The 143,261-nt window shown below is 45.9% G+C and overlaps 3 protein-coding genes across 8 annotated transcripts; 1 reads left to right on the forward strand and 2 right to left on the reverse strand.

Annotated features, from left to right (window-relative positions):
- Nucleotides 1–379: 379 nt before the first annotated feature.
- On the forward strand, nt 380–25,074 carry Tspan3 (tetraspanin 3). The gene is made up of 7 exons (XM_050119464.1): nt 380–579; nt 13,492–13,683; nt 13,840–13,914; nt 14,372–14,473; nt 15,258–15,410; nt 15,631–15,714; nt 24,244–25,074. Exons 1-7 carry the CDS (start codon nt 517–519, stop codon nt 24,334–24,336), a joined length of 762 nt encoding a protein of 253 aa, XP_049975421.1. The 5' UTR covers nt 380–516; the 3' UTR covers nt 24,337–25,074.
- Nucleotides 25,075–34,683: 9,609 nt separating this feature from the next.
- Pstpip1 (proline-serine-threonine phosphatase interacting protein 1) lies at nt 34,684–74,906 on the reverse strand. Of its 6 annotated transcripts, none has more exons than XM_050119458.1 (15): nt 74,434–74,906; nt 48,303–48,398; nt 47,629–47,703; nt 44,179–44,213; nt 43,902–44,008; nt 41,192–41,254; nt 40,732–40,830; nt 40,163–40,208; nt 39,320–39,399; nt 38,750–38,848; nt 37,806–37,902; nt 36,942–37,032; nt 36,093–36,148; nt 35,757–35,890; nt 34,684–34,987 (listed from the first exon to the last, which is right to left on the reverse strand). In XM_050119458.1, exons 1-15 carry the CDS (start codon nt 74,442–74,444, stop codon nt 34,856–34,858), a joined length of 1,221 nt encoding a protein of 406 aa, XP_049975415.1. In that variant the 5' UTR covers nt 74,445–74,906; the 3' UTR covers nt 34,684–34,855. The 6 variants fall into 6 exon arrangements, with proteins under 6 accessions (XP_049975415.1, XP_049975413.1, XP_049975414.1 ...); XM_050119456.1 differs by having other exon boundaries at nt 48,303–48,403; XM_050119457.1 differs by lacking the exon at nt 74,434–74,906 and adding an exon at nt 50,519–50,643 and having other exon boundaries at nt 48,303–48,403.
- Nucleotides 74,907–103,354: 28,448 nt separating this feature from the next.
- On the reverse strand, nt 103,355–123,931 carry Rcn2 (reticulocalbin 2). The gene is made up of 7 exons (XM_050119447.1): nt 123,602–123,931; nt 123,127–123,232; nt 120,550–120,746; nt 112,501–112,614; nt 105,802–105,898; nt 104,682–104,824; nt 103,355–104,160 (listed from the first exon to the last, which is right to left on the reverse strand). The coding sequence occupies exons 1-7, from the start codon at nt 123,743–123,745 to the stop codon at nt 104,008–104,010; spliced, it is 954 nt and encodes a 317-aa protein (XP_049975404.1). The 5' UTR covers nt 123,746–123,931; the 3' UTR covers nt 103,355–104,007.
- Nucleotides 123,932–143,261: the final 19,330 nt, after the last annotated feature.

The following is a 143,261-nucleotide window of genomic DNA, read 5'->3' on the forward strand; positions in this document are numbered from 1 at the left end:
ACAGGTATTGATGTCCACCGCATTTCTCCCCAACTTAGATGGAGTGCTGCCTAGGCATCACGCGATCACGAAAATCCCCATGTGATTCGGGCCTTTCTAGGGAAGAGCAGTTAACAGGACAGAATTCTGTGACCTATGAATCATTTGGTCTAGTAAAAGTAACTCAAGGAAAGGGGGGGTGTTTGGCCCACCAGAATTTCCCCAAAAGAGGAATCTGCCCCCAAGGACGGACAGAGGCCAGAAAAAGGGACTCCGAGGCTTCGGCTCCTTTAAGAGGCGCTGATTGGCTGAAGCGGCCGCAGACGCGAGGCCCGGTTGCCTGGGAACGGCCTAGGGGGGCTGCGGCGGGCGGCACGCAGCCGCGAGGTGCTTGCTGGGGCGGTGCGCGGCGGCGCGGGGGTCTGCGGGAACGCGGCTCAGGCCCAGCACTTCTCCGCCGAGCCGCCGCCGCCATTGCCTGCTCGCTCGGTGAGCGCCGCTCCGCTCCGCTCGCCCAGCCGGGCTTCCGCCGGCACCATGGGCCAGTGCGGCATCACCTCCTCCAAGACCGTGCTGGTCTTCCTCAACCTCATCTTCTGGGTGAGCTGGCGGGCGGCCCCAGCCCCGGGAGGCCTCTGCGCGGAGCGGGTGGACCGGGCGGGCGCGGGAGCCAGCCGAGGGCTCGCCCGGGCCCTGCGGCCCTGGTTGCCCTTTGGTAGGGTCTTTCCCGGTCCCGACGGAGGTCAGGGCGGTGCAGACCGGAGGGCTCGGGGACTCGGGCCTGCTGGCACGGTGCCAGGGTTACGCGGGTCGCCACGGTCGGAGCAGCCTGCGGGACGCTCGGCTGGCTCTCGGGGCCGAGTCTCTCGGGATGCCAGGCCTGAAATGGGACACTGCCCAGTGAGTCGGGTTCCACCGTCTTTGTCTGAGCCCTCCCAGAGCCGGTGGCAGTCCCGGAGTCCTGCAGCAGCTACGCGGGGACGCCGTTTGAGTCCTGGGCCAGGAATTTCGGCTTAGAGCTCTTTGTGTAGAGTTGGGAGGCTGGTAACCAGCCCAGAAAACTGAAAGGATTCAGCCTGAGACAGCAAGAGCATTTCTTTGATTAAGAAAATTGCTGTCGCGGGGATGGGTAGCCAGCTTTTAAGTGTTTCAGCTGCCACGAGATTTTTAAAGCAACGAACTCACTTTTTATAAAATGTTGCTTTTGCTTTTTTTTCCCACTCGTGCCCTAGGGAAGTGTTTATAGCCGGCCTATCTTGTGGTCAGGCCCTTATCTCACCCGGGGTTTTGTAGTAACCTGTTGTTCCTTGACTCTACCCCTTGAATTCTGGACTTTGCACCAGGAAAACTCTTTTTAAGCATATCCTCCATCACTTTTTTTAACTTAAAAATTAGCACAGGACAGCTCAGCAGTAGAGCAGGGTTCAGCCTGTTTGCCCCATCCTGTAAGGGAAAGTTTGTAGTGCAGTACAGCCCACATCCTAGGTCAGGTGCTTTCTGGTTCATTAGTAGTTATGGGCACACCACTGGCGATTTGCCACCCGACTGGCCCTCATGTCCTCAGGCTGGTCTTATTATAGCACTTGCCCTGGGCAGTTTTCTCTGTCCACAGTACCCAGAATGTTCTTTGAACAATTCCACTGACCGTACTGTAGTATAGCATCATTTCCCACCCCACCCCCATTCCCGGAATTCAGCGCCTACCTTGGAAAATATGCACACTTATTCTGGCAAGAGTCTTCCTATTGCTCTTGTCCCTAACAAAGAATACAACCTTTCCTATCCCGACTGCTCGTCGCTAAATAGGCTGTTACGAATAACGAGGCCCTTAGCTCTGCAGTTGTTTGTACAGGAGATGCATCTTGAGACTCAGGCTGAACTCCTTGAAGTCACCTGCGTGGCATTGGGATTCCTGAAATTTCGTTTCCAATTTAGAACAGGTGTTCCTGATCCGTTAAATTATATGGCTGTTAAAGAGGAAAAATATTTTTAGAGCTCCCCAAATGAAAAACACTTGGTAGCTAATGAGATACCTAAGAACTTAAGAGACAGAAACTTTTTTTTTTTTTTAATGTAGACCAGGCTGGCCTCCAAACTTACTGAGATCCACCTGCCTTCACCTCCCCGAGTTCGGGGATTAGTGAGGGCTGCCACACCTGGCTTGAGGTGGCTATTTGTATCCACCTCAGTTCTTGTGGATATTTGTATTCATAATAATTCCTTTGGAGGCTGGAGCGGTGGTGGCGCATGCCTTTAATCCCAGCACTCGGGAGGCAGAGGCAGGTGGATCTCTATGAGTTCTAGGCCAACTGGTCTATAAGAGCTAGTTCCAGGACAGAAACCAAAGCCACAGAGAAACCCTGTCTCGAAAAAAAAAATTCCTTTGGAGTTTATGGAAGTAACTATTTGGTTTTGAGGAATATTTATTAGGTGAATTCTAGGCCAAGCACACTCAGAGCCTAGCTGTGTTAATGTGAGAAAACACTGGAAATACAGAGCCATTTTCTTTAGTCAAAAATATTATTTATTATATAGGAACATATATAATACCAGTTAATTATTCTGAGTGCTTGCTTATGAATCCTTGGAAATTGTATATAAGTATATTCACCCCAGTGAAAGTTAATGTTGTGAACTGCTTGGTGAGTGTTGCTGAGGCCAACATCATATTGTTAATTTAGTATGCCTTTATCTGAGATAGTAATAGTAAAAACTTCTGTGACTTTGAGAAGGAAGGTGAGCAGAAAATCCGTGGTGTGGTGGAGGTAGCAGTATTTAGGCGCATCTCCTGACAGTGTTGGCTTGTAGGCAGACCTGGACTCTGGCAGTACTGATGATGCTCAGTGCCTCCTGCTTGCCCGCCATCTACGGGAGCTTACTCGAGTGTGATTTAGCTGCGAGTATTGCCGTGTGTATTACAGACGGGGTGGGGAGGCATTAAAGCTTGGGGAGCTGAGGGAGCACACCCAAGATGTGGCAGGGCCTATGTTCAAAACCAGGTGGCTGAACCATCGCTAGAGCCTGTGGTGTTGGAGGAAGTTGTGACGTGAACAGGAAAGGGCATGAAGCTTGGGGACAATGGTTGTTAGGCCATATTAGAGGCTCCTTTCTCTAAAATGTACTAATTTTCACATTGTTAGAAACTGTACCCACACTTGAACTAGACTCCAGCTCTTCTGTTCAAGAGTTTTAAGTCATGAAGGAGGAAGTACATTAAATTGTTAACAGATTTCATCTTGAGAAATTGTAATACATTCTTCCCTTTATATTGAGGGTGTTCTTATAGGTGATCCCTCCCTCCCTCCCTATAATACCTAGAAATGTATACCTGGAAGAATGAGGATCCTCTTCACAGACAGGACACATCAAGCTTACCAAGTTTAGATTTCCTTGGGCAATTTGCTCACACTGCCTCTTACTGTGGTTCTGGCTGACCCTTGGTAGGTGTTAAAAGTTTAATTGCTTTGGCGGAACCTTATACCTTGATATCCTGGTTCCTTTGGCAGTCTGTCCAATGGACTGAGATATAGAAATAGTCATGCCAGTACTTGGGCTTTAAGCAATCTGACTGCCAAAGCTATTAATGTAGATTTAGTGTAGTTTGGGACGTTGTATCTCTGAAAAGACAGACAGTTGCTTTCTTAGTATTTGTATGTTTATATGTGCGTGCACGTGATCACCAGTATGATCCCACAACATGCATGTGTGTGTGTGTGTGTGTGTGTGTAGGTCAAGAGTTGTTTCCCCCTACTGTATGGGTCCTGAAGATGGAACTAAGTCAGTCACACTTGGTGCCACTGACCTGAAACAGCTATCTCAAAAATTCTGCTCTTTGGCAAATCCCCAGGCCATTAGGGGTTTATAGCTTAAATGATCACTTTTGACAAGTGAAAAGGACATACAATCCATGTCTTTTTTTTTTTTAATAGCAGTGCAACATTAAAACATGTTTTAAAAGTTAAAAATTTTATGTATGGATTTTTGCCTGCATGTACATTTGTACACTTTTATGCCTAATGCTTGTGGCCAGAAGAAGGTGTCCAATACCAAGTTAAGGACAGTTGTGAGCTGCGGTGTGGGTGCTGGGAATTGAACTCGGGTCTTGGAAGAGCAGCCAGTGCTCTTAACTGCTGAGCACTTAAGCTATATCTTTCCAGTTCCAAATCTTCTGTTTTTGTAGAGTAGTAAAGCTTTAAATATAAATGTGTTAGTGCTTGGTTTGTGAGCATTTTCTAAAGGATATATGGGTTTGTGGTAAAAGGCTATATTTTGAAGGCTGTCATAATGCTTGTCGGTAAAATAATCCACTTTTGTACCGAGGTCAGGTAGGATTCATAATTTACTAAGTTGTTTGATCTGATCCAGGATACTTCATCTGAAACATATTGAAATGAATAATTTTAGTTTAACAAACCCTATTGTTTTTTTTTGTGTGTGAATTTATGTACGAGCACACATGATTGTATCCCATGTACCCGTGTGGAGGTCAGAGGAAAACCTCAGATGTCAGTCTTCTTCCACCTTGTTGGAGACAGGGTCTTTTTGTTGTTTGTCATTGCGTATATCACACTGGCTAGCCCACGAGCTCCTGGGATCCAGCATCTCATCTCATCAAAAGAGCACCAGTGCTTTGCCAGTTCTGCTTGGATTCTGGAGAGCCATACCTAGGGCCTCTGCCTGTGTAGCACGCACTTTACCCTGAACCATCTCCATAGCCCTTAATAATGTCTAATACTGCACTTTTATTCTGGTAGGTTATTAGGTACTTAATCCAGCCCTGTGTTACACAAATTATTTTATCTGCCCTATCATAAAAACCATCCGGCTGATATTTACTGTGCACATATTTATGTTAGGCGTTACAGGGGCTGTAGCAGAAAGCTTTGTCCATGCTGGCAGACTTCTAATCTTGTGTGTCTGTTTTGTTTGGTGTTTTCATCTGTACTGAGAAGTCACGCTAAAACAACTCGTGGAGTAGGGAGATGTCTGTCCAGAATGTCCAGCACCTGTGCTAGCGTGACTTACTGATGTGAAATGACCACTGTGTAAAGATGGTAAACTATGTAAAATGTATCCTGCTTTTAAAATAGCATATTTCCTGTGTGGATGTATATAATTAAGGAAAGTTGCTTTATTAAGCAAATATGAACATTTGCACACCTGTTATTGCAGAAAAGTTCTTAGAGAACTTTCAAGGGAAGCAAGACAGGAAGGAGGTTGAAGACAAATGGGGAAAATACCACAAAGTTAAGCCAATGTGATCTGGGGGCCACTTGAGGTTGGCAAGGCTTATCTAAGTGTGGAATATAAGAAGCCAGTTTGGAGGTGATTGTAAGAGGTGAGGGAATTCAGGACTGAAGAGTAGCTAGATCATAAAGCCAGGGCATACTTGGCATGTTCAAATTACAAAGTAAGAACATAAAGATTATGTTTCATGCTCTTGGTTCAGAACATAGAGTGAAAAGGGCTGGAAAGATGGGTCAGCAGTTAAGAGCAATTGTTGCCCTTGCAGAGGACCCAGGTTCAATTCCTAGCACCCTCATGGTACCTCAGAACTATCCCTGAAACTCTAGTTCTGGGGGCTCTAATGACTTTTTCTGACCTCTGTGGGCACCAGGCATGCACTTGGTGCACAGATGTACATGCAAATAAAACACCCACACATAAGATAAAAATAGACAGTTCTAAAACAAAAAGTTTAAAAGAGAAAGAAGTAAAAGTGTTTCCAGTCCTTGAGTATATGCCCATTGTGTTCTGACATGTCCTGTGTCCGCATAGGTGAATATAAATAGGATATGTTGGTGTGCTTTTGTTTCCTGTGCTCTGTCTGTGTGACTGTTCTAAAAAGATGATGCTGTAACACCTCTTTAGCCAGCAGGCTGTTTATTAAGGTAGTTTTCAGTTTGTTAAGGAAAGAACTTCAACTTTGTTGGGAAGCAAATCATGGTGCATACTGTAAATATATTTAATTTTTTCCCTGGCTTTTCAAGACAGGGTTTTTCTGTGTAGTCCCGGCTGTCCTGGAATTTACTCTATAGACCAGGCTGGCCTTGGACCCTGAGATCCACTTGTTTCTGCCTTGCTAGTCTTGTTCTTAAAGGCTCGTGCACCACTTCCCAGCTTCTCTTCATTTGTTTTGGATGTGTAGAGGTTTCTTGAGTTCTGAGTCATGTCTGTGGCCTTGAGTAATCGTTTAGGTCAGTGGTTCTCAACCTTTGTAATGCTGCAACCCTTTAATACAGCTCCTCATGTTTTGGGGACCCAAACCATAACATTATTTCATTCTTATTTTGTAACTGTAATTTTGCTACTGTTATGATTATAAATATCTGATATGACAAATGCCAACCCTAAAGGGGTCGTGACCCACAGGTTAAGAACTGCTGACTTAGGTAGACCTTAGAGCCATTAGGAGAGCTTTGTGATTACAGTTTGAGGATGAAATGGGTTTTGTTTGTTTGTTTTTTGTTAGTTTTTTTTATTTGACAAATAGTACATTTTATTTATTTCTCATTTCTTGTGTCAGAATTGAAACTTGTCAGCTGACTGCACAGTGCATATAATCTTTTACTACACAGTACCACAGAATGAAGGTTTTCTTTTTTAATCTCCTTTAGAATATATATCTTTTAGAACTGGATGGTGTTTGTGCACGCCTTTAATCCCAACACTTGGGAGGCAGAGGCAGGTGCATCTCTAAGTTCATAGAGTGAGTTTCTAGGGCAGCCAGGGCAGCACAGAGACACCCTGTCTTGAAAAACAACCCCAAAAGAATGCTTATCTTTTAGAATATTTATTGTTCTTTGAAGTGTTTTAATGAATTTAAGCCATAAAATCTGATTCTAGTTAAGGTTTTTTGTTTTTCCCCAGAAAATCCCATAAACATTTCCTTGGCTCCAAATAGGTACAGTGTAAGAATCATGCAGCCGGTCAGCAGTGATGTACCAGCTGCTCCGCCAACCTCAGCACAAGGTCGTTTCTGCTGCTCAACTGGTGGGAGAAGGGAGGGAGTCTTAACCAAGTGTCCTATCTCTGGACCCATGCAGAGATTTATATCCATGGATAGGTCTTTCTTCAGAGATGTGATCTTAAATGTTATTACACATAATTAACAGATTTTACAACTATAAACTGTCGATTTCTCATGATAAAAGTTATATTTAGCTTGATAAAATCTTTTCTTCCTGCTCATCCTCTCCTTCCTCACACCCTTTTAAATAGCTTAACATTCAGTAGATGAGAAAATTTTGTGTTTATGTATTTGTTTTTAATTTAATGAGACTATAGTTGATATGTATTTTACATAGTTGCTACTACTGGTTTAAATACATAGCCAGACTTTAACATGATAAATCTTAAACACTCCAGACTCCTAAAATAACTGACTTTTTACAGTTAGAGTGGGCGGGGGCAACTAAAGGTCTCCAACACAAGTTCAAACTCCTTGATTTATAGCTGGCTTCAGGATTGTCTGAGGCCTTTAGTCTGTCTCCAGTTTCATTGCTGTCTGAACTGTGGGACTTTCAACTGATAGGGACTTTCAACTGATGGGTAGGCATCACTGAATTAATTGGATCAACAATGAGTATGAAAGTCCAAATGAAAAGTAAAGATACAATAGAATTGGGGAGCATGCCCTTTTTAATGTCAAAATAACAACTTAAGAGGATTAAAATATTTAAGAATAGTGGCAATGATATCAGTGATTTGATTGCAAAAGTAGCCTGACAATGCAATCCAAGAGGCTTTGTGAAAGTTTTTTTTTTTTCCAATATAAAGAATGTGTGCCAGAAGAAGTTATCCATCAGAAAACATCCAAAGGCTGAGTCAAAGTCAGACCTAAAGCAGCGATAAATGGGAGCAGTTGACATGCACCTAAAGTGTGGGAATGAAGAGAGAGCTAGTTTATATGTTTAAAGACAGACAGATCTAAGAAGTAATCTGGAAAACAAAACACTACGGTCTTAATTTTAGACATAACTTGAATATGTCTGCAAGTGTGTGTATATATATGAAAATATTTAAACATATTAGAACTAAACACTCATAATTTTATCTCTCAGACAATATCAACTTTTTCTTAAAAATATTTTGATGCTAAAAAACGTAGTTTTCCCCTTAATGCACTATACTAATGGATATACTACATTGTATTTTCAGTGTTCAAGGCTATAATGCAAGCATGCCCTTAGGCTTTGGGTTCTTGCTTTTGCTGTTGCCATTTTGTGATGGTGTTTTGACAAATGAACAATCCTAGAAGCGATGTTACTAGATAGAAATGCTGAAGTTGATATGTGTTGTGGATTGTTTTCCAAAAACATACTTTTGTATTTCTCTATAATCCCTCTGGTATACATTGAATCCTGCTTTACTTCTTTATTGACCAATTTGCCAAATAGAAAATTATGTCATTGTTGTAGTAGCTTCAGAAGGTCTTGTGTAGAAGTAATCTTGGCTTCTGAAAGAGGGTTGCATGTCTTTGGGATAGTCTTTTTATTGTTGTTGGTTTTGGAAGGATGGCAAGAGAATAAATGAAGTAAGTTAGGGAGTGATTATGTACTTAGAGGAGTAATGCATAGTGACATGAGCCATTTTATCAGAGTCAGCCTGAGTGGAACAAAGGTTTTACAATTTCTAAGGTAGTCTTGATGGCAGGAAGGTAAAGTTTGGGGAAGGTTTCTTTCAGAAACAAATTGTACAGAATCACCAATAATTCCTAGTAGGAAAATATAAATACATATAAATCTAATATGGCTGCACAAGAAACGCAGAATTAAATATGTGTTGAATGTTTCTGATTCTCCCTTTCTTTGAATTTTGCTTTTTATAATACCTAGAGTACGTAGTACTTTGTAACATGTTTCTCCTCTGTTTCTTCTTACCCAATCCCTATTTTTTTATCAGTTGATTCTTTGAGGCAAAAATCACTCTGAAGGAGCAGTTCACATAGGGAAGCAGAATCATTAGATCCTGAGCTTTGAGGTCAATGAAGTTTAGACCCTGTCTGCTCTCTATTGATCCGTTGTGCCATGGTAGTAGACATGATCACTGTCTCCGACACACCTTGCCCTCGGAGTGACTTCTCTTTGCCTCATACTCATTCAACATGTTCTGTGGGATGCTTCCACTGTCACGGCTCTGAATTTCCATGTGGATAAACTGGCAACAGAACAATTTTATCTCCCAGTTTTAAACAGTTCTGTTTAGTTTTAAGTTGCCAGTTTGCAGAGGTAGGTCTTAGAGTGCTTGATGACAATGAGGGAATAGTTCTGTGGGTTTTAGGATTTTATTGGCTTGTCTTTTTTTTTTTTTTGTCCCTGCCAGAGAGTTGAGTTAACCCCCAACTAATAACAAAAACCACCAACCTTGGTTAGTAGACATCAGGACAGCAATGTTGTGTAAGAGTGAAATTTCTTACTTGAACACATTCACACTTGTATAGATGTAGAGAAAATTAAAAGGATAGGATTAGTGTCACTTTTGAAACTTATAAGAGCTCAGTTTATAAACAGTGCAGTTAACAGAAAAACACCTAAAGTTCTAAACTTCCATGACTTAATTTAAGTCAAAAGTAAAGTAAAGCAAAGTAAAAGAATGGTTTTTCTTCAAAAACCTCAGCCTTTCCCCTAAATTTCCCTGTACTTTGTAAAAAGGATGATTAATTTTAGTACACTGCCCTGGCACAAATCCTTCTTATAGGCCCAGATTCTCTCAGAGGTGACCTGTCAGAGGCTTCCACGTTCCACAGTGCCCTGCCCTACTGCTGCTCCCTCCCTCCCTGCCTCCCTCCCTCCCTCCCTCCTTCCCTGCCTCCCTCCCTCCTTCCCTCCCCTGCAGCTGCTTTGTTGGCAAAGCCCTGGTCCAATCCCCACTGCCCAGCAAACAGGATTTAACCAAGCTCACCTTTTAATTTTATGTAGCTTTTCAAATAATGCCCTGTCTGCATTAATAATCAGAGTGACTACCAGGTTCCCATCACTAGTAAGAATTATTTAAGCTCTTCCCTGAACTGACCATGCAAATTATTATTTATCTCATTTGACTATTTTTTATTTTTGTTTTTTTATGCTGATGGGTGTCGTTATGGCAGATACTTAGAACTGTTTAGTTTTCTTGGCCACTGTTTGAAATGAACAGCTACTCTGTTTTCAACATCATTTATAAGAGACAAGCACCTTGTTTATGCTGTCCTCTCAGCAGTGAGCACAGTGTTACTTGGTGTGTCTGTTACCTTACTTCCTACTGATGTTGAAGAAGACACTGTTACAGTCTCCTCTCCTGTGAACATTCCCTGTTGAATGGTTTCCAGCACAGACTGAGTCATCTGTTATCTTTCAGACAATAAGCTGTATTTACAAGTGGGGTTGCCTACGTTGCCTTCCATTTGGTTTGCTGCATCTAGTTCTGGTTTCTTTTCCTACATTCTTGTCTGTAGTTTCATGAGTGCCTACCTCACTCTGGTCGGAGTGGGACAGCCCAAGAGACATTTCACTTGGCCCATTCCCAGCTGTACTAAGTGTGAGTTTCATAGGAATCTCTTTAGGCTAAAAGCTCATTTTGTTTCTAAAATGCAAGTGTTCCTCAGTGCCCTGTGCTGTATATTTTTGAGTATGTATTATCCTCTTGTTATATTTTGATTCAGGTTTATCTAGATTAAAACTTCATTTACTAGCTGGACTTGATGACACAATTGGTTAGTGTACTATACGTAAAGTAAAAAAAAAAGATTTATTTTTATTTATTTAAGATTTATTTTTATTTTATGTGCACTGGTGTTTCTCCTGTCTGTGTATGTGAGAGGGAGTCAGATCCCCTGGAACTAGAGTTTCAGACAGTTGTGAGCTGCCATGTGGGTGCTGGGAATTGAACCTGGTCCTCTAGAAGAGCAGCCAGTGCTCTTAACTGCTGAGCCACCTCTCCAACGCAGGGATTTATTTTTAATTGTGCTGTATGTGCACATACATGTAGCTGTGGTTGTGGAGACAAGAAGAGGGTCCTGAATGGCCCAGGACAGGGACAGGCGTAATAGGTAGTTTTGAACTGCCCAGTATGGATCCTGGGACAGACTTACGTTGCCCTCTGGAAGCGCAAGCGCAGTACATACTCTTAACCACTGAGTATCACTCTAGGGCTAAACTCACTTTAAAACAATATTTGTATTTTTATTTTTATATCGAGGGTGTTGGGGTGAGCATATGTGCATGAGTGCACAGGCCTGCAGAATCCAGAAGAGGATGTTGGGTCCTTTGGAGATGTGGGTGGCAGGAACTGAACTCGGGTCCTTGGAAAGTAGTGTGTGCAACTTTCTCTCCAGTCACTGCCACCTCCCAGATTTCATTTTCATTTAAACTTTTTGTTTTGTTTTTGAGATGTATGCCACAATTTCCATTCAGCCCCCACCCCTTCTTTTTGAGGCAGGGTCTCACTGTAGCCCTGACCTGCCTTGAACCACTGTGTAGATTTAGGCAGTCCTTGAACTCATAGAAACACGCCTGCCTCTGCCTCCTGGGTGCTGGGCTTAAAAGCATGGCCACCACACCTGCCCCTCCCCCCTCCCCACAGCCTTTTAAGAAATAATTATAGGAACAGTTCTTGTGTAGTTTGTTTACTGAAAGCAGTGAGTACAGCTTGATTAATTCATGTTTAAAGACCGAATTATTTGCTTTAGTAAAATGTGTTATTTTATATATACACATACATATATGTTTGTGACTATATAACGTACACATGTAGTTGAGAGAGTGCTTTAATAAGACTTTGTTACAGAGTCCACATCCAAATTGTTAAGCCTCATCTTTTTTTCTCATCTCACAGTGTACCTTAAAAGCAGATATGTAGTTGTGAATTCCAGCAGGCCCAGTAGCATTGTTTAATGGTAGACTACTGATTGAGACTTACACTCTGTTCTAGAGGTGGTGCCCATTGGAGTCTAGTAAGCACAATTAGATACCATTGTATTTAAGTAGTGAACTTAAAACTGAGCATTGACTGTGCTGGTGAGAAACACACACCAGCTAAAGCCTCCTGTCCTTTCCATGGAGGTGGAGGGTGTGGAGAGTATGGTGTTACTCTGTAAACGTCCATGATACCTGCTTGTGACAGGCACTGCTTGAAGTGATACATATGATGCAGGGCTGAAAGATAAACAGACACAGTTTGTGCCCAGGAGGTATATTAAGAAATGCGGTTGAATTGAGACATTGTTAAAAATGCCGTTTGTATTGCTTGGGGCAGTAAGAGAATGGATGAGGGTGAGTCGTTAAGAAAGGCTTCTGTGAGAATGTGGTGATCCTTAAGCTGCATCCGAATTAGTGAAACAGCAGCAGAGGTGTAAAGTGAGAGATGTGTTTATCAGTTTTATATTTTTGCAGTCTATGAAGGGTTATGAAGTCTTCAGAATGTAGAGACAAAACAGTTTAAATTATTAAAAATTGCACGTTATACCTTGCCCTGTTCATATTTTTAACAGTAATTCTCACAAAGAACAGATTAAGGGCTGGGGGAGAGTCGGGGTAGCCTAGGTTTAGACAAGTGCTGCAGTAAGGTGACTTCCAGGCGCAGTAAAGAGGCTGAGTGCAAGTTATCTGGACTTGAGGCAGAGATGAGGAAGTGTGACAGACAGCACCCTGGAGCTGAAGAAGCCGTCATTAGAGTGAGAAAAGAGCAGCCAGGGAGAGAAGAAAACTAGCAGTGGACAAGAGATGATCTAAAAAATAATGTCTCCATTCACATTCTATTATCCTTAGTACATTACTTCAAGTATGAAAAATAGTTTACTGTACACAGTAGGGTGGTGGGCGAGGCAGTACCAAGAGAGTACTGCCTGAAGTTTCTTTACGTTAAAAAATCCAGTGTGTGTGTGTGCACACGTGCATAAATCAGGTTACTGGGATCTTCTTTTTCCAGATCTGACAGTGATTGTAGTGATGTATTATAAGAAGACAGACATGTGGTGTTCAGGCATAGTGAACCTAATAAAACTACAGAACTGAACTGAGTTTTCAGGGTCAGAGGATTGAGTGGGAATCTGTAATGTTAACTGTGGAAGCAGTTTGCTAGTTTGAGGATTTATATGGTTAATCTTTCACAGGTGAAGCAATCACAACTGTGTGACAGCTCTCCATGTTCTGCTCCTTAGACAGCAGTTTAGCATAGCCCTGCACTGTGTGCCTGTTTATCTACATGCTGGTAGCAGTAAGCACAGAGCGGGGCCCAGTGCTAATAAAACCAAAAGTGCCCTGGAGAAGGGGCCTGGAGCTGGACTAAGGCTTTCTGTGCTCACCTTCCCCGGAAGGGTTCAGCACCCGTGACTCCAAGTGTAGCCACAGCACTGGTGGGAACCTGCTAAAAATGGAGAATCTCAGACCCTCTGAGATCCTTGGGGATTCAGGGATGATCTTGAATTCAAGGATGGGATACACAAGACACATTCAAAGAAAATGACTTGAACCCAGGCAGGAGCAGGAAAATTGCTTGATGGTACTCAGGCTAGGTTTCCATTTGCTTTCCTAGGGGGCAGCTGGTATTCTCTGCTATGTGGGAGCCTATGTCTTCATCACGTACGACGACTATGACCACTTCTTTGAGGATGTGTACACGCTCTTCCCTGCTGTGGTGATCATAGCTGTAGGAGCCCTGCTCTTTATTATTGGCCTCATTGGCTGCTGTGCTACCATCCGGGAGAGCCGCTGTGGGCTCGCCACGGTAAGGTAACCCTTCCTTCACCACACGTCAGACCAGAATGAACACATGCTTTAAACTTCTAGAGGTTGTCCCTTATACTTTTCTTTTAATCAAGAAAACATTTACAACTTTTTTTTTTTAAATCTCTACCTAATTTCTGATGATTTTTCCTTACAGTTTGTCTTCATCCTGCTCTTGGTTTTTGTCACGGAAGTTGTTGTTGTGGTTTTGGGATACGTGTACAGAGCAAAGGTATGTTGTTCTCTGCACATGCGGGGCTTTCCGGGTGGCATAGAGCAGCTTCGTTTTCTTTTGGCTTATTTCAGCGAAGCCACTGCTTTAAAATACCTAAAATTAACTAGCATTTATTTATAAAACTTCTGTTCTTGATATAACTGATTGTTATTTTTGTAGGCATTTGACATCCACATGTGGGGCATCTCCTCAGTACACAGTTGCTTTGTTCCTTTCGAGTGGTTTGTTCTGCTAGCCTCTTTTGAGTAGTCTTTTCAAAGGCTATTAGCCTGTGTGAGTTAATAGATCTGACTGTTTGCTGCTAGTTTGAATCTAACTGGAGCAGGAAGTCTCTTTCTTACTGTAAATGTACGGAGAACTTGGAAGCATGCTACTTAGGGATTGTAGTTGTAGCCTTGACTGATGTTACTTTAAGCAGTATTTTCGAGGGACGGAATCTTTTCTTTTGATGCAGGTAGAGAATGAAGTTGATCGAAGCATTCAGAAAGTATATAAAACCTACAATGGGACCAACCCCGATGCCGCCAGCCGTGCTATTGACTATGTACAGAGACAGGTAAGCTTCCTTGAAGGTTGTCATGCCTGAGTCCACAGAAACTAGTTCTTCTCTTTCTGTGTATGTGGACTGTGTTTACCTCCACAGCTGTAAGAGAGGATGTTCCTCCAGCTCTGCCTCCAAGTTTATTGTTTTTGCCAGTCTTGTTTCAACTAATATATATATATTTAAATTAAGTCACACACATTTCAAGTAAAACTTAAGCATTTTGCCATTGGAAGTGATATTTAACTCAAAGCTGGTTTTTTAACATATTTTAACATGTGAAGGTGTGAGTATTTGGAGACTGAGAGATGGTTCAGTTGGTTCAGAGATGGTTCAGATGATTAGGATCACGTCCTGTTTTGCAGAGAACCTGAGTTTGATTCCCTACACTCACGGGAACAGCTTCCAACCACCCCTAACTCCTGTCCCAGGGCATCTGACACCTGGCTTCCATAGTTCCCTGCACTTGTATGCCCATATCCACACACATACACAAAATCTTTAAAAAAGTTTTTTTTCCCTTCTTTTTACTCTGTGTGTCTTTGACATCGTGCATCTTGATCCATCATTTCCCGTCCCGCGCATCCTCCTTCTGCCCTCTTCAGTCACACTAACCACTTCTAAGTGCTCAGTTCATCCTCAGGTGGCTAGTGGCTCCATGTTGGACTGTACAGATGTAGCGTGTTCTTCACTGCAGAAGGCTCTGCTGAGAGCGCTGCTCTGGAGTAGTTGTTAAAGCTCTGTAGTTCAGAGCTCAACACAGACACCGGCGTTACCTAAGGACTCTCTCTCTTACCAGTTGCACTGTTGTGGAATTCATAACTATTCAGACTGGGAAAATACAGATTGGTTCAAAGAAACGAAAAACCAGAGTGTTCCTCTTAGCTGCTGCAAAGAGACTGCCAAAAGCTGCAACGGCAGCCTGGCCAACCCCTCTGACCTCTACGCCGAGGTGAGTTTGAACTGTTTTTCACTATCTAGTCACTGTCCTCAGCTTCTTTTCAGTCTTTTTACTTGACTCTGTGTCAGGGCATTGTGTTTCACTATAAATATTTTATTTGTTTTGATTGTGCATTATAAGTTGCTCTGATCATCAGTTGTTTCATTTCCATTGCTGTCAGTGAGTTAGGAATGTGTCTTTAGGAATAGGTCTAACGAGCTGTCTGTTGCAGGGATGTGAGGCTCTGGTCGTGAAGAAGCTACAAGAGATCCTGATGCATGTGATCTGGGCAGCACTGGCCTTTGCAGCCATTCAGGTGAGTAGGGCTAGCCAAGGAGCTGCTACCAGAGCTAATATGTCTCCTCGTGTCATTGGCCCTCATGGTTTTAGTTACTAAGTGGAGCGAATCTTCGTGTGTGTGGATAGCTTAGAAGTGATTCTGCACCAGCCACCAGTTTCCAAAATCTGGTCTCTGGATCTAGACCCAGAATGGTTTAAAGAAATCAGTGATCAAAAAAAAAAAAAAAAAAAAAAAAAAAAATCAGTGATCTTTATGGGAGGGAATTGTGTTGAGGAGACTATTTGCCTTATTTTCCTGTATTGATTAGTGAGAGCACCATTCAAAGACCAAACATGCCATGGGGCATTCCTGGAAGGTATTTTGATAGCACTCACAGATGTCTTTAAAATACTGCTGTATTTCAGTTTGGAAATGGAGAGATTTCCCTTTAGTTTCTTGTACCCTGTCGCTTTCTGCTCCCTGTTTTTATGCTCTTGAGTTTTGTTTTTTGTTGGTCTTTTTGTTTTGTTTAGTTTTTACTTTTTAAATTTATTTACTTTGCTATTCTGGAAATCAAACCTAGGATCACATGTATAACAGGAAAGTGTCTTCCAACTGAGATCCATATTTTCAAATCCTTACTTGTATTTTTTTAAAAAAACTATTTTATATGTATGAGTGTTTTGCCTGTATGTGTACACCATGTGTGTACCTGGTACCACTGGAAACCAGAAGAGGGCATTGGATCCCCTAAGACTGGAGGTAGATATGGTTGTGAGCCATCATGTGGGTGCCAAGAATAGAACCTGGATCCTCTGGAAGATTGCCCACTGCTCTTAGCTGTTGAGCCATCTCTCCAGTCTCCCTTATTTGTAATTTATATATATTTGTTCGTTTGTTTATTTTGAGGTAGCAACTTGATGTATCATGTAGGCTGGCTCCAAATTTCTGGGCTTAGGAAATCTCCTCCCACAGCCTCTCTGACATAATAGTACATAGGCTGTGCCTGATTTCTTGAAAAGGTGTGTGTGTGTGTGTGTGTGTGTGTGTGTGTGTGTGTGTGTACATACGTGTGTATACACACACACAAATATCAAGACCTTTAATACTAGTCTCTTCTAAAAGGAACAGTTTTATTGCTTTATAGAAAAAATTTCCCAGTAAGAATTGAGGCTCTAGCCTTTTCTCTATTTGTGGATTTAGTTGTTTTAGACTTAGTATGTGTAAAGAAGAAGCCTTTGACATCACTTGGCACACACAGTTGGTAGCTGAGGGAACCCATTTTTTCCTGCTCTGCTAGTGAAAATGGTCTTTGTATTCAAGTAGGTGAAATTATCTGGCAATTGCTTCATCACTCGCTTAATTGCCTTCCATCAGCTATGCACCCTCGTCCCTTAGTCCCCCCGGAAAGCTGTTAGGTTAGAAGGACAGGCACTTTGCATGCAGCATAGCCGTCTACATTCCCGGGTTCTCAGGTTTGTACGGTATATGTTACGAGTTCTGTTGGGCTAACATAATTGAGAATAGCCAGCTATTTGGAAAGCTTTTCTGTCAGATCAGTTTTGAGCTTTTTTGCTTGTTTGTTTTTGAGACAGTTTCTTTGTGTTGCTTTGGTGCCTGTCCTGGAACTCACTCTGTAGACCAGGCTGGCCTCAAACTCACATAGATCCATCTGCCTCTGTGATTAAAGTTGTGCACCACCACTTCCCAGCAGTTTTGAACATTTTAAAAAAGCTTTTAGGAACTGAAGAGATTGCTCAGAGGTTGAGACCACTAGCGGCTATTTGTTCTTTAGAGGTCCCGAGTTCAATTCCTGTCAACCACTTGGTGGCTCACAACCATCTATAATGAGATCTGCTGCCCTCTTCTGGCATGAAAGCATACATGCAGGCAGACCACTTAATTTTTTTTAAAAAAAGCTTTTAGTTCTTGAAATAGGTTTCTAGCCTCAAATAATCTTGATAAGACACCTTTTAATTGTTACGTTAAAGACTGTAGAACTATTACTTTAAATGTAAGTTGTTTTAGCTTTTCTGATCTTTGCATATTTGAGCAGAAGCTATTGTATTAATGGAAAGTACCTTTAAAATGGCAAGGGGGGATTGTGTACTTTGCTGGTATTCAAATAGCAATGAAATGATTCATTAAAAAAGTCTTGCTCTATATTTGCTATGGTCTCTGCCATCCTGAGTATTTACTTTGTGGTTTAGCATAGCAGTAATGTGGTGATCAGCAGGGCTGTAGTCCACATTTTGATTATGTATGCAAACACATTCATTTAGCTAAAGTGAATAAAATAGAGCAGTCTTCTCACGCAGAATTCTGGCCTGTGCATTCTTGGTGACTGTGATGTCAAAACTGTAGTTGTTAGAATACAGCAAAACCTTTGGGATTGTGGTGACTGTTGCTCGGGAAGTGTACGGCTGTCATATGGAAGGCTGATGAGAGGCTGTCTCGATAGCCACGCCCTGACTTAGTAGCTTGTAAAGATACATAATTTTGTGTTTTCTTTTGTTTTAGATGAACAAGGCTGAGTCAGGAATTCTGAGCTTTCACAGATTTAAAACCTAGTGGTTTGGAAAATAAAAAATTTTGGTTCAAGTAAAATAATAGATTTCCCCAATGTATTTTCTTTAAGAGTGACAGTAAATGTTCTAAGGTTTTGGTATTCAGACTGTGCTATAGATTGTTGTCTTGAGTGTAGGATACTAATAATGACAGAGGTGACTCAATAGCTTTTATTTTTAAGATTTATTTATTATATGTATATGAGTTCTTTATCTGTATGTATGCATTTATGCCAGAAGAGGGGACATCAGATTCCACTATAGCAACCACGTGGTTGCTGGGAATTGAACTCAGGACCTTTGGAAGAGCAGCCAATACTCTTAACCTTTGAGCCATGTCTAGCCCTGACTCAATAGCTTTTATAGTTGTACATGCCATGGAATTTCCAGACTAGAAAAGAATGCTTAAAGGCTCTCCATTCCTTTCCCCTTTGTTTTGCCGCACAAACTGGGAAGAGTGGGGGGAGTATGACAGTCACACGGGTGTGCAAAACCAGAGCCTGCACTCTGCTTCCTCTGTATTCTGTCCAGTTACAAATCAAAGAATTGGTTTGAAGAAGATTTGTAATTCTTCTTCAAACCATGACTAATTGGTGCTCTAGGTGGGTAGAATTCAGAGAGAAAATGGCACAGTTCAGTGGATGCAGCCGAGACCAGGTTTGTTTCAGAAAGCCTAAATATTTGTCATATATCCCTTTAAGAGAAGTTTACAAACCCTTGCTCTAGCCTTGTTAAATTACCCATGTTTGTGTAGGACCAAAAAGAAAGAGCCCTGAAAAAGAAAACCCTAGCTGATTATTATAATAGGATTTTTAATGTAAGCAAGAGGTTTAACCTTTTTTTCTTATATCCCTCATCAGCTTATTAATCAGCTTGATGTTATACTTCTTTGCAAACAGACAATGATCAACTAGGAATTTTGTATTTGAAGTTCTAATAATAGTACAAATCAAGGTTTTGATTTGTTAATATCTTGAGGGAGTGTGCTGAGCAGGCAGCATGGGGAAGATGGGTTGCCAGTCTCTTCAGTGAGCATGCCTTTAAGGTATAGCAGCCAAGAGCACACTTTGCCAGACTAGGAAGCTGATAAAGTGCACGAGGACATGAGTTTGAGGGGTAGGATGGGGATAATAGGGGCTGGAGAGATGACTCAGTGGTTAAAGAGCACTGGCTGCTCTTCAGAGGACCCAGGTATGAGTCCCAGCACCCACATGTTGGTACACAACTGTTGTAACTTCAGTTTCATGGAATCCTACCCTCTTCTGGCCTCCATGGTCATCAAGCATGCACATGGTACATAGAAATACATGCAGGCAAAACACCCATACACATAAAATCTCTTCTCCAACCCTTGGAGAAGCAAAGACAGAGGGGTCCCTGGGCTCACTGGCTAGTCAGCCTAACATAATCAGCAAGTCCCCTGTCCCAGTAAAAGACCCTGTCTCAATAAACAAAATGGAAGGCTCCTAATGGACACTTGAAATTGACCTCTGACCTACCCACAAATGTATAAGCACATCCTCACATACCACAAGCACATAAAACTTAACAGGTGTGTGGTACACAGTTGTAATCCCAGCACTTGGGAGACTGATGCAGAAGGAATGGGGGTTCAAGGTCAGTTAGGGCACAATCCTAGTTTGAGCAAGAGCTTGTTTCTTAGAAAAACAAAACAAAACAAAAGAAAAGGCATGTTGGCACTGAATTACATATATTTGTAGGGTACCGTTTTATAGTTCAGTACATATATATATATGTATATATATACATATATACATATATATATACTGTATAATCTCCAAATCAGATTATTTCTCCTTAAACAGATGTTGTACAAACTTTTCTGGTTCATTATAAAATATAGTGAGTTATAAACTCTAATTATCCCCCCATTGCTACAGGGTGTTTTAAAGTATCCTCCTTTCTAAAACTTCATCCTTCATCCCTCATCCTTCCTGTTCTAGCCTCTGGTCACCCCTGGTCTACCTCTCTCCAGGAGATCGACTTGGTTTCTGATGTGGGTGAGAATGTGCGGCATAGTTTCCTGCTATTCCACTAAATGTCCTTCATTTCTCGTGCTGCTGGATTTTAGGGTTTGGGTTTTTTTTTTTTTTTTTTTTTTTTTTTTTTTTTTTTTTTTTTTTTTTTTTTTTTTTTTTTTGCTTTTTTTATGACTAGATAGTATTTTGTGTAAATACACATTTGGTCAATCTAAATTAGCTTTGAATTTTTAATTATTTTTTAACTTTAAAAGTGCCTATTTGGAGTCAGTAAGATGGCTCACTGGTAGAGATGCTTGCCGTCAAGACAACCTGAGTTTGATCTGGAGACACATCTGGTAGGAGAGAACAGCTTCTGCAGCTTGTACTGTGGCCTCCACGTGTGCCGCCCATACATTCATGCAAAATAAAAATGTAATTAAAAAAATACCTAAATTGACAAAGGTAAGTCTGCATCTCTGTCTTGGCCCTAGGGTTAGGGTTTGGGTTTCTCTGTGCATGTGCACATACACCCTCTGCTCTGTTAGCCAGCCTGCTCTGAGGACTCCGTGTCTGCCCTCGAAGGCTGGCTGGGCCTCCTGTCATTTATATGAAATCTGGGCATCTGAGCTCTGGTCTTCATTTACACAGCAAATGCCTTACCTGCTAGATCATCTCCCTAGGCCTCCTGAGCCTTTTGTAGAGACAGCTCCCTCTTCTCAGCTTCCATGGACTCTTCTGCTAGACAAACACCCAGTATTGGGGGCATTTAGAAGCTTACAGGATGCTGCTTTGGCCCTTGCTTTTTGTTTTGAGGTAGTTGTAGATTCCACTTTTAAGAAATGATTTAGTTGAAATCCTTTGGCTGCTTTGCCCACCTTGAGTGATAACAGCTTACAGAGCTGTGAGGTTCCATGACCATTGTTCTCTAATCCTATCCAGGTTTCTCACTTGTGTTTAGTCAGTTCTACACAGTTGTGTAACCTGAGTAGGTGTCTACGACTCGGACCCCAGTTCAGTTCCCAGTGCCCATATGGTGGCTCACCACCATCCAAAACAGCACCCTCTTCTGACCCAGTGGGCACCAGGCATATATGGGGTTCACATACATGTAAGCAAACCAAAGAAGATTTATTTACTTTAATGGATGAATGTTTGCATGCATTTATGTCTGTGCTTGTTGGATCCCCTCACACTGGGGTTACAGATGGTTGTGAGCCACCATATGGTGTGCTGGGTCCCCTTCCAGAGGCCAACTCATTTCCTCTGCCAGATCAGGAAGTGCTCTTGACCTTTGAGCCATCTCCAGCACCAGTAGTATGAAAACGAGTGGTTTCAGTACCACAGCATTCCTCCTGTTTCCTTTTTATAACTACCCTGCCCACCACATGCCTACTGTAAATGGGCTTCTAGCTCTAATACTCGCCAGTTCAAAATGAATATAAAGAGAATTATAGTTTGTACACTGTTTCTCAAAAGCAGATGGTTATCTTTTGATATAGATCTACCCTGTTTCATGACTGTGTACTATCCCATTTAAGGGGATACTTCAATTGATGGTAATAGGCAGTTCTCTAAGTCCTGTTATTAAAATTCAAGTCGTGTTTCCCCGTTGTGTGTGTCACGGCCTATTATAGTAAAGTGTGTGCCTGTGAAACTGAAGAGTGGGGATCTTTGATAAGTATTGGTAGGTACTTTGCAATCATTTCTCAGAAAAGGGTGCTTCCAGTACAAAATGTTTTTTTAATTTGTGTGAGAATTCTTTCTTTCCACACCCCTACCTACATAGAATATCATAGAACATCTTATTTGGCGGGGTTTTTGTTTGTTTGTTTGTTTTGTTTTGTTTTGTTTTGTTTTTGAGATAGGGTTTCTCTGTGTAGCCCTGGCTGACCTGGAACTTGCTCTGTCGAGCAGGTTTATGTCAAACCCACAGAGATCCACCTGCCTCTGCCTCCCAAGTGCTGGGATTAAAGGGTGTGCCACCACTGCCCACCCTGAAGTTATTTTTTTTGTAACTTACCAGTTGTCTTAGTATAGTAAACATGTTTTTTCTTTTTTTCCCTACAGATTTTATATTTAGTGTTTTATTTGGCCTATTTGCTTCCCATGACTTGAGTAATACAAGGAGACATTTTCTTTTAAAATACAATATTAAAACTATAATATTCCTGTAATATTTCCAAGTCTACTGTTGCAAATTTTCAGTAATTAATGTGCTATTAGTGGAGTGTTGGAAATGATTCTGTAGCTCTCAGTGGTGAGAATATGAAGTTGCTGGGTAGAGCTGAATGCTGTTAAATTGCACTTCCAATCAGTAGAGTTTCGTTATGCCTTCTAAGTTGTTTTAAAGCCAATGCAGGTTGACTTAAGTGAGATAAAAGAGGAAAGAAATGTCTTTCAGACGCCATTTTATTCAGACCTCCTCAGCAGAAGGTAACCCAGCTGAGAGAATGTGAGTAGGTAGAGGTAGGAAGGGGGGTTTTTCCACTTCCTAGGAAGTCAGTGATTCTTGAGTTGAATATTTTATTTCTTAGTTTAATGTTGCCTGAAAGCATAAGTGTGTTTGATTTTATAGCTGTTCTGAGGATGCTTTGGTGTGTAATAAACAGAAATGTATTTCTCTAAGAATTGATACTAAATGCACCTAGAATTAGAGGTATTTAGCAAACGTTCAACAGTCTCTGCTTCCCAAGTGTGTATGTGTACGGTGCTGTAGACCAGCGGCCACTAGGTATATTAATGTGATGGTGCTGATGGATCTGAACAGCAGCCTGAACGGTGAAATGGCGGCCAATGGAAGGCAGAATCAGCATGCGGCTCCAAACACGGAGAGTTCGGATTAGGGACAACCATATTCTCTGTGTCTCGTACTTCTCACTTTATGGACCCAGGTCCATTTGCTAAAACTAGACTACTGCACATGCACAGAGACCCTTTGCTAAAACTAGACTACTGCACATGCTCAGAGACCCTTTGCTAAAACTAGACTACTGCACATGCTCAGAGACCCTGTGCTAAAACTAGACTACTGCGCATGCACAGAGACCCTTGCCTTCTAAAATCCAGTGGTTAGGCCCTTCGCTGTCAGTGAGGAGTTGAGACAACAAAATAACAGTGATACTGTTTGCATTTTGTAAGAAATTGGGTCAAGAATTTTAGAATCACTTTTTTCTTTTTTGAGACAGGGTTTGTGTGTGTGTGTGTGTGTAGTCCTGACTGTCCTGAAACTCATTCTATATACCAGGCCAGCCTTAAACTCAGAGATTTTCCTGCCTCTGTCTCCCACGTGCTGGGATTAAAGGTGTGTGCCACCACTGCCCAGCTGGAATCACTTTCTTTAATATTATAGTTTAATATTGTAACATGTCTCTATTCTAATATGCTACTCTAGAAGAATTTAGCTAAAATGGAAAACTATGAAGGAGTAGTGGCCCTTGACAAGCAATATGTCATAATGCCACAGAATCAAAAGTAGTAAATAATAAACAGAAGCCTTCCAAATTTTTGGCACTGGGACTGGCCTTCTACCATATTGAGTTTTTGTGAATTTTTGATAAAGTCTCTCCCCCAAATCCAGATGCCTAAAGAGACGCCATCAAACAGGCTTCACTAGACTTGTGCTGCACAGCCACATGTTTAATTAAAGTCAAAGTACATCTTTGTAAAATGCATCTCCTCAGTGGCAGTGGCTACATCAAGTGGCCACATGTGCAGAGACCCAGGCTGTCACCATCGACGCTGCTTTGGGGAGCACAGCTGTGCATTATTAGTGGGGAATCGTAATAAAAAGAGCCTTGGTGGTGCCAGCTCCACAGAATTCCTGGATAGGAAGCCAGGAAGCTGACGCTTAGTACTTAGCTACTTCCATTAAATATCATGTGTTGGTAAGAAATTTCCTCTTTCATTGTTTTTTGACATTTTCGGGTCATTAAGACTTGAAATAACTTCATTGCCAAGAAAGATGTACACATTAGTCAAGTGGTCGTTAGCCATTTCATGTTGTTTTCTTCCTGCAGCTGCTGGGCATGCTGTGTGCGTGCATTGTGTTGTGCAGACGGAGTAGAGACCCTGCCTATGAGCTCCTCATCACGGGTGGAACCTACGCATAGCAGACAGCACAAGCCGGAGCTTATTTTTAATATCCTTGTTCTGACCGGGAAGGTGAATTGAGCAGGTCTGCGGCAGTTGGCTCCTGAGTTCATCTAGTCAAAGCACACGTACACTGGTGTTGGACACAGCTTGGCATCTCATGTACCCACCTCTGGCTTTCTCATCCTTGTTCTCGCTGACTTTCCGTGCCCTTGATCTCAGAACCATTCACAAGTTTTGTAGTGTGGTAGAACTAAAGGAGGGTGTAGGCCTGCTTCTGTCGCCTCCCAGGAGTAATGGGACAATGTTGTAGCACTGGGCCCTTTCGTCTTCACAATGAGAACTCTTGGCCAAAGGTTTGGGGGTGAGAGGGAGGACGCCAGCTGTCTGGTGTCCCTCATCAGTGTTCTTTTAAAGAATATATACTATAGTACAGTAACATAGCAGTTGTACAAAATGGCTAACATAGATTTTAGAATCATACAGTGTGTCTTTGTTCATCTTCAAAATCAGAGACTGATCTTTGAAACTAGTGGTTTTTAATCAAAGCTGGCTTTCTAGGAGGACTATAATGTATGCACTACTGTTTTAAAGCAATTAGTGTGGATGTGTGAGTGTCTGTGTGATTGAACCCATTCATCATCAGTCTTAAACTCATTAGAGATAATGTACCCATGTAGACTAGCAAAATAGTATGTAGATGTGATCTCAATTGTAAATAGAAAAATTTAATTCAATAAACTCTGTATCAGCCCTCACCACGTGGTTTTTAATTATTCGGGGATATTTCCGTTCCAGAGCGGCAGTATAGTGTTTCAGAGGCTGCTGTTGCCTGCAGTTTGTCATGATTTGCAGTTTCCATTATGTGCTGCCAGATTCTAAAGGCCGTGGTGTTCAGCAAGCACAGGTGCTTTCTAGAGTATTTTAGATCTGCTGAGTGCAGGGCCTCGGGGAGAGGCACAGTGATGGCATTGTCCTTGTCCCAAGGAGTTTGAAATCCTAGCACAGGAGACATACAGGAGCAGGTAAATTCCGTCAGTGCGGTGATGGTAGTATAAAAACAGGGCCCAGAGGAGGCACCCAGAGATAGGGGTTTAGTGACATCACCTTAGAAGCTGGAGAGGCTCTGTGGGACCTGGGGAGGATGCACAGGATGCCCAGGTCCTCTGGTCTTACAGGACGTGTGCAGGAGATGGCCCGGCCTGCCCTGAATGGTCCCTGTGGCAGTCGGAGGGAATGTGATGAGGTGTTCTGTAGGGGGTACAGTAGAGCTCTGTTGGGGACCAGAAGAGGAAACGGCAGAGCTTACCCTGACTGCATGTGAGGCACAGGAGAGGAGAGCACTAGAGATGACACTCAGATTTCTGGCTCAGTCAGCTGGGGAACCAGCCAGTCACAGAAATAGAGGACAAATAGGGACCAGGTCTAGGGCTGAATTCATGTTAAACACGGGCCCTTTCAATTTTGAGTTGCCTGAATATTTTTTAATTATTCCTGAAATTGTTCCTGAAAATGGAGATGGCCAAGAGGTGTTGAGCCTAAATCCTGTGGAAGCAGCACAGGCTTCCCCGATTTCAGAGCTACCAGGATTGATGCTTTGTTCCTGACCTCTGTCCCATCCCTCGACCTGCTCATAGTGGGCAAGGATGCTTGTGAGCCTTTACTACAGCCGCCTTCCTCAGCACGGTCACCGTAGCTGTTGATGACTGTTCTACGGTTCTCCTGTCACAGATTGGGACCCAGCCTAGCAATATGGAGTCAGCAACATCAGCTGCTCTTTCTGTACAGCCAGCTCTGGAGTAGGAACAGCTTCACTAGTGTGCCGGTGGTAACCACTCTTTGAACAAATTCCACACTCCTTTGATGCTCATACTTAACTGCCTGTGAGAGCACCGTCTTCCCTGCACGGGGGAGTCAGGAGCTGGGGAATCATTGGGGGTGGTTTATTCTTGCCCCTGCCAGCTTTACATGTGTTTTCCTCTTGGCCTGAGAATCACCAGAGGGAACTCTCTGTTGGCCAGTGCCCTACAAGTTAAACTTCTGCCAGCTCTTTGCACCTACAGTCTTCCTGGTCCCGTGTGTGGCAGAGGTCGGTGCTTACCCTTCAGAAGCAGAGGAGCTGTAAAGAATGCACTCTTCTGGGGGCCAGTATCTCTCACCTATCTGCACAACGGGAAGTACCTGGTGGAATCAAGAGCTGCCGGGGCCAGGCACTTTCAGGGCTAGCTGTGGCTGTGTGCTTTGTCTATGGTCCTTAAAATTTTATTTGGAAATAGTTCCAAAGGCCATAGAAAGTTGCAAGAATAGAAGTTGCATATGAGAATTCTGTCCTTCACCCAGATAAGCCTGTCGACCTCCGTGCTATTGAATGAGTCGTTCCTGTCCTCAGATGCCATGGCCTGTCCCTCAAGTGTGAGCAGGTGTTTCCCCAAGATAGCTCTGACAATCATGATACAGGTGCCAGATTCGGTCGCTTAGTGCTGATGAGATAATCTGCCACTCATACCAGTCGGCCTCGCGATGTTCTCCGCAGTGTTGGTCCCCTCTGCAAGTCCAGAACCCTTGGGATCAGCTGTTCTGTTCAGCTGTCATTCTGATCTGGAGTAATTCCATAGTTTTGTCTCAAGTGACATTGACATAGAAGACGACAGTCCCTTCAGATGACGCCGTGCACTGCGAGTCTATCTGATGTACCTGATAATGCTTTGGAATACCAGATAGAAGACTGCCCGGGTGCCAGACTCCCCCAGGGCATCACAGGGGAGTGGGGCTTAATGCCCACCTGCCCCTGGTTTGGTAAGGAGATGGTGTAGCAGGAAATTTTAAACGGTTTACTTGTGTAAAGGTGGTTTACCTCCTGGAAGGAGTAAAGAGAGGACTCTGAAACAGCCCAGAAAAAATAGCTACCACCCTCAGGACCCTGCGAGGAGAAGGCCTTCAAGGAACTTAGATACCAGGAGAGGTTCTCCTGAGGCTAAGGCTTCTGTGGAGTGGCTGCCACCCCAGTGGAGGGTGCTGCTGGACCCATGCCAGAAGACAAGTCCTCCCTCTAGCCTTGGCAGCCCCTTCAGAGATGCCAGTGTCAACTGAAAAAGTGCCATCTGCAGAGTCCAGGGCAGAGTCCAAGAGGAGGTAGGGTATAAGTAAGTTGGGGCACCTGGTCAACCGTTTGTACCTCTCAACCAAAAAGCGGTCTCTAGAGATACAGCTAGCTGCTGATAGTTCCAGCTTCAGCAGGGTTCCGAGTTGGCAGGTATTTGCCCAAGAATGTTTTTTCCGATCTAGGTCTCTGATCCCGGCAGCCTACCTCCTTTTCCTGCTGTTTATTATTTTATGTATCGCTATAGTGCTGGCGAGTTCCCGTTCCTGTCGGCAGTTCATATTTTATCATTGTCATTTCGAAGGGACTAAGGATTTGGCTGGTGGGGGCCTCTTCAGGTTGTCCCAACATTTAGAAGTACTTCTGTCATGCCTGGGATGAGGTCCCTGGCTTATCTGGGTTGATAAGTCTGGATGTGACTTGGGATGTGGTCACAGGATTGGTGATCCCTGGTCCTGCTGCTGCTGCTACTGGGTCATCAGAACTTGTGTCTTAACATTAATAATTAACAGAAGTTTATTGGTACCTTTAAAAATGTAATATGTATATAAAGAAGGTGCCTCAAGCGAAAGGTCTGTGCCTTCCCCAAGGACAGACCCAGCAGCAGCATGCCCTCTGCAACAAAGCTTCGGCTTTGGTTTTTGCTCTTACGTAAATTTTGTTCTCCAGAGTGTTCCTATCTCTCACCACAGAACATGGAAGGCTTTTAGGCCAGACTGGAGACTTGCCGAGCCTTTGTGTTGGCATCATGGATATCCTAGAGCATGACTGACCACTGTACCAAGCAGGTTGCTTCCAGCTTTGCCATGGTGAGCATGCCTATATTCAATCACACATTGCTTCTCTACAGGAATATGTTCTGAGAAACATGTTTTTCTGAGAGCCATGTTAGTTTCATTGTAAAACGTCTTGAGTGCTTGGGCATGTCAGTCCACAGGTGAAGCTTCTGCTGGTATAACACAACACAGGAGACAGGTTTGGCTAAACTTACTACATAGCCCAGGCTAGCCTCAGACATGCATGAGCCTCTCTCCTTGGTTTCCTGAGAGCTGGCATTACAGGTATATGCCACCAATCCTGGGCACTTGTTTTAATAAGTGGAAGGCATGTGGATGATACAAAGTAATAAAGATCAGGCCTGGTGATACAGCACTGTACCCCCAGCTACTTTGAAATCTGAGGCAGGAGGATTACAAACTCGGGGCCTTTCTAGAATACAAAAAGTGAGTCAGAGGCCCAGCCTTTGCAGCTTAGTGAGACCTGTCTCAAAAAGTAAAAGGGCTGGAGAGATGGCTCAGTAGTTAAGAACACTGCCTGCTCTTCCAAAGGTCCTGAGTTCAATTCCCAACAACCACATCGACCACATGGTGGCTTACAACCATCTGTAATGAAATCTGGTGCCCTTTTCAGGCCTATAGGCACACATGCAGGCAAAGCCTTATATATACAATAAATCTTTTTATAAAATGAAAGTAAAAGGAAGGTTTAGGGAACTGGAGAGATAGCTCTGTGCCTAAGAGTTTGAGCAGGGTTTTTTTTGTTTGTTTGTTTGTTTTTTTTTTTGTTTTTTTTTTTTTTTTGGTTTTTAGAGACAGGGTTTCTCTGTGGTTTTGGAGCCTGTCCTGGAACTAGCTCTTGTAGACCAGGCTGGTCTCGAACTCACAGAGATCCACCTGCCTCTGCCTCCCAAGTGCTGGGATTAAAGGCGTGCGCCACCACCGCCCGGCCCTTGAGCAGTTCTTATAGAAGACTCAGTTTCCAGGAGCCACAGCAGACAGCTCATGGCTGCCTGTAGTGTTAGCTTCTGGGACTCAGGGCCCTCTGACCCATCTGCACTCACGTGTATTGCTATCTCCCTCACACACAAGTAAAAGTAAAATCTCTAAAAATCAAGACAAAAAACCTCGTGTGTCCTGTGCACTCCTCCCTCCCCCAAAGGTGCTTTGATTGTATCTCAGTGGCAGGGCACTCTTCTAGCATGGGCAGTGCCCTGAATGTAGTCACCAGTACCACACAAAACAGTAGCGATTACAACATACAGTGCGATAAATCCTAAGCTTGTAAGTACAGTGCTTCTATCTCTAGAGAGCACATGTTCCCTGCACAGCTATGCTCTGCTGGACTGATGGCAGAAACCAGCATCACTGCGTCACCATAAACAGTGGTAGGATATCGTGCCACACGGTGGGGCTGTTGTGACGTCACCAGGTGACGGGAACTTTTCAGCTCCTTTGTAACCTTGTACATGTCCTCCGTTGTTGGCAGAAACCTGTGACTGCTGATGTCCTTTTGAAGCAATGCATAAGATGAGCCATTTTGAACTCCACAGCAGTCCTGTGCAGACACCATGAGCCTAGTTTCAAAGCAGTTTGCATCATCTCATGTCAGTCTTTTTCCGCATGTAAAGGAGTAGTTTATTCTGTAGCCAGAAAGGTCACATTGAGTTTTCATGGATGTTTCCTATTGCTTTATACCAGTTTATGTTGCCACAGGCCAGGCGTGTAAATGTGCATTCCCCCCACTTGGTGCCCCTTGGGGTGTCGGCCTCCCTTTACCTTCTGCTCTGGGAGGGAAAAATGTGTCTGACTGTTAGCTAGTCCTAGGCTCTTTTAAATGAAAGTGGTTAAGCACATTTCTCTCCTGAATTTCCAGCATTGTCCTTTACCTTATTTAACAAGGTTTGTTTTCTGTAAATCTTAACAGCATTAGGTAACTTTTCTGTGAGACCTCCATGGTTTGCTCATACTCCCAGTGTGTGGTTGCTGTGGAGGAGCACCTGGTCTTTTAATGTGTTGACCCTGTATCCAGCATTCCTACCAGTCTTGAAAACAATTATGTGTTCTCTGTGGCTTTCTGTTGTAGTTTCTTTGGGGTGTCCTAAGGGTACTCCAAAGGAACTCCCAAGGGGATTAGGGCTGGGCCAGCTGTAGGGAAGATGGCGCATACAGCCCCTGCTCTGAGTGTATCCAGTTAAGGACAGAGTGTGACACAGGTAACACAGGAGAGGCCTCCTCAGGATCTGCCCCCTAGTGGATGCTCAGGTTCAGAGGCAAGTCCATGTGGTGCCACAGTGTACATTTTTCTTCCCTTTTTTTTCACTTTTTTTTTTTTTAGAAAAAAACAAACTATCTTATCTTTTTTCATTTTACATATCAATCCAAGTTCCCACTTCATCCCCTCCTCCCATTTCCTGCACCTATACCCCTCAGAGAGGGTAAGGCAGGCACATTGCTTTGGGGAAGGTTCAAGGCCCTCCCTACTATATCCAGGCTGAGCAAAGTATCCATCCAGAGAGAACAGGTTTTTGAAAAGCCAGTATAAGCAGTAGGGATAAATCCTGGTGCCACTGCCAGTGGCCCCGCAGTCTGCCCCAGCCATGCAACTGTCACCCACATTCAGAGGGACTAGTTTGGTTCTATGCTGGTTCCTTCCCTGTCCGGCCAGAGTTGGTGAACTCCCATTAGCTCAGGTAAACTGTTTCAGTGGGTGAACCCATCGTAGTCTTGACCTCTTTGCTCATATTCTCACCCCTCACACTCTTCAACTGGACTTTGGGAGCTCAGTCCAGTGCTCCAATTCAGGTCTCTGCCTCTGTTTCTATCAGTTGCTGGATGAAGGTTCTATGGTGGTATTTAAGATATTCATCTGTCTGACTACAGGGCAAGACCAGTTCGGGCACCCTCTACTCTATTGCTTAGGGTCTTAGCTGGGGTCATCCTTGTGCATTCCAGGGAATTTCTCTAGAGCCAGGTTTCTTGCTAGCCCCATAAGGCTCCTTCAGTCAAAATATCTCTTTCCTTGCTCTCATCTCTGTCCTTTTGAAGCAATCCATCTCGACTACCCTGTTCCCTCAAGTTCTCCTCCCCCCTTCCCTTCTCCCCTTGTCTTCCCCTTCCGCCCTCCCTACTCCCCCTACCTCCATGCTCCCAATTTTGTCAGGTGATCTTGTCTGTTTCCCCTTTCCAGGTGGATCTGTTTGTTTTTCTTAGGGTTCACCTTGTTACTTAGCGTCTCAAGGATGACGAACTATAGGCTCAATATCCTTTGCTTTATAGCTGGTATTCACTTATGAGTGAATACATACAATGTTCATCTCTCTGGGTCTGGGTCTCCTCACTCAGGGTGGTTTTTTCTATTTCCATCCATTTGCATGTGAATTTCAAGATGTCATTTTTTACTGCTGAGTACTCTGATGTATAAATGTGCCAACATTTTCTTTATCCATTCTTTGGTTGAGGGGCATCTAGGTAGTTTCCAGGTTCTGGATGTTACCAATAATGCTGCTATGAACATAGTTGAACAAATGTTGTTGTAGTATGATTGAGCATCTTTTGGGTATATGCCCAAGAGTGGTATTGCTAGGTCTGCTAGGTCCTGAGGTAGGTTGATTTCTGAGATTCCACCATACTGATTTCCAAAGTGGTTGTACAGGTTTGCATTCCCACAGCGATGGATGAGTGTTCCCCTTACTCCACAACCTCTCCGGCATAAGCTATCATTGGTGTTTTTGATCTTAACCATTCTGACTGGTATACGATGGTATCTCAGATTCGTTTTGATTTGCATTTCCCTGATTACTAAGGATGTTGGACATTTCCTTAAATGTCTTTCAACCATTTGAGATTCTTATGTTGAGAATTATCTGTTTAGTTCTGTACCCCATTTTTTAATTGGGTTATTTGGAATTTTGATGTCTAATTTCTTGAGTTCTTTATATATTTTGGAGTTCAGCCCTCTGTCTGATGTGGGGTTGGTGAAGATCTTTTCCCATTCAGTATGGTCGAAGGGCTCACTGACCAGGAGTTTTCCGATGCCCACTGCACATCGGAATCACCGGAGACTTGGGAATGCAGGCTACACTGCGCATATGGGGTGCAGTGGCTTCCTGAACGGCCTGGACTGAACAGCATCGCTGGCCCAGCGTGTACATGGTGAGTGCAGTGGAGATGCACTGGGCTTTCTCCTCCCTTGGCCCTGCAGTGGACTCTGCTCAGCACAACTGGAAAACCATCCCTGAGAGCCCAACAGCCTGAGGCTGCTGAGGGCAGAGAGTCCCCTGTATGTTTGTGTGACCTTTTAGGAGCCACGATGGGAAGTAGCCAGACCACAGTGTAGATCATGCTGAGCTGGCTTGGGCCAGGTGAAGCTAAGGGAAAGTGGTGGGAGTTAGGTGCTGGGCACCAGTGGTGCTCGAGTTGTCTGGTCAAGTGGTGAGTTGTTTGTGGTCCCTACCGGGAAGGACTCAGTGGCAACCATGGTTGTCCCAAAGAGCATGTGGAATGAGCTGCTGCCAACAGCCAGGACCCAGAGGCTGCAGGCCTGGCTATTAAAAGTGCCAACCCCTTGCTTTTAACTAGCATTTGACTAGTTACTGTTTGAGGTAGAGCCTTGTCTGAGGCCTTCTGCAACCGCCCTGCTGGCCAGAGACTACCCAAGGAAGCTGCTTCAGACTCTTCTGCTGTCTTTGAGCCACCCTCTGACAGGGAGAGACTACAGTTGTTCCATACAGTCACGCCAGCTCCTTCTTCATCTGGCACTGCCTCCCTGTGTGGTTGGTTCCCAGCCACTGACACTGTGACCTGCCCCACGGGACAGTGGGGAGCTGTGGAATGCCGTGAAGCTGACTAGAATTCATCTGTGAGCCTATTTCCCCCCGGTACAAATTGAGAACCAACCGTTGCTTTCTGTTTTCTCTGGCAAGCAGGTTGCTTACCCATCACCCCGCGGGTCCACCGACACTGCAGTACCTGTCAGAGATGATGATAAATATCTAGGCCAAAGGTTTTTTAAAAGAAATCTTTGAAGCGGAATGGGATGATCAATCAAGATGACAAGGTATTTTCAAGGAATAAAGAAAGCTGTGATATAGTTACCCCAGAAGTCAGTCTGCTTGTTTGCTCTGCCTGTCCCAAGTCCCCCCACCTCCACCCCCTGCTACACCTAGAGAAGACCTCCCACCTAAAAAGGCTTAGGTCAGAGTTCACATCTCTTTCCACTCTTCCCACCCTCTTGCACACCCCATGAATTACTATCCCCATCCATTTCTGTCCGCCAGAGTTCTCTAGGCCACTTGCCAGACCGCCTTCCTCCTGCCCCCTGACTGAGCAGCTGTGTGTCCCTCTGGAAGAGTGAGTTCTGCCAGGGCATCTTGGCGAGCACCAAGGTTGTATGAGGTGTGAGAGTCTGGTTGGGCCTGGCAGGGTAGGACAAGGGCGACCAGGGCACCTTCCTGGTTTTCCGGCCCAAGCAGGTTTGTCGCAGCCAAGCCTTCATTTGGCAGCTTTGCTATCCTTCATGGGGGGAGACCAAGCCCTGGAATGAGTCACTCTCCAAACATCCCTGTGCGTGTGTGGGTGTGGTGTCTGGTTACCTCAGAGGAGTTCGTGAAGAGGAAAACATTTCCAGAAGGATGTCAGCATCATCTGGTTCTTTCCATGGCTCAGAGCCCTTTCCCGGTGTGTCTGCCACACACTCTGCCCAGAAGCAGTGAGGACAAACACCTCAGCTGTCCTCAGCTCAGAGCGCTGGCTCCAGAGAGCTTCTTGTGGTCTTTGCACCCTGAGATGAATGAGAGACCACAGCCCAAAAAGGCCCAGCCTCGTCAGCAGGCATGCTCCATGAGGAAGACAGAGAACCGAGGCAGGCACCGTGGTAAACACCGAGGAGCCCCTTTCAACAACCCCCTCCTCCTCCTCCATAGACCATCGGACATTCACCCAGACACACGGATAGGCAGGCAGTATCAATGAGAAAGCCACAGACCCGAACTGGCTTCTGTGATGCCGGCTCACTCAGGAGAGGTGAGAGGGCGGGTCAGGGGGGGCATCGAGGGTGGTAATTTCCTCTAGCAGATGGTGAGGGGGCCGCTGCGGGCTGCCTCCAGACACAACAGTCACTTCTCGTCCCCAGCAGTGTCCTCATCCCGTGTCCCCTCAGTATGCCGATGTCCTGTGTTCATCCTTGCCTATCCTAGCTGCTGCCGCCGCTGCCTCTCTGAGGTCTTGCTGTGTCCCACTTCCCTGCCACAGATGCCTGATCTCATTCTGCAGCCCTCCTGAGCCGCTCTCCAGCCTCACCCACCTGCATCTTCCTGGCTGTCAGCCCGGGAGCTTCAGACACCTGGCTCCAGGCCTCTCCTCTGCCCTCTCTGGAGACTGCCTGCTGAGGGCTTGTCTGTAAGTGGCTGAGCTCTCTTCTCCAGACTCCCCATACTCTGGCTTCTAAATTGAGGCCCTGGACACACGGGTAAGAGAAAAGGACCCCAGCAAAGGAAGAATGCGCCCCTTTATTCCTTCTGGGAGAAACACACTGGGTGTAGCCAGCACCCATCCCCAGGGCAGCCAAGTTTGGTTCTGCCCCCACGAGGCCTGGGCAGTGGTGAGAACAGTCCTGACCTCCCCGTAGGGCAGAGGTGTGTGGACACTAGTCTGTCTTTGTCCTCAGAGCTTCTCTAGGTAGGACCCAGGGACAAAGCCTCGCTGTCCATTCCGCTCCACAGTCCACCAGCCGTCCTCTCCTTCCAAGATGACCACCAGAATGTCTCCCGCAGAAATGTCCAGCTCATCGGGATTCTAGACAAGAAACGGTAAGAGCGTGAGATGGGAGGGCCTCCTGTGTGGGCCCTGGTCTGGCACCCCTGCCTTGGCAGTCCATGCACGTTCGTGTCCTAGGGTGAAGTCTGCTGAGTCATGCTCAGGCCTCCAGGGTAGTTCCTTTGGAGATAGACAGACTGTAGGGTTCTCCAAGAGACTTGGCCTCCTAACTTGTGCCGGTTGTCATGGAGACCTCCTAGCCCGGGCTGCTCCAACCACTGCAGCATCTCAAGGGCATCCATTATGCCCCAAGGGCAAGCTCTCCTGTCACCTGAGTACCCCATTACTCTATAGGCCTGTATCCCTGAGTGTGACCTCCATCAGTGCTGCCCACACCCAGTCTGCCTGCATGTGTGGGTTTATTAGCTGAAGTTCAGGGCCTGCCTTCCAGGTCTACACCCCTCACTCCATCCCAGGGCTCACACTGGAACCCATCTCAGCACCGCTCTTCTGCGGCTGCCCTGACCACCTGTCTTCAAGGATGTCAGAAAATCAGTTCCAGGGTAGCTCAAGGCCTCGTTTTAGTCACTGTTGTTCCTTGGGTCCACAGTTAGGAAAAAGGCCTGACCCTCCACCTGTTATCATTCACGATAATGCTGAGCTGTCAGCCGATTTGAGCAGCTGTCAGCCCAGCAGACGGTCACTGAACCCTTCTGATTTCTGGTGCTGGTCTAAGTGCTCACACCCCAGGTATGTTGCCAGGCACGGTGCCCTCGAGCTGGAGGACGCTGGGGGACGCAGGCCTCACCTGTGCCGTATAGTCGTAGAGTGCCCGGTAGTCCTGAGCTGACGCGTCAAGGTTCCCCTGCGTTGCCTGCACATCGATGGCTGCATAGACCAACTCGTTCCGCTCAGGAGTGGAGGTCAGAGTCTCTGTGGAAGCTGAGAGTAGGAAGAGGCTTGAATTAGCCCTCTGAGGACAGTGGTCCCGGGAGACTGCTGGGGTGGGGCTTTGTCCCACCTTCACCCCCACTCTTGGACAGTATACCCTTTCCCTTTGGGGCATTAGTGCACCGTCTATGCCATGTAGGAATCCTTAGATGAAAGGTATGTTCCCTGTCCCACTCCCCTCCCCCTCATTTACCAGCAGGTGGCTGAGACGATGTGGTCTTAGGACTTCCGTGCAGTAGCCCAGAGAACCTGGAGGAAGGGGGAAAGAGGGAATGGCCTTGTGTTGTCTCATGGGAAACAACGGGACTAATGGGAAATCTCAGCATCCCAGGACCTCTGCCAGCCTGTGGTCACCCACGTCTCCATGGCAGCAGGCCTCCCCACAGGCCATTTCTGGCAGTCCATTCTCAGCACCCTCCTCCCGGACACTTCCGGTCATCTCAGCACCTGCAGTCCCACTAGGACCCCACGTCCCATGTAGAGGAAGAAGCTGCCTTTAAAGCTCTGCTCCCACACATCTTACTAGGCCCAGCCAGGTTGGGACAAGTAAGTCTTTCTTTCCTTGGTCCCATGGTGACTAGACCGGGTCACCCACAGGGCACAGAATTAGGTCCTTGGCACCTGACGACAGCCAGGCCAAGGAGGTGGCCCTGTAAAAGCCTGTGAATTCTCCCAATGTCTAGGGCTTTGGGCCATTTTTAAACCACCTGGAGGTGCTACCACAGCTGCCTGATCGTTAGGACACTACCTCATGCTATGCTACCTCATGGGAGGGCCAAGGGACAGGAGCCCAGCGAGGCGCTGGCCCAGGTCCCAGCATAGTCACCAGGTGAGCGGTCACAATGTGAGTAGTTAATACTAGGATCCTCTGGGACAGCTCCAAGGACAGTTTGATCATAGATGGTCTCGAGGGAATACCCAGCACCTGGACAGGGCACCAGACCTCCGGGAGCTGCTCAGTCAGGAGGTATGGAAGATCCAAGGGCAGGTGAGGCTGGCCCCAGCGTCTGGGCTCTGACTGCTCAGCCCGTCAGGGTCTCACCTCTTTATCATACCGCAGGATGGCTGGACACTAGGGCTGCCGATTAGCGGGGTGACTTCCCGGTCATAGTAGTTCTGATAAGGCACTGGAGCTAGAGAGAGCAAATGTATAAGGCCTGGAGCAGCGCGGCAGGCTAGACTTTCCCGTTATGGCCCTAGACCAGAATTTCTTGTTTTTGTTTTGTTGAGACAGGGTCTCTCTCTATGTAACCCTGGCTGTCCTGGGACTTTATGAAACCAGGTTGACCTCAAATTCAGAGACCCACCTGGCTCTGCCTCCCAAGTGCTGGGATTAAAGGCAAATACTATCATGCCGGGCTTTTTTTTTTTTTTAAGACTTTTTTTGTTCATTTTAATTATGTGTAGATGTGTATTTGTCCACATGGAAGCCAGAGGTATGGATTCCCTGGAGTTGCAGACAGTTGTGAGCTGCCTGACGTGGGTGCTGGGAACTGAGTGGACCTCTGGAAGAGCAGCAGAGCAGCAAATGTTCTTAACCCCTGGGCCATCTCTCCGGCCCAGAATGGATATTCCGGATTCACGACTTTCTGCAACTGGATGGGCCAGGGGATTTGTGTCGACCACTCTACTGTGGCCTACTTAAAATTTCCCATCCCCCTTCTCTTGCTCCCCATCCAGAGAACCCTTTTGCACTCCGCTCTGTTCCTTTTAAACCTCAGGGGAAACAAGCCAAGAGCCTGGCCCCAGAATATACTGTCCCCCAGCCTATGTGTGGCCTACCTCCATCCAGTAGGGAAGCCACCCCAGCCTGGGCTTGACATCCAAGGCTCTAAAAAGTCTGGGCCCAGTCTAGAGCCAGCCAGGCCTGGCTGCAGAAGCTGAGCCACCCTCAGGCTGGGCTTACCTGGGGGCTCTCTGCCAGTGCTCTTGGCCTGGATGAAGCCGTTGATGTCACTGTCCACATCGCAGCCTTCCAGTGTCAGCCGCACTTCCTCATAGAGCTGGGGGGAGGGAAATGAACAAAGGCTGTGCCCACACTTCACCCCAGTATCTGCCCTTGCTGTAGTCATCTTGATAGCCTTGCCATTGTCCTGCCTCTGAGTCTGAACCTTCAAACTCAGTGCTGACCAGAGAACCTTGGGATGTCAGGCCTGCCAAAGGGACTAGAGACTTGGCTGATATTCAGAAGTTTCCTGAACACCTGAGCTCAGAGCCCTGACCAGAGGCCCAGCTCACTCCTGTCCTCTGAGACCCACTCTAAGGCCCACGGTTTAACCTGTTTTAAGATGAGGTAATTAAAAAAAAAGGGAAGTGGTATGCCAAGGTCACTCAGAAGCTGGACTCTGAGTCCAAGGGTATCTAGAGCCCACATCTAGATGTGGATGCCATCAAGGATCAGCTGCCCATGGGCAGGAGGTGTCTGAGCTGCCCGGGTCCCTGGTGTAGGTGGTAGCCCCCAACCTGAAGGAGAATGTACCCCAGCCAGCCCAGAGTACTGGGCTCTGTAAGGTGACAGAGACCCTGAGAGAGAGATGGGAAGGAGTGTAATAGACCCTAGACCAGGTTCCCACCAGCGTGAGCCTGGAGCAGAGCCTCTCCAGGCCTCAGCAAGTCTCTACTGTGTCGGAGAGAGTGGATGGACACAGCCCTGAAGGGTCAGGTGCCCCGAGTATAGAAGCAGGGAGGAGAAGGCAGATGCAGGGAACCACAGGAACATAAAGTTCCCAAGGCTTGGAGACTGGGCCAGAGACCTTGTCTGACTCCTATGTGAGCCGCAGAGGTCTGGGAAGATGCTGCTGGCCCCTGAAGACCTGAGCTCACCAGGCTCTCCCTCCTCCCAGCACACACCTCGTCATCCTTGACACACTGCATGGAGAGCTGGTTGCAGTGCACCCATAAGGCATTGCGGAGGATGGTCAGTCGGTCAAACTCCTGCAGCTGGAAGGCCTGTGGGGGAGGAAAGAGGGTTGTGGGGCCAGGTCAGGCAGCCCCACCACAGCTCAGCCAGGTGACCAGCACAGACCAGGCTGCTACAGACAAGTCTAACCAAGACAGCCTTGTAGGTCCCCACCCCTGCTTCTAGCTTGGGCAGCTGGAGGGAGGTTGGGCTGTTGGAATGCCTGTTTGCTCTATCAAGTCCCCTGTCCTAGGAGGGAGGCCGGGGGAGAGACACAGGACTCTGTCCTGGTTCTGTCCATCAATAGTATGCAGGGTGGGCTTTGAGCTCAGTTTGGGCTTTATGAAGAATATATCCCTACAGCAAAGGTATCCAGGGTGTAGGGCCAGATAGTGATTACTGGGGACAGACTCTGGGCAGCAGCCAAGCAGATGACTTAGAAGTGGAAGGAAGGAGTACCAACCCCACGGATAGGGTGGGGGTATACATGGAGAAGCAGGCAGCTTGCCTGGGCCACTTGCCTCACAGGTAGTCCGGTGTTCCTGCTCCCATTCAGTCCTCGCTCTTTCCAGCTGTTCAATATTTTGCCTGTACACTCGCTCTACAAACAGAGAGGACCCTTAGGCGGGCCTGATAGCCTGGACCTCCCCTGAAAGTTCCTTCACTCCTGCAGAGACCCACCCAGCACGACCTCCCCCAAGTTCTGGGAGCCCCCTCCCCAAGGGGCCTGGCTAGCTGCTAGTCAGCACACACAGCTGCCCTCTGTCCTTCCAAGGGTGACTCTCCACTTCTCCACTGTGCTCTGAGTGCCAAGGGCTGGTGTAGAACTCTCCACGCAAAAGTTCTGCTCCATTTCCTGTGTCCCATCCCCTCATTTCACAGACAGTAAACTGAGGCTCAAGGAGAGTGCCTCTGCAAATGTACTACAAGCCATCAAGCTAGAGTCGTGGTATGGTCATCTGGCGCTTGCTGAGGGGGCAGCGGGTGTTGGAGAGGTGGCACAGAAGGAAGACTCCAGCCCTGGGGTGGGAGGATGGGAAGCGGATGCTGCCGTCAGGTAGAGGATGGGAGCCAGGTCCCAGGAAGGCTGAGTGGGAGCATTTATCCCTGTGTGTGAGATGAAGGGATAGCACCCTGAGATCTCAGGCTCTGAAACTATGGCTAACACTTCTTAGTGGCTGTGTGACATCTCTCTGCCTCCGTTTCTGCGTGTTAAGAGAAAGTCATCATGCCTGCATGGGATAGCTGAGGGGGAAGCATGCAGCGAGACTAGGGAGAGTCTGTACGCTGAGTGGCACACAGGGGACACATCTCGCAGATGGGGAGCACCAGCTGAGGGAAGAGGAGGGGCCAGGGCCTCATACCTGCCTCTGTGGCGGACTCCTTGCACTGCTTGGCTTTATTCTGGCTCTGAGGAAACAGGAGAGCGACACTGAGTCCCAGCCCAGGAATCCTGGTCCTGAAGCTTGGCAGAAGTGACTGGCACCCCCTCCCCCGGCCACTCCAGGGATATCCAAGGGTGCGTGAGTGAGTTCTACCAGTCACCAGCAGCCTTGCTGTAGAGTGGACCAGGTTGGTCCCATGAAAGGGAAGTAAAAGCAGAAACCAAGACCCGTTTGGGCTTCGCTGCATTGCTGCTCAGAACCTGGGCGCTGGTCAACCTGGATTCAACTCATCCACAACCCCTGCGCTTTCTGGGCTGTGCAACACGGGGCCCTGTCTGGAGGTTGCCTGTGCTGCAGAGGACCTGTGCTTGAGAATAGTTCTGGAGGACGCCCATCACACAGTGCGGACACAGATTTGGAAAAGGGTGAGCAGCTAGCATGCCCTAGGTGCAAATTCAACCCAGGGATGACAGCCCTTCCCTGCCTACCAACTCCACCCTGCTCTGGGTGACATCCATCACCACGCCCACCCCTGGTACCCTACGTACCTTTTCTACTTGCTTCTGGTGGCCGTTGGCACTCACGCGCTCAAAGGCCTGTTCAGCGTCATCTGCATCCCGGCACTTCTGGTCATAGGCCTTCTTGGACTGAAGGTGCAGAGAGGTGTGCTGAGGGGCCGCATGCCCTACTTGGGGCCCCAGGGTAAGGCTCCCTATGCCCAGACTCCCTCCCTGTGGGGGACTTTGGTGGAAAAGGCATCCTTCCCATGAAGGATCATCTTCCGAGCCCTGACACCTTCTGTCCTCTCAGATGTCCCTGCTCTCTGCCACTTCTGGGCTCCCCAGCTGACAGTGTGGGTCACACTCATAGACTATTGTAGAAAGTACAGAAGGACAGTCGTATATACAAGACCCTGAAGGGCTTGGACATCCAGCACAGCCTCCAGCAGGCTGATACACATAATGGACCAAGGTCTGAGGAAGCCTGTTCCAGGGCCCTCCCATTTACCTCCATGGTCTTCTTGTAGAGTGACAGCTTGCTCTTCTGGACACGGTCCATGACAGCCTCATACTGCAGGAGACATGAGGCCCTGAGCTGGGGGCTCTGGCCTCAAGACGCTCCCCTAGGCCAAGAGGATGGGTTGTCCTTGTCCCTGGGACACAACACCCCTCCAAGCTCGTGTGCATGTGTGTCCATGTCCACTCTCTCCTAGAGTTACCTCCTCCAAAACAATACCAGGTAGGTGTAATATTGCACACCTTTAATCCCAGCATTTGGGAGGCTGAGGCAGGGGGATCTCTATGAGTGTGAGGCCAGCCTGGTTCATATAGAAAGCTCCAGACCAGCCAAGGTTATATAGTGAGACCCTGTCTCAAACAAAAACACAATACCTGCACTCAGAATGACAGAAAAGCTTCGGTTGTAGGTATGCCTACTGTTTCCTTACTGTGAACCTCAGCCTGTCTTGGGCTCCAGCCAGAGAGAGCATTCTCGCCCACATATAGATACTCACATAAGTCCTGAGTCCTTCATTCATAAGCCACCACTTGCTCACACAGAGTATACACTGGTATACACATGCATACCTAGCCCATACTTCGTCCCCATCTCCCAACTGCTCACACTGCACACACTCCGGTATTCACCAGTTCATGACCCTGGACTGAACATCCACATATGCATGCACACTCATAGCCATGGCACAGCACAGAACTCACCCCAGGCTTCTTGGGTGGAGTGGAACAGCCAGCATAGGCCGAGAGTCGGGAGAGTTACACCTAGAATGCCTCTGGCTATCGGAGCAGAGCCAGATTGTGCTCTGGGGTCCTGGGGAGGCCCTGGCAAGCCACCAGGTCACAGGAACCTGCCTGTGCACCTGACCAGCCATGGACACCATGTGTCCCTCTCTATTGGGCTCACCACATCACAGCTCTGAGGGCAGGGCCTGACCTCTCTGGGGAAGGAGCTGCTCTGACCACAAAGCTCACAGTAGCCCAGCCAGGTCTCCTCTGTCACGTTAGGTTTTCCACATGCTCTGTGACAAGCTTCCTATCAGAGGGGTCACCTGTTCCAACACTCAAGTCCAGGGAGTTTCTAGAGATAGCTCTGGGGACTCACCTGCTCAGGAAAGCCTGTTAGATGCCTGTAAGCCTGAGACTATCCAGATGGGCAGACAGGGTGTGGTAGTTTAAATGAAACTGGCCCCCATAGTATCTCCTAGGGAGTGTTACTATTAGGAGGTGTGGCTATGTTGGAGTGGGTATGGGCTTGTTGGAGGAAGTGTGTCACTGTGCAGGCGAGCTTTGAGGTTTCCTATGCTCAGGATACCGCCCAGTGCCTCAGTCAACTTCCTGTGGCCTACATATCAAGATGTAGCCAGCCCCACATTTGCCTACACATCACTATGATGATGGACTGAACCTCTAAAACTGTAAGCAAGTCACCCCAATTAAATGTTTTCTTTATAAGAGTTACGGTGGTCATGGTGTCTCTTCACAGCAACAGAAACCCTAACTAAGACACAGGATGTACAATGAACTAAGTTTCTTAATATTTGGGAAGGATCAAGTTCCCAAGGCAAGGGATGCCAGTAAGAGTATCTTACAAGAGAGAAACTAAGGCACAGGAAGGGAAAGGACCTTTCCTGGATCCACAGATGCTGCTTGGCCCCAGCTCTGAAATATAACCTCTTACCCTCCAGGTGGGCCAGGTGCTCTGCCAGAGTCATAGGCTTGGGAGAGGCATCCCCCCCCCACACACACAGGGTACTCAGCCAATCAGAATCACAGGCTTGGGAGTGGAGTTCCCTCCCCAGAGCCTTGCAGCCTCTCTGCGAAGCATCCCCAAGCCTGAGATTACACACTGCCCGTGATGAGGAGTTCACTTCCTTTCAGTGCAGGTGTAGCCACTCCTTGTGAAGCCAGCCACGCTCTGCACATTGATGGTAAGTGCCTTCAGATGCTTAGCTAAGCCTGAAGCCCGTGCTGCACCCCTAAACAGTGTCTTCCCCCTACCCCTGCAGAGTACTGGCCCCCAAGTCTGCCTGTCTTCAGAACCAACACCGCTAATCTAATCCTTATCTTTGGGACTAGCTTCCATTTGGTGCCTCTGGACACCTGATGCTGTCCCTGACCCTCTGCAGTCTATGAAGTAGGATAGTCAAGTCCCCCATCTTTTCCTCTTCCTGGCACATGGCAGCTCTGCAGTAGGCCTCCACAGGGCATTCTGGTTCAGAGCTAAGCCTGTATAAAACCACACGGTTGTGGTTGGCTTCCCAGGGCAACTTGACATCCCTAAGAAGAGAGAGACCCTCAAGTGGGGAATTGCTCCCATTGGATTGACCTGTGGGAATGTCTGTAAGGCATTTTCTTGGCTGTCAATAGGACCCAGTTCACTAGTGGGACTGTCCCTAGGCAGGTGGACCTGAGCTGTGTAAGAAATGTATCTGAACATGGGCCACTAAGCATTGCTTGTGGTCTCTGCCTCAGTTCCTGCCCTAATGGCCCTCAGGGATTGTGACATGGGATGCGTAAACCAAATAAACCTTCCTTCCCAAGTCAGTGTTTTACCGCGGCAACAGGAAAGCAAACCAGAGCACACGCCCTCTAAATTTCATTAAGACATAGTTCCCAACTGGCCCCAGAACGGGGGTGACCTCAGCCACCATCCCCTCCTTGGTCCCCTGCCCTCCCTCCTTTAGCCCCGCATCCCTCCTCACCTTCTTCCGCTGTTCTTTCTGCCTCTCGCGGAACTCCTCCAGGCTCCGCAGCTCCTCACGCAGGGCCAGGGCCAGCTGGATGTGTGCGCTGCCCACGTTCTCTGTCTCTAGGGTGACAGAGTGGCCTCTGCCTGGACCAGTCTGGCACCCTCACACTTCACCTCCCACCCCTGACGTCTTCCACAGAAAGCTCGACCACAGTGCAAGTACACACCCTCGTCGCCCCTGTAAGAACCCCTACAGCCTTGCTGCCCATGAAGGAATGGTTGGAACTTACGCTGCTTCAGGGAGTCAAAGGAGGTCCTCAGGGAACTGCAAAACAAAAGTCTAGGTCAGCAAGTAGGCATGCAAAAACCTGAAGTCCTGCCTGGCCCATTTTTTTGGAGGGAGGGTCCTAAGCCTTATGCACTACCTCTGGATGCAAGGAACCCTTTGTCTATGGTCATCATTAATGTGAACCCAAAACTAGCATTCTAGAAAACAAAGTTTCCTTTGTAAATTACAAAGCAATCAAACTTTTTTTTTCTTTTTAAGATTTATTATGTACGCATGCGGTGTTCTACCTGCAGGCCAGAAGAGGGCGCCAGATCTCATTCTAGATGGTTGTGAGCCACTATGAGGTTACTGGGAATTGAACTTGGACCTCTGGAAGAGCTGCCACTGCTGTTAGCCTCTGAACCATCTCTCCAGCCCCACAATCAAACCTTCTTGCTATGGCAGGAAAGGAAGCCACTCCCTCACTCAGCTCCCTCACCCCTCCATTTGCATGCCTAGAGAAGAGGGCTGGGTCCTCAGGTCCAGGGAGGGCCCAGAGGGGAAGGAAAGGAAGAGGCTGCACAGGGCCTAGGAGCCCGGACAGAGCTCAAGCAGGAAGACGCTACGTGGAGCATGAGGGGTTGGGGTGTGGCACTGGCTGGAGTCCTAACACTCAGGCAGCAGAGGCAGAAGGCCAGGGTTCAAGGCTGTCCTGACCTACACAATAAGCCTCTATCTCAAACACTCAGATCCCCTTTCCCAGAGATCTCCACAGGGCTCAGATTACTTGAACCTTATTTTAAAATGCTTCCGGAGTGTAAGGATGCCCCAATAACAAATGACGAGCGCCTGACCAAAGAGCCCTCACTGCGTGCTGGGGAGCACAGCGCCCTGTATTCTGCCTGGCAGCCTTGGCTTCAGAGCACGGTGGTGCTGAGGGCTGAACTGAGGAGCCTGCACGCCCATCTCAGGACATACAGGAGTCCTGGGGCAGATACAGGAACCCGAAGGGAGAGCCCGAGCTCTCAGGACCTGGGCCTTTGAAGGGCGGAAGATGATCAGATGATAGTGTAGAAACCAGAGCGCTCTCCTGCCGTGGGCTACCACACACAACAGCAGTAGACGCTGGAGCCAAATGACCGGTCTCTGCCACTCATCCGCTGTGTGGTCCCAGGCAAGCCCCCCCCGGCCCTCCCTCTTCACTTCCCTTCTACAGAGAGGGTTAGCTATACAAAACAGGTGTAAGGATGCGGGTCCATTGACAGGTATCATCGAGGCCCAGAGCACAGTAGGAGCTTTTCACGCCTGGCACGCTCACACACATGCAAACTCTGCTGGTTCCGGGGACATCCTCCTGGCACCAACAGGCCCCTGGTCTTCCCCTAACCCGAAACTGCCCCTTCTAAGAGTTTTCTAATGGCCCTTCCCAGAAGCTGCTGCCTTGATCTCAGGTAGGAGGGTGCCTGGCTACTCCAGCTTTGAGTCCTTTCCCAGAGCCCTTCCCCCAGCTAAGTGGCATGAATCAGGCCTGAATGGTGAGGGAAGTCTGTCCCTCTGTGCTCCCAGCTTGGGTCTAGGAATACTAAGTCTCTTAAGGACAACAAAACGAGGGCTTGGTGGTGCAGCTTACCCCAAGGTCCCTAGACACCATCTGCAGCCCCTAGCTAAGGAAGCAAAAATGCCGTGGCTTCCTTCTCACCAGGATGCCTGAGAAACTACTCAGTTGGGTTGACGTGGAAACTGAGGCAGGAGGAAGGGAGGCTCACTAGAATCATAGCCTGCAGCTGAGGAGTCACTTGTTACAGTCTTTCATGCCTCTCTGCAGAGCGCTCTCCTGCCCCCTGGTGGTGAAATTGTCTAATGACACCCACCTCATAACCAATTCCCAGGCTGTCCTTTCACAGAAGCCAATCTGCTGTGCCCTTGGGGTAGAAGGAACGTGTTCCACAGAGGTTTCCTCTTCTCCTTGGACAGTTGAGGAAACTGAGGTCAAGGAGGAGTGGCAACCTGACAGGACCCCTGGGGATCCAGGCCTGAAGGAGGATTATGGGGGCCCATTTACCCGGAATGACAAAGCTACAGAGCAGCCCCAGCAGCCTGGGAGCCATCAGACAGCCAGATGTGCAGGCCTCTGACCACTGACGACTCAGTCTTTACCTTCCGAGGGCTGCTGACAACACTCAGTATGAGGGTGGCTGGCCCACCTCAAACGCACAAGTCTGAATACCCAAAATATTTTGATTATTGCCATTTACAGACAAGGAAACTGAGCCACAAAGGCAAGAAACCACCCCACAGTCACACGGTTGTTAAGAAGCAAAACCACAAGGCCAAGGATTAAAGCAGTGGCTCAGAGGTTAAGAGCACATTCTTCTGCTGCAGAGGACCCAGGTTTGGTTCCCAGCACCCACATCAGGCAGGTCACAGCCCTGTGGCTCCAGCTCCAGGAGACCTGACACCTCTGGCCTCTGTGGACTCCTGCACAGATCCAAAGACAGACTGACACACACATTTTTAACAAATATTAAAAATAAAATGTCAAGGCCAGCCTTCCCACTTTGCAGAGTAAGGTGGGGGGTGTCTGCTGTGGTGACCCCGCTTTCTCTGGAGTGGTAGGGGCTAGAACGCTTCTGCAGAGGAAGGTGGGGGGTGTCTGCAGGGAACACAGGTGGGTCTCTAATAAAAGTTCTTTCCTTGCGGGCCGGAAATGCTGGTCGTTAGGAAGGGCCTGGCTGGTGGCCGTCCTCCGACACCAGTCCCCTCTGCCCACCCAACTCTGCTCCCCTGTGCCTTGTTGTGTGTGTTGTTGTTTGGTTTTCGAGACAGGGTTTCCTCTGTATAGCCTTGGCTGTCCTAGAACTCGCTCCATCCACCAGGTTGGCCTCAAACTCAATGCTGGGATTAAAGGCTGCACCACTATCTCCTGGATAGCAGTGTATACTTCTTAACAAAAGCCTTCCTGTACAGTTGATTCTGTCTGCCTTATCTAAGAGGCAGGAAGACACTGTTCCTTTAGACTTCTATAAGAAGCAAGAAGCAAGACCTACCCAGAGCCACAACCCCCACAACCATTCATTCATCTGCAGCAGGCAGGAGATTGTGTGCCCCCCGTGCCCCATTCACAAGATGCATAGCTGTCAGTTGGTGGCATCTCCCACTCCGCTGATAACCACGGTGACTCATAGCGCACTGAGCATGCCTCATACAGATGTGCAGAGAGCTGCACCAACAGGATTAGGGCCTGGCACCTGTCCCTTCCAGTGAAGGGGAGACTGGTGGTGCCATGTATCCTGCTCTGAGCACAAACAAGTACAAGACCTTGACCTCAGAATGCCTGGTGACAGGCACCACACAGGGTCCGGGTGCTGCTGTCCAGTTCCTGTCCAATTTGCCCCACATCAGAAAGGTCCAAGCCCTGAGTAAAGTCCAGAAGGTTCCTCAGAGGGGCAGTGGGGGCCACCAGCACTCTTACTTGATCTCTGTCTGGCCTCCGGCCTTGCGCGCGATCTGCACCAGCTCCTTCCCGTACCTCTCCTCTGCCTGGGCCCTGCAAGGACAGAGCAACACTGGGTCCCTTCCACCACTCTTGGCTGTCTGTGGCCCCAAAATACATGCAGGACTCACATTCTCCCATCATACTTTGCTGACAAGATGGCTACTGAAAAAGTTGAGCTCTGTCTCCTTCTGAGATAAATGCCAGTTGAATTGGTATGCCCCTTGGATGCGGACCAAGCCTAGGGGCCATAGGGGACAACTGAGAGCTCTGGCTTGTGTGTGTGTGTGTGTGTATGTGTGTGTGCATGTGAGTGTGCATAGGTGCCACAAAGCACCAGTGGAGGTCAAAGAACAACTTCCCACCCTTCCCCCACCCCTTTAATATTTCATGCATGAGTATACTATATTCTACAGAGACACCAGGGTAGTTGCCCCATGTGCTTCTGGGAATTCTGTCCCTGCATCCCCTCTTGCTATAGGAGGGGATTTGAACTCAGGTCCCTTAGGGACCCAAGCTTGTTTAGCAGGTGATTAACCCACCGAGCCATCTCCTCAATTTTTCAGTTTTAGCTCCATGACAGCACCAGGGCTCTAGAGGGTGTAACCACTTCCCTCCCCCATCTTCCCAGAGCCAAGCCCAGCCCTGCTCACCTCTGCCTGAGCAGCTCCTCCACATCCTTGCACATCTTCCTGCCATCCAGCAGCCGCTGCAGCAGTACCTCATATCCCGTGTGGGCCGTGAAGTCCCTGCACTGTGACATAGGACATCCGTGAGAACTCCAGCAGGGCAGCAGGGACCCTGCTGACAACCCCTGAGAACAGCCTCTCGTGCATTGGCGTGAAGAATTGGAGTTACAGACAGTTGTGAGCTGCCACGTGGGTGTTGGGAATTGAACCCAGGTCCTCTGGAAGAGCAGCCAGTGTTCTTAACCACTGAGCCATCTCTCCAGCCCTCTGGATAGGCCCTCTCTGGCCTCCATGTCCTGGTCAAGCACTGATAGGTTAGAGCCCAGCTTCATGCTGGCACACAGCACCACACCATATATGAAGGTTCTGGAACCACAGCTGTCCAGGCAGGGGCTGCTTCAACACAAGATGGATGAAAACGGTCCCGCTGTGGTTCCATGATGACAGCCAGACATCAGATTCTTTCTCATTAAATGTCTGGTGTGGCTCATACCCTTATGATCTCGTGACTTCAGCTAAGTAAGGAAGCCTGCTCAGGAGATAAATCTGGAAGCTGGTCATAGAACACTGGCTGCCTGGCTCGAGTTCTGCTGCACCCCCGGCTGTGAGCTGTCTTCACTAGAGTGAAAGGCCGTCTGGGAATTTAGGAAGCAGCTGACCTTGTGCTTAGGCCTTGCCAAACAGTCCAGGTGACCCCTGGATCACTTGACTGCTGTGTCTCCCTAGTGGCTTCTGAGCATGTCTGAGCCTCCACTGTGGGCAACTAGAGGACAGAGGTGGAGCTCAGGGACCACAACGATGTTCCTGCAACATCCCTCATCTAGGCCTCCCACCCACAGCCCTCCTGGGTCCTGTGTGGTTGTCTACGGGTGGGACGGCAGGGATCCTGAAGGAAAGCAGGGGCATCTGTCCCTCAGACCCTCTGTAAGCCCCACTGACTGAAAGGAACCCCAGCTTCCCAAACCCACCCATAGGGCCTGTCAGAGGTCAGCGAGTCTCTTTAGGGGTCACCCATACTTAACCTGACCCCTTCCCACACCCCAGGCCTCCCCTCAAAATTATGAGTGTGTGGTGGGCATGGGTGGAGTTTAAAAATCAGGAGCTGAGGGTATGGCTTAGGGGTAGGGTGATTGCCTAGAAGCCCGGGGTTACAGCTTCAGCAAGCTTCCTTCAGGGGCATTTGGCATGCTTCAAGATCTGCGGAGAGTCAGATATTGGGGAAGAATACAGGGGGCATAAGTGGGCCCCCGTTCACATCAGTCAAGGTGAAGAGTTGAATCTCTCTGTAAGCTTTCAGCCCCTTATCTCGTATCCCCTTCTCGGAGCAGCTTTGCAGGGCCGGGCTCAGGGTCAGCTGCCCACTGGTCATTGAGTAGCGGATCTAAACCTCAGCCGATTATCTGAGGCCCCAGCCGGAGGCAGTTGCTCCTGCAACCTGTTGCAGGCCCATTTTGGGCAGACATAGTCCTCCCCCCCCCCCAAATCTAGGCCGCACCATCCTGAGCCAGGCTCACATGTTTTGTCTTTGAAGGACAGCCATTTTTTCATGAGCTGAGAGCACAGCTTCCCACTCTTGGCCTCTGCCCTCCCTGGGGGCACCCAGGTCAAAGACTGAAGCAGCATGAGGGGAAAAAGTGTAGACGCCATAGACTCCCCCTTACCCTTCCCTATGGGGGTCACTGAGCTGAAGTTAGTTAGCATTCGGGCCATGAAACCCCAGACCCCAGAACTATGATGCTCTGTCCAATGCCCCTCAGCCCTTTAAGAAACTGAGCCTCAGCCGGGCGGTGGTGGCGCACGCCTTTAATCCCAGCACTCGGGAGGCAGAGGCAGGCGGATCTCTGGGAGTTCGAGGCCAGCCTGGTCTACAAGAGCTAGTTCTGGGACAGGCACCAAAGCTACAGAGAAACCCTGTCTCGAAAAACAAAACAAAACAAAACAAAACAAAACAAGAAACTGAGCCTCAGAGAAGGGAAGAGCCTGCCTGGGGCCATATTACAAACTAGAAACTAGCTTCTCAGGGGTCTGCTTCTCCACTGTGCCTTTAAGGAAGACTTGCGGAAGGGCTAGCAGTCAATGCTCCCCCCCCCCCCGCAGTCCCCCATGATCAGTCCTGACTTTCTAGGGGGCTTTTTCTGTTCTGAGACCCAAAGTAGAAAAGGAAAACCGAGCAGACTCACATGTGCCATGCTGGAGGACATGAGAGGCAGCAGGAGACACTGTCGCCAGGTCTTCAGGAGCTAGTCTCCACTGCGTCTGCCACAGGCTGGAGACTCCCATCCAGCCCCTGTGTGCTATGGTGGCATCAGGCGGAATGAGCCACAGTCACAAGTGACCCAGCTGTTCTAAGGAAGTGCCTAGCCCCTCAGGACGGCCTGCCTTGCCTCCCATCCCTGCCCCCTCATTTCCCTCCTCCTTCACCCCCACACTGCCACCGTCTCAGGGGACAGTCTTTGACTCACTGCTCAGAGTGCTGCGGAGAAGGAAAGGGACTGCAGCAAAGACCCTCTCCATCACAAGTCCACCAGCTATCTAAGGCAGACTCGCCAGGGCTACCCTAGCTTCCTCTCCTCTCCCCCACCGCCTCGCCCACCGCCTCGCCCACCGCCTCCCTCCACCCTTAGCCTGTCAATCAAATCCCGCCTGTGATCTTACCTTAAAGTATGAAAATTGAGCTCTCTCTGGGGCTTGAGAGATGGCTCAGAGGTTAAGAGTACTAACTGCTCTTGGAGAGGACCAAGTTGAGTTCCCAGCACCCACGTCAGGTGGCTCGCCACCTTCTGCAACTTCAGCTCCAGGAAATCTGACTCCCCCTTTTAGCCTGTGCAGACAGCCACATACATGCACATGTGCACACGCGCATAAATAACAAGACAAATCCTTTACAACAGTGAAGCCCTTCCTTGATCCATTACCACCTGCTAGGCGTGTGCCCTGAGAGGACTTTGCAGCTTGGAATGGGGAGCTCCTGCAGCCTTAGGCAGCTCTTCAGGACCTGAGCCATTCCCAGGATGCATCATCCAGAGGCTATGACCTCTGTTTCCAAGACGCCATGGAGGACAGCCTGGCTTTGGTGGTCAGCAGCTAAGGCCCAGTCCTATTTCCCCTCCCCAACCCTTTGTGCCATTCCCTGCTCCGGCTGAGCCTCCATGTCCTCTCTAGTCACTTTTAGTTTTCTTTAGAAATCCCAGTTCTGGGGTCTGTATGACTGAGCTGACATTATCAGTCCTCCGTAAGCTTTGCTCTCCGGAAACCACTGATAAGAGGGTCATCAAAACCATTCACAAACCTGAAGGCCTCTATGGCCTGAAACCACTGTCTTCACAGGTGTCACTTGAATGACCTTTTCCCCTGAGAAGGTAAAGTTCTCAGACAAGCGAATACCCCCACTTTCTAACCAAGAAGAGCTGCAAAGTTTGTGCTCCTGCAGACCGCAGATTACTCTGCTCCCAGTCCCTTTTCCCCATACCTTGGACCGCCCTACTTCCTGGCCCTATAAATAGCCCCAAGCTCTACCCTGGGGCAAGTGGATCTTAGACTTGCCACTTACTCTCCTAGTGGTTTTACGCTTATAAAGGTTTCAGTGACAGGGGTGCTGGGCAGTGGGGAAAACAGCCTGGCAGTAGCGAGCTCTCTGTTTGCTGAGTATCTACCACACACTATTCCAGAACATCCCAGCCTTTGCCCTGCTGAAGATCCATCAAGGGACAGATGGAAATAAAGATGTCCAAAGAGGGTAGGGGACTGCCCAAGGCAACTCCATAGACCCTGGAGTACTCTAGGTTGGCTGGACCCAAGGCAACTCCTAGAACCTGGAGTACTCTAGGTTGGCTGGGCCCAAGGCAACTCTTAGAACCTGGAGTACTCTAGGTTGGCTGGGCCCCAGTGCCATAGCCCCAAAGGCATTCAGTAGACCAAGGCCACTGAACCATTCAGTCCATAGATTATCTCACCTTGAAGCACTAAAACAATTAATTTAAGAAAGATAGCTTTTGGTGTGGCCCAAAGCAAAAACCCTGGTGTGGTGCAGAAGTGTGTATGGAGATAGTTTTTTTGGGTCAGAGAGTTGATTCACCTGTTAAAGTGCTTGCTTTGCAAATATGAGGATCTGAGTTTGAACTCTAGCAACTGCATTAAAAATACTGAGTCTAGTGGCATGCATTTGTAACCCAGCTTTGGGGAGGCAGAGACATCCAGATCCCAGGGACTTGCTGGCCTGTCTAGCCTAGCGGGATTAGTGAGCTCCAGTACCAGAAAGAGGTTGTCTCAATAAATAAGGTGGCAGACTCCTGAGGAAGGACACCTGAGGTAGTACCCGCCCCCCCCACAGACACACTCTCTTATGCATGCACACACAAGCGATAGCTTCAGAGGCTGCATATGGTGATACAATGCCTGTAATCCCAGTACTTGGGAGTCTGGGGTAAGAGAAACATAAGGTCAAGTCCAGCCTGGGCTGTGGAGTGAGATCCTGTTTCAAAAAAGCCAAACCAAACGAAACCAAAACAGTAACAACAACAAACTGCAACAAAAATATCCAATCCCTAGAACCCAAGTCAAAACAAAAGATAGTCTTGGAAAATGATGTGGGATTCCCCTCTGTATGCTGTGAATATCATTGGTTAACAAAAAAAAAACTGCTTTGGACCTATAGCAGGGCAGAACTTAGGTACATGGGGAAAACTAAACTGAATGCTGGGAGAAAGGAGACAGAGTCAGAGAGAAGCCATGTAGCACCCCCTCCCCCAGCCAGACAGCCTCGTGGCAATACACATTAATAGAAATGAGTTAAATTAATATGTAAGAATTAGTCAATAAGAAGCTAGAGCTAATGGGCCAAGCAGTGATTTAAATAATACGGTTTCTGTGTGATTATTTCGGGGCAAAGAGGCTGGGAACAAACAAGCAGCCTCCCTACTACAGAAAATGATTACTCAAGTTGCCTCAACTTCAAAACAAAGCCATATTTTAGGATTTAATCCAGGTGCCCTGGATTCACAGCTGTGCCAGGCTGGTCAGAGCAACATTGCCTAGAGAAAGAGCCACCAGAAAGCATCCAGAAGTCACACCCAGCCTAGTGGCCTGGGAATAACTCATGTTAGACCAGGGTCCTGAGTGGTTAGTAGATACGGTCCCTTCTTCACCCAGGAGGCCCATATGAGCTAGAAGTGAGATCAGCCTTGGCATGTGGTATGTGGCCACTCTGGGCCTCGGTGGACCAACCCAGGCCTCCAGATGAATCTTCTTGTTTCAGCCTTGAGAGAGTAGAGCAGAAATCCAGGTGCCTTGCTATGCAAGTGTGGTCTCTTGACTGCTCTGGGGACTCCAACAAGTGTCCCACTTGAGGCCTCCAAGCCATTAGACCCTGCTGTGTGTGCCCCACTGACTGGGAGGAGAAACAGCCTCCATGCCCACTACCACTTCCTCTTTTTCCTGCTCATATCGCTCTTAGTGGCTGTGAGGGTTGGCCACATAGACCAGGCCTCCTGAGAAAGACACTTCCCCCTTCTTGGGCTTGCCTTCTTCACCCAGGATGTGTGGGCAGGAGGCTTTCTGCAAGTTAGACCCACTCAGGGTGCTGGAGGTCAGGCCCCGGTACCCCATCCTGCTTGAGAAGACAGAAGGAATTCCCAGACTAAGATCTGGCTCACCACACACACACACACACACACACACACACACACACACACACACACACGCATGCGGTGGCCCTGGCTGTTCTCAGACTCTACTTCCTGCCCTGTGGAAATGACCTCCCGGTTCTCACTGCATAGCGTCGACCTGAGAAGCACATGAGCCAGAGTGGCCATGGGAGGACAGCAAACACAGATGAGAACTAGCCCTGAGGCAGGCACTGGGATCCAGACTATGACTCCCTCCCCCATTTACAGACAAGGAAATTGGGACCCAGACAGGTTACATGGTCATGTGACCCTCAGGACACAGCCAGAACTTGAGTTCAGGTGGTCCAGACCAGGAGCCTGGTCTTAAACCTCCGTTTCTCCATCTCTTCACCAGACCCCATTCTCAGGCCCTACCACAACGCTAGCCTCCTATGCCTGCCCCTGCCGACTAGACAGTGCTCCACCCCTCCACCAGAGAGAATCTTTCATCTGTCATAGCCATGTGGCCCTGCTGGAGAAAACGAATCATTCTGCCCTTCCCCCATCCCAGATCCACTTGAAGAGCAGGGGAGAGCCATTTTCAAAGGTTCCCTTGACTAGAAGTCCAGAGCAAAGAATGTGGAGGACAGATCCAGTTCTAGCCTTGGGAGAGGCCTGGGTTTTGGTCTCAGTTTTCATGTAACAGGGATGAAGCTGGGCCATCATGCTGAAGCCGCCTATCTCCCGCCTTCCAGACTATGGAGGGGTCAAAGTGCTCAGTAGCTCTTTGGCAGTGTGCTGCTGTGAGTCTGAGCTTTGGCATCATGTGGATCAGAGGTTCCATCTCCCCTAGCGACCCAGGACAGGGAATGGCTGCAGCTGCTTACAGAGTGGAGCCTGGAGGAGAGTTCAGTATACCTAAGAATTGCAATGGAATTTTGCTTGTGGGGCTGGAGAGATGGATCAGCAGTTCACAGCACTGGTTGCTCTTCCAGAGGACCTGGGTTCAGTTCCCAGCACCCACAGGGCAGCTCCCAGCCACCTATAGCTCTAGTTCCAGGGGATCTGTCCCCTCTTCCACCAGAGGCTCCCTGTGCAAAGTGGAGGGAGCAGGAGCTTCATTGTATTATGTACATTACGTACATTACATACATTACATACATTAGACAGTAGGATTTTGATACTAGGTTGAACCTGCCTGGGTTCTACTTGAAAATGACTAGAAAAGCCCCAGCTGGTGCCCGAGTGTGGGACAATGAGATCTGTAATTCAGAAAAAGTATGGATTTCCCACTGTGCCCTACCTACAAGTGAAACCCTTTCTTCTCTCTCATGGGCTCTTCATTTTTTAAAGCCTTAAAACAAAACAAACAAAAAAAAATCTACCCTTTCTTTGTGTGCATGGAGTCCTCTGCCTCTAGTGCCAAAGCTCTGGCCAGGCCCCTGCAGAGTTCCCAGCACACAACAGCAGCCTGGCTGCTTCTGCCTCTCTGCCCTCAGCCATTGGACGGCAGGAACCCTGCACCCCCTGTGCATTCCCTGTGCACCCCCTGTGTACCCCCTGTGCCAGCTATTGCTCCTTCACTAGCAGCTGCTTTCCTGTTGCTTGTCTCCTGTGGTCTGAGAAACCCAACCACAAAGGTTATTGGGGAACCTGGCATAGTAAACACAATGCCCTAGAGACTTCCCTAGACCCAGGAAGGTGGCAGGCGCGTTGCTTGGCTCCTTGTAGGACCTGGTACTCAGAGCCTGTGCTTCACAGTGCTCAACCATACACCTAATGAAGGGCCAGAGAAACAGTTAGGGACTCCTCCAGAGGTTATAGCTCTATAACTACTGCTGGGCCTGGGGCCCTAGGAGGGGACCAGCCCACTTGCTTGTGGATTTAACGAGTCATTACACACTGCCCTTAAACAGCTAGCTAAACTAGTCCCCTGTCTTTCTGACACCGGGGTTCTGAGGCTGGAATTGTGACATTTACTGTACACAGAGGGAGGATAAGTCAATGGGCAGTAAGCAAGCTTTTCCATTGCTCCAATAATTACCCTTAGATGGGGGCTCACCCTACACTTATTGGTTTGTTAAGGAAGGTAAAGGCTCAAATACTCCTGTCTGACTTGGACAGACAGACAGACAGACAGATGGATTGATGGACAGTGGATAATCAGACGCTTCAGTGAGTGTGTCAGTCTCTAGCCTAGAGAGTCTAGGGAGAAGAACATGTAGGAAGAGGTTCATAAACCCATGGTCCAGCAGAATGCTGCCCTACCTATAACTTTTGTTATACCTATAACTTCTGGTAGGGCCAGAAGACATCAGTGGTTGGCATTTCCAGATGCCCAAGCTTTGATAACTAAGGAAGCGATAGGAGAGCCGATTCCAGGTCAGTTCATGGAAGAATTTCCAGGAGCTGAGTAGCCTTGGAAACGCAGCACACCGCAATCATAGGAAGAGAGCACCCATTGCTGGTGCTCTGTGAGCAGGCCAGGAGCTGCCCGGAGAGGACTCAAGCCCTAGGCCACCTGCTCGTCTAGCTATTTTGCAACCAGGTACCTCTGGCCCAGGGGGCCCGTGGGGGCAGATGAGTACACGCTGAAGTTGTCGGACAAAAGGAAAGGCTGCCCCTGGATTCAAGCATCTGCAAGGCCAAGTGACCACACTTCATGATTGTGGAGAGATAAAATGTTACAGACCAAAGTCAACCGACCCTGGGCTACTTTTAGTTCCCCTGAAAGCCGTCCATTACCCATTCCTGTACCTGACCTTGTGGCTATGAGAGCCTTTCATGTGTACTCCAGGCAGGCACTGGCTTCCACCAGTCCCGAAGCTAAGGATGCCATGAGACAGCATCTGCCACCTACGTCAGTTTCCTTTCTTTGCTGGGAGTCACCTAGCTGTGGTCACCTCCAGCGTATTTAGTAAATGCCTTGATTTATGAGATCCTTTGTTCTGTAACTAATATGCGTGTGTGTCCACCCAGCACTGTTTGCCATGTAAAACACTTCCACACGGACCATATCTTTTATAGGGCAACTTCTCCTGGGAATATTGTCACTCACATTTGGCTTAAGGATAAACTCTTACTCCCTCTGAGGTGAGAGCTGCTCTGTGTCCAGCTGGGCCAACTAGAACTTAAGGCTGGAAAGAAGTTTCTAGAACCTCCAAAAAAGTTGCTGTCTGATGGCCTCCTCTGGCCTTGCAGGGCCCTCTCCTTGCCTTGGTAACCTGCCAGGATCCTGGGATATGTGGGTCCACACTGGGCTTCAAAGCACAGGGGAGCCGCAGGACTGTGGCTGATGGCTACCTGTAGCCTCTGGGAGCCCGACGGAGAGAATGCTGTGAGTTTTCAGGCCTTTCCAGGAGCCACCTGAGGAGACAGTCTGGGTGTGGAAGGGGGCCTACTGCACATGAACTGGTCACACTGAACAGGGTGTGGCAGTGGTCCTGAGGATATGGGGAATGGGTGAGCAAACCTACTTCTGAATAAGGTCTAGCTGGTTGGCAAGCTTTATGCTTTTAAATAGGCCTCAGTCAGTGGCCAGGCTTGGTGGCACACACCTTTGATTTCAACATTTAAGAAGCAAAAGCTGACAGATCTTAGCTTGGTTTACATAGCAAGGTCCAGGACAACTAGGGCGGCATAGTGAGACCCTGTCTCAAAAAAACCAAAGCCAAATGGGTCTCAGTTGTGAGGAAGGGGAGGTACCCTACATGGTCCTTGGAGACCCTGTTCTCTGAGGTCCTGCTCTCTCCCATGTACTCTGTCTTGTCTAAAGGTTCAACTCAACCTCTACTTCTACCTCCTGATTTAGAAAGGGGAAGGATGTGGGGGCAGGGAGAGAACACCTTGCAGGCAGAGCACAAGACAGAAATGAGTCCTTGGGTGGCGAAGTCTGTAGTTCTTATGTCCACTTCCAAGTTAGCCAGGAAGGAGGAGGGAATGGAGGAGGGGGAGGCACAGACAGATGGACAGAGCCTGAAGAAGTGGCATGCGGCTGACCAGTGCAGAATCATGTCAGACAAAGTGAGGGACCGAAGCATCCCAAGGAACACAAAAAGACAGATTCCAAATTCAGAAGGAGGAAGCCAGTGGGGTGGGGGAATCTGCTGGGGTGCAGACCAGCATGCGTCGGGTGCTCTTGCTCCAGGATCCCCTCCAGTCCTCATAGAAACTGCAAAGTCATGCTACGGTGTGACTATCCCCACGACAGGGCAGTGGATCTGAGGGTCAGTGAGGCTAATGACATACCATCCACGGAGCCCTGTCATTTTGAGTTAGCAGTCAGCTCAGGGCTCAGCAGGGTCTGGCAGAGAGAACACAGGAAGCAGATGCCTCGGGTGAGGGTCAGTGAATCGGGGAAGAAGTGGGTCTGCGGTGGTGAGAGCACAGGAGGGAGCAAAGCCTCCCCTGACCCTGAGACCAGGAGAGACACAGACCCCTAGAGCAAACCTGAAGGGTCCCAGGCTGGCTCCAAAGGGTGGACAGACACTGCTCACAGCTGGCCCTTAGCTGGTTCACACAGGACTCCTTCTGGTAGCCTGTGAGGGACTCCTCCACCTAGAACCAGGCACCAAAGGCTCAGCCATTGTCCTTGCAAATGTCATCCCCAGGTGTTGTAGGCCTTCTCCTTTACTGTTAGAGGATGTCTCAGGAGGGCATTGTCCAATAGACACAGAAGAGCTGAGCATTGGGTTTCGGTCTTGACCAGTTGCACTCACGAAGACAAAACCTTGGGTTTGTCATTTAACCCCGAGTGCTGGCTGAGACCACTGCCTGTGGAAAGTAGGGCAAACAGCATCGTCGCTGTAAGAACTCAGCGAAATGACTCATGAAGGAACCTGGACACTCAGTGAGCTTCTGGAAAATGGTGCCTGTGTGGTTAGCACATACTGACTAAAAGACAACCAAAAAGGAAATCGAAAAGAAGAACTGGGGTTGGAGCCTCACCCTAACTTCTCTGGGTCTCAATATTTCCATTTGGAAACTGGGGTGAATATCCCTCATGCTCTGCAGGGCTGCTATGGGATATCCTGCTTTGTGGCTGTGAATTGCAGGGGGGTGGGGTAAGTTTCCTCAAAAGACAGAAACGAGCTCCTGGACCTGTAGGAGTCCGTGCCTGCCCCGCTCCTGGACCTGTAGGAGTCCGTGCCTGCCCTGCTCCTGGAGAAAGTCCTCATGCTCTTCTGCAGCCTCGGTAGGGCCTGGGCTCAGAGTGGATCCCTGCTCTGACGGAGCTGTCCCTGAGGCCCAGAACTAGCTGGGGTCTGCACCTTCCGTGAACGTGTGCGAGACTCCTTTCCTTGTTAAGGCTCACTATCTCCCAGTCTCAATCTTCCAGCCACAGATGTTGATTTATATCCATATCCGTTTTAGAGATGCAGAAAGTTCAAGGGCTCCCAGGGCCACCCGTGAATAGAGAGAGATTTGAAGCAGGGCAGTTCTTGGGTTCTAAGGTCAGAGCAAGTGGAAAAAGATGGCATTCTCTAAAAAAAAAAAGGACTCCCTGTCAGAACTGGGACTTCGCTTTGCCTGCCAAACAGAGTCAGTGAGCATCTGCCTAGAGCCATGTCTTGGGAAAATATGTCTCTAAGCAGCAAGAACTTCCTTCCCCTTGGGCCCCAGGAAGCTGGGTTCCTGTGCTTTTGCTGTTTAACAGATCCTTCTCAGGCCAGGGAGATAGCTCAGTTGGTAAAATGCACTTGGAATCTAAGCACTGGAGAATTAGGCGGGTGAATCCCTGTAGTCTGCCAGCCAGCCTGTTAGTCTAATTAGTAAGCGATAAGGCTCCTACCTAAACAAACAAGCAAACAAAAAACAAGGTAGACAGTTCCTACAGAGCTCTTATGGAACTCCTGAGGCACACACGCATGCACACTTGCTCACATGTGCACCTGTACACACACACACACACTAACATTTCCTCTCCATCTCTGTGTGCTGACTCCTTCCTCTAGAAATTCCCACAGGCTGGTGGAAGATCCTGCCTCATGCTCAGGTCCTGGCTTGAGCCAGGTCTCCAGCATCAGTTCCCCTCCTTCCTGCATCAAGGTGAGAGCCATCACAGGTACTCCTGACACAACCCCTCCCCTTCATGCTGTGCAGATTCCACCCATCCCCCATCCCACTTGATTCAGCTGTCATACAGCAGCAGGGAACATGGTCCCCCCTCCTGGCTCACCTCACCCCTGCTCATCACCCCGAGCCTTGCTTGCTTGAACTGTCCTCAGCTGCCCGCCCTATCCTCTGTGGTCTGGAGACCGTGTACCTGAAGAACAGGCCCTGAGCTGGTCTGAGCTGGTCTTGAGAGAATACCAAAAAAGGAATACCATTTGCTTCCGAGGCTGTTGTCCTCGAGGCAAAGGCCAGAAGGCCAATTTTTCACAGTTCCCACAGGCTCAGACAGGCAGAGGTCACAGTAGCATCGATTCCCATAAGGGCCTACCATGGACCATGGAGAGGGCACCGTCCTGGGCTGCCAAGCAGAACTGAAAATCAAGAGCCTACCAAAGAGACACAGGAAGGGCACCACCAAAAAGAGCCAACCACTTTGGGGTTCTCCCTAGTATACTCAGGGTGGGGATACAATGGGAATTTATTGAGTGGGTAGTCAGGCTAGATAAGGTAACCAAAGGAAGTTCCAGACCTCAGTTTCCTTACCTATTAAATGGGAACATGAGCACCCTACTAAAGACCCAGACCAGTCAAAACCATCTAGAAAAAGAACAAAGTCTGAAGATTTATACTCCTTGATTCCAGACTCTACTATGGAGCTATATCAATCAAAACCTTAGTATTGGCCAAAGGCAGACTCACAGAACAATGAAACAGAATACAGAGCTCAGAAGTGGGGTTAGAGGGATCAGATTGTTCAGTGGTTAAGAGCACTGGCTGATTTTCTAGAAGACACAGGTTTGAGGCCCAGCACCTACATGATAACTCACAACCATCCTTAACTAAAATTCTAAGGGATCCAATGGCCTCTTTCTGTAAAGGCAGGCAGTAGGCACACAAGTGATGCACAGAAACCCACACAGATAGGACACCATTTGTATACATTAAATTTTTTTTAAATGAGCCCAGAAATAAACCCTCACATCTAAGACCAGATTTATTTTGTGTGTATAGAGGGGAGGTGCCACATGTGTATAGGTCCCCCCAGAGGACAGAAGAGGTCATCAGGTTTCTTGTATCTGGAGTTAAAGGTGATTGTGAGCTATCTGACATGGGTGCTGGGATCTGAACTCAGAGCCTACCAGTGAACCATCTCTCCTGCCCCTGGCCAGTTGACTTTGCATGGGTGCCAAAAACACTCATTTGGGAAATGACAGTTCTTTTTCACAAATACTGCTGGGAAAGCTAGATATGAGCGTGTAAAAGAATGAAGTCAGACCCTTACCTTATACCATGTGCAACGATCAACATAAAATGTGTCAATAAGCATAAGATCTATAGCTATAAAAGTCTGTAGAGAAAATCTAAGAGGAAAGCTTCCTGACACTGAAGTTAGCAATGCCATCCTGACTATGACATTACAACAAAACAAACCAAAAATAGCTAAGCAGGGCTTGGATAAAATGAGTGAAAACTTGTGCATCAAAGGACAACATGGAGAATAGGAAGACAACCAACAGAATCACAGAGCTGGTAAAAGATGAGCATCTAGAATACACGACGATGTCAACAGGAAGAGAATGACACGATTCAAAACCGGGCAAAGGCCTTGAGCAGACATTTCTCTGAAGATGTACCAGGGACCAGCGAGCACAGGAAAAGATGTCCTACGTCTTTAGTCATCAGGGAAATGCAAATCAAAACCACAGTAAAACTTCATGCTGACGAGGATTGTCATGACTCCGAAAGAAAGAGGAAGAAAGGAGGAAGGAAGAGAAAGAAAGAAAGAAAGAAAGAAAGAAAGAAAGAAAGAAAGAAAGAAAGAAAGGAAGAAAAGATGCTAACAAGCCTCAGCAGAGGCCAAAAAATCAGCACCTTCCTCATTGTGAAGGGAATATAAAATGGGTCAGCCATATGAAAACCAGCTTGTTAGAATATTGATGTGGGCTGGGGTTTAGCTCAGAGGAAGAGCACTTGCCTGACATGAGCAAGACCCTGAGTTTGACCCCACCATTGGGAGGAAAAAGCTATACACGGCATTATCATGTGGTCCAGAAACCCCAACTCTAGATCCGCACTGAATGAAAAGCAGTGTTAGTCATGACAGCCAAAAGGAAAGCACGGCTGAGCGTCCATCAGTGACTGGATGCACAGAGCAGGCATGCTCGCTCTGTCTGAATTACAAAGAGATTGTGCTGTCTTTTTTATCAGAAAAGAAGCCACTTGGCAGAATTTTAAGTCCTTACAGGGCCAGTACTTCTTGAAATCAAAATATGTGCTCCAAGTTACTTTTTTTGCTAAAAATCGCATTCTGCTTACAGCTACATTGATTTAAATCAGCCAGTCCTATAAGAGTGTGAGTTCAAGCTTGGACCACTCAGAATGAGACACAGGGCCCCTCTGCATGAGGAATAAAAACCCAGCAGGATCCACCGTGCACCCACAGTGCCTGCCTGCTTGCCTGCTCAACTGGGCACAGCCCCTTCTGCAGAATTAAAACTTTTTGCGTTACCAGAATGCTTTGAATTGTATGGCCATGTTCCTGAGACCCCAGGACCTCTTCCATCACTATGATGGAACGCAATTGTGCTAGACAAGAAGAGAAAATCCCTGCTGCTACAGCACGAATGAACCTCAAAGGCGTTATGCCAAGTCTGTGAAACCAGACAGAGGAGAATACGGTGGGCTCTACTTGTGCAAATGTGAGTACCTAGACCAAGTCAAAGTCAGAGTCAGAGAGCAGAGCCGGGTGTGGTGTGCACAGTTACAGCTGCATCGTTCTAGAGATACAGCAGAGCTCATGGGCTGCCTGGGCTCTACAGAGACCCTGTCTCAAGCCAAACAAACAAGACGGAACTGAGCAGAGTGAGAGGTGGTGATAGATGAGATACGCGAGGGAGACTGTGCATGCGAGGCCTTGGGCTCAATGCCCAGAGCCTACCCCTCCTGCCCACCCCAATACACACACACACACACACATACACACACACACACACACACACAGATGAAATGGGAAGAGGAGAGAAAGTTATGGTTTAGAAGATAAATGTCCTCCAAAGACCCACACGTCAAAGGCTTGGCTGCCAGCCTGTAGCACTCTGAGAGGGTGGCAGAGCCCTTAGAAGGTGGGAAGGAAGTTATGTCACTAGGAGCCTGCTCTTGAGGAAGGTACTGAGACCTAGCTTTTCTCCTCCTCTCCCCTCCTTTTTCCTCTTTCTTCCCCTTCCACTTCCTTCTCCCCTGTCCCCACCGGCCACGTTCGCTCCCGTGGTGTCCTGACACACTACAGGCCAATGCAAGGGGACCAAGTAACCACTTGAAACCGTGAACCCAAAGAAACCTTCCCTCTTTGTAAGCTGACTCCCCAGGCATCGTGTCAGAGCCCCGGAAAGCAAACAGAGCAGGATGGGAGGGAATTGCATCGTTTAGGGGGAACCGTTTCTGTTCCAATGCTAACGAGTTCTAGAAGCAGCAGATGTGTTTGCTACCACTGACACACTCAATGCTGGTAAAATTGTCAATTATATCCTACATATATTTACCACAAAAACCCAACACACATACACCAAACCTTCAAACTCACCTGCTTCTCAGGTGAGTCAAGAAAGCCATGTAATGATAAGGGCCGCATGAGTGCTCCGTCAGCAAAGGGCTCACGGTGTTCTCAATGGCCACACATTTAAGGCTCGAATCACCCCCAGAAAACTTGACTCAATTTGTCTGACCCAGGCACTGGGGTTTTTGAGAGCTCCGACCTTATCTCCTCTGGCTGCCTCAGTCCTTCTGGCCACACACAAGTCCCCCTGGTGGTCTCTTGAACCTAGCAAGCTGATCCCTGCCTCACACCATGACTCTCCCCTCCACCTTTGTGGTTCCATTCCCCATTCATGTCCCCGCAGCTGAGAGACCCTGGGCCCCATTTGGCACCCCATCCTCATGTTGGTGGTGAATCTCTGGGGCTACTTCCCATCCCTAATGATGGCTGCCCTGCCTACCTGCTCCATCACTCAGGGTTCAAGGCCTCGGCAAGCACCACCTCTTCCAGAATCCCAAAGGGTTCTCTAACCCTAGCAACAGCCAAGCCACACCTGGGTCTAGGTTCCTAGTCTCATTTCCCCTCTACTAGCCTCTGTTTCCTCCTTGTAAAGCTAGACAAGAAACATCAGATTCTTAAAAACACTGTATGCTCATTCTAAAAAGCTGAAAATAAGGACTTTCGGAAGCTTTCACAATGAAGAAATGATAGCATTTAAGGAAGTGGATATGATTATACAATGTATGTTATCAAACCATTTCATAATGCCCCCTTAATGTGTGCAGTTTGTGTGTGTGTGTGTGTGTGTGTGTGTGTGTATGCATACTTTCACCGTGTGTGCATATTTTCCTGTACATGGAGGCCAGAGGTCAACTTTCGGGGTCTTGCTCAGCTGTTCTTCACCGTTTTGCTTTCTGTAGACCTGGCCTCTCACCGACCCTGGAGTTTATTAATCCAGCTGGACTGGCTGACCAAGGAACCTCAGGGGTCCATCTGCCAGCCCCGCCCAGTGCTGGCTTCACAGGCGCGTGCTTTACACAGGTGCAGGGGATCCGCACTCAGGTCCTCACGCCGCACAACAGGCACTTTACAGTGGAGCCATCTCCCCGCCTCAGTTGTTATGTGTCAATTAGTGCATTTCGGTTTTGCTTTTCTCTGAGTTTTCAAGACAGGGTTTCTCTGTGTAACAGCTCTGGCTGTCCTGGAACTTGCTTTGTAGACCAGGCCGGCCTCTAATTCAGAGAGATCCGCCTACTTCTGTCTCCGGAGTGCTAGGATTAAAGGCAGCTGGTTTTTTTTTTTTTTTTTTTTTTTTTTTTTTTTACAGAATCTCACTATATTGTACAGGCTAGTCTTGAATTCATGATTTTCCTATCTCAACCTCCCTGGTCCTTGGATTACAGTTATCAGTTGTGTGTGCCCCCTTTCCCCCGCTGCCCCCTAACTGAAAAAAAAAATCATTAAAAAAAATCTCATGGAGCCTTTGGTGTAATTGAGGGAGAAGCCATGGGTCATCTTGTGATTTAAAACTAAAGAGGCAACTCTCTGGCAGAGGAGTGTAATTCTGGACATAGTTAAAGAGGCATTCTAGAAAGATTTATGTTCAAGGGACACGTAACCCGTTATAAATTTTCCTTGAGACCCATCCTGGCCCAGCTCACTATAGTGAGCCATCAATGGTCGGCTACCACTGCTTGGATGGAGCCTCCCCTTCCTCCAAGCCAGTCTGTAGGTGATAGTGACTCATGGCAAGTGGGGATCAGACAGGTAAACGACTATCTCCAAGCCCACCCAGCAAGTGTCAGTGATACCAGGCAAGGCATTCAGAAAGCCTGTGCCCCTGGTAATCTAGAAGATAGAAACGACGGGAGCCGTGAGGGAGTGGCCGTCACAGAGGGTGGCCCTGGTGTAGGCAGCTCAAAGTCAAGGCATATTTGGCTTCCCCACAAAGTTCCTTCCCTGAAGGGCTTTGCGGTGCCAACCAACTCGGGTGAGCTGGGAGGGCAGTCCAGCTGTAGCCTGCAGCCACAGACCAGTTGGCACTAGAGGAAGCAGCCACCACAGGAAAGGGTCAGAGAAGGCAGAAGGAAGTGTCTCTGCCACCTCTTAGGGATGCAAGCCTTTCACAATCCAGTGTGTGTAGGGGTTCCCTTCCTACCATCTGCTTTGCACAACGTTCACTGTGCCCTCTCCTCTTCCTACACCTCCCCTCTGCCCTCCTCCTAGCTCCCAAATTCTCCCCACCCCCTAACATCCCAAGCAAGCACTGTGCCCGCCCTGCCAAGCCTCCCAGGTGCTGCGCTAGTTCTATGCAGATGCCAGAAGAGCCAGGGAACTGTTTGAGATTCTGGAGCCTACAGCAGGTCATCAAGGTCCCCTTCACATTTTCTACAAAGTGGCTCGTGCAGCCAGCACACCCTGGAGTGGCTGTAGGCAGGCTTTGCAAAAGCAGAGCCAAGCCGGGCAGTGGCAGTGCACGCCTTAAATCCCAGCACTTGGGAGGCACAGTGAGTTCCAGGACAGACAGAGAAATCCTGTCTTTAATACAAAAAAAAAAAAAAAACCCAAACCAAACCAAAACAAAACCCCTCAAAAACCAAAACCAAAACAAACAGAACAACAAAAAGCAGAGCTGGCACAGCCACAAACCTCTGCAGTTTCCTAACCCTTCAGACAGCTGCCCATGCCAGCTGAGTGGTCAGAGCTGTGCCAAGTTCTTGGTCTCTGGCTGGCCTCATGCTCAGCCTTTGCAAGAGGTAATGCTATCAAACCACAGGCTTGGCCTTAAAATACCTTCTGGGCTTGAAAGCAGGAGTAAGTTAGTGTTGTTTTAAAATGTCCCCGTTCTCTCTCTCTCTCTCTCTCTCTCTCACACACACACACACACACACAGAGAGAGAGAGAGAGAGAGAGAGAGAGAGAGAGAGAGAGAGAAAGAGAGACGTAATCTAAATTTACTTATAGAAAGTTAATATACCCCTACTCCATTGGAGTGAGAAAAAGTGGAGAAAATCGACCTCTACCAAATCCACAGAAACCAGTTTTAACATGGGGCGGGCAGCAGATCACCCCTGGCTCCCACCACGAACCAGGACGCCACTGACTCTCCTTGCACGCTATAGTTGGGGACACATGTGGAGTAGCCATCTTGGTGCTAGCACAAAGAGGCACAGCTCTGTACCTCTGGGGATGACTTCAGCAGCTGAGACTAAGAAAAATCTTCTTGGAACCTGAAAAGAATATTCTTTTTTCCATTTTGATTCGTTTAATGCATTGAGTGTTAAATTGGCATGACTCAAAACTCAATGGTAGATACAGTCATATTATGAAAATACTCAGGGCTACCTAGCCTTGTCCCTCATCAGTCCTTTCCTCTTATGCTTCTAGCAGCTAACCACAGTCATTTATCCCCTGTGAAGCCCTCCAGAGGGTCTTGATGTGAAGACAAGCTCATGCTGGTATTTGCTGGTCCCCCAACTTTTTAGAACAGGTTACATATGAGGCCCATAGCATCCTACACTACACACACACACACACACACACACACGTGTATATATAGTTTTATATATACAATTATATATGTATGTGATATGTGTCACATCTTACAGACCTTTGAATGTCCATCCCCATCCTTCCCAACAGCCAATGTAGGAAAATGTGGGAGAAGGCTAGTGGCAGCCAAGGCTAAGACACCCAGAGTCTCCTGGTTCATCTCCTGCACTCTCCACGAGCCCCTGCGGCTTCCCAACCCTTGGCTCACATGGAACCACTGGCCCACTGCCCTGCTCCAAGTCCTTCCTCAAGGCTTTGGTTTGTCCCCCACAGACCCTACCCTTCCAAGTCACTTGCATCTCCCCTGCTGCTGTAAAGACTCCTCCTTAGCCAGAGCACTTTGAGGTCCAAAAACAGCTGCTCACCCCAACAGCAAGAGCCTGACCCATTCTTTATTTTAAGCAAATTTATTTTATGTCACAGACTGCAGTTTTCCCTGCCTCCTCTGCTCCCATTCCCCAATTCACCCCACTCTGTTTCTGTTTAGGAAAGGGCAGGTCTCCCACGGATATCAACAAAACATGGCTTATCAAGTTGCAGTAAGACTAAGCACCTCCCTATGTATTAAGTCTGGGCAAGGCGACCCAGTGTGAGGAGTAGCTGACCTACTCTTTAAAACAGAGGTTTCTCTCAGACCTCTGGTCCCAGGAAATAATCCCCAAGTAAAAAATCTTTATATTCAGAGATCAATTCCTTGTATCACTGGCCAGAACAATAACTCACAGCAACCTAAGAGTTCAACACTAGGGGGTTGGCTAAGTAAACTATAGCATCTCTGCCAAATCCCAAAGCTGGAGAACTATGCTGCCATCCACCATGGTGCTGTTTATACAAGGAAGGCTCAGCTGTGGCCACAGGTTCATGCTAAAAAGTTGAGGGTCACAGCACAGTGTGACTATTCCTAACACAACTGAACTGTTGAATTTCAAAATGGTTAAGAAGAGCTGGGTAGCGGTGGCGCACACTTTTAATCCCAACACTAGGGAGGCAGAGGCAGGCAGATCTCTGAGTTTGAGGCCAGCCTGGTCTACAGAGTGAGTTCCAGGACAGCCAGGGCTACAGATCTGGGGGGAAGGAAAGTTAGTAGATGGCATCATTTGAATTTTTCCCTGCCCTGCCAACCAAATCCCTGCAGGGAAATGCAGCCTTTCCGTGTCATGGCTACTGACATCAGCCAGCTGCTGGCAGTTTGCTGACAGCCCTCAGGCCCAGGTTTTGCTTCCAGCTTCACAATTATGTAGTACAGTGTGGCCCCACCATTCCCTGCGGTTCCTGGGCTGAGTAGCGTTCATCCACCCCCGGCTCCTACATGCTCAGATTAGCAATAGTGATCCCAGCTTTTGCTTCATGGCCTCTCATTTTTGTAGTTTGGAGATGGGTTTCACTATGTAGTCCATAGTAGTCAAACCCACAATCCTCCTGCCTCAGCCTCCCTAGTACATCGTTGTGAAGGGCATGCCAAGGCTCCGAGATGAGAGGATTGGGATATGTTTGATTCATATTTGGCCAACTATACGGCACAGGAGATTGGGAAATAATATTTTTCGGTTCCCTTTTATTGTGAATATCAGAACAATTTCCTGTTAAGTAACCCAACGTTTTGAATTTTTGTCTCAGTGGTTTTAATACAAATATCCAAGGAAAAATTCTTCAACTGACTACAACCGAGAGGCAAATATCCAATTGATGTATTTTATTATATGTGTATTTTACCACAATTTAAAATAAAGTTGAAATATTAGAAACATAAAGAGAATACAAAATTATGCACATAGCATGCCTGTGCCTATGTTCACTATATACTATTATATTGCTATAAATGCCTCATCATTTATAGCAAAATAGTATGTAGTGAACTATATAGTAAAATAGTACTAGTTGTGTGGTGTGGTGTAAGGTGTTCTTCCCTAATTTTTTTTTCTCAATTCCCAATTTTCTTTTTAGCTTTTATATGAATTGATTTTATGTTTTGTTTTAAGAAGACATTCATAGCTTTAACAGCCTAGGACAGACTGTCGACAACATGGCAAACGCCAAACTATCTTGGCACCATGGTGGACAGGTCCCGGAGAGGACAAGTGACCTTAGGACACGCTGATGTGGGGCCCCTTGGTTTTCTTCTCTCAGCCTAAATGGGGAAACTCAGAGTCTCGGGACTGGGAAGGGGAAGAGGCACCAGCAGCTCAGGGGACACAAAGGGAAGGGACAGGCCAAGCCTTGAAGGGTGAGATATGACCATGTACTAGAGGGAAAAGCTCAGCTGCGTCCCTTAGCTCCCAGACAGGAGGTGAGGGCCCAGGACAGCATACAGGTCTCAACCTTTCGTAGCACTTACTTTTCTATTATGCCCAAAGAGATCAGATGAGCCTCATGAAAATCTGGCTCAGAAATAGATTTTCCCTCTTAAAACAACACCCAAGAATTCCTTTGCTGAGGCCATTGGCTGTACAGGTTCCAGTGAGCAGAGGCTGTGGTGGGAGGCGTTGCTTGGACACTGCTGCTTGAGGACATACCCTGCCCAGCCCAATCATCTGGGGTCCTCAAGCTCCCCAACTGAGCCGTGGCATCCTTGAAGGCAAGATTACCTTATTCAGCTAGATGTGGAAATAGAACTCAAGGGTCTATCTTATCTTAGATCATTTAGCACAGAATTCTACTCAAAAACAATCTGTAGAGGTTGGTAAGATGATTCAGTGGGTAGGAGTGACTGCTGCTGGGCCTGGTGACCCGAATTTGATCCCCACAGCCCCCGTGGTGGAAGGAAGAGAAATGACTCCTGCAAGATGTCCTTTGACCTAATTGGCATGCCATGGTGGGTGAGCCCTCCTATAAACTAAAACGTAATTTTGAAACACACACACATGCGTGCATGCGTGCATGCATACACACACGTGTAGAACATAGAAAATGAAACCAAGGGAAAATGAGTTCAGGAAGGCAATTAGACTGTGGGACATACATGCTAATTGGTGTCTGGGGCTGTGGTGGCTGGGGCTTTCTTATAACTTGTGACCCAATGCTAAACAGGGTCTATAAGACATAAAGCCTTCTCAGTGGGGGAAGCCCGGTGTTCTCAGTCTTAATTTGATCTCACCTGAGAGGTCCTGAGAAGGAACTATCCCTTCCTTCTCACTGTAGCCAGCCTCTCAAACTCATCCCCAAGCAGCCAGCCTTGGACTGTGGGCCACTGATGCTGTGGGGCTCTGTGATGGACTGCAAAGCTTGGCTAGTGAGGGACAGAATAACCAGCGGTTCCCATGCTAAGTGTCCCACCACCTCTAAGTCATTACATCTGCCTTTTCTGGGAGGAAGGACGTGAGACAGGACCTTGCTGTGTATCTCAGGCTAGCCTACAGCTTCCTTTGTAGCCCAGGCTGTCCTTAAACTTGCTATCCTCCTGCCTCCACTCCAATACAGTATGGCAGGTGTGTGCCATCATGCCCAGCCTATCATCTGTTTTCTATAATTTTTCTGTCTCCATTACTACCAGGTAAGAATGCCTCTACCAGGTCCACCAACATCTCTCTATCTCAGCAGTGACTCTCTATCTCTAGGCTATGAGTCAGGTTCCAGACAGGCCTCTACTATCTACAGGATTCCATGGACACCCTTGTTAAAATTCCTTCCACAGACGAAAGCATAAGACAGCGTCTACCCCCTCCTTCCATGGTACCAATGACGTCCGCAGTGGGGAACCAATGAGTTCACTTACTGAGCAATGGGTGAGAGGTTCTGGACAGGAGCAGCCCATAGAAGGTCTGCAGCCAGCAGAGATGACAGCTTCCCCACAGCTTCACAGACAGCACCTCTTCCCTAGTCCTTCCCTGTGTAGATGCTCTGGCCCTTTCCCCAGAACCAGACGTGAGGCCACGTGCAATTAGGGCAAAGTTGCCGACAACTGGGTGGGAGGGTGCAGCTGGATATTCAGGTGAGGCTCGACATGACTCTCCAGACCCTTTCTTCCAAGGACTAACAGCCCCAGCTGAACTCGTAGGGAGTGTGGTGGTTTGGCTGGGAGGGTAGTCCTCCATACCTCTTGTTCAAATCGTGGGTCAAGAAACTTTGTGGACCTCGTTAAAATCTCTGGGGTGAGGTGGGGCAGGGCGGGGAGCTTACCCCTTTACCAGATGCAACACTCAGGAAAGTGGGCCCTGCACCTCGTCTGGGCAGCCCAGCAGAGCTGACTCTGTTGGCGAAGGCACAGGTGAGCCAACTCTGAGAAGGTGGGCAGGAGACCTAACCCCGCCCCTCAGCTGTTACGTGGTGGCCTGGAGGCCACGCCCTCCCCCATCAATGCCTGAGGCAGGTGGGAGAGCTGGTTCTGCCCACAGCAGCGCAGCACTTGTGGAGCTGGCCCCGAAGGTGTAGACGTGGGAGAACCAACTCTGAGGATGTGAAAGTGGAAGAAGCAGCTCTGCCCCTTGTCGTCACTGCAAGGGGTGAGCTAGCCAGAGCAGTGCTGGAGCGTTCACCCTGGTGATCTTCACCAGGCTGGAGGGCTGACCGACTCTGTCACTACCCAGAACCAGGGTTACGTGTTGGCCCGCCCAAACATCCACCACATCTGTGATCCCTGGAGCATGGGGGGAGAGGGGAGGTAGTCCTGCCGACCAGGGCTCCAAAGTCTCCACGACACAGGGCAGCAACTAGATATACAGGAGAAGTCCCAGTGAGGGCCTAGTGTCAAAGGTGTGCAGAGCCAGGGGCCTCCAACCAGACCCATGATTCTTTGGGATGAATGCCTGCATGTAAAAAATGCACGGATAAAGAGGTTTACTGCGTGACTCGCTGTGTCACGCTGCAGCTTCCATGACGAGATTCTCTCTTTCTTCCTTGGCCCCCTTCCTTCTCTCTCTTCCCCCCCCCTGATTATTCATATATAGCGAGTTATTCATCAGTGTGATGGATGGGAATCGAACTTGTGACCTTGGGCGGAGCAGGCGGCGCTCTTAACCTCTGAGCCATCTCTCCGGCTCCCCTTCCTTCTCTCAAATTCTAATTTGTTTTATGGGGGGTGGAAGAGATGGGTAAAATCAGGAGACTTGATGTGGAGTCACGATGTCAAAGACACAAAGGATAAACAGAAAGGAAGTTAAACCAGTACTGCTGGTTCCCACCTGTCTTCAGGATAGACAAAGTGGCCAGAAAAATGTTGTCTTCTGAGACTATATATGTTGCATCCAGCTCAGAAGCTTCCTTACACAACTTAAAAACTAGATGTTGCGGTTAGGGAGTTGGCTCAATGGCTAAGAGCATTAGCTGTTTTTTCAGAGGACCTGGGTTTAATCCCTACTCCCGTAAGGTATCTTACAACCATCTTTAACTGCAGTTCGGAGGATCTGACACCCTCTTCTGGCCTCCACTGGCATTGTATGCACATGGTACACAGATTCAATACCCATACACATAAAATAAAAATAAAATTTTGTTAAAAAAATAAAAGGCTAGATGTCATTTTCTTCCCTTGCTTTCTTCCTCGCCACACCCACTGCCTTGTTCTCTCTCTCTCTCTCTCTCTCTCTCTCTCTCTCTCTCTCTCTCTCTCTCTCTCCTCTCCACGCTCTTACTATGCAGACCAGGCTTGGACTTCCTTTGACCCTCTTGTCTCTGCTCCCTGAGCTGAGAGGGCAAGCAGGTGCCACTGCTCTAGGCCTAAGGCTGTTTTCCGAGGGTGTGCTGCTGGGCTGCACAAGAGATGTCAAGCGCAGCGTGAAAGCCTTCCACGGTCCACCTTCCTCCTCATCCCTGCTCTGCCTTCTCTGGGATGCTCCTCCTAACCCAGGCCCGGGAAGTCAGCCCTGGAAATGAGAAGGCACCTGAAGTCCCTGAGGTTTGCAGTAGCCTAGAGGTGTGGCAAGTACAGGGTGTGGGTGTGACACCATGCAGGAAGCGGCCCTGGGTGAGCTGGGTGCTGCCGCCGCCACTGAGCCACACCCTGATGCCACATACACTGTCCTTCTGCCTGGACCCTGCCCCTGGGGCATCTAGAGGAGGAGAGCCCAAGAGTGTGGGGTTGGGATAGGGAGAGTAGGGTTAGATGGCTGCAGAACTCCAAATCAGAGCAGCAGTTGGATTCTGGCTGTCAGCTTGAGCAACGAAAGCCCTTGTGAACGAGATGGGCAAGGCAGCTGCCTTCGTCCACAGCTCAGGACTGGTCTTACACTTCGTTTGTAAAGAGGGAAACTGAAGGCCAGGCAGGCACGAGGTACTCTCTCCTCTTTGCAGGCAGTTTCAAGGGAGGAAGGCCTCTCAACTCATGCTCTAGCATGGGCCTCACGCAAAGCTGGCCGGAAAGGAAGGAAGGGGTGGCTTTTTTAACTTTCGTCCTCTTGGCTGCAACCCCAAGAAAGGGCCCAGGCTGAGGCTCGGGTGGGAACACATGAGTGAGAAAACCAGAGAGTCCCCTGTGGGGTCGGCGGTGTCACCCTCAGGAGAAACCTGTCCCCAGCTTTAGCCAAAAGGTCTCAACTTGTCTCTAAGAGTCACAGAGGACAGTTGGGGTGGGGTGGATTTGGGGGAGCAGAGGAAGAGCTGAAGGTGGAAAAGCAAGAGGGAAGGGTGAGCTGTGGCCTGGGCCAAGCCCTCTGACTGCCGTCACTGACCAGATCCCCTTATTTCCTGGGTGAAAAGATTTGACTTACACCTGTGCTGAATCTGAAAAGGCAAGCAGGGAGCCGCCTAGCTCAGTGGCCTCCTTCAGTGACCTGAGGTGTATAGGGGCTCAGAGGTGAGAGACAGAAAGGACAGGGACAGTGCGCCAGGGCTTTATCACTGGGTCACCTCCAGCTGTCCCATGCTTATTTGTATTGGTCTCCATCATAGAGACATAGGAACTGAGGCCCAGGGAGAAAAAGTAATCTCATCCAAAGCCGAGGACCAAACTGAACAAAAGGTGGCTTGGCGCTAGGGCTGCTGACTCCCTCGTGGTCCCCCTCCCCTCTCCCCGTGTCCGCCTCAAATCCCCCATTAGAGGCGGTCCTGGTAAGCTCTGCTATTGGGGCTGCAGGACCCAGAGGAGAGCCAGGCTGCGGGATCACAGAGAACATGCCTCTGCCGGCTGCGGGGGTGATTTCTGTAGAGAAATCATTAGCTCAGTCAGAGCTGCTCTTTTGCCTTCCAAGTCAGTAGACGCTGTAGCTCAGACCACCTCTCTGATAATTAAGACCAAAGTCAGGGTACAATTTTTACGAGAAAATTCCCTTCACAGGACTGCACCCCTGTGTCGCCCTCCTGGGTCATTTATGCCTGACTGGACCTGTTCCACAAACTCACCGCCCCCAGGGACTCCACTCACCCAGAAGGCATCTCGGAACTGCAGCTGGGCCATCATCCTCGGGCGTCTGTCTGTTGTGTCGAATGCCTCAAGCAGGTCTGAACATGGGCCAGGAGTCAGGAGCTCCTCCTGGTCCCGTCCACGGCTGGCCCAGGCCCTCCTCCCTCCTGTTTCCAGCCGGCGCTGTCTGCAAGCTCAGAAAGCAGCCACAAGCCAGAGACAACTGCCGGAGGGAGGGAAAAGGGCTCAACCTGTTTTGTTTGGGGCTAGAATCAGCAGCGAAATGAGGAAGGAGCCTTGCCCGGCGATGAGAGGGTGGGCCACGATGTCCAGTCCGGGCCCTCGCCAGCTCGGGTGATGGCGAACTCAGGCTGAGGCCCAGGGCAGGCAGCCCAGGTGGCAGACAGAGAGTGGGAGAGAGAGAGGCAGGATGTGCAACAGGCCAGGAAGGCAGGCAGGCAGCCTGAGGCCAGCACGGGAAGATTTGTGCAAACTCTCCGCGGCAGGCGCAGGGCTCTAACCCACAGGAAGTAGAGCTGCTGCTTTCTTCTGTGCGGCCCCGCCTGCCACCTGCCACCCTGATGCCTGCTCCCGTGCCCTGGCCCAGTTTAACCTTAGAACCATCACGTTAGGAGTCCCGTGGCTGTTGCCCACCTGCCCAAGCCACAAGAGGATAGGTTCTTGGGGTCTCACCCAGGACTGGGACACCCCCACTTCATTCCAACCCTAGCTGTTCATGCCTTAGACTAGGCACCACCTTTAAGTTGTTGGCAGTATGGGGCAGACTCAGCTGTGCTCCAGCGGCTGTGTGAGCACAGAGGTGGAGTAAGCAGGTGACCAGCTTAGGGGAGCTCACTCTGAGGTGGCATGGGTCCCTGTCTGTGCAAATCTACACGAATTCCATCTTCAGTCCCAGACTGTGAGAGACAGAAAGACAGGAGTCTGGAGCCCTGGAGTTCTGGCTCAGTTTTTGGTTAATTTGGGCCTTTTTCTCTTCAGTAGCTGAAGGACCTTGACTGACCTTCAAACTCAGAGCCTCAGCCTCCTCTATCTGCCACTCCAGCCTGTGGTAGAGGATTTCGCATCAGAGATACTTCCGGAATTTCTCTTTGTAGGGGAGGTCCCAAGGAACACAGTCTGGAGATGGGGTTTGCCCACTCAGCAGAAGAGGATTCTGGGAGTCCTGAGGCTAGGGTGGGCTGATGAAAAGGATGAGTCAGAGACTGCCCACAAATCACCACCTTCACCGAGGCCTACCTTAGGACAGCGGAGCTGATCAGGCAGCTCCACTCCCAAGTGCAGGTTACACATGGCAGGGCTTAGAGAGAGGCACACCCAGGCTTCCTTCAACAACCCTCCGAGAAGAAGCACAGTGGGCCTGGTGCTGGATGCCTTTAGCTCTGGACCCCTGGGACTTGAGCTAATACTAAAAAGATTCATTTTTTTATTTTTATTTGTATGGATAGGTGCGTGTCTCCTATGTGAATGCAAATGCCTGCAGAGGCCAGAAGAGGGCGCCAGAGCTCTCTGGAGCCGGGGTTACAGGCAGTTGAGAGCTGCCCAGTGTAGGTGCTGGGAACTGAACTCTGATCCTGCAGAACAGATAGATAGCCAGGTGCACACAGCAGTGAACAAGGAGGCGCTGAGTCCTGGGAGTGCAGGTGGCACGTATCTGATCCGCTTTTCTGGACTGCTTCCCTTGGTCCTCATTCCCAAGGCAAATTCTTCCATCCTTCAGACCTTCCCTGGATAAGCTCTTCCTTCACCATTTGCCGCCTTCTTCTTCTTCTTCTTCTTCTTCTTCTTCTTCTTCTTCTTCTTCTTCTTCTTCTTCTTCTTCTTCTTCTTCTTCTTCTTCTTCTTCTTCTTCTTCTTCTTCTTCTTCTTCTTCTTCTTAGAGCTTTGGAGCCTATCCTGGAACTAGCTCTTGTAGGCCAGGCTGGCCTCGAACTCACAGAGATTCTCCTGCCTCTGCCTCCAGAGTGCTGGGATTAAAGGCGTGTGCCACCACCACCCGGCTCACCATTTGCCTTTTACAGCCCCAGAACAGCAGCCAGTTTTGCTCTGGACTCCTTACTAAGTACCAGTGCAGCATCAAGTCTCCCAGTCCTTATGCATTCCACACTCATCATTGATGGAGAAATTCAACGATTACCTTAACGCCCTCAAGTTCTAAGGGCCAAGAAGCAGAGGGCCGCTGTGTCCCAGGCCTAAATGACACCAAGGCAAACGCCCTTGGCCTCGGCAGTTATTTCTGCCAACATGCCAGTTCTGCCTCCAGGCCCCTCTCCCCAGCAGACATGTGGAAAACCTGAGCCAAAAGACGCTGTTGGGCTTGGCACGTGGTTTTGTGTTCACAGTGTTATATGTATTGGCTGGGAAGGCTTTTCACCATACAAAATACGAATAAGAGTACGTGACAGGGAGAGCATTACTGTCAGCTGCACAGGGATGTGGAAGCGGGGCTTCTCAAGCTGGCGAGCATTGAGGCTCCGGCTCGGCTTCTCTCAATTCCTCTTCTGCTGATGGTCTTCCTCCCTGCGCGTGGTGGCATCTCTAGTCTACCCCTCCAGATGTGGCATCTCTAGCCCACCCCTCCAGATGCAGCCACATCAAATTAAGAAAAGTGAAGTCTATGCTGTCTTTGTCAAAGTCTTGCTCCTCAGCCCTCTGGGAGATCTCCTGGGTGTCTCATTGGCTAAGAGTAGATAGCCACACTCAGCCACACGGCCTTGTTGCTGTGAGAGCAGACCCTTTGGGGATGTTACAGATGCTGGAGAAAATCACGGTGACCGTGAGACCTTCTCCTCAGCTTAGATCTGCAAAGGCTGCTGGACACCATCTCATGTCAGACCCTGCTGGGACATGTCTGCCAGGAGGGGAAGCAGACGTGGTTTCTTCACTAAGGGAATTATAGACTAAAAGACAAGTTCCAGAAAGATCTCTCATTATGGGTGGAATCGGAAGACTGTTGTGGAGAGGGAGGTGGGTACTAAGGAGGGAGGGGGTTTGTAAGAACAATAATGCCCAGATGGTACCACCATGGGGGATGAGCGGTGAGGGAACTGGAGGGATGTAGAGGAGATGGGAGAATGGAAGAATAGGACAGAGGTCTGTAAGAAGCTGTCAGGAAATGGAACTGTATGTGAACGTGGTTCCCTCCCTCACCAGCCATTGCCCACACCAAACCCGGTCCTCAGGGAGGGGGACCTGGCCTTGAAAGTCCCAGCTCTTTAATGGCTGTTCCTGCTGCTTCAAAGCAATTTGCCTTCAAGTCTAGGCAGCTGTGCCCCAGGTCAGCCCAGACTGTTAGACAGAGCAGTTTGAACATGTATGTTTGAAGACTTCAAGAAGTCATAGGTCTGAGGACTAAAAATAAATTGCAGAATCGGTTGTCACAGCATTGATTACCACAGCCAGCCACCTGGCAGGATTCAGCTCTCAGGGCCGCTTTGTCCTTCGAGTCACGTAAGCAACAAGAACAATGCCACTGGTGGATGTCTGGGGTGTCTCCATGCCTATGGTGGTTTTAGTTACTATTTAAAGTTGCACTTCCTTCAGTATGAATATTTATAGAATGCATACTGAAATCTATCAAGTTCAGAGGTTTCCTGCCAGGTACCAGATTGGCCTGTGTTCTGCTGGGGACAGGGAAGTTGAGCCAGGCATCTCCATTTATCATGGCCTGACTCCTCAGTCTATGGAGGACAGGCAATCCCCAGGGGTATTACAAATGGGCGGGGATTCACCAGGTACATGGAATAGAAATGTTTCTGCTGAATATGTCATGTGTTGTCAGTCTGGACCAGGGACCACTGCCATGGCCCATGCTGAGATGCTATTGGGAATATTCCTAACTCCACTCTCTAGAAACCTGCAGCTGGATCCCTGCTGTAGGCAGAAGGAATCTAGGCAGGAGTAGAGAGAGGGAGGGCAGAGGACCAGCCCGAGTGAGGCAGTGGGAGGTTACCACACATGAAGCTAGCCCTGGAAGCATCATTGTCACACCAGACTGCTCTTGAAAAATCATAGACAGACCAGCAAGATGGCTCAGCTGATAAAGATGTGTGCCACCAAGCCTGAAGATATAAGTTCAATCCCTAGAACCCACATGATAGGAGAGACCCTCTGTCACAAACTGTCCTGATTTTCACATGTGTTCTGAGTCATGCGCACACACTCTCATACATGATGTGTACACATGCATGCGCATGTGCACACACACAGTATTATACACGATTAATTAATTTATCTGAAAATTATTTGGAATTTGAAGACAGCAGGGTCAGAGCACCAGACCCTGGAAAAGCTCTTTTCTGCAGCTGTGTCTGCGCATTCATGGAGCTATCCCTGCTTGCTGCTGTCTGCTCTCCGCTAGCAGAGTGGTGCCTTCAGACTCACATCTGGCCACCTCTGGTTGTTACTTCTCTAGGTTGAAGGATGTTGCTCTCAGGACCATGGTCGTTGTCATTACACAGCCTACAGACCCTGCACGACCTAACCTCAGCCTACTTTTCCAAACTTTCCCCGCACTATGTCTCTCTCCTGCCCTTTCTTTTAGTTTGTTGTCTTGTTTCGTCCTCCTCCATCCCAGGTCCCTTTTCCAAGCCCTCTCCTTTGTTTGACAGGTTCTTCTTCCTCATCCTGGCCTCTGCCTTGGCCCAGCTGACTATGTCTCTTCAGTTGTTACTCTTGTCAGTTCTTCAGGAAAACGTAGAGCTGCACTGCATAAACACAACACAGGCAAGATGTGTGTATCAGTGTGAAGGAGCTCAGAGGACTCCTCAGAAGCTGAAGGAGGAGCTATTGTCATGGAGACAACCCTCACTGGTGGATCTGATGCCAAGCTGGAGGGCGAGTCTGAAGCAAGAGTTTGGAACCTTGAAGAGGGGAGGAGAGGGGAGCAAAGGAAGCCCTGGAAACTCCTTAGTTACATCCAGCAAGTAAAGAGGTCCCCGCCCTTAATTTCATTTGATAATGGCATCATTTTATCCCTTTCAGTGTTTTTACGCTACCTTGATAATGCATCTCCTGGAGGGGGAGGGGAGCCCCTGCCCTGTGGAGCATCCCTCAGATGCCAGGAGACTGTGGCCAGCAAGGCATTTCAGGCAGACGGACATGCTGCCTATGGCTGATCTGGGACATTCCAGCACCTGACCAAGGTGGTCCAAGGGAGATGTTCCTGGGAGAGATGCCTGTGGTATTCTTCCAGGCGGCCCAAGGCCTGTAATCTATGTTCTGGGTGCCCTCTGTCCTGCCCCAGAATGAAAGAAGACCTCCTGCAGTGTACCCAGGGAAAATAATGGAGCCCCTGTCTGGGGACCTGAGCGATAGAAATGATGCTGAGTGTCAGACAGCAGGACACTCAGGGACAGAGAGAGTCTGGTGAGGAGTAAGCCAGAAGCCCAAGGCTGAGAGCAGGACGTGATGAAGGACACCAGGTGAGCCAGACGTTCCGTAGTAACAGACGGCCCTCCGAGCTCTCGCTCCGTCAGGCCTGGAGCTAAGCACATCACATGCTCTGTGAGGCCTCGTCATCCCACTTCACAGAGGACACAAAGGCTTAGAGGTCTGTCAGCTGGAGTCACTTTGTCAGATGTGGTCTTTCATCCCCGTTGGGAACTGGTCCAGGAGCCAGGACCTAGGCAGGGGCAAAATGAGGAGTAAGCGAGTCCCCAGCTGAGAAGCAAGTGAGGGAAGGGGCCCACAGTCATGGTGAGGGGCTGGAGTCTTAGATGGAGAGTCTGCCCCAGGGCTGAGGGTGGCCCTTGGTCCTCAGACTGTGATATCAATACTGGATTTAGTTTGCCGTGGGGACACCATTTGTAAAAATAAGGCTTCTTTCCTCTCACCCAGCCTTCCTGAGCCTCCAGATCCACTCACTGGCAGCATTAGGGTTCCTGTAAGCCACCAGAGATGTGCAAAGTGGCCCACTGGCAGCTGGCAAGGGAATGGAACAGAGAGAGTCCTAGAAGGTGGACAGAGATGGGAGGGAGGAGTGTGAGTTCCAGGACTCACTGGCCCCCAGCAGGGACCGCCTGGAGTCTCAGATGGTGGACCATCAAGAGCCCACAGCCCAGCCTAGACCCACTGATGTGAGGTTTCAGACATTCGACCTCAGGTCAGAACGCCAGCCCTTTCCTTACTGATTCCTTTCACAGAGCGGGGAACTGAGGTCCAGTGTTGGGACATATCTGCTGACCTGATATGATTGACAAGGAAGGAAAGGACAGCTGGCTGCCACCACTACCCTTTCCAGTCTGTCCCATCTTATTTTCTCCATTCTTGGCACCTGTTTCTTGGGAGAGTGCCTATGTGTTGTTCAGCTCTTCAGACGGTTAGATTCTAATTGGTTAGAAAACAGCCAGTTTAGCGTACGGCAAAGCTGGATTTAGCCCCATTGTTGTCTAAATGTCAGTGAAACCCAAGATTAAGAGGCAGGAGATCTTGATTCAGTCTTGACTGTGTCCTAAGATCAATAAGCTGAGAAACAAATAGGGGCAGGCAAAGGAAAGCGCATGTGCCCAGGACAGGGTGGGCAGACCCAGGTATGCCTGTCAGGCTAGAGCTTGGGAGGGGACCAACCCTAGAGTAAACCAAAGAAGTCCTGCTTCACCTGACTGAGACTCAGCTTTCTCACGGGGGAAATGGGATAATTCAATCATGTGTTTGACAGAGTTTCACCAAAACTTAGGCAAGAAGTGTATAGCGTGCTCATACCGGTGTCTGATATCACAAATCCAGGCTCTTCACTGTAGGCCGGCAGCCCACAATCATGCCCGTGCCCTAGACATGGCACTGTTAATAAAGTCAGTCCCATCCATGCAGGCTCAGGAGAAGCTTCACTCCTAGGATTCCAGACAGCGACCCCTGAAAGCAGGTATAAACTAGAGTCGAAATAGCTTCATTCAGGCCTGTAATACCCCACCTTTCCAGAATGCTGGTGTCTGACCCTCCAGCCCTTCCCAAAGCCCAGACTTCTGAGCCCCTTTTCAGGGCTCTTATAAAAGCTTCATTATTTTATGTTCTCTTTGCAAATTTTTGCTTTGGAATTATTTTATTTTAAAAATTTTTTACATGTGTGTATATGCCTAATTGTGTGTGCACCATGTGCTTTTTTACACGTGTGTATATGTGTGTGCACCATGTGCACAATGGCCAGAAGAGGGCTTTGGAGCCACTGGAATTTTAAATTTAATTGCATAAAAATAAAATTTTAAATCTAGAGAAAAGAATACAAAAAGTCCTTTTCTCTCTACCTAAAATTATTAGGTGTTTTTGTTTTCTCCTATTGCTTTATCGCTGTCTCTTTGCTTTTTTTTTTTATCTACTCATATTAGCTTTTATCTCTTTTATCTCTGCTTATTAGTTATATTGGTTGGTAAGTTAGGAACAGGGTGACTATTCACCCTTCAGTTCCCCATTTCTTATACAACCACATTCAAAATCAAGTAATTTACTGTCGAGCTGGGATTTGTAGCTCAGTGTTAGAGTATTTGTAAAGAGCCCAGTACTCTAAAAGCTGAGAAAAAGAAATAAATAAAAATGAGGGTGGAGGGAGGAAAAGAAAAGTTTAGCATCAGCCTTACCATGCGTCTGGCCTGCAGTCAGACTCACTCTGCCAGCATTCTAGCTTGATAATATTCTTTTCGTTCTGGTCTCCTTCAGTATGTGACAGCCCCTCCCCCATGCTTCTTTGACATCTTGACAGTGATGCTTTGGAAGATTGCAGGTCAGTTATTTTGCAGACTTACGTCTAGTCCTTTCCTTGTGATTAGCTTCTGCTGGTGGGCGGGGGAGACATCCACATCCAGGAAGCCGCCCGTCTCTGTGCATCAGAGCAGGAGACACATGGCATCAGCTCATCCCACTTGGGGGGCTGGGTGTTAGCTTTGATCGGCTGATGAAGGTGATGTCTATCAGTTCCTCTACCACAAAGGCTTACTCTATCCTTTGTGGTCAAAGAGTGTCTTGGAGAAAGAGTCTTTGACGCTAATATGCAGATCTTAATCCCCATCACAGTTTCTTCTGCACAAGATGGTGATTTTTCTAGTTCCATCCTCCCGTCTGCATTTGTGATAAAGCAAGGAAGACCGTTCCTCTCACTCTGTTTATTCATTTGCCTATATTAGTGTAGAATCAGGAATTCATATTTCCTTCAGTGGGTTTCCGTGTGTGTGTGTGTTTATGTTCTCTGGGGGTGTGAAGGTACATATGTGTGTGTGTGTGTGGAGGTTAGAGGTCAACACGAGGAATCTTCCTCAATAACTTTCCGCCATGTTTTTTTTTTTTTTTTTTTTGAGACAGTGTCTTGCTGAAGCTCATCAGCTGAGCTGGACTAGCTGGTCAGTATGTCCAGGAATCTGCCTGTCTCTGTATTTCCTGTTGCCCCATAAAAGGCTACAGACATGTCCTTCTGAGCCCAGCTCTTGTGTGAGAGCTGAGAATCTTAACTCACGATCCCATGCTTGCATGACGGGTGCTTTGCCAACTGAGGCATTTCCCCACTCCCCGCTCAGTGAGTGCTAAGGCTATCCCTATTGCTATGGACCCCCTGCTCAGTGAGTGCTAAGGCTACCCCTGTTGCTATGGAAACCCAGCTCAGTGAGTGCTAAGGCTACCCCTATTGCTATGGAAACCCAGCTCAGTGAGTGCTAAGGCTACCCCTATTGCTATGGACCCCCAGCTCAGTGAGTGCTAAGGCTACCCCTGTTGCTATGGAAACCCAGCTCAGTGAGTGCTAAGGCTACCCCTGTTGCTATGGAAACCCAGCTCAGTGAGTGCTAAGGCTACCCCTGTTGCTATGGACCCCCTGCTCAGTGAGTGCTAAGGCTAGCACTCTTTTTCTGTGGTGCACACATTTTCCAGATTTGGCCTTTAGGAGGCTCACAGGATGGCTGCTACTTCTTTCTGCTTTGATGACCCCGTTGTTTATTTTCTGGCTCAAGACGTTTCTGAGCTATCTTGCAAACTGAATATGCTCCTTCTCCCAGTTCTGAAATCACCTTGCTCTGAGGATGGAGCTCTGTTTCCTTTTAGGGTAAGTCCAGAGCTTCTGCTCTTAGGTCACTGCCGGTTACCCTTTGACCCAGAAACTGTCCGGAGACGACTTTGAGGAGAATGAAAAGATGAGCTGAGAATCTTAAGCTGTTCTTTGCACTAAGCCCCTGTGAGGCCCATGGTTTGCAGAACCCAGCAAGGCATGGTTCCTATTGCTATTTCATTATTGATAATAATACAGCCACATATATTTGCTGTCATGGAGAAAGGCCAGGTCAAGTGGGTGTCATGGCAGACTGGGCTCAGACTTCAGGGTAAGGATGGTATCTGTAAGGCACTGGAGTCCCTGAGGTCAGAGGGTCCTCCTTACGAGGACTCAGCCCACGTCTCTTTCTTAGCCCCCTCCCATGCCCTCACTTGAAGGCCATTTGGCCAAATCACACAGAATAGTGGAAGAAGGGGAAATACGTACCTTTCTTTATATAGAACTAAATCCTGACGTCACTGTGACCCAGCAGAGAGCATATTACCAGAAGCAGAGCTAAAGCAGGAGTAGGGACGGAAGTGGTGAGAGAGAACTGCCAGGCATTTCAAAACGGCCAGGCCAGAAAACCAGGAACCAGCTGATGGGGAACTCCTTTACTACAAAGGCAAGCTCCTTTCACAGACACTGGGTCCTCCCCACACCGTCCTGCCTTCACAGGTACTGGGTCCTCCCAACACCGTCCTCCCTTCAAAGACACAGGGTCCTCCCCACACCGTCCTCCCTTCACAGGCACTGGGTCCTCCCAACACCGTCCTCCCTTCACAGACATCACCTGCTCCCAACGCCATCCTCCCCTCACAGGTACCAGGTCCTCCCAACACCGCCTCACTTCACAGGCACTGGGTCCTCCCAATACCGTCCTCCCTTCACAGACACCGGGTGCTCCCCACACCGTCCTCCCGACATTGCAGTGTTGGTCCTACAGAACCCAGTCTGCCGTATCAGGACATCTAGCCACTGGGACAAGCAAGATATGAAAATCAGACCCTACTCCTTAAGTCACATGAGAGGAACTTGAGCTATGAGAGCAGGTGCCACTTTCTGGTCTTTGCTGAGGTCCAGTGTGAGAGCAGTCCCTGACCTGAAGGTCCCAGCCTGACTTGCCACCTCTGCACTCCCCTGTCCCCTGCATTGCCCATGATCACTCTCTTTAAACAAGACCCTTCCCTCTGAATTTTTGGTTCAGCTAAGTCCTAGAAATCAAATCTCCCCCAGGGCAGATCTTGTCTTCTGTCTCCAGGAGAGAAACCATTTGGAAGGTATTTACACTTCCGTAGGGAACAGCCTAGGAGGCCTTCCGATTTCTTCAGAGAATTGCCAGACCAGAGTGCCTACAATGGGCAGATACCGGACTCTACTGCAGATGGGTATACCAGTGTCCAACAAGGGGGAGGGTCTTGTCCAGGACCACAGTGAGTTAGTCACAGAGCCAGGTGCTGGGCTGACTACCAGAAGAGCCCCCCAGTTAGCCTTAACTGCTGACCTGGAATCTCAGGATTACACAGACAGGCCTCACACTGCCTTTGATCAGCTCTTATAACTAAGAAGATATAAGAAATACAATGGCTATGCCTTCCCCACCCCAGCCCCCAGCATACCCTGCCTACCAGCAGCCATCTTAATAACAGCTTTCACCAGCACAACCTCCCATCTAATCCCAGTAAGGTCGTCTGGGGCCCTGGGACTCACAAGGAGAGCCTCTCCACATGCTGCTGAGACTGCCTTCCCAGGCCTATACTTAGTGCCTCCCTTCCAGAGACTGTGTTTGTCCACCTCACGTGGCACATTCGTCGACTCCGCTCCTAGAGGCAGGGCGCTGTGCGGCAGTAGAAGGAGCCTTGCTCTTGGAGAGTTTATGGTTCGGTAGAGCAGAGCAGGAAGAATGAGTTCCCAGGCAGGGCTTTGCAACAGGGCGCTAAAAAGATGTCAGTCCAGGAAGAGAAGCGTCAGAGAGCAGCTGCAACATCTGTTGAATAAAAGACTGCCTGGCCGACTGAATGAGGAAGCTGTTTAGGAACTAGGAGAGGAAAGATCAGAAGCGGTTCGCTGAGCCAGGCCTTGAGACAGGGGTCCACAGGGCAAAGACAATCCTCCCTCATCGCCCTTCCATCACTTGCTGTGTGGTGTGTAAGCCCATCCTGTCCCCCTGCTAGACAGAAGAGCGGCTAAGAAGGAGACTCAATGGCAGTCAGGATGTGAGAGCATCTAATCTCCTATGGGCTCCATTGGGAAGAGCCTGCATCAGCAGAACAGATTCCTGAGTCCGGGGAGAAAGATGGGTTACTACATAAGACTGGAACACCAGAGGAGCTGTCGAGGGATAGCCAGCCAGGGCCACCCTCCTGGCAGTTCTTCCTCCGCTTACCCTGTGTTCTCTGTCTTCTGAGAGGTGCCCTCGGTTCAATGGCTGGCCTTGAGTTGTTGGAAGAACAGCGACCCCTGGCGGTTAATAGGGTGCAGCGGTGGAAATCAGCATTCGCTAACCGGGCACTTCTTTGGTGTAGGGCACTAGAGCTTCCTTCAGCTCACTAGTGAAGCTGCTCCCATAGAGACACTTTAATGCTAGGAGCAGACGACCACGGCGGTGCCATGTGATGTTAGTGTGTGTTGGTCCTTGTCATCTGCCTGCCCTTTTTCAGCCGTCAGCGCCCAGTTCTGAGTTGTGCTCCTCGGGCAAGCTCAGTGGTTTGTACCTTCAAGCGAATCCTCCGGAGATCTCAGAGCTCTCACCTAGACTCCATCCAAGGTGACTTCCTCCAGAGCAGGGATGGTTTGGCTGCCCCTCAGCTCGGGCCCAAATCCCATCATGTTGAGAGTTCAGGCTAGACGTACAGGAAGATGGGAAGGCCTCACGGCTCTTCAGATTTCCAGAATGATGTCTCTTCCAGGCGCAGAGAAGGGGTCTCCGCGTCTGCTGTGCTAACACGTTTCCAGACTAAACAGACACCCTGCTCTTGCTTCTGTCCTGGGGCATGAGAAGCAGCCGGCGTCCGCCAGCCTGGAAGTGAACGAGTAAACCAAGGCTCCACACTGCACCGCACATGAGACGTGGATGCAGAAGGTAGCCCAAATGAGGTTCCACGACACACGTTAGTGCCCCTGCTAAAAACGCATGGAGAGATTCAAGCTGAGGTTCGCCATTGTGCCATTGTCTCTCGTGTTAATAAAACTGAAATGTGGCTTCCTGGCATCTAGGGTAAGACTTAAAATATTTTGCATATTTATAATATTTTTTACCTACAGTCTGAACATAAGCTTCCTAGACTAGCATGGTTGTGTAGAGTCTCACCTACGTCATATGTTCTTTGATTAGCCAGTTTTAAAGACTCACATACATTTAGGGTATTATTCTACTGAGTGGTATTTTAAAAAGATTTTTTTTTGCTATATACATCTGTGAGTGTTTTGCCTGCATGTAAATGTGTCTACCATATATGTGCAATGCCCAAATAGGCCCGAAGAGGGTGGTAGATCCCCTGAGCTGGGCTTCCAGACAGCTGTGAGCCATGTGGTCCTGGGACTCAAACTCAAGAAGAGCAATCAGTGTTCTTAACCACCGAGTTACCTCTTCAGCCCTAAAATAATGTGCTTTAAAAAAATAATGAAGTATTCATTTTTCTAGCAATAATATTTTTATTAACAAGCATCATACACTTAATTATTTAGGGGAAAGTTTGGAGTCCAATTTTATTTCACTCACATAGACCATAGTGCATAGTTGGTTAGGCTCACAGGATCAAGATGCAAATTCATTGCTTTCTGAACAAAGAATTTAGCTAAACAGAGTCTGTCCAAGAATGAAGTCCAGCACCTTTCTAGATTTGAATACCCTTTGTACTTGTGAATCAGATCTAAGGATGCAATAGAGATTACTCCATCATTGTTAAAAGTTAATATTCAAATAAAATTTCTCAAAAAGCTGGTCAAAGTATATCTGCATTTATAGACACCTCTAAATTATGCATAAATAAAATCTGAATACTCACGTTTCTCAGACACAGGACCCCACAGGGGTTTGGGTAGGATAGGCCGCATTAGCTTCATGCCTACCCTTTCCATGCCTATTAAAAAAAATAAGATCTGAAATAAATATGCAAATATACTTAAATTCCTTAAAAAAACATGCCATTTTAAACATTCTCCTATTTAAAGAATGAAAACTTTCAAAGCTAAAATAAACAAACAAATAAATAAATAAAAAGACCCGAATGAAATTAAGAGGCTTTATTTCTATATGTTATACAAAACTAGAGTGCCTCCTTTGAATGAGGGGCTTAATGTGTGTCAGATACCACCGTGGGCAGATACCACCGTGGGCAGATACCACCGAGGATAGCTACTAAGCACCGGGAAGCCTTTCTGATGGAGGGGTGATCTCCAAAAAGACTAGATAAATACCTTTTTGCTTTGTTTTGTTTTGTTGTTTGTTTGTTTATTGACTTTTCAAGACAGGGTTTCTCTGTTTGTCCTGGCTATCTCGGAACTCAGTTTGTAGATCGGGCTGGTGTCAAACTCACAGATCTGCCTGCCTCTTCCTCCTGAGTGCTGGAATTAAAGGCATGCACCACCATGTCCAGCTATAAATACTGCTTTAAAAAAAGGATTCTTAAATTATTTTATTTTATGTGCTAGTCTGTGCGCTGGTGCCCATGAAGGCTGGGAAAGGGTGTCAGATCCTCTGACACTGGATTACATACACATGGTTGTGAGTCACCATGTGGTTGCTGGGAACTGAATTCAGATCCTCTACTAAAGCAGCCAGTACTCTTAACTGCTGAGGCATCTTTCCAGCCCTCTCCTTATACTAATTTTTAAAAAATATATTCTTGGGCTGGAGAGACGGCTCAGTGGTTAAGAGCACAGTCTGATCTTCTTGAGGTCCTGAGTTCAATTCTCTGCAACCAATATGGGTGGCTCACAGCATCTGTAATGAGATCTGATGCCCTCTTCTGGCACGCAAGCAGACATGCAGCAGAACATTGTATACATAATAAAGAAAATCTTTAAAAATAAATAAATAAAAATATATTCTCATGGACATAAAAACCAGCCACAATCTTAATACTGAAGAACATATTATTGTTCATCTTTTGGCTTGGGTCTATCAGTTTGGCAAGTTGAAAGCTGGTTGGCCCAGGTAATTTATCCCAAAGATTCAACACTCACAGCAAGACTTTCAGTGAAAAAACGGATCCTCCTAAAAATAAATATTAATGCGTTAAGAAGTATCTGTCACTTTGGGATCATAGGTCCAAAGTTGGACCTTGAGGAACCACAAGGACTCAAGGTCTGGAAGGGAACGGAGGCCCTGGTGAGAGCCAGGTTGGTATTAAATGCTTCCCGCAGAGATCCCAGGGTGGAAGGGTTTCGCAGTCCCCACCCCGACTGTGACCCTCTGTTCTCCACTTCACAGCTGAGCTTCCTCATTTCCTCCAGTGACTGTGGTCACTTGGATGGCTTTGCCTTCCACAAGGGATGTCAGAGTGTGACACGGACAGCTTTTCCTGCCTGGAAGAAACATCTTCCCAGTTCCCCACAAAGATTTTATTTATCTTTTATTTTTTCTGAGACTCACTCACACGGAAGTGGGGCGGTTAAGCATGGGACAACCACCCCAGTATGTAAGCCACCCTAACTTTATATTTATGCGTGGAACCGAAGAGGGACAGTCGCAGGGACTGAGTGGAAGAGCTGGCCGGCATTCATCACAGCTCCGGGCAGCTCCTTCGGTTAGGAACAGCTGCGGGGGCTCTTGTTCCGAAATGGAATCTTATAATGAGATGGTCAATGAAGACGCAGGTGCCTGTTTTGTTCAAAAGCATTGCCTCAGCCCCTAACATTCTTATCCAAAGAAGTCTGGAATATTTCACTGGAGAGCTTCACCCCAGTCCCCTGGCATTCATCTTGAAATGTTGGGTGGTAATTTTGCTACTTTATGAATCGTAATGTAAATATCTGTGTTTTCTGATGTTCTTAGGAAACCCCTGTGAAAGAGTCATTCGACCCCCAAAGAGTCACGACCACAGGTTGAGAACCATGGCTGTGAAGGTTAGTGTGATCATAGGGTCTGTACAATCCACAAGTTTAAGTAGTCTAAGAATTCTTGGACAAAAACTGTTTCCATTGGGATTTTAAAAAGTCGAGAGCCTGCAAGTGCTAAGCAGAGAAGGGAGGGCCCTGGCTGGACAGCCTTCACGACAGCCCATGACCATCTCAAATTCACCCTCTTGACATTTGGGGATGCTCTCCACCTAGGAAATTCAGACAGCCTCTGAACTACCACCCCATGGGTTGGCCAAAGTAACCCTACCAGCTGGCAAGACTTTGGGTATGCCCACTCGTTCACCCTTTCCTTCATCTGCACCAACGCTCTCAAAGCACTAATCTCACCTTGCCTGGGTGCCATCCCTGGAGAGGGCCCTGGGAGGCAGGGGGTTGCAACTGAAATGTTCCCTGTTCCCCTTAGGCATTGCCATCTTGGTGATACCACAACTAAGGAAGCTGATGGGCACCCCAGGAGATGGCTGAGGAGAGGGGACAATAGAGAAGTCATCAGAGAAATGAAGAGTCAGAGGGGCTGGCATTGGAAGAGACCAAGTCCTGGGTCTCAGAAGTCATGTGGTGAGAGCCATGATGACTCTTCTTGAATGTGCTATTTCTTTTCTTCTTTCTTCCTTTTTTTTTATTTTTTCTTTGTTTGACAGGGTTTCTCTGTAGCTTTGGAGCTTACCTTGAAACTAGCTCTTGTAGACCAGGCTAGCTACAAGGTCTTGAATTTACAGAGATTCCCCCTGCCTGCCTCCCTAGTGCTGGGATTAAAGGCACGCACCACCACCTCCTGGCAGGTGAGCTATTTCTTAAGTTGAAGCACCATGGCATATTATCACACCCGAAGAAAAGTTGCTCTGCTCTGACATTGTCCAAGATCTGAAAAATGTTGGCTTCTGTAGTTTCTTGCCTAATACAAAAATTGCCTAGGCCAGCAAGATGGTTCAGCGGGTTAAGGGGCCTACCACCAAGCCTGCTGAACTAAATTCAATCCCTGGGACCCATGTGGTAGAAAGAGAGAATTATCTCCTGCAAGTTGTCCTCTGACTTCCATGTGCATGCTATGACATGTTGTCTACATACATGTGCACACATATACATGCACACAATAAATAAATAAGTAGATAGATGATAGACAGATGATAGATGATAGATAGATAGATAGATAGATAGATAGATAGATAGATAGATAGATAGATGATGTGATTAAAAAGTTAAAAAATTGTTTTTACTGTACTGTCTATGACACATAGTCATGGAGAGTCAGTGCCCCTCAGATGCTACCCATTGCTGGGCAGCTCTAATGGCTGAGATACTGCTCTCTCTGCTGCCTTGATCTCATTCCTGGTTCTCTTCCCACAGGGCTGTGGCCAACCGAAGTCAGAGCTCAGATTCTTCCCACCCTTGTACCTCATCTGTCCCCATATTAACATCCTGGAGCCCTGTCCTTCTCCTTTGGTGTTAAACACGCCATCACCCGCCCTGAAGAGACTCTCTTTGTCAGAGTAAAAATGTTTTATGGTTCCTCACCTCCATTCGCTGTGCTGCCCTTTAAGGTAGCAGCTGTTTTTTTCTTTTAAGGATGTTGGGCTTGCTGGGGTCCACCCCACCCCCCTTTGCGAGTTCTCACCCTTTTTAAAGGTGTGAAGATTCAGAGAGGCCCCAGAAGGTTTGAGATTTCCTCCCTAGGTGTCTGCAACCTCCTCTCTGCCTGTCAGAGCTGTCACAGACAGGGTCCCAGTAGCCTTACAAGGAGACTTCACAGGTAAAGCATTGACAAAGAAAGGCTAAAGACAGAACTCTATGTGGAGCCCGCTGAAAGAAGACCATACATGTTTTCTGACCATACATGACAAGGACCTGGATCACCCCAGAGGCTGGGATTCAGGAGGTATAGGGGCAGGCCAGAAAATCTTTAGGTCACCTCTTCCCTGGAGATGCTGATGCTAACGATTTTAAGACTGATCAAACTCTCAGAACCACTGGATTAAATGACCATAGACTCAATGCAAAGCAAGGTGTCAAAGAATACAAGGGTTTCCAAGGACCCAGTAGAGTGACGTGAAGCCAAACTTGCATGCCCGTAACTGCCTGAGCCTACTTGACCTGTGTGTGCCCTCTGCCCTGCTGACAACATCCCCCAAAGGGAGGTCTGCTGGGTCGAAGCAGAGTATTGGACATGCCATTTTATTCTAAAGAGCAGGGAAACCTTTCTTCTGGATCTGATTTCAGCCACTAAAGAAATGAATAGGAATACAGCCATTTCATTTAGAAGTGTCAATAATCAGAGGATAGAAGAATCATGCATTTACTTACATGCTGGTTGAATCAACAATAACATCATCATCAATAAGGCTGGACATAATGGTACATGCCTAAACCCAGCACTCAGGAGGCAGAGGTGGAGGCAGGTAGATCTCTGAGAATTCAAGGCTAGCCTGGTGTACATTGTGAGCCCTTGTCCCAAAACAACAACAATGAAACCCCCCAAAAATAATAAAAATAAAATATCAACATGTGTTTCACTGGCGTCCTGATCTTAGTACTGAAAAAAATGTAAAATTTTATCTCTCTAGTGCTTGAGATCAAACCCTGAACCTTATAGGCTAGGCAAGTGCTCTGCTCTAACCCTGAAAAATTCTAAGAAATACGATCCCCTGGAGATACAGGGTTTGGCCTGTTTCTAAATGGCAGTAGTGAGTACCTCATCTGGCAACCCTGAAGCAGGCTGCTGAGAAGCCCCTTGGGAACTAGAGGAAGGAGCTGGGCTGTCCTCAGGACAAAGAGGTGTTAGACTTCAGAAGGTTTTGTTGGCTTTAAGATATTTAGCACCACCAAGTATCAAAGACTAACAAGTAAGTGTGAATTTTGCTGGGCCCAGGGGAGAAGCAATTTAGCATAAAGAGCAGGAGCTGTCAGCTGTCTGTGGAAAAGGCAGGTCATTCCTGCCGCCCTCACTCCTCTGCTGTGTTCTTTTCACCTTGCACCCTATCAAAGCTCGCCCCTTTGCTGTAGAAAGTGGTTTGGATGCATCTGGAGAACGCAGGTGTTTTCAAACCATCATCTGTTCCTAATCAGAACTTAGGAGGGCTTTAATGAGAACAGGGAGCTTTCTCTTCTAACCTTTAGGAGAAACTCCTCTACTGCCTGCTGAGGTCTGATGAGGATAGGTGGAGACAGCGGTGCCAGAGCTTGCCTTCATGTTGTATTTTGGCTCTGCTTGATTCCTCTTTTTCATTAGCCAGCAAGGTGATTTCTAGTCTAAATATTCTTTCACAAGAAAAACAGCCTCCTGCCCTATTGAGCAATAAACCCAAAGAGCCTGTTAATAAAAATTAAAGTATATTTAAAATTAATGGTAGGGAAGATTCAGTCCGATTCGTATTTTGCTGCTGGTGGAGCATGGAGAGGACCTTCCTACTCTTGCTTTGAAGCCGCTGGTAGGTTTGCTTCTTAATGATGAGAGTCTTACTAGTCTTACTGATAGTTCTGCCCCCCAATGTGCTCACCCTCTGTTTCTACTACAGTTGCTCTTCCAAGTGTTTTGTGAACTTCCCTTGTGGAGACGTCAGCAAATGTCTGCTTCCCTGGAAAGTCTCACTCCAGAATGGATGAGGCTTCTCAGGCGGAGCACCTTCTTCTTCCTCAGGCGGAGCACCTTCTTCCTCAGGCGGAGTTCTCACCGTGTGTCTGTCACTTCCCAAGACCGCGTGTGTAGCTTGGGCGGAGTTCCTCACAGCTGGGAGGATGAAGGGGGGGGGATCTGAAATCTGAGGGTCTAATGACCTGCTTGTCTGCTTCCATGAGAGACTATAAGCAGCCTGGTTCTGAGGCCCCATGGCAGTAGTCATAGCTCCTTTGATGATGGTAATGGCTGTGGGTTCAGAGGACAGAGTCTTTCCTTTCCACATGAGTACACACCCGCCTACCTGAGCTCTGGCATCCTTTCCCCTGTGGGCCTTGTGAACATTCTCTCTCTGTACTCTTCCCCAAGCAGGCCCAGTTCCTAGGTGGGCTTTTCTATCCCACAGGATTTATCCATGCCTGCCTCTTTCCACCTGGCACAGTCTCACAGTCCTGAGTCTGGTCCATGATTCATTCATGTTCCCTCCTGCCTCCCAGCTTTTGCTTGTTGGCCGTACATGAGTTCATGCACTGTGCTGGCTAATTTTATGTCAACTTGACACAAGCCGAAAGGTAAAGTGATCTCAAGCTAAAGTCATCTCAACCTCAACTGAGAAAATGCCTCCATAAGACCTGGTTGTAGGCAAGCCTCTAGGGCATTTTCTTGATTAGCGATTGATGGAAGAGAGCCCAGCCAACGGTGGGTGATGCCATCCCTGGGCTAATGGCCCTGGGTTCTATAAGAAAGCAGGCTGAGCAAGCCATGAGGAGCAAGGCGGTAAGCAGCACCCCTCCATGGCCTCTGCATCAGCTCCAGTCTCCAGATTCCTGGCCTGTTTGAGTTCCTGTCCTGACTTCCTTCAGGGATTGACTATATGTGAAGAGTAAGCCAGATAAACCTTGTCCTCGGTACTTGCTTTTGGTCATGGTGACTCAGCACAGCAATAGGAACCTAAATAGACCATTCATGCATTTCCACTCAGGGTCTGCTATTTTTGTCCCAGGAGACAGAGCAATACTAACAATAACAACAGCTAATGTAGCCAAGACGGTGTGTGCCAGGCACTGGTCCCAACATAGAAGCTCATTTCATCTACACCGCGGGTAAACCTGATAACGCATTAACCCCATCTAATAGTTAAAAAAAAAAAAAGACTGCTAGAAGCTCAGCTGCTTGTCCAAAGCAGACTTCGTAGCTTCGAGAAGAGGAAGATAAAAATAGTCCAATGTAGTGATAGAATGCAGAGGACCTCAACAAATCCTCCCTTTCTTTACTCCTCCCGAATTGTTTTGGGAACATTTGTTATGTTTGAGTCATAGGTGCTTGAGAAACATGAAAGAAAAACAAAGAGTCATACCCTCTGGGGTCTTCATCTTACATCCCAATGAAGGAAAATGGGCAGTGGCACACATAATATAAGAATGTAGCAGATTTGGAGGTGACAAATACAAAAAAAAAAAGTAAGACCAGTGCTTAGGGCTCTGGGACTCCATACATGGCTGTGTGAAGATGCAAGCGCTTAATTGGAGACCTCAACCTGGAAGGAATGAAGGGAAGAAGGGAGGGGAGGAGGGCGGGGAGGAGGGAGGGAGGGGAGGAGGAAGAAAGGAAGGAAGGAAGATCCTGTGGACCTCAGGAAAGAGGGTCATTGGGAGTCGGAGCAGCTAGTGCAATTGTCCAGTTGTGTTTGAAGGAACTCCATAATGGTGTTCTGTGTGGAGGGAAGGGAGGAGGGAATTAGTGGGAATAGTCTTGTAGCTAATGCAAGGACTTTGACCCTTATTTGAGTCAAATGATTAAGAGAATAGTGAGTAGAGAAGGCAGTGGCAGGCAGAGAGGAGGCATCAGCATGAATGCAGTCAAGGTATGTTCCAGGCAGTACCTTGTAGCTGTGGGTAGTGTGCACAGAGGCTGAGTTGAATATGGAGATGGGGGAGAGAGGAGAGACAGAGACAGAGAGACAGAGAGACAGAGAGAGAGGGTTACGGCAAGGGATGTTAACCATATTTCCATTACTTCAACAAATATTTGAGGTAAATCCACTTTATTTATTTTTAGCTTTTTATTTTTGCTTTTACAGTTTCAGAGGCTTCAGTCCAGGATCCACGGCCCAGTTGCTTTGGGCCTGGTGGCACAGTACATTGTAGCAGGGACGTGTGGTAGAGGAAGCTGCCCTCAGCATGGCGACTGGAAGCAGAAGGAGATGTCCAGGTCCCAACACACCCTCCAAGACAACCTTTATAGGACTAGAAAGTATCCACTAGGCCCTTCCTCTAAAAGGGCATTAGCGTCGTGGGCTGGGGAGCCAATCCTCCAATAGACGGGCCTTTCTGGAACATATGTCTAACTGTAGCATGAAGACTGCACATGTTTGGTTCACGGAGGCTGCATCAGCCACTCTCTCTTTTACAGGGGGTACTGAGGGCTTCCTCTGATGCCTAGGCAGGGCTGCCCTTTGCACAGCTCCAGGGCACTCAGTTCACAGCATAGGCCATGAACTGTGCCCATTTTTCCTTCCTGGAAAGTTCAATAAAGGAAGGGAAGGAGGGAGGGAGGGAGCAAAATAAAGGGAGGGAGGGAAAAGTTCTCTTTTTGATTATTAGAGACTCACTAAAATTCCACCCCCTTATAGAAAAAAACAATCCGTTTCATGCTAGCATTATACTTTTTAAAGGCTACATTTAAAACTTCTCCAGCCTGCTTCTTTTTTTCAAAGTTAAATCTATCGTGCTCATTTTTAAGTCCTTTAATAAAAAAGCTATTTCTTCCTGTCTTTTTAAATCTTATTCTGCATTGAGAGTGGTTATATAACTTAGGAATGAAAACCGTGTCTGATCTTCCTTTCAGTCTCTCCTCTGGGAGGCTGGGGCATGGGGGAGAGCGCCCAGGAAACTCACTGGGGTGGAGGTAGAGTCAGTAGTTACAACCACATTGCACTTTAATTAACTTTTTCTTAATTAACTGGGAAATAGAATTTTTCTTCAGTAAATGTGTCAAACGCAAAACACACTCCTATTTCAGCCAGCTGCTGGTGACAACAGGTTCGGCCAGAATGTCAGAGCTGGAAAGAAGTGTAGAGATCTATTACTTAAGACTCCTTCCATAGCCTTCTGCTAAGAAAACAGACTCAGGAGAGGGAGGGTGGGAGGGGGAGGAGAGAGGGAAAGGAGGGTTGACAGGACCTTGGTTCTTTCCTCAGGCAGTCCAGGAGCTTCCCTAAGAGCAGATGAGGAAAACAAAATCATTGGCTTTCCAAACCAATAGAGAAACTTAGAGGAACTCAGAGACCAGAGTTCTAAATAAGCTACAGGGCTTGGGCATGTCCAGGGGCCAGAACATGAGCTTAGCTTGCTCAAGGCCCTGGGCTCCACCTCAACACAAAAACACAGAGTGCAATTTTGCCCCCTTTGAACATCTGATGACTTTTTTTTTTGTCTAATAGCAGCTGGAGACAACTGACACCCACCGAGAGAGGGCAGTGGTGTGACCAAGCACTAGAGAGCACTTTGCCCTTGCTCCTGGCAAAAAATTTATTCAGCTCAAAATGTCAACAGTGCCAGGGCTGAGAGACCCTTCGCCAGGCTTTGCCACGCTGGCTGCATGTCAGGTCCAGCTAGGCTGCTGCCTTGGATCAGTTGAATCAGAATCTCTAGGAATGGAGCTGGATGGACCGGTGGTTTGAAAATTTTCCATTGCTTTTATGTAAACCCCCACAAACTGGAAAGAAGCCAACAAGCAACTGAACAGAAGCTTTGGCTTCTACCACACATCTCTCTGAGAGAAACTGAAAATCAGAACACAGTGAATACAGTCCCTGCCCCAGGGAACTTGTGGTAAGGAGAACCAATCAACCCTATCCCACAGAGGGATTAGACGGCCATGGGAGAGGCTCCTTGAGTCACATCAAAGCCAAGCTTGTTCACAACTTTCCTTTTGTATGGCGTGTGTGTGTGTGTATTGTATACATGTGAAAGCAGGACACATGTACATGTGAGAGCCCATGTTGAGGTCAAAGGTGATTGATTATTGGTTCAGCTTATTTTTTGACAGACCTCTCATTCTCTTGGAGCTTGCTGCTTCAGCTGGATTTACTTCCGGGGCATATCCAGTGACTGGAATTCACTGCCCAGCAACTCCCCAAGATCCATCCACCTCTCTGTCCCCTAGTGCTGGGGGTACATCCTCCACACAGCTTTTATGCAAGTGCTGGGGATCTGGACTCAAGTCTTTGTGCTGGGACAGCAAGCGCTTTATCCACTGAGTCCCCTCTCCAGTTCCTACCAGGTTACTTTCTCCCGTTTCAAAACAGGACCACCCTCTAGCCCAGCCTAGACTTATTAAAGAACCCAAACTTGCCATTTCTGAAATGATCCGGGCAGGAATGAATATATTCTGAGGAGATGCACGTGACCTTTCCTTTGGATATCAAACTGTTGAGATGATAGACCCTGAGAAATTGGAATTTTCCTGGGAATCTCACACTGTGAAACGGAAAAGGCTAAAGCCTGGTGCCAGCCAGAGGAACTCGTCTCTTGGAAAGATTCCACACAGTTCTCGCAACTCTCAGTCTACCTTCAAGAGAGACTGGCACGGAGATGAGAGGGCCTGGGGTCAGCGGTCCACACCCTGCCCAGAGATCATTATTATATACACCCCTTGCCTCCGACTTAAACCCCAACCTCATGCAGATCCTCAAGGTGGACTTGGGAGCCCCTGGAGCTCTTTGTTTATCTTCCCCGTTGGCCATATTGAGTCTTACTTTTCCTGCCCTTTTCACTCTCACTTGTCTGGGGTACCCAAGGAGGATGGAGGCGGAGCCTGGCTTGTAATAGCTTAGGCTCTGACCTAACAACCCTGGGAGTTCACAGGCCTCAGCCTGCCAAGTGCCAGCATTAGAAGCAGGCACCAGCACATCCACTGATTTTACTGTAGAAAGGAGAATTACTCTTCCAGTCAGTTAGGACTGGCTTCACCTTTTATGACGCAATGTTTCTTCTAAAGCTGTAATTATATTTACCATGATCTATGTGTGATACCACCTTCAGAGTTGCTGCATCCTTGCTCTGACATTATACAAGGGGCTGTGTAATGGGAACGTTTAGGATCAGTGTCCTCCAACAGTGATGTTGTTTCCCCCTAAGTTCCTTGAAACCAATGTGCCCAGATTCCTTAGTGTGCTTACCATTTAGAAGTTATTTAAAATGGTTGTATGTGTATGTTTGCATGTGATACATGCAAACCATATTCTGTGTGTGGAGGTCAGGGGACAACTTTCGGGAGCTGGTTCTCTTTCCACCATGTGGGTCCCAAGAATCAAATTCTGGTCAGGCTTGGCAGTAAACACCTTAACTTACTGAGCCATCTTGCTAGCCTATAACACTATCTTGTGATAAACTCTCATGACCGTGTAGTTCTGGCCACCCTGGTCCTCCATAGGTAGCCTAGGTTAGACTTGAACATGAGGCAGTCCTACCTCAGCCTCCTGAGCTCTGGGACCACAGGTATGTGCCACTACATCCAGTGCCACTGTTTTTGGATACAACTTTAGTTCATTATTTAGTTTTTTTTTTAAATAGCCTCCATTTAAAACCTCTTTCCCCTTTAGCCTGGGAAACCATGTTCAATCCTAACAGCTCTAGTGCCCCTATGAGGATCTTTATGATGTAACAATCCCCTTTACTTCAGGAAATGAAATGCCCAAGTAGTATAACTTCTCTACATATATCAACTTTAAGCAATTTATTTTATTTTTGAAATTTTATTTATTTATTTATTTTTGTTTTTCAAGACAGGGTTTCTCTGTAGCTTTGTATTTTTGAAATTTTAATCACATCCTTTCTCTGTAAGTTTGCTATGAGACTGTGTCCTAGCAATGTCAGAAGCTACGGCCATGAAGCCTCCACAACATGACTGTCTAAACATGATGAACAAGGACACCAACAGACATGCCAGCATGGGAGGGATAAAGCTCAGGAGGCCTCAACACTGGCAAAGAACTCCAGGCAAGTAAGGAAGGCGGGGAGCAGGAGAAAGTTTTCCCAGGGAAGCGCACACTAACTGGTTATCTAATACCAAACAGTCAGTCTAAAACACATAGACATAAGTAATATTGTATGGACTGAGCAGGTTGTAATCATATATTTCAGAACACACATACACATATGCACACACACACACACAAAGAAAAAGAGGCCATGAATTTGAAAGAGAAGAAGGTAGTGGGAGTACACAGGAGGGTTTAGAGAGAGGGAAAGAGAAAATGATGATTACATATACAGTTTTAAAAGACTAATGTACACTTTGACCAGGCAGTGGTGGTTCGTGCCTTTAGTCCCAGCGCTTGGGAGGCTGAGGTGGGTGGATCTCTGTGAGTTCAAGGTCAGCCTGGTCTAGAGCAAATTCCAGGAAAGTCAAAGCTGTTACCAGAGGAACCCTGTCTCAAAAACAAAAATAACAAAAATGAAAAACCTCCAACCCAACAAAACAAAATAAACTAAAAACTAATACACACTCTTCTCTCTTTTATAAGTGATACCAACCCAGGTCCCAGGTTCTTAGCTTCCAGTTGAAACATGTAGACATAATCGGTCGGTACGATAAATAACCAGACCAGCTCAAGAACAAGCTATATTTTAATAATTGAAAAAAAGGGGGGGGACTCACGCTACAAGAGTGGGTGGTCCGAAATCCAAAATGGTCCAGCGAGCAACACATGGAGAGAGCAAGTGCATAAGAAGGAGACACAGGAGTAAAGTGATCAGGGCATTGTTTGCCTTCTTTGCTGAGACATCTGCAAAATTGATGTCTGCTTGGTAACAGCTCATGTGACTGGACTTTATCATCAAACACAGGTCAAGGTGCAGAAAGGCTCTTCTGTTGCTTGCTGCAGGCACGTCACCAGTTCCTATTGGTTCTCTAAAACCTGCCCTGCCTCTGTGCCGTAATGAGAAACAAAGGAAGGCCTGAAGGATCATTCTTTCAGAATAACTTACAAGACTGTACCAGAAGATGGCAGCACTGCCATCTGTGACCTGGTTTTCTGCAGAATACTGGAAAAGGTGGAAGAACATCACTTTCCTTTATCTACAAAGCAGGCAAATTCCGGAATGTGGCACATATCAGAGCTGTGTAAGGAGAATTCATTTAAAGAAGAATTTGACTCTAGGCTTGGATGTTTGTTCATAGGCAGGTCTTTCACGGATCATGAAAGGCTGTGACATTGTGCGGGACAAAGAATAACTATTTTCTATGCAAGGCTGTTCATAAAGTAGTTTCTCTTGGATCCTTCACCCTTTAAATGCTGATATATTCAGAATTCCGCACCAAGAGCCCCATTTTATTTTATTTTCATCAACCCCAACAGAAAAGCAAGGATTCATCAGTCAACCTAACACCTTTCCCTGGCAAAGGCCAAAATCTACTTTCTGTTTCTATACATTTCACATACATGGTATGAACCAGAGACCACCTGGAATCAAGAGACCAAGTTATTAAAAAAAGTCACTGTGACAGACGATATGTTGGTTCTCACCATGTAACAGTCCCTTAGTGCCCTGATCCATGTGCTGAAGACAGCGGAGCCTTCATTTCACCTTGTGTTCCGCTTTACCACGGGGCAAGCTGCACGTGACAGATGATGACAATAATTCAATTCTTAAATGACTATAGTTAGCTATGTTTTATGCTACCTCTTTTTGCCACATGACACCTTTTTTTCTACTTTTGGTTTCCTGAGACAGGGTTTCTCTGTGTAGTCCCGGCAGTCCTGGAATTTGTTCTGTAGTCAGGTTGGACTTGAACGCAAAGATCTGTCTGCCTCTGGAGTGCTGGGACTAGAGTGCTCCACCACTGCCCGCAAAACAAAAGCAAACAAAACTTTGAATTTCTGATCCTCTTGCCTCTACCTCCCCGATGTTACGTGGTGCCTGAGATGGAGCCCTGTGTTTGTATGCTAGGCAAACACTCTACCAACTGAACTACATAGCCAGCCTCCTTAGTGCAGACACGCTACCCCGGCACCAACTCTAAGGACAACAGACCATGCCTGAGACACTACAAGGCTATTACAGGACGTATTTACACGACACCAAAGTGAACTGGACTGTCCAACAGGAGTTTGGGTGACAGTATGTTAGTGTGGATTGTCATGACTGCTCCACTATAGGGCAGGACGCAGACCGTGAGAGCAGCCCAAGGGCAAGTGGAGGCGAGAGAGCCACAGCTTTGGATGAACTCTTTCAAAACAGAAGAGGAAATGAGAACAATTCTATTGTTTTGGTGGAAGATGCTTTTGGCTTAAATGCCTACTTAAATAAGTCGCTTCCTCAATGCTAAATTCTCCATGTAAGATGGGCTGAATCGTGCTTTGTTTCAAAAACAGCAAAATTATCCACATCTTTAATCTAGCATAATAAAAGCTTATTTCCACTGTGGATCCATTTGATCTCTGTATGGCTACCGAGCAATCATGGACCTTTGACTCTGTGGCTCCACTGTTTCCACTGGGCCTTCTCCATAGTGCCTTGACAGAGGAAAGGGGCTGACATTGATCTAGTCAGGAAGTGACAAATACACTCAACTGGTTGGAGCCATTCATTGCCCACCTATAGAGGGCTAAGCCTATCCATACTGAATGGACAGCAATAGCTTTTTTTGTTTGTTTGTTTTGAGACACGGGTTCTCTGTAGATTTGGAGCCTGTCCTGGAACTCGCTCTGTAGACCAGGCTGGCCTCAAACTCTCTGAGATCTGCCTGTCTCTGCCTCCCAAGTGCTGGGATTAAAGGCCTGCACCACCATCACCCGGTTCTCTTTCTTTTTTAAAGTGTATCCCAGACTAGTCTTGAACTCCAGATCCTCCTACCTCTGCTGCCTTCAGCAAATCTTACCACCAGAACCGGCGACTTCTTAACTCAAAGTATTTCTGGGGCTGGAGAGATGGCTCAGAGGTTAAAGCATTGTCTGCTCTTCCAAAGGTCCTGAGTTCAATTCCCAGCAACCACATGGTGGCTCACAACCACCTGTAATGGGGTCTGGTGCCCTCTTCTGTCCTGCAGGCATACACACAGACAGAATATTGTATACATAATAAATTAATACATATTTTAAAAAAAGAAAGTATTTCTGCTAAGGACTGAAATTAAATTTGTATCTAATAGTTTAACATCTGTGACAGGAGCTTTAGAGGATCTACTAAGAAAAATATTTAACATGCTGAAAGCCAATCAGCTATTTTAAAGATCAGTGAGGCTGAGAAGTGACAGATGATGACAATAATTCAATTCTTTTTTTAAAATTTTATTATGTATATAATATTCTATCTGTGTGTATGCCTACAGGCCAGTAGAGGGCACCAGACCTCATTACAGATGGCTGTGAGCCACCATGTGGTTGCTGGGAATTGAACTCAGGACCTTTGGAAGAGCAGGCAATGCTCTTAACCACTGAGCCATCTCTCCAGCCCAATAATTCAATTCTTAAATGACTATAGTTAGCTATGTTTTAAGTTAAAATGAAACCATGCACCTCAGCTACGAGGGTAAAAGCTATCATTAAAAGTGAGTTTTGCGTTTGCATCTACATCAATGTCAGCAAAGGCAGGGCAGTAGTAGTCAACTCTGTCTGAAGAGAGCTGGCAGGGGTGGGGAGTGGTCTTCTCAAATCCTCAGAAGAGCATGGTGACCTGACTGGGGGTTCTATGAGACAATGGTAGCCTGAAAATAATTAACAAATTTTCCAACTGACTTTTCACCCACAAAGAAGGGATCTGTAAGTCACAAGTCCAAAAAGTTAATTCCTTACTCACTTTTCTGCACCCTAACAAAGGTATGTTGATTCCTGAATGAGATAAAACCAGCTGTCTGGGTTTTAATAAGTGCTCAGTAAGGATGGCTCAGCCTCCATAATTTTTAGCTCAGTAGCAAAACATTTGTCTAGAATGCAAGAGGCCCTGGGCTTGATTACTAACATCTTAAACAAAACAAAAACATTTTTAGTACCAAAATGCAAAATCACACTCAACATATGAGCAACTAAAATGTCTCAGGTGTACATTCAATTATAACATATTTTTTTATTTAAAAAAAGGCAAAATAAGAATATACACCAAGAATAATTAACAGTTTTGAGACCATCCACAACCTGAATAAAGAAATGAATAATGTAAAATAAAATGAACCCTGTGCTAAATTTAAAGTTTATCTGAAAAAATTAAAAAACAAACATATAAAAAGATAGGACAGTTTATTTTTAATCAGTCAAAAATGAAGAGTCTGGACAATGTCAATTTCCACTCACCATAATGCTATAGTTATACATTAAATATAATTACTATCTATACATATGCAAAAATATAAAGTTCTATTTCATACGACAAAACCCTTTATAGAAACCATTTTAAAATTAAGTAGAACTTCTCAACATCTACGTGAGGTTTAAGTCCTTCTGAAGGTTCCTTAAAAGGTTTTAAAATATAACACTAAACCTAAAAACACTGTCCTTTGTCAGTTTCAAAAGTAAATCTACTTAGTACAGAACAAAAACTGATCGCTTCATCACATGCTACTTAAACACTATTGTTTAGACATGTCGGAACAGAACTCCATCATTCCACAGCACAGTACTACACAGACGGAGTACTCAGGAAAGACTGTGTGGTCATATGGCACGATATTCATGTTTTACTCCTTCAGTAAATCTTGAAATAAATATCAACTTTTGTTTTGTTTTTCTTCTAGAAGGCCCAAAATGATAATCTACATTAAGATTTGATATGGTAAGACTTATGAGTGTAAAATACAACATTGATATTTTATCATAAAAGTAAAGCTGGTAGCAAACTACAAAAGGACCCATCCTGCACTTGGGCACACTTAGGAGTTAAAGCTCATCATGGTAGAAATAGTCGTCATGGAGCTGTCTGCCATAATCCGTGGCTTCACTGGTAAGAAACAAGTCTTGGTTTTCCAGAATTTCTTCTTCAGACAGCTTTTTGTCACCATTCAAATCCATCTCATCAATTAGATGAAGAGCCTTTAAAATAAACCAAACCAAAAGGTGTCCAGAATAAGTCTTTTAAACAAAATGTTCACATTTTAGTGTGACTTGTCAAAACCACTTAGTTATACCAAGAACTCATTAATGTCTACATCTCTATTATACATAACATGATATACATTATACGTGTAAACTATTATACATGCTCCTATGTCTGTCTACTGCTTCTCTCATCAACCCCTTATTTAATCTGTCCTGGGTTCTGCATCACCACACAGGGTATCAGGTTAGTACAGGGTGCAATGCACTTGAGCCTCCAAAGGTACGACACAAGCTGTCATCATATAGACTGTGTCTGATGATCAGGACAAGATATAATCTTAACTTCCTTGTCTCCTTGACAATATGAAAGAAGTTCATCATTTAATTTAAAGCACAACAATATATCCTAAGTAATTCCATTTCTTTTTTCTCTGGATAGAGATTCCCAGCTTCCTTTCCTATCAGTAACACAAGCTGTATGTTAGGAAGGGGAACAGCAGTTCTGTAATACTTACTTCCTCTTGTGCAATGCCCTGATTATTGGGCACTACCCATGACAAAAGCTCTTGGGGATCGAGCCGGCCATCATTATCCTTGTCGTAATCATTCACAAATCTGTCCTTCTCAACAAGTATCCATTCTGGATCTTCATTTGCAGCTTAATAAAAAAGCAAAAACAAACCCACAAATACATTAAGAGTATCACAAACCAGTAAGAAGCTTGATATATCTCTAAAATAAAGGAAGTGAATTTAAAGTTTACTACAAAAAGAAACCCAATCAAACAGAACTCTTACCAGAAAAATTCTGAAACAAGGATAAATATGTAAAGATTTCCAAAGATGAGTTATTAACTAAATAACTCAGCCTTAATTGTTACAAATTTAATAAAGTAGTATTTTTATTGTGTTACTATTTATCCTGATTTCTAGTTTTCCTAATTTTTAAGTGGGTAACATTTATTTTTAATTAAAAAGTTGTTTTGAGACAGGGTCTAGACAGACTAGTCTCAAACCCCCTACGTAGCTGAAGATGACATGCCTGGTTAGTGCAGTACTGAGGCTAGAAGCCAGGGGTCTCCTGCATGCTAGGCAGCACTTTGAAAACAGCCACGTGCCCAGCTCAGGGTAGCATTTTGCTATATATCACGTGACTACTGACTGTTTTACATGTTCATATACAGCAATGCCTTATTTAAATTTCATTTGCAATAACAAGCCAGGAAAACAACTTTAAAACCTCATTTTTTTTAAAGGTTGCAAGCAACAATTCTGGTAATGGACAACAGCTTAAAGAAAGGAAATTAATTCCCCGTAAGGTCAAACTTACTTCATCTAGCCTACACTACTTGCAGTATTTTATGTCACTTATCAAGATCTACATAGAGCGGCATAAGAGCTTATTTAAAGTCAGCCTTCTTTCCTCCTTTTAATTTACATTAACATTTAATAACATATTTGCTAGAAAGGGAAGGAAATGTTTGAAACATACATGGAAATAAAAATGAGCAAAGTAGCATGTCAGGTAAGCTGGGAGTGCCTGTGTGGCTCCTCTTGTCATACAGAGCCTCACTAAACATCACTACTTCCATAATCCCAACCCCAACTCTTTCTGCCTTACCCTCGGGCAACTTACTTGGATCACGCCTGTAATCGCCAAGAAATTCTTCCAAACTAACAAAGCCATCACCATTTTTGTCATGTTCTTCTAAAGCCTCTTGAATGACAAACTCCTATCAGATATTCATTCAAAAGAAAGAATCATTGTCACCAACATCTCAATGCCATCATCTTAACCAATCCTATTGCAGAACTTCCTCATAAACAATCATTCTGGCTGCTCAGATTTGCAGGAAAACATTTGTAAATTCTGGAACTCAGAAGTAAGAATAGACTCCCAAGTACTGAGTGATTGTAAATTATACATCTTTATTCTCCTGTGTTGTGAAGAATTCTATTTCACTTTCATAAACAACTTCAGCACTAAACACAGGCTCCTGCTTTCTGTATATTCTCTTCCCTCTCAAGAAGACATTCCTGAAAGTCTCATGGGGTCTACCGCTAGAAAAAGAACTACAGGACACTAATGACTGCTGAGAGACTGAGAATTAGCCTTTTTCAGGGATGAGCACACTAACTGGTTCTCCAATACAAAGTGGTCAGCTCTGAAACCCACACACAAACAACAAAAATGAACTCAGTGGTTTGTACTTACATACTTAGGCATACATATACATATATGTGCTACACCAATTAAGAAAAAGAAGTTATCAATCTGAGTGTCCCAGGGAGCATGAAAAAAGTTAGAGGAAAGGGAGTTGGAAAGAGAAGAGGGAAGTAATAATATTTTTTATTAAAATGTATAAAAGAAAAATACACCTCTGACTACCCCCAGTTCCCCTCCATTAGCTCTGCAATCTAGTAAAGGCTCTCAAAGATCATGACCTTGTATTCCTCAGCATACAGATGTTGCTCTTTCTTCAGGGTGGGAACAGCTGTGGGATAATCTTTAGTACACTGTGAAGATATGTCTCTGCCTAAAGCGCTTTCTGATTGGTTTAATAAAGAGTTAAATGGCCAATAGCTAGGCAAGAGTGGATAGGCAGGACTTCTGGGGGGAATAGAGAGGATCCTGGAAGGAATGAGGCATGGGGGAATAGGCCAGAGAAACAGAGATGGAGTTGGACATACCTGTATGGAGGAGAGGTAAGTGACATGGCAGAACGCAGATGAATATAAATGAGTTCTTATAAAGTTATAAGAGTTAGTTGGGAACAAGCCTAAACTAAGGCCAAGCTTTCATAATTAAGGCTAAGTCTCTGAGTCATTATCTGGGGACTGACGGGTCAAAGAGAGTCTGATGAAAGTGACTACATTTGGCACCCAATGTGCAGCCACATATATCCACATAGGCCCTGCAAAAGCAGAAAAAAGTTCCAAACATGGAGCCATAGTAGCCATGCTCTCAAGCAGACCCGGTGGCTGGCATACAGAGGTGTGGCTCCTTTAAGAGGTCCTGCTGTGCAGCTGAGCACTCAAGTAGCTGGTATGCTACACAGCCTTAGGTACAAACACTTGCTACAGCACAGTCCCACCAATTCTCACAACTGGAGCATTTAAATGCACCTTCTTGCTTGACTCTCACAGAAGGGCAAACAGCAGCTACAGTCCAGAACCAGTGGGGCAGCCTGCTGGATGTACCTGAGGGAGGCAGAGCCGGTTACCAGCGCCATGTGCTAAGCAGAGCCATGCAGAAGATAGCTTGGTCATTTAAGGCTTGGCTCATGTGGTCAGAGAAAACTATAGATATGCAAAAAGCCAGGTACAGACAAAAAAAAAAAACAAAAACAAAAACCTGAGTTTTTTTTTTTTTTTTAACATACTATTACAGGTACAGTATGCTTGAAAATGTGCTGAGGTTCTGAGGAAAGGGGAAAAAATGGGTATAGACAGTCAGAGAAAAGAATAGTTTAAAAACAAGAAAGTAAATTCTTTTTTTTAAAAAATATTTTTTATGGTTTATTTAACTTTATTTTATGTGCATTGGTGTGAAGGTGTCAGATCCCCTGCAACTGGATCTTCAGACAGTTGTGAGCTGCCATGTGGGTGCTGGGAATTGAACCCGGGTCCTCTGGAAGAGCAGTCAGTGCTCTTAACCACTGTGCCATCTCTCCAGCCCGAAAGTAAATTCTTTAAAGAAAGTGTAAAGTAATATTTTTTTTTTTAAAAAAAAGGAATAAGCCATGTAAGGATGGGAGGTACACAGAGCATCTGGACCTACTTTGAATTTTTTGAATGCTGATGAGTGAACAAACATCGCTGAGAGACATTAGATCATGTAAACTACTAAATTAAACAAACCTATACATTTTAAGGCTGTCCTAATTTCGGAATGGAAGTCAGGAAATGTGTTGATTAGGAGAGAGGTTATGCTTTTGTTTCCACAAAATTAATAAAGATCAGATTTGACTGGGGGAGACCTCCTGAAAATCTTTGATACAGACAGGAAGGAAGAAACCAAGAAAGATACAAGACAGGTGACGTATATGCTGATCATTCTACATGGGAGCAGCTCTGAGACTGGAGATGTAATAAATCTTGTTGGCTACAGAGTTCTCATGACTTATTATTACATGTCAACCTTTCACATGGCATGGATGGAAATTTATATTACAGTTTGGTTATGCAGTCCAAACCAACTTATAAAGTTGACAGATGCCTTTTACATGCTCAAACAGAGAAGAAAAATCATCTTTAGATGATTTGGGCATACTGCATATTCCATATTTGTGTTAGTACAGATATATAAGTTACCTTAAAAAGTTTATGTGTTTTCAGAACAAAAAGTGCCAGACACCAATGAAGACAAGTAGTCCAGGAGATCCAGCCTCTCAGAATGCTTCTACTGCAGTTTCCTCAAAAATCTACATCTAGGGGGCTGGAGAGGTGGTTCAGAGGCTAAGAGCACCTACGGCTCTTCCAGAGGTCCTGAGTTCAATTCCCAGCAACCACACGGTGGCTCACAACCATCTGTAATAAGATCTGGTGTCTTCTGGCTTCAAGGACACATGCAGGTAGAACACTATACTAAATAAATAAATAAATGAATCTTTTAAAAAATCTACATCTAAAACAACTTCAAAGAAGCTAGCTGAGATGATCCAGCCTCACAGATTGTTCTAGTCAGGACTTCAGTTAAGCTCTGTACCTTCCCATCACATCAAGACTGGACAACAAATGATACAGTAGCTCTCCCAAGGCTTGACTATTATTTCAGTTTTCTTAGGGACCACCAAAGATGCCATCACCACCAAACAACAGGAAGCAATTTTAAGAACATGACATCACCATTCCCAAGAGGTGAAGGAGTAGTTTTTGGTTGCTTGGTTATGGATGTTTGTCATCATTTGGGGGGGGGGGGGGTTGCAAATTGTTACTGGTCATGGTCAGGGAGGAACCTAAGCAAAAGAGGTTAGATTCTGAGATTTCTTTATAAAAAAAAAAGGGGGGGGGGAAATAAAGGAATAATAAGATAAAAATGTAGATTATTGAATCAATTTTAAACTATAAAGCAACTACTAATCTGAAATATTTATAATGATATGGATTTTTGTATACTGATACAAATGTAAGGTTATTTTTATTATGTTGTTCTGTATACATATTTCTACTCTTGTTTAAGGTATTGTATCTATACAGCTCATTTGACAATGTAAAGTTCTAATCCTTAAAAGCTATTATTACAAACTGTTTAGGAAATTAAGAAATGCAGGTTAGTAGTCATCTATAACAATCAAATTTGTAGTCATGTTAGGTATGTTTTCAAGATTAAATATATAGTTTAGATAGAGAGGTGATCTTCAAATACTTCAGAGATCTAAAAAATATGACATTTAAGATGTTTTACTAACATAAGGCTTTTCTTGACAGTGAGACACGTCTGCATATGGCAGCACCATCCCACTTCTGAGAAGATAGATGGCACTGAAGAACTTCCATACTGAGATTGCTTTCAAGGTAGCAAAGTTAGTCACTGGGCAAGAAACTGCCCTTGCCTCAACTGTCGACAGTATGCTGTCCAAATTGCACAAGCAGGACACAAAAGAAGGCATTTGTCAAACTTGGTAACAAGCCTAAGCTAAGGCCAAGTTTTCATAACTAATTGGTCTGTCATTATTTGGGGACTGGTAGTCCAAAGAAAATTCAATAAAAAAGACCAACTACAGTTCTTGACTTCCAAATTCAGTCCCCTTGTGGCTCCTAAACCTACATCATTCACTATTCTAAACGTTCCTCACTCGTTTCAAGCTCTTACCAAACAACCAATCCTCCGTCTGTTTCATATGTGTAGTGTTTCTTTCCCTTAGCTCACGTCTCAGCTCTGGCATCACCAAGACTCTGACCCTCTGACCTTGGGTCCTTTACCTACATCTTCTGTGCTGTGCTGGTCACAGAGCTTTGCTTTTCTCTTTAATCCCCAGCCTGCCTACTCTCAGGCTTTGCACTATGATTCTCATTTCTTCCCTACCTGCTGCTCCCTATGCCTCTCAATCCGGACTTTGTATCTGAACTGTCTTCTCAAATTTCCAGTCTGGACAAATCCCAGGGCTTCACCTATATTTTTATGAAGTAACACTGAATACATAATATTGTTCTTTTAAAAACCAAACTGTATATGCATTTTACATATAGAAAAGGCTAGGAACCCAAGGAATAGTTTTAGATAAAGTATGTGAAAATCTCATAAAAATAAAATCTAATATTTTGGGTGGTAGGTCTATTTACACTTCTTCTGGGATAGCACTTCAGTTTATTTATTTATTTATTTATTTATTTTTAAATCATGTTCTTAAACAAGGGAGTTGGTAATCTAACAAAAGTTAAGAATCACTGATCAAAAAAAAAAAAAAGAATCACTGATCAAAATGGTATTTACACCACTCAAGCAATATCCTTGGGCTACAGGCTATAACAGATTTTAGTTATGTTGCCATACTTTAAAGGAATTTTTAGAACAATATGAATGAAAATATTTTAGGCCTGGTGAAGAAGACCAGCTGTACCAGCAACTTGGGAGTCTGAGACGTGGGGACTGAAAATTGAAGGCCTGCCCACACCACACAGTGAGTTCAAGGCCAGTTTACATAACTTATAAGGGCCGGGATGTAGCAGATGCAAAATCCCATGTTCAATTCCCAGTACCACAAAAATAGAACATACATACCTTTCAAATTAAATTCTAACTTGAATCTACAGTAAAAATCATCTAACTGATCCTGTATCCCTGTCTTTTTCTATACCCAACATACCCTTTAGAGGGGGAAAAGGCAATATAAAAATAAGCAAGGTAAGTAGGAGTCAAAGACGCTGCTCTCAGTGAGACCCCACACTGTGATCACACATCTCATGTGCTGCCGTCAGCTCCAACACAGCACAGAAAGCACAACCAAGGAGGGCACCGTCTGCTGTATCCCACAGTGTCAAAGGTACAGCTTTTGTCACTTTTATACAGGCTGGAAACTTCAAGGTTCTTTCTATTTCTTAACACTAATTTTGTAAATCAACATTATTGGCATTGCAGTCTTCAGAACGTTGATGAAATCTACACTGCGCCCTTGCCAGGCTTCTATTACATAATGACTATTATTTAATTGGTTTCACCCGCTCTCCCCATCCTCAGTCAACCACTTCTTGTTCTCTAAAAAGTCAAGGTCCAGTATTCTCTGCCTGCTTTTCTAGAACTCAATTAGCTTGACCCAGCTAAGCTTTGGCATTTAAATCCCACATAGCACTGGTCTTAAACTAGGTCATGTCCTTTGTGCCAAGAAATTAGAAACTTCACAATGACAAGAAAAGTGGCATAATGGCACAGTCTTGCCACTGAGCTATGGAGAAAAATGTGCCTGCTTGTTATTCAAGACAGCAGATTCTGGTCATTATCCACTCAACAAAAGCTACACTGCCCTCCAGAAAATAAAGCCACAAAGCTGGCTTATGCTATACAACAGCTCTCAGTACATATGTATTATCATTAAATTATTTCTTATGAATATGATGGGAAGTAAGGCTTCTCAAGAAACTTGCTAAAACACAGGGGCTCAACTAGTGTTAGGACAATTAAACCAGAATCCAACAGTCCAGTGTCAAAGAGCTGACCCATTGACTGGCGGTGGTGGGGCACACCTTTAATCCCAGCACTTGGGAGGCAGAAGCAGATGCATCTCTGTGAGTTCGAGGCCAGCCTGGTCTACAGAGTGATTTCCAGGACAGTCAGGGCTGCACAGAAAAATCCTGTCTTGAACCCCCCTGACCCCCCAAAAAGAGCTGACCCATCACTTGTTTGTGGTGCTGGGGATGACAGCCTTTGTGGGCTACTGAACGATATTCCCAGACTAGCACTTCTTTTAGGTACTCAGGGAATGAGAGCATTTACTATGTATAAAATCAAAAAAGCATCCCATCCTCGGAAAACCAATCAAAATGTGTCCACTTTTCTAGACCGGAAGTTCTCATAAGTAAGGTGTGAACTACGTGAGCACTCTACTGATAAGAACATCAAAAGCCTAGAAAAGGCCTGAAAACTCTGAAAGGGAGGGAAAGGCCCTGATGGGAAGTAATGGTTATGAGAGGAGAGGCAGCAAGAGGAAGCCTGCTGCTCATATACACAGACTGAGAACAAAACCCTTCTCTTGTCCTCACCACTTTCAGTCTTATGTGAGGGGGGCATCTGAACATGAGTCTGCTCGCCTCTAAACTGTTTGCTTCACAACTCATTCTCAATAACTTAGCAAGTAGGTTTTAGTCACTCAAAAATGCTGTTAAACTTGCTCCTTACCGTCATATAATCAACTTCTTCAGGGTGCTCAAATGCAATAAATTCTTCCAGATTCAGACCAGGACCACCATCCTGGTTAGCTTTTTCAAATCGCTTCTTGTCCTTTAAATGAAGCTTTGAGGGGGAAAAAAAGAGTAAATTTAGGGATCTCAGTACCATATCAGCTTTGAAAAACACTGAAAAATGCACACAATGTGAGATTTAAAGTACTTCATATATCATCTCATTTATCTTTATAATAGCCTTCTGAAAGAAGGTGGCGCTAATCACAAACATCCATATTGGCAACACAGAGACAGAGCACCACAGTCAGATGAATATAGATCTTGGCTGCAGCAAGACACTATTAACTATGGCATTCAGGGCAAGCTGCTTAACATCTTTAGTTTCCTCTTCTCTAAAATTGGTACAAAAATCTCTACTAAGAAACTTGTATGACAGCTGCTACTGTGTAACCCGAATAGTAACCCTGACGTGTACTGAGTACATTGTGTTAGCCTGGGGTGATGGCACACACCTGGAATCTTAGCACTCCAGACAATGAGGCAGAAGGATCAGGACTCTGGGGTCAGCCCGTGCTAAAAAGTCAGACCGTATCTCAAAATAAATAAAAAACAAAGCCCGAATAACAAAGTATTATATTATATTGTTGACAGAGTAATTGAGATTACATGATTTGATAAAAGCCACAGATATTTAAACCTCAATAATTCAGCCCAGTAGTTTTGGAATACTTCCAAAACAACAAACTTAAGACAACAAATTATAATCTTGGTAGAGCTTTTTAAAACTGTTTCTGGTTCCTCTAAATGATTTTCAAAAATGTGTTAATATCACTTAAAAGGTCGAGGCAGGCGAATCTCTGTGAGTTTAAGGCCAGTCTATAAGATACAGACTGGTCTCAGCTACATTGAAAGACCCTGTTTAAAAAAAAAAAAAAAAAAAAAAAACAAGAAACAAAACCGCTCAAACAAAAATATGTTTCAGAAGAATAATCCCTTATTTTGAGACACCCCTCTTCTTACTACTGATGGAGGTCTGCTCTTAGTAGGCTCTTCATTCTGGTAATTATGTAATCAGAAGTAAACAGTCCAAAGTTTTAATGGCATCTCATCCTGGAGGCTAAATAAACACTTTTTGTTTTCCTTTTAAAGTATGTTCAAGTACAGAATGATTCAGCAATTAGGGGCAGGGATGCCTTTGATACAATGCTCGAGGATAATTCTGTAACCAACAGCTATGGAAGCCATATTCCTAACATCACACACTTTCTATTTTGAATATTTTGGGGAACAGCCTTCTAGTCTAAAAACTTGCATGCAGTAAACTTTGTCTTTTAAAACGTAATTACAAATGCTCTCAGCAATTTTTAATTTATGTGTTTTACCACTGTTAATTTTTTTTAGAATAGCCTACTCAGAAATTATTTTCTTAAACAGTAGGTGTTTCACTGACACCCAGAGAAGGCTCACAGCTCCCTTAAAGAATTTGGTTTCTAAACATTTAGATTGTATAAGCCAGTCACATTCTCTCAATTATAACAAGGGAAAAATGTTTCCAAATAGCTGCATTTATGTTTCATAACTTTAAATATTTTAGATCAAGTAATTTATGTTTAATGTTCAGGTTTAACATGGGGAGAAGTAGAAAAACAAGAATTTGAGGTCCTGTGTACAGTCAACTAAGTCTTTTTGAATAAATCACTGTTCGAAATACCAAATGTTTTGATTTCCTTATGAAAGAACTCTTCAACCTGGAGAAAAAAAATTCCATGTTTTAGCAGAGTGAGCTAACTTTGGCTAGATTTGCCTAGGGAAAGAAAGGCTCTCTTTCAAGAAGCGAAGGAGGGAGGACACAGGAAGGAGAGGAAGAGGAAAAGCATTTGGAGGAGTGTCATATTTCATGGCCATTTGATTGCAATTGACTGTGCCAACTGCTGGAAACACGTGTAATCCCAGCACTTGGGAGACTGAGGCAGCAGGATCACAAGTCTGAGGCTACACAACAAGCTGTCTACTGAGGCTGGGGAGGTAGATGGCTCAGTGGTTAAAAGCACTGGCTGTTTTCCTAGAGAACAGAAGTTTGAGTCCCTATACCCAAAGGACATCTCACAATCTTCTGTGAGTCCAGTTCCTGGGGAATTCAATGCCCTCTTCTGGCCTCTGAGGACATCAGACATGCACATGGTACACAGACATACATGTAAGCAAAATACCCATATGTATAAATAAAAATTAAAAAACTTTAAGTCTCTTAAAAATGCCTCGTATTAAAGAAGTGAATATATGTATTTTGAATTGTAAATTAAGACTATTGATGGGGAATCTTTGTCAGTCAATGATCTTTAAGAGGTGGGATTAGGTTAGGGCATGACCTTTTGGGTACCTGGAGAAAAACGCCCTGTGGCTTGAGGTTTCCCCCCTTCCCCACCCTCCTCTCTGTGGTTTTTGCGCTACATAGCTGAGCTTGGACTTTCCATTCCTGTTTTGTGAGTTTGCCCCTTATAATAATGAAAATTATAATTGGTCTATCTTGTAGTTAGTCTGGTATTTTTTGATCTGCATTAATTTTTAACGGTGCCCAACCAAATCTTGGGGCTGGGGTCCCGCACAGCTTTGGCCAGCTGCTGCCAGGATCCAGGTGGTGCATTAGCCTCGGTGGCATCGGGTCTCCAGACACCTGCGCCACTGGCAGACTGTGGCTGGCTTGTGGGTCCAGCTTTCCCCATGCACCACAGAAGCTCAGGCAGGGTGCAGGCTTCCCCAGTGTCTCTGTTGGTGTTGCTGCCTTGCTGTCCTTGTGTGGCTGCTGACCAGTCAGGGACCTCCGTGGAGCACACAGTCTGTAATTTACACTAAATAACTGCTTTTAATTTGAGTGTATTTTTCAGTAAAAACTAATTCAAACTCTTCGAGCGAGCCATGCGGCTACAACTGCGACACCTACTGGCCAGTAAGGGTTATTGCACCTACTCCAACTTGTTACAGGTAAGATTTATAGGGTTAAATTTATAATTTAAAAGGTCAAAATGACAGATAATTTAATAATCCAAGAGTCCAACATCTTTTTTACTTATACCATGGATGGTATTATACAAGGCTTATGTGATTTGCCTCCTACACCCCTATATTTAATTCCAGGGATTAGCTTTGTCCTTCATATTTTCTCCTTAAAAACATGGTTTGATAATAGGGCCAAAACTGAGGCACTTTTAGAATTGATACAAGTTCAAATTATATGTTATTTTTGTTTACAATATTTGTACACCTATGCAAAATTATTTTGTCAGATTGTATGCATACATGTTTCTACCCGTTTAAGACATTTTATATACTGATATAGTTTTTAGGATATATTTTTGTATTGTTATATATTATTCCTATTTCTGATCAAGATACTTATACATTGCTTACATTTTAAGGTCATTGTCCTCATTTACTGCACATCTGTTTACAGATTATTTAATATTCTGATATGAAGTTTTGATTTTCTACTAGGTTTCAATAGAGATTTTATTTTGTTCAGATATCTGCTTTTTATGACTATTTTATTCTTGTCTAATTTTTAGTTTGTAACTTTGAAAAGGACTCAGGCTTCATCTTTTATAATTTATTTTTTGAGGCAGTCTCACTATGTAGACTTGACTGGCCTGGAACTAGTAAGGCTCTGCGTGCTTCTGTCTCATGAGTACTGGGATTAAAGGCATACACCACCATGCCCAGACTCTTTATATTTTGAAGAATAATGTACACTCTCTCTGGGTTTATCTTACATTCTACACCAATTTTTGGAAGGTTATAAATGATCAAATCCTAAAAAAAAGTATGATTAGAACAACAAAAAGATAGTAATATTCTTGGTTAAATAATAGCCAATAGGATTCCTACCAGCAAGTGTTTATTTGGGGCTATATCATTTCCATTAGGATAAAAGATCCATTTAACGCATTCTTTTAAAAAAAAAAAAAACTCAACTTCTATTGAATATATAAATTAACATATATTTACTTTTATGTGTGTGCTTATGGGAGTTTATGTGTACCACATTAGTCCTGGAGTTCTCAGAGGCCAGAAGAGGACAACCAATCACCAGGAACTGGAGTTACAAAGATATGGAGATGTTGGAACCTCCAAGTCAGGGCCTCTGAAAAAGCAGTAAATGCTCTTAACTTCTGAGCCATCTCTCCAGTCCCTTAATTCACTCTTAAAAAATAGCCTTACAGCAACATGTAATGAATACTTGATGGGAGTACAGCATTTGAACAAGACATCTTTTAAAAGGAGTATTTGTATTTCTGTAAATGGGCAATATATCTATTCAAAATTAAAACTTTAATGTCAATGCCATCATGTCTTATATAAAACTCCTTCCCCAGAATACAGAAACACATACTTTCCATGTGTTCATGTATGCAGGTACTTGTGTCCAGGGACACATATTTTTTAGTGGGACAGTAATTCTTTGGAGTGGTACAAAGAATGTTGGGAAGGAGTGAAAATAGGAAACAGGCAGGAAATTACAACCTAACTAGTCATTTTAAAATATCATATTTGAAGTCTCTGTTATTCCCTGGCAGGAAGGTCACAGCAGCGTATCATGGCTTTTAGAAAAGTCCCAGAATCTCACAGTGCTGAGAACCCTTATCAGTCTCATTGCCATTTGTTTTCTCTTCAGCACTCTCCAGGAGGAAAGACCACCTACATTTCCCTTAGGCTGCTAGAAACAAAGATTCAAAGAAGGAAAAGGGAAACAAGTCTATCTTTCTCCTACAAATGAAATCCTAACTAACGTATAGCTGATGTAGTTAACAAATGCCTAAACACTTTTATTAAATATCAACTTCTGTGAATTGTACAGGTTTCTTCTGTTTATGTAACAGGTCTTTTTTTTCTATTAAATTAAGAAAAGCTATGTGTATGGGTGTTTTATTCGCATGTATGTCTGTGTACCACATGCATGCCTGGTACCCACAGAGGCCAGAAGATCCCTGGGACTGCAGTTGTGGGTTCTGGGAATTGAACCTGGGTACTCTGGAAAAGCAACAAGTGATCTTAACGACTATGCCATTTCTCAACTCTTCATTACATTTTTAAACATTATTTATTTTGGAAGGTGGTGGTGGTATTATAGCACATATGTGGAGGTCAGAGAACAACTTGTGACACTCAGTTCTCTTCATCCACCAGGAAACTCAGGTCCTAAGTCTCGGCAGCAAGCACCATTATCAAGTGAGCCATCTTGCTGGCCCAAACAGTCATGCCTCTAACTTGAGATCTTCTTGATGCCACCTCCCAGGTACTGCTTCTTTTATAATATTCTTTCAACTGGAAATTAACTACTCATCATTCCAACTGCTACTATATATTGTTTTCCCATACTATTATTATCCTCAGTGGGGATTAGCCCATTTTTAGAGATGAGGAAATTGAGGTAAGGGAGGTTTAGCAACTGTTAAGTGGTAGAGCTGGCTATGAAACCTGGCAGACTGGCTTGGAGAATGAAACCCTTCACCTGCACACTGGTGACATATGGGCAGGTCCAGCCTTCAAGCCAGGAAGTGGTGGTGCCCTCCTTTAGTGCAGGCACTCAGAGGCAGGTGGATCTCTGTGAGTCTGAGGGAGAGTGGTCTACATGGAGCGTTCTGGGCCAGCCAGAGCTACACAGTAAGACACTGTTTCAAAACAAAACAAAAACAAAACAAGACAAACAAACAAACAAAAAGAGAATAGTCAGTAGCAGAAAAAAAAAATGAAGTTGGAGTCAGTGGTAGCCTATATCGTTCACGTGGCCAGTGCAATTCTAAAATAAATACTACATATAATAATAAATGATGACCATTAGAGGTCCATATGCAAATAAAGCAGAAAGGCTCAAATGATTTCTAGTCACCTTAACCTTTTTGAGATATATCATTTACAACAAAGTATTTGTTTTTATTTTTATTCTTTTCTACATTAAATTTTTTTAAAGATTTTATTTATTTATTATGTATACAACATTCTGCCTTCATGTATGCCTACAGGCCAGAAGAAGGTGCCAGATCTCATTACAGATGGTTGTGAGCCACCATGTGGCTGCTGGGAATTGAACTCAGGTCCTCTGGAAGAACAGTCAATACTCTTAACCACTGAGCCATCACTCCAGCCCCTAAAAAATTTTTTAAATGCTTTTGGAATATTAATTTCTCAAGCACATAGTCATTTATATTGATATACTTTTGGTTTAACAGACTTCCTTCAAGTCTTAAAAAGTTCTTAATAAAAATAGTTCTCATTTCTACTTAAGCTATTTATTTGCTTTAAAAAATTAAAATTGAACTACAGAGAAACCTGGTCTCGAAAAATAAAAAAAACTAAAACTCAGCTGGCTATGGTGGCGCACACCTTTATCCCAGCACTCAGGAGGCAGAAGCAGGTGGATCTCTGCGAGTTCCAAGACAGCCAGAAGTACACACAGAGAAACCCTGGCTCAAAAAAACAAAACAAACAATAAAATAAAATAAAATTCCACGCTCAACAGACTGCAAAATCACTGGACCTTCAGAAGTGAGTTATTATAAAAAGGCAGCACTATGGAAAACTATATTGCAGTACCTTCAGAAAAATAAACACAGAGCTACTCCAACAATCTCATTTCTGGAAATGTACCCAAGACAAGCAAAAGCAAGAGCTAGAAGAGAGATTTGTATACCACACTCATTATAGGAGTCAACTGAATAGAAGGATATGAAGTTGGGGAAAGATCAGATAAGGTGGGTACTAGAGGAAATCAGAGGGAGGTAACGAAAGGTGAACGCGATTAAGATACATTATATAAATGTATGAAAATTCCAAAGAATCAAAAAAAATTCAAGAAGACATGGCTCTCTCTCTCACACACATACACATTACAATATTTGGTCTTTTTTGTTTGTTTTTGTAGACATGATTTTCCTGTGTAGTTCTGGCTGTCCTAGAACTCGCTTTGTAGATTGACCAGGTTGGCCTCAAACTCAGAGATCTGACTGCCTCTGCCTCCTGAGTGCTAGGATTAAAGGAGCCACCACTGCCAGGCAGATATTTGGTCTTTTTAAACCATGCCCCTTCTAGGTAGAACATTTTGGCATGTGTTAAAACATGGATAAACTTTGAGGACAATATGTTAAGTGAAATAAGGCAGTCATAAACAAGGCAAACACGATTTTCCTTCCATGAAGGACTGGGAACAGGCAAATTCATGATCGAAAGGTGGGAGCAGGGAACAGGAGTTACTGTTTAATGGGCACGATGGGTACACAGAATTCAGTTTTGCAAAATGAAGAGTTTGACGAACTGGTCGAACAAGAGGAATATAATCAACACTACTGAAAACTCTTTAAAAAGGTTGAAATGGGCATGAGATAGAGCTCATAGTGGAGTGCTTGTTTAAATGCACACAGCCCTGGGTTTAATCTTCAATACCATTTAAAAAAATGTAAAAAGGGGAGATGGCTCAGCAGGTAAGGGGCTTGCCATGAAAGTGTGAGCACCTGGGTTCAGATCCATGTAAAGCAGGACATGATGGTCTGCGATCACCGCACCTCTACAGTGAAGGTGGAGACATGCAGCAGTATACAAGAGACCCCGTCTCAAAGGGCAAGGTGAAGACTGACACCCAAGGGTGTTCTCTAACTTCCACAAGAATCACGACAAAAAAAAAAAAAAAAAAGATAATGGAAAATAATATATTTTGCTACAATTACATTTTTATTTCATATAATTTTTAAAGGATAGGGATATGCAATAAAATATGTAAATATGATATAAAGCTGATGGTTAAATTATTTTAAAGATAAAATACTGGGATACATATTAGTATCACCGCAATGCACTTAAGGAGAACAAACAGGTGATGAGGAAACAGGTGCAGGGAGACTTTTGGCTCAGAGTTAAGAGTGTACATCTGGCTACAAGGAAACAATCAAAGCAACCACTGAAGTGGAACTGGGGGCTGCCCAGTGAACAAGGCAACTGTCTAGGACCCCAGCCTGTTTGTACTCACTCAAACAGTAGAGAGACAGGGTGGACCCACCTGCCTAAAGGACTCCTCTTCCGTGTCATCCAGAGCAGTGTTCTCGTCAAAGTCAATCACGCGGTCGTACATTTGGATGTTGTATTCGTCCCATGTCACAGTGCCGTCACTGTTCTTATCATACTCGACAAACTGCTGTTTGGCTTCTTGCATAGCATAATGCTTGAAAGACATCTGAATCCACTGGCTGAGCTCACCTGTGAGAATTGCCGAGCACACAGAGTGTTCACAAGAATTCCCATCTGAGTGACGATTTCTGAACTTTTTTTTTGAAAAAGTAACTTCCATGTTTGCAAAACCTGAAAACTGGCCCTATAGTACGATAAAAATGAGGAGGTGGGGAGAGCTGTGCATATGTCTCCTAAGCACAGGTATTTGAATGGCTACATACCTTACTATGTATTAGAGAAAAAAAAGGTTTATTATTTATAAAAGGTTTAAGCTTTCCTTTAACTTATAAATTGAAAAAACACACACACACATATATTTACTGTGTGCTCCTTTTTTTTTTTTTTTTTTTTTTAGGACAAGGTCTTACTATGTAGTCAGATTGGCCTAGAACTCACTACATGGACCAGGCTGGTCCTCTAACTCAGAGATCCTCTGGCTCTGCCTTCCAAGTGTTGGGACTGGATACAATTGGGGGTCATCATACCTCAATCAAGGTATGTTTGTAAATATGGCTTAAATTGTGAACAGGTATTCAAGTTCTGCCCCAAAGCAGAGAAATACTGGTATGGTATAGTTCCTTTAAACATCATAGCCATGTGGAAGAAATTTTAACAAAGTAGCAAGGTTATTTTCTGCCTTTCTTACATAACTGCCTGTCTTCTCTTGGTACCTGAAGGAATGGGGTAAGTTCTTAAATTGCAAATGCCCATTTTCGGATAAACAAATGTTTAAGAATGTCTTCATAGAGGCAGTTATTACACTGCATCACAGAAAACAGGTAAGGAGCACGCGGCCAATACTCGCAAGCAGAGAAGGAGCACACAGCACCGGGTTCAAAGACTGGTGCTTCTCTGCTGGTCTGTAAGGGCTCAGGTAGACAGACATAAAAAGGCCATTCCTACCTCCCACCCCAAAACCCTAATCATTTTTATGCAACCACACACTGAACAAACTTATAATCATCATTATTTTAGTTAAAGAAACTGAGGTTCAGAAAGACCAAGTCAAGATTCTAACCTACTTTTGGCTTCAGAGCTTGAACTATGGTATTTTGTTACCACTTAAGAACTTTAAAAAAAAAAAAAAAAAAAAAAAGATGAGGGTCTCTCTCCTTGTTGCCCAAGCTGGCCTTAACTCCCTGGTTTAAGCTCGCCTCAGGGCCCTTGGGCCCAGCTTCAGAGACTCCCAGCCCTGGCCATCAAATCAGCAAAGTTCTCTTCAGGGTCCTCAAGTGGTTTTTGTGTTTCCGTAAGGACCACAAGTCTTTACTCTAAAAGATTTAATGGAGCACAGTAGAACACAGAATGTGACAGGGACCAGCACTGCGGGCTCACAGTTCAACTTGGCCCTAAGAGGGAGCTGACCTTTCAAGTTCTTGTTTTCTTACCTGTAAATGAAGAACCAGCCTATTTAAATACATCTAGATTCCAACAAGTACTACAGTTTTCCAGATCAACTCCATTTGTCTACTGTGGTGTAACCAAAGACAGACCTACCCTCTCAGTTGAGAGGTTTCATCACTGCGCCAGAGTGACTTTAGTGACAGCACACACTGTAATTCCCTCTCCGCTAACTTCATTATCTGGATGCTGAACAACAAAGCGACACCGCAGACAGCTTGCTGCCACAACAAATTTCTGAGCCTTCAAAGGATCAACCTGGAATTCAGTATTCACTTGAACCAAATTGGGGGGGAGTGGTATTGCTAGCGATGTGCTCAGAACACTCTCTCAATCATTTGTGTGCTCCATTTCTGCCTAACAGCCTACCTAGAAGCAGTCTAGTGTTGTTTGTTTTGAATTGAGGACATTAAAAGCTGAACTAAGACTAAGATAGTTGAATTCTACTCCTAGGTTTACCATTTATTTGAAAATAAGGTTTTCTCTTTGTACCTCAGTCTCTTTTTCTCTGTGAAGAGAGATAAATGATTCTAAGGCCCCATCAGCACCAACATTTTTTACATTGCAATAAATATAATTCAATGCAATAGAATGTTTTCTATTTGCTTATTGTTATAATAAACTAATAAAAGCAGATTCTTAAAATTCTACATACTCAAAGAGTACTATTGTATCATGTGATGTCTTAAGAAGGGTCTGGGCAAATGTCTCTAAAATGGATCAGACTAAGGGCCATGGGGAAAGTGATGTGAAACCGAGGGCGTCTCAAGGTATGACTTGCAAACTTATCCTATTATGGGCAGTGATGTTTGCGTACCGTTGGAGAAAGCACTGATTTTATTCGGTAGCCTAACTTCCAGGTATAAGACCCATTCTCCACACCACAGTACTTTTAGCTTGTTGGAACACCAGCAATCTATATTCAACAGACAACACTGTTCTTAAATGTACACTAATCTCCTACAAAGGGCTTTCTCCATTGTTGGCGGTGCCAGACAGTCCTTACTTTCAGTGAGAAAACCATCTGAGTCGGAGTCAATTTTCTTTATGATCGACCGCAGTCGTCTCTGCTGCTCTTCGTGGCCAAGTTTAACATACTCATCGACGTCTTCCTTTAGGGAGGAAAATCACACACAGGAGAATCAAGTACTACAATCAGTGAGGTACAATGGTGGAGGGAAATGGGGCTACCGCATGCCTCATTGGCCCCAAAGGTTTCAGGACGACCCACATTTTCTCTTCAATACGTCCCACTACCACCTTAAGTGATCCTGACCTCTTAGTTCCAGTAAGAGAAAGGACTTAGCTCTGGAGCTGCAACAGTTCCACCAGCTTTACAGGCCTCAGGGGCCCCTAGGGCGCAAGCGGAGCCCCGCCCGGCCCCCATTGTCAGGCCGCCCCAGCCAAGGCCTCGCCTGGCCGCCCAGCTTTGTCACTGGACAAAGCCCGTGGCAGTGCGGAACCCTGCCTGGCATCCTCACCTGGACGCCCAGCAGCGCCTCGCGGTCGTAGTCGGCCCGGTGCTCGCCCTGCGGGTAATGCAGCTCCTCTGCCTTGCCGGCGCCGGCCACCGCGGCGTAGAGCAGCAGCAGCCCCAGCGCCGCGGGCCTCGGGCCCAGCCGCATCGCGCCCGCCCGGCGAGGACGCGGAAAACCGCGAGGAACGAGGCAGGCGGAGCCCGGGCTTGGCAGCCTTGCTTCGCGGGTGTCCACAGAGGGGCGGCGCTGCTTGTGGGGGGCGGGGGACGACGGCAGAGGCGGCGGCCGAGCTTCTGCGCAGTCCTGGCCCGAAGTCTGGCGAGCACTGCGCTGCGGAGGCCCGCCTGGCCCAATCTTATATGGTCGTGAGGGCGGGGGCGTGCCCGGAGCGCCGTGCCTGTCGCTGATTGGGCCATGCTGCCCTGAAGGCGGGCCCTTGCTCAGAGCCTCCTACTGGAGCCAGCGAGCGAGCCAGCTGCGGGGGCCGCGAGACCCCCGTGGGCCCCTTCACCCTTTCCGCCATACCCCGATTCCCTAGCACTTCGCCTTTTCCTTTGAGTCTTGTTCCTGGCGGGAAACTCTCTGGCCACTCTGAGCATCTCTCCTGGCTTCCATCTGTGAAAGAGCCTGCAGATTTTGGTGAAAAACAATACAGTATTGTACCTCAAAAAAAAAAAAAAAAATCTTTGCCCGAGGAACAGACCAGCAGTATCCATTTCCCAGGCTTCAGTGTGTCTTATTTAATTTCGCCACAGCAGGAAGTACAGTATCAGGAATTGCAGCCAGATGTTTGCATCTGATGTTCAATTTATATGACTTGGCCCTTTAAGAACCATTTGCACTATTATAAAATAATTTATTTTCTTTCCTTTTCTTTTTAAAGAGACTTTTAAATAGTTGTGAAGAGCGAATTAAATCGTGTAATGGCTTTAGAACAGTAACTGGTACATACTGTGAAGGATTCGATAAATGTATGCTTTCCTCACCCATGGGGGAAGAAAATGACAAAGGAGAGTTGTACAGAAAAATAGCTCACCGAGAGAGAGAGAGAGAGAGAGAGAGAGAGAGAGAGAGAGAGAGAGAGAGAGAGAGAGAGAGAGAGAGAGATTGCTCTTGGTCAGGAGCAGGAATCGAGTGAGCATGAATTACAAAAGTTTCTTGGGTCAGACTGGAATCTAACGTTTGGTCAGAGACCATTCCAAGGTTTCAGAGTCAAGATAATTGCCAGTGTAGAATAGCATTTTAAATATCGGAGTTTAAAAAAAGACAAACTTCAGAGTCAACTTCATTAAAGGAATAAAACCTTCGTTACTGTGTCATATTACGTTTTATTTCAGTCCTGGGTTTTGAGGTATTCTGTGAAAAATTAAATAATCCCATTTCATAAAGGGAACTCGGTTTTGAGTGGATTATTCTCAAGTAAAAGGTAAATTCCAACAGCTTCTGATGTAATTCAATCACAGTGGATTGGATACAAAGTATCGGAGTTTCTTTTAAACGCCAGGACTCCCAGATGGAGATACAGGGGGTGGGGATGTGGGGGGGTGGGGGTGGGGGTGGGGGGGTGTGAGGGCAGACCCGGCTGAGGAAAGCTAATGGGATAAAAAACAGCTACGAAGTATCAGTACAAACCAACACTGAAAGCTCTGGAACCTGTTTTCCTTTAGCTATTTTCTTTCTTATGAACTACTTCTCCCCCTCAATTGTAGGAAAAAGTCTAACTTAACTCAAAAGACCATGTTTTGAGATCTTTGGGCACTAAATGGCTCTTCACATGGTTCGAGGGTATGTTTATTTCCAAAACCTGTGCAGAATTCTATGGCTGTGTGCGTCATTTCCGGATGGAAACTCTCAGGCCTTGCTTTCATTGGAATTTCAAAAGAATCCAGGTGGCAGAAATAAAGACTCCTGAAGGAATCTTAGGCCACTCTTCACCTCTTACACTCATGTTTTGGAGGAGTAATTGAAAACAGACTATAGTAAAAATGTACATTGGAGAGAAGTCAAACTAATCTTTTCTCTTTTGCATATATTTAGTTCACTTTAGAGAAAAAATATTTTTCAGGTAAGCAGCCTGTGAAAGAACATGAAAACACAGAAATCAGCTTTCAATTTTCTTTTATTTACATTTTTATTAGGATGTATTTATATTCTATAGAGTACACAAATATTAAGGATGCAACTCAATGATTTTTTTTTTTTGAGATAGTAAGCCAAGCTGCACTTTGAACTCATGGCAATTCTCCTGTCTCTGTCTTTCAAGTTCTGGGATTTCAGACATTAATCATCATGCCTGGTAATTCAGTAATTTTTTTTTGAGGTGTATGTGCACTTGTGAAATCTGCCCAGCACTATGAGTCTTCCTCTTCCCGAAGCATCTACATCCAGCTAACTGAGTCTGCAGGAGATTCACTTGAGGAGTCCTCAAGTTCAAGACCAGCCTGGACAACACAGAGAAGTCTCATTTAGCAGGAGAGTAGAAAGGGATGGAGTAGGTACAGTTCTAGCCCGTTTCATCATGGATACATGGTCTCTGTTCTTAAACTTCATACAGATGGCATCATACAACATTTAAAGTATTTTGCCTTGCTAGCAAGCAGTATGATGCCATAGAAAGATCTTAGACAAAAGAGGCCAATGAATCTGAAAGAGAGCAGGGAGGGGTTTGGTTAGAGGGAAGGCAAAGGAGAAATGTAATTATATTATATTCTCAAAAATAAAAATAAGTAGATAAATGTCACAGACAACTTTGGAATCAAACTCAAACATCCATTCTCTATCTCTCCCACTATTTAACCTTGAATAAATGACACCACTAAAAACCCCTCCGATGCATGTACCATGCTTTGTGAAGAATGCATTTACTCATCTTCCCAAGGTGTCTGCCTCACAGAAGGAGGGCCAACCTTTTGTCTTTTTTCTCCTAGAACATTTCTATCTCCTAGACCCCATACGTGTTTCCCAAAGGAGATGCTCAACTTCCTGGAATGCAAAACTGTTGATCTCCTAGGTCTCTTTTTCTATTTTGTGTTTAATGTGTTTATCTGCTATGGCATTTAGCAGTTTTTCTGTGATGGTCAACATGACTACAAAGCTGTGAAAAAACCTTGCTAATAAGAGAAATTCCGTAAGTTTCCGTGAATGAGTGAGTTCAGCTCTATTGGCATTGTTTTAGAAATATACACTATAGGTTAGGTAAACAATTTGGAAAAGAAATTTGTGGATTTCTTACTTTTTTATTTTGATAAGTTTTGTTTTACGAGAAACTGGTTTTTAAAACAAAGCAGCACGCCCCTGGCATGTGTGGCACGTATACTTATGTTTACAAGCCTTCCACCCTGAACGAAAGAGGTTGGCACAATAAACAGCCTAAGTAGAAAAGCCAACAAACCCAATGGGTTTACAAGTCTATACAGATGGAATACACAAAGAACAAAGGAACCGGGGCAGGCTAGCGAATGGGCAAACAACTTAGTCTGAATGATCACGCAATTAGGAGGATTTTGTTGGCTGTTTAGTCTTTTGTTAGTTAGTCTTTGGAGGGGAGATGTGAGAATTCCAGGGTTATGGGGGAGTCATAGAGGGTGGCAGGAGAAGCCTAAGTGTAGGTGTATTCAATACTCAGCAAGCAGTTCCACGTCTAAGGAGACCCAAGAGATATAAGTTCTCATAAGATCGCAATAACCCACTAGAAGTGCTTCAAAGAAATTTCAAAGTGATCTCTTTGCAGTAAAGGTTTTCCCCAGATTAAACTTATTATCTGTCCCAATAATCAAATGTAATGATAGCTTCCTCCCCTATTTCCGGCAATCCACATTTATGGCCCCCTGTCACTTTCACGGGTCCATCTCTGGCCCCATTGCCAGCTCCAGTCATCAGATATCAGACAGAGGCTCCTCCCTGGCTTGTGCCCTGTATTTGTAGGGTGTCCACACCTCCCAGAAGACCTGATATTATTAATCATGCTCCTTACATGCTCAAAAATAGCTCAGAAGGTCTAGTATATGGGAGAAGATAAAGTGTGTGGTTGTCTTAGCTGAGCCTCACCCTCAGGCTGCCCAGCTCTCTCCCTAGGCTCTTCCCTAAGACTTGTGTAAAGCCCCAGAATCCCTTTCCCGCGGCTTTAGCAGGAAAAAATAAGAACATGAAGAAGGAGGTGAAACTTGGCTAAAGATGGTAATAAGAGGACAAGGGAAAAGAGGAGTACAATGTTGCTTAAGCAAGAGATTGTATTCTCACAAGGAATTACTACTAACACTTGATATATAACTGACCTGAGTTTTCAGTGTTGCGTGTGTGCGTGTGTGCATGCATGAGTGTGCGTGCTCCATTAGTAATGCTGTAGCAAAATACCTAAGACAGGAGTCATTTTTATGTTTATAAAGGACAGAAAATTATTTCTCATAGTTCTGGAGGAAGAGTAGTCCAAGATTAAGGTGTCAGCAGACTTAGTACCCAGGACTGTTCGCTGCCTCTAGAATGGCATTTTGCTATTCCATCCCTGAGAGCCAGGCATCCTAGTCCTCATAGGTACTCAATAGCATTCAAAAGGGCAGAACCTCGTGACTCAATACCTCCTAATGACCTCCCTCTAATATTCTGTTGCTTTGGGGATCAAGTTTCGACATGACTGTCGAAGGGGAGGGACATTTAAGCCGTTTCAGACAGATATGCCTCATACAAAATTAGATTACAGAGGGAGACGCTAGTATCAACGCTGGAGCTTGAGGAAGCAGGCAGACATAGACCGGGAGGCCTGAAACACTCCCAAAATTCTCAGTAAATGTCCCCCTTTCTTTTAAAAATATTTTTTATTTATTCTTGAGAATTTCATGCATGTAGATTATTTTGATCATATTCGCCCCCTCTTGCTGACCCCTTCCCTCTCCCCGTGGACCTTCTCTTTCTCCTAAAATAGTTTTTCTGCTTTCATGTCTTTTTCCCTTCTTAGGGCTGCCTGAATGCGCATGTGTGGAGACCTTATTTAGGATCCTGAGCAATTTACCCATACACTTTGTCCACTTCTGAAGACAAAATGACTCCAAACCCCCAACAGTCATTAACTGCCAATATAGCTTCTCAGCTAGGGGTGGGGGTTCACGTGCCTCTCCCCATCCATGCTGGAAAGTTGACTCCCATCCCCCAACAGTCATTACTGGCCTATATAACTCCTCAGCTAGGGGTGGGGGCTCTTGCGCCTCTCCCCGATCCATGCTGGAAAGCATCCAGGTGTCATCCCAGGAGTTTCTCTGGAAGTCACTTTTACCTAATGTGTTTTTCCTCCTCCTCTACCTCCCTGCTTGTGACTTTTCGGTTCTGATCACAAATCCCACCTCAACAGGCTCTGTCTGGTCATTGTTTCGTTTTGTTTCAGAGCACTGGGGATTGAATGGAGGCCTTGCACATGCTAGGTGAGCACTCTGTCAGTGGACTGTATCTCCAATCCTTTTGTTGTTTTGTTTTGTTTTGTTTTGTTTTGTTTTTTGAGGCAGTCTTGCTAAACTGACTACCTGTAGTTGAGCTAGGTTTTGGTCTTTCAAGTCTGGATCCATCTGACCTATGGGAGGGAATATGTCATCTGTTTTAGAATTGCATAGACCAAGTTAGACTGCTCCAAAATATGACTGCTGGTCTCTATTCAGTGATCACTCATAGACTGAGAGCTATCTCACCTGCCCTGACTAAAGCTCTCTGCCATCACAAATTCCCAATCAAGCCAAATCAAAACAACTAATGCATGGGTCACTGGGATCCTTATAAAGTTATAGTAGCTAAAACAGTGTTGCATGAATATCAAACAGTATACAGAAACCAACCCACTTACACACAGCCGCTTGATTCATGACAGAGTTGGCAATAGCAAGCAGTGAGTTAAAGATTGCCTTTCCAATAAGCACTGCTCAATGAATACTATAGCCATATAAAAAATAACTTTGACCCCCATCACACACACATACATTCTAGGTGAGTTTCTGATCTAAATGTGACAATTCCAGTAATGAAACATACTGAAGTTAACAAAGGGAAAATGTCTTTATGGCTTTGGACAGGCAAAAATAAAGGCAGAAAAGTTGATGACCATTTATTTAGAAAAGGTTTTACAAATTTGATATTAGCATTAAGAAAGTTTGCACAAAAATAGATAACTTAGATAGCCAAAGAGAAGTCATTTATTTATTTATTTATTTATTTATTTATTTATTTATTTACGATTTCTGCCTCCTCCCCGCCACCGCCTCCCATTTCCCTCCCCCTCCCCTAATCAACTCCCCCTCCTTCCTTCATCAGCCCAAAGAGCAGTCAGGGTTCCCTGCCCTGCGGGAAGTCCAAGGACTTCCCACCTCCTTCCAGGTCTAGTAAGGTGAGCATCCAAACAGCCTAGGCTCCCACTAAGTCAGTACGTGCAGTAGGATCAAAACCCAGTGCTGGCTCCTTGCTTTCTGCTCTCCCTACAACCAAGAGGCTCCAATAAACCGTGATTAGAGAAGAAAAAAAAAAAAAACCAGTGCCATTGTTCTTGACTTCTCAGCAGTCCTCATTGTCCGCTATGTTCAGCGAGTCCGGTTTTATCCCATGCTTTTTCTGACCCAGTCCAGCTGGCCTTGGAGAGTTCCCGATAGAACATCCCCATTGTCTCAGTGTGTGGGTGCACCCCTCGCGGTCCTGAGTTCCTTGCTCGTGCTCTCTCTCCTTCTGCTCCTGATTTGGACCTTGGGATTTCAGTCCGGTGCTCCAATGTGGGACTCTGTCTCAAGAGAAGACATTTATAACCTATATAATTGGCAAGAGAATCAGTTGGAACATATGTATTTAACTTCCATAAGTCACTGAGAGAAAAGTGACAATACATCTCTGAAAAAATGTACAAGGCTTTCTTTTGGGTCTCCCAACTCATGACATGAAGACTTAATATTAACTATAAATGTTTGGTCATGACATATGTTTATCTCACTGGTTCTTATAACTTAAACGAACCTGTTTCTCTTTATCTACATTTTGCCTCGGGGCTTTTACCTTTCTTTCCTTCTGGATGTCCTATTCCCTGCTTGCTCTGTACTTGGCTAGCTGGCGAGTGACTGGCCCTGGATGTCTCTTTCTCTTTCTTCCTCATTCTTTCCTCTCTTCTTCCTCTCTCTTATTTCTAGTTTCCCCCTCCTGTTTATTCTCTTTGCCAGTCAGCTCCATCTATCCTCTCCTGCCTCTCTGTTGACTGCTCAGCTTTTTCTTAGACCAGTCAGGTGCCTTAGGCAGGCAAGGTGAAACAATCGCAAGTTATCTTTACATAATTAAACGAATGTAACATATCTTTACACTGTTAACAAAGGCAGCAGAAGCAAATGTAGCACACCTTCACACAGGTAAAATAATATTCTGCACCATAAACACATGTAATACATCTTTGCCTAGTTAAAGTAATATTCCACAACAAAAAAAGATATAAGAACTCTAGTAGGCATATGAAAAATTAGTCTCTGAGGGTCAAAAGAAAATGAAAATTAAAGGTGCAATAAGATATTACTACATGTTCACAGGAGGTAGTCTAAACTTTAAAAGTCAGAAATATCGCCGGGCGGTGGTGGCACACGCCTTTAATCCCAGCACTTGGGAGGCAGAGGCAGGCGGATCTCTGTGAGTTCAAGACCAGCCTGGTCTACAAGAGCTAGTTCCAGGACAGGCTCCAAAACCACAGAGAAACCCTGTCTTGAAAAACCAAAAAAAAAAAAAAAAAAAAAAAGACAGAAATATCAAGTGGATCAGGATGAGCAGAGCTTTCCAGGCCAGTGAAAAGAGTAGGAGAGATTAGTGTCACCCTCAAGAAACTGAAAGACACAAGTTATTGTTCTCATTATCTAAATCCTCACATTGCCATTCTAGGCTCTGCTGAAGGCCAGTGGAGCTACAGTGCTGAAGAATGTGTAGAATTGGCATAAGAATAAGCATGAGATTAATGGACTAGAATTGAGAGTCTAGAAGCAAACCCGTCTTCTATGGTCAACTGAACTTTTAAAAAATTTGCCTTTGCCGGACAGTGGTGGCCTTTAATCCCAGCATTCAGAAGGCAGAGGCAGGTGGATCTCTGTGAGTTTGAGGCCAACCTGGTCTACAGAGCTCGTTCCAGGACAGACTCCAAAGATACAGGGAAACCCTGTTTTGAAAAAAAAAAAGAACAACAAAAAAATTTACCTTTATTTTGTGCATGTATGCATGTGTGTGTGTGTGTGTTTGTGGTACACGTATGAACATAAACACATGGCCAGAGGTCAATATTGGGTTCTTCCACCATCATTCCACCTTCTTTTTGAGGCACTTGCCTGTCACTGCACTTGCAGCTCCAAGATTTAGTTAAACTAGCTGACCAGCAAGCTCTAAGGTCCTCTTTATTCATAGCTGGGATACAGACACGTGGATGTTTATGTGGGTGATGTGATTCCAAACTCAGGCTTTCACGGTTGCTTGATAAGTAAGTGCTTTACCAACAGAGCCTAGCAATTGAGTTTTTAAGAGAACCATTTTATTTTGTGATTATGTGTGTGTGTGTGTGTGTGTGTCCATGTGCCTGTGTGCTCAAGGAGACTAGATGAAGACGTTGAATTCCCTGGAGTTGGGGTTACAGATAGTAATGAGTTGCCCATTGTATAAGGATTATTTTAAACATTATAATAGAGAAAAAGTTTGTAGAGATGGTTCAGCAGTTAAAAGCACTGACTGGTGCCACATCTACATCTCTGTTGTAGTGAGGGAGTGAAGATAGACAGACAGAAAGTTTTGGGGGTCAGGCTTTTAGGTGGAGAAGCATCAGCAACCTGAAGCTCAGTGTGTTCATTGTGTAGAGTTGAACAGAGAAGCAAGGTCATTGCAGGCAGCTGAACAAGGAGGCAGGGTTGGTACCTACAGATAAACAAGGAGGAGGGGTTTATGGTTCACAGTTGGATCAAGGAGGCAAGTTTAACTGATCTCAGTGTCTCTGTAGGGGAGCAGTCTTCAGGTCATAAACATCAAGAGGGAGAAAGCTATGGTGGACATTTTCTGCTCACAATGTCTGCACTTGCACTCAGCCTCAAGGAGATTGGTCCCATTTCTCTGAGCTTGAGGATTTGGGGTTCTTGATAAGGCCATGCCCATGTCAACAGCAAACATTTACTCAGGACTTCACGACTTCACGCACACAGAGTTTTTTTTTTCCACTTCCTATAGTCTGCTCTTCCAGACCTGGGTTCAATTCCCAGCACCTACAAAATGGTTCATACTGTCTGTAACTCCACTTCTAGAGAATCTGATGCCTTGGTCTAGTCTCTGTGGGCACCAGGCATGCAAGCAGTATATATATATATATATATATATATATATATATATATATTCAGGCAAAACACCCATACACATAAAATAAAAATAAAATTGAGTTGTTTAATATGGGCTCTGGCAACAGAACTCAGGTCCTCTGGAAGATCAGCAAATGCTTTTAACCACCGAAACATCTCTCCAGCCCTTGATAATTTGGCAATGCTAAGATCATTCAATGGGAAAGGATTGTACTGGGATAACAAGGTATCCTATAGGAGCCAGTCTACTCCCCAAATGAACTTATAAAACTCTGAAAAGAAAATGCAGGCAAAAACAACAACAACAAAAACAAAACAAAACAAAACAAAACAAACCCAACAAACCTTTGTGACCTTGAGTTAGGCAGCAATTTCTTATATATGACATCAAAACTAGAAAACTGAAGGAAATAAGTAGGCAATTTGAATTTCATCAAAATTTAAAACTTTTGTGTACTAAAGAATGCTGTCTATAAAGTAAAAACAAAGAACAACAAAAACCCGACAAACTCCTCAAACTATACAAACCATGCATTTGATGAGAGAATACTTGATATATAACAATATATGGTAATACATATATATGGGCATGGTATATATATATACATATGTATATATATACATACATATGAAACTTCTACAACTAACAACACCACCAAAAATTCAACACAAGTAAAAGTTGACTCAATTAGAGATTTCTACAAAGAACAATACAGTGAGTGAATTAGATCAACCAGAAGTCTTATAAACGCTGGTAAAAGAAGAACAAAAATCAATGTCATCTAGAAATTAAAAGACACATGGGCGATTGATTGTCAGAATATATCCTCTTGACTTTGAAAGACCTGGATAAATCCAGGTCTCCCCAATGAAAGCCCTGGATAAATCCAGTGCCCCCTCCCCCCCCCAGCAGGAAAAAATAGCCAAAAATCTAAGCAGGAAAAGAACCAGAAATCTAGGATTAGCTGGTTCAGTGACTGTGTTTCAGGAACTAACGAAGATAAAGTTAGATTGTAATCTTGAGAAACAGGGAGTTTCCCACTTGTGATTATCATTGGTATTTTTTGGAATACTGTATTTCAGGAACTAGCTGATTATGATCTTGAGTGTGATCTTGAGAGGCAGGGAGTTGCCCCCTAGATCACTGGTATTTTCAGAATTTTCTGTGACACCCTCCCTGCCCCTTTCGGATCACTGGACTGTGGTTTCTTCCCTTAAAAACCCCTTCTCCCGGTCACTCGGGATCGAACTCTTCTCCTGCGTGGGTTATGAGTCTCGGCCCCAGTGCACTGGTTCCCATCTCATCTCATTGATTAAAGCCTCCTGTGACTGCAGCAAGGATGGTCTCTTGTGAGTTATTGGGGGGGGGTTGAGTGAGAGTCCACACTGGGGGTCTTTCAACTTACAATTCCAGCTCCATCTAAAGTCCAGTGGACTTGTAATGATCAAAACTATGTGCGGCTGGTACAGGAATAACTACAGAGACGAACAAATGGCCAATGGGCACAAAAAGGATGCTCATGATCACTCCAGATAAGAGTATGCAACACGAAAGTACAATGAGATATCAGTACATATTCATTAGGGTGGCTCTCATAAAAAATGGAGAATGAAAACTGTGGGTAAATGGACTGTCCAGGACCGGCCTCAACAAAAATACTTCTTACCAGGATAGGGGCATTGGACTTGAAGAAATATAAGTAAAGAATATGAAGATACATAAAAATAATAAGACAAAACCTAGAAAGTATTGGGAGGGTGAAATCCTGAAATTCACCTGTGTTTATTTTTTGACAGCTTTTATACTTAATGTAACGGGGTAGGGGTGGGGGAGAAGGTAGCAAAAGACTTTATTAACATGATACAAAAGGATAACTCATACAGTCAATGGCTTTATGACTCTGAGACATCAACTGTATTGTGAAGGTGCTCCAGGTCACCCATTCTGAAGACAGCCCTTCCCTCGGTGACCTCATAGTTAGTAAAGAAGGAGCAGAAGTACATTTGCATATCCTGACCACCTGTCAGGATGGTATGGACTTACTAGACTGAGCTATCTTAATTTCAAAAGAACCAAGCAATCATCTCCTGAGTTAGGACTTGCAACTACACTTGTCAAATCTCCAAACTCTCTGACTGTCAGACAAGGTGGAAATGGGCCTGCATTTTTTAGCCTCCACAATAGACAAACTGGAATTGTTTGTATTGCTATAGGGAATCTCAAGTGGTGTAACCTGTGTAGAAGTGGAAAGCTTTCGTGGTTCCTCAAAACCTATAGGTTTATCATATAACCCAGCAATTCCACTTTAGGCATATGCATAAAAGAACTTAAAACAAGGATCAAATCATATACTTGTACACCAATGTTTATAAAAGTAGAAGTCACAATAGTCAAAAGGTTGAAGCAACCCAAACACTTACCAACAGACAGGTGGGTAAACAAACTGGTGCATGCATACAACGGAATATTATTTAGCTTTAAAAAAATAAAATTCTGATATTTGCTATAGCATGGATGAGCCATGAAGACACTGTACTAAGTGATATAAGCCTTTGTATGGTTCCACTTATACAAAGTATTTAGAAAAGCCAAATTCATAAAGATAGAAAGTAAGATAACATGGAGTAGGGCGAGGGAAAAGGGAATCATTGCTTAGTTGGCACTTCTTTGTCTAATTGGTACTGCATCTCGGTTTGGAATAACGAAGAGGTTTTAGAAGTTGGTTCTAGGAGCATGGAGCATGCCACACAGCCACAAGACCACGCTTGGTGTCACTCAACTGTGCACACAAGACAGTTAAAATTCTGTTATGTGTCTTTTAGCACAATAAAGAAAATAAACTTAAACATTACTTTTAAAATGGTAATGACTAGGGGTGGAGAGATGGTTTAGTGTTTAGGAACACTTGTGTTCTTGCAGAAGACCTGGGTTCCATTCCCAGAGCACTCATAGAGGCTTGTAACTTAACTCCAGTTCTGGGAGATCGATGCTCCCTTCTGGCCTCTGTGGGCACAGGCGAGTATATATTGATTAGATACATTCAAGCAAAACACCCATACACACAAAATAAAGATAAATAAATCTTTTTTAAAAAAATTAGTAAAGACAAATAAGAACAAGTGTTTAGTGGGTAAAATAACAAGTGTCCTTTGTCACCAAGCCTGAAGACCTGCACCAACCCTGGGACCCACATGTAGAGGAAGAGAACTGGCTCCTGCAATTTGTCTCCTGACCTCCACAAGCACACTGCGACAGGCACACGCTCCCTCCAATACAAAAATGAAAATAGCGGATATTATGGTATGCAAACTAAATCTCACACTTTTAAAAAACTTGGTATATTAGAGTGAATCACAGGGGACGTCTACAAATTTAATCAAGTTTTAGTCCTGATTGCAGAGGCAGTGTTCCATGTTTACTAGAGCGAGTTAAAATGACCACCAGCATAGGATATGGAGCTGCTAATTTAGGTAACTTATTGCTACTTATCAGGAATTAGAATCCGTGTAGCTTGTCCACGTAGGATGGAGGAACGTGTAGATTCAATCTTATTCCAGTACAAAGGGTCTCAAATCGTATGGATATTTCATGGGACATCACATTGGATATATATTCTAATGCCATCGTACTAACGAGACTGAGCAATGTCCAGAAATGGAATCTGCTTTGGGTAATTTGCCAGGACACATGCAATTTCAGACGGCAGGAAGTAAAATACAGACTCTTACGACTGGTGTGACCCGTGACTTATGGACCTATTTGGAAGACAACTGCAGCCCAATAGAGAAGAGAAGATTTGTATAGTATAGTGGAAACAGAATGGGGTTTGTAGACACATGGTCCTAGATCTCAATTCAGCTTCTGCCTTCTACTGAATACAACATTTTGGAGCAAGTTTCTTAATCTCTCTATATCTTGATTTCTTTGCTTCTAAAATACCTATCCAATATAAGAACCAGTTTGTGTGTTTATCTCATGTTGCCCTGACTCTATTTTATAGTGCTGTAAAAGCTAAATTTAGACAACACAGGTAAACTGCAGGCACATTCAGTGTGTGTGTGTGTGTGTGTGTGTGTGTGTGTGTGTTTCCTTTATTGGTTTCCTTCGTCTGCTATAAGAAATTAAGACAAAGTTAGAAACTGAAACAGCGTGATGTGTGTTGGGAATGTGTAGTGAACCCAGGCCTCAGGCACACTGGGCTTGAGAGCCCTGCTACTAAGCTGCACCCCGGGGTCTTTGTCTTTATAGCATTAGACTTGAGAAGTCTGAGCGAATCAGCCAGGCTGTATTCCCTCTGGGGGCTTTACGGGAGGATCCGTTTCTTGGGGTTTTCCAGCTTCTAGAGTTTCATTTCTTGCATGCCTGGCGTGACTAAGAACCATTCCTTGGTATTTCATGCATTCAATATTGTCTCTTACTCAGCTTTCGCCATTGACTAAGTTCAATATCCTTTTTCTATATCAATCTCCCTTTGATTTCTACTTAATTCACAGTCAAAGCTTATGTGGATAATCTAGGATAATGGCATTCATCTCAAGATCCTTACCATATTCACTGTGAGTGTCCACTACCTTACATCCATAGGTTCTAGACACCTGGCTACCTTCAGTCAGCTAAAGTTCTTCTCATCTTTGATATTTTCAGTTCTTTAAAGGTCATTTTGCCCCCCAAAATAGTGCTGTACAATGGAACTATAATGCTAACTTGATGTGTGATCTAAGTTCTCTAGTAGTCACATGAGAAAAGTTTGAAAAATGACTTAGTAAAACACTTGCTATGCAATCACGAGGACCTGGCTTTGACCCCAGCACCCTAGTAAAAAATCCAGCATCACCTACGTGAAAAAACTGGGTGTGGTGACCTGCCCCTGTAATCCCAATGCTGGGGTACAGAGACAGGAGGACCCGTGGGAGCTGCTGCATAGCCAACCTAGCCTAATCTACAAGCTCCAGGGAGAGACCCTTTCTCCAAAAATTAGGTGGAGAGCAGTTGAGGAAGACACTTGACATTAATCTCTAGCACCCTACAACACATATCTAAGTGGCACACTTGAATACACCCAAAGGGAAAAACAAAACAAAACAAAACAAAAACAGGTGATGTACATGGGTGTTTCCTGTCCTGAGCACCTGATCCCAAATAACCAACTCAGAGGCTGAATATGAATTATAAATGCTTGGCCGACAGCTCAGGTTTATTACTAACTAGCTCTTACATTTAAATTAACCCATTTCTATTAATCCACATTTTGCCATGTGGCTCGTGATTTTACCTGTCCTCTAGCATGTCTTGTTTTCTGGTTGACTGGCTGGCTGGATTCATCTCTCTGACTCCGCCCTCTATCATCCCATCATTCTCAGTTTGACTTTCCAGCCTAATTTCCTGCTCAGCTTCTAGCCTGTTAGCTTTTCACTAACCAATGAGAGTAATACATATTAACTGTGTACTGAAGGATTATTCCACAGCAAGGTGAAACTAAATTTACTCAGTGCATTTAATCTAATATATCCAAATTATCACCAATATAACGAATATGTAATCAATATGAAAATTATTGTGATGTTTTACTTTTTTATATCAAGTCTTTGAAATATCTGGTATGTAGTTTGCATTTGGTATAAGTATTAACCCAGATCAACCGCATTTCTACTGTCCTGCAGACACATGGGCTAGTAGCTGCTGTGTTAGCTAGCACGGGACTATAGAGTTGTGAAATTGTAATTACTAGGGCAGTTTGAACCATGTATTCACACACAACTCATGTTTTAGTGGTTATTGTTATTACCCCTGGCAATCCATCCTGACTATATCTACCATTAAGATAGTAGATGCTAGCTCAAATCCTTCTTGGTGTGCTGAGGCTGCCAGTTGAGGGGTTATATACACCCCCAAAGAACTAGACAGGGCATGGGATTAACATTAGGTTAGGAATCAGCTGGATTCATCACAAAAACATAAGCCACCAGAGGACTGAAAAGAACTTAGTGCATTAGTTAAAGCACCTCAGACAGCAGACAATGAGGCAAACCCCAGATCAGTGTCTGTACATCGCTGCGGCTATCTCTTAAAATGGAGAGACAGCAGGCGTGCGGAGGTGGCATTATCTGAGCTGCAAACTGGCATCCCTAGAAAACTAGTACCACACTGCAAACTCGGATCATGAAGAAAGGAACCGTTGCTAAGAAATAAAGACAAGCCAGGTGGTGGTGGCGCACGCCTTTAATCCCAGCACTCGGGAGGCAGAGGCAGGTGGATTTCTGTGAGTTCGAGGCCAGCCTGGTCTACAAGAGCTAGCTCCAGGACAGGCTCCAAAGCTACAGAGAAACCAAAAAGAAAAAAGAAAAAAAGAAAGACAAGGAGAAAACATGGCCACTCCTGCATGTGCCGCTGTGGAGGGACGGAGAGAAACACTCTGAGTAACCTCTCTGGAGGCATTTGGAATGCGGTCATGAAAAACATAGTTTCTTGAGTTAGGAAAAAAAAAAAAACCAAGGGGAAAAACTAGTGAGGCAATTCCTGAATAAACGGGCAGTAAGTTCCCGTGAGCCACACCTTTACGATCCAAAATGCCAGGTCTATGAATTGGAATTGATGGGCATGCGACTTGCCTGCCCAGCCTCCAAAAGGACAATTCGAAAGCTTCTTACACATTTTGCAGTGAGATTGTGCTTCAGTTGTCCATAATGGTCACATCCTCGTTGTCTACTTGGTCTCTGACTCACTTTCTTCTTGTCTGCTTATGCTCACAAGGGTAACCTTCCACACAAACCTGCACCCAGGACCTCTTTTCAAGCAAGAATTCAAAATGAGTCAGGGGCAAAGATCTCTAAACTAGGGGAGTCTAAGGATATTGGAGAGAGGAAATTAAGATTTTGTTTCTAGACCGGGTCTTATTCTGTAGCTCTGGCTGGTCTCCCTATGTAGTGACCAGGCTAGCTCAGAATTCATAGAGATCTGCCTGCCACAGCCTTCAGACTGTGAAAATTAAATGCCAACCTGAATTAAGTTTTGTTAGTGAGTCATTCATTAGGCCTGGTATTTTTCAGGATCTGGCTGCTGTGTTTGCGGTGTAGGGAAACAGCGCCATCTGTCGGTCACTGGTGTAAAACATCTCTTTCCTTGGTCTTGCTGAGCCCTGTCTGTCTAGTGGTACTCTATTTACAGCTCCCATCAATCATTCCACCAATCTACTGGGTAATCAGGAAATCTACTAGGTTCTCAGGTAATATGATATGGACAGGACTAGACAGTTCCAAGATCGTGAATTTGCTTCTCTACTTTCAAATGCAATTCTTGGTGGAAAGAGACCTTGCGTTAGATGAAATGATAACAACACAGAGGATCATGATTTCCTATAGCTCCACAGCGGGTGATGCTGCAGAGTCATTCTAGGTAAGGAAAGGAAAGAAAGTATTCCAGCAAGGACAAATCTCTGCCCTGTCATTTACAGAAGAGGCCTAACATAATCAATGTGTTCTCAGTATCACGAGGAGTGGTACCCTATCAGGATCCTGATGCTGTTGGCAGACTCAGCATCTGCCTCACTGAAAGCTGTCTATATGCTGACAGTAGTCTGCTGGCTAGTTTTATGTCAACTCAACATAAGCTAGACTCAGAAGAAACACTCAAGTCAATTACAATCCACGCTTCTTCAGCTGGTCACATGGCCTTAGCTGGTATTTATAACTACATTCTTCTACTCCTACCCATTCTGCATTTTTTCCACCTTCAGCAGACACCTCACTAGGTCTTGGCTCTTTTCCTGGAGGGGTGACCCAGACCTTCATTCCTAAATGTTTTGGGCCCTTTGCCATCCTCTCTGGATTGGGCTAATACTGAAGTTTTCCGTTGACTTTAACTACAGGGCATGGTAACACCGAGAGACACACTAAAGGATCTCTTTCACTTGAGACATAATCTTCTGCAACTGATTGTGGAATGCCACACTAATTTCTCATCTTCTGAAACTCTTATGTGCTATCAACAAGTCCAAAGTTGTTGCTACCTCCTGCTCACTTGGTCCAGTCAGAATAATATCAACAATATAGTGGACCAGTGTGATATTCTGTGGAAGAGACATGTGATCGAGATCATTTCCAACCAAGTTATGACACAGGCTGGAGAGTTAACACACTCTTGAGGTAGAACTGTAAAGGTGTGTATACTGCTGCTTCTGTAAGGATGCCACATCTGGCCCAGCAGGTGCAAACAGAGTCACAGTTTAAGTTTTCAATTGTCTACTGTAGTTTTCCATGATCCATTTGTCTTCAGCACAGGCCCAATGGAAAAGTTAAAGGGAGATGTGGTAGGCATCTTTCAAGTCCTTGATGGTGACGAGTCTCTGTGATCCCCACATGGGAGGCATGACGGCTATCAGGGAAGGTATCTTGGCAGGTGCAGGGACAGGGTGGTCACCTGACATCTATAATAATTAAAAAACATTGAGACCAGGTTCCCATGCCTAAAGATCTGTCCCCAGTGATTGACATCCTCCAGAGAGACTCCACCTCTTAAAGGTTTCAAACCTCCTCAAATGGTGTGAACAACCTGTGACCAAGTGTTCAAACACATGAGAACACGGGGGACATTTAACATCCTCAGCAGGGCACAAATCTTAGGGCCCTGTATAGGCTGGCTGTCATGGCACAGAATGTAGCCTTGTAGTGGAAATCTCAGTTCTCAGCTTTTCATTTTTGGCCTCACTTTTATCCATCTTCCAGCTGTGTTATGTACCCAAGAGTTTTAGCTGGTTACCCAAGCCAAAGCCCATTTGCCTGCCAGTGTTCCTGTCCTTCTGTTAGACACTGGTTTAGTTATTTCTTTTGTGATAACTCTGTTTGAAGACATAGATGATGATGGGCAACTATTGTACAGTGGGGACATCACACAGAAGGAATGTGCATCACACAAATAGTCTGTCGAGACTTCAAATGCAAAAACTACAGGGGTGTAGAAAGCTCAGGATTTCACCAAAAAGGAAAAACAGCCATTGTCCCCATCCCTGTTTATGTTATTTTGATAGGGTGGATTTTTCAGGTGATGACATGCTAGCTTTGCTAACATAACGACGTTGCTATGAATTGATACAGTAACACACACTGACTAGGGGTGTGAGGAAGTGAAGAAAGGACAGACACACAGCCATGTGTGAAGAAAAATGGAGTCAGGTGTAGGGTTGAGGTGTAGGCTCTTATGTAGGGCATCTACTAACTTTAGCAACCTGAAATTTCAGTGTATTAGGTACAGCACGGGGAATGGCTGGCTGCTGTCTGGCAGAAGGTCTCCATAGGCAAGCAGTCTCACACTATAAACATCTGGAGGAGGAAGATGCAGCTGCTAGTTTTTGTACACATTGACCAATAATCAGTAAACACTCACACTTGGACCAGAGGAAGGCTTTGCCAACTTCCAGCCCGGCCAACATGGGATAAAGGATTTGCCAATTTCTTCTGGGCCAAGGCCTTGGTATTTCTGTAGCTGAGCCTGTCAATAATACTCACTCACTCATGATTTCACTCGCATGGCTTCTTCTGCTCCTACAAACTGACCAGTGGCTAAAGGGGGAAACCCTCATATTTGTGAGGCATTAATAATGTAAGATGGTGTGTTTTCCAGGCCTAACAGTAGGCGACATTTTCATATACAGTGTTAATCTTTCCAGAGTTCTGAGCTCTTGTCATTCAGAGAGGCACTATTCACCATGGTTATACAATTGGAACATTGTGGAGAAGATTCCTGACCTTCCTTAGGACGTGAACGCTGAGTATGCACTAAGGCAAACATAGGAATTATTTTAAAACTCTTGACTCGGTCCAATCCAGCTCTGTGTGAGAGGACATTGCTGTCATGATAAGCAGGATGTAGCCAAGAACAATCACTTTAGAGACTTAGGTAGGCTTTCTGTGAGACCATGTGAGGTCTGTGGCAGAATGTCCTGTCAACCAACCACTAACGCCCTCAGCATTTGCATCCCATCTTCGTGTGTCAGTCACTGGGGAAGAGCTCAGATGTGTGTCCATCTTCATTAAGATCTGCATTCCCCGTGTGGAGTGGAAGAGACACAGTGAAGGGTCAATGAAAGCACCGAGCACTGTTCTGTGAAAAGGCCAATGTGGGCTCGGATGTGCGGATCCAGATTTGGAGGCTCTAAACTGTTGTCATTAGCCAGATAAGAGGGTCTGGAGTCTGCACATTTCTGGATTTCCAAAGCCAATATGGATGCGTAGAGTTTGAGGTAACATAGCCAGGGCAGGTTGCTACAGGAATCTGGATGGCATCACCATGGTGATGTGAAAAGCTCATAGTTAAGAACCAATGCTGCTGCGGAGAACTGAGACTCACC

The sequence above is a fragment of the Alexandromys fortis genome, unplaced genomic scaffold, assembly GCF_014885135.2.
Source record: "Alexandromys fortis isolate MF-2015 unplaced genomic scaffold, M_Fortis_MF-2015_v1.1 scaffold_167, whole genome shotgun sequence".
Classification (NCBI taxonomy): domain Eukaryota; kingdom Metazoa; phylum Chordata; class Mammalia; order Rodentia; family Cricetidae; genus Alexandromys; species Alexandromys fortis.

Coding starts and splice junctions, on each gene's coding strand:
- Tspan3 (XM_050119464.1), top strand. CDS start 517: ATGGGCCAGTGCGGCATCACCTCCTCCAAGACCGTGCTGGTCTTCCTC. Junction 14,474..15,257: donor TTGACTATGTACAGAGACAG/GTAAGCTTCCTT, acceptor CTCTCTTACCAG/TTGCACTGTTGTGGAATTCA. Junction 15,715..24,243: donor TGGCCTTTGCAGCCATTCAG/GTGAGTAGGGCT, acceptor TTCTTCCTGCAG/CTGCTGGGCATGCTGTGTGC.
- Pstpip1 (XM_050119456.1), bottom strand. CDS start 74,469: ATGATGGCCCAGCTGCAGTTCCGAGATGCCTTCTGG. Junction 44,009..44,178: donor CTTTGACTCCCTGAAGCAGC/GTAAGTTCCAAC, acceptor CTGTCACCCTAG/AGACAGAGAACGTGGGCAGC. Junction 40,209..40,731: donor ACCAGAAGCAAGTAGAAAAG/GTACGTAGGGTA, acceptor CTGTTTCCTCAG/AGCCAGAATAAAGCCAAGCA.
- Rcn2 (XM_050119447.1), bottom strand. CDS start 123,745: ATGCGGCTGGGCCCGAGGCCCGCGGCGCTGGGGCTGCTGCTGCTCTAC. Junction 123,233..123,601: donor AGGCGCTGCTGGGCGTCCAG/GTGAGGATGCCA, acceptor TCCTCCCTAAAG/GAAGACGTCGATGAGTATGT. Junction 104,825..105,801: donor CGATTACAGGCGTGATCCAA/GTAAGTTGCCCG, acceptor TTTTTTATTAAG/CTGCAAATGAAGATCCAGAA.